This window comes from Tinamus guttatus, unplaced genomic scaffold (assembly GCF_059628265.1).
Source record: "Tinamus guttatus ecotype Peru unplaced genomic scaffold, ASM5962826v1 Tinamus_guttatus_pri_ptg000240l, whole genome shotgun sequence".
Classification (NCBI taxonomy): Eukaryota; Metazoa; Chordata; class Aves; order Tinamiformes; family Tinamidae; genus Tinamus; species Tinamus guttatus.
This window is the reverse complement of record NW_028288774.1, coordinates 8,434,735-8,575,598: the sequence shown is the minus strand read 5'-3', so window position 1 is coordinate 8,575,598 and position 140,864 is coordinate 8,434,735. Positions and strand designations below refer to the sequence as shown.

Below are 140,864 nucleotides of genomic sequence, written 5' to 3'. Positions count from 1 at the left end.
ACTAGCAGTCACAGCTAGAGCAGGCTGGCAGCTCCACCTGCGCGTGGAGAGGACCACAGAGGCAGCACCCTGCTCCTCATTACCCAAGATCCTCAAAAGCTTGGGATGAGACAGAGCAAGAACCAAGGGAGAAAGCACTGTTAGATGTTTATTAAGTAGGATTCCTTTTGATTTTACTGTTGAGGCCACCAAAGCAGCCCATGAATGCTCCCCATAGTCTGCAGGAGGCTTTGAATCCAACTACAGTGAGCCAGCAGGAACGTGCTGCTCAACATGCTATAACAAGTTCACTGGCATGTGCTGATCCCTGCAGGAGAGCTAAGTATAACCTGTTATAAGCAGGCTCCAAAAAAGGAGGAAGATCTTTACAGGAAAATAAGGCTTCCTGCTCAGTCCTCACTCCTGCCACACTAAGCACATGCTCCCTGAAACATACCAGTCTGTCCTAAAATCAGGGAGTGAAGCATTCCCGAGGCCATTCCTTCCTCTATGCACTGTCACACAGAAGTTAGAGGGTATTATATTACTCTTTATTCACTTTGTGATCATGTAAGTCTCAAATCCTATTGCCAGTAAGCCCTGGTGATTAAATAGCTTACAGAAAGGAAACTATAGCTAACACCTTCTGCTCTTATCAAAGCGCATTGCTAACGAATACTGGGAAATCACTCAGTAGTAATACCACATCTGTAGAGGAACATTTGCTTACTCATGTTTTCACAGGCAGTGGCTAAAGTTCAGTCAATGACTTGGAGCTACATAACATTTCTGATCAGCATTTCAGTACATCAGTCTCGGTGTATTTGCCCAATTAGAGTACACTGTCTGGAAGTGCAAGAAGCAAAGCCAAGAGCCTGAGACCAGAGAAGAAATCTGTAATGTGCTGACTTGGACATCTCAGCATGGGTATCTTAACAGAAGGCCTGACTTCAAAAATCATCTGCTCTGGAAACTATCAGCCAGCACCTCAGTGATGCACACACACCACACACACACACACACAGTTACATCACCCCTGAAAAGAAAGCACAGGTCTCCAGAAACAGGCAATGGTCCTGCCTCAGTGCTGCAAGGGGCATGCAACAGCAGCTCCTCTTCTGCATCCCACCTTCCCCGAGAGATGAGGGGAAAAGGGCTGAATGCAGACAGCGTGAGATGGGTGAGCTTTCCGCTTCAGTTTCAGACCACAGCTGTGTTTCTTGGACAGATCTTTGATAAGGATTGAGGGGAGCTGCCAGTAAGAAAGATCTGTGCAAAACAGATGTTGAAAATATCTGGAGATCAACTAAGCCATTTTTGCTGAAGGCAAGATCTCTACCCCATGCTGTTCTTGCAGGTGATGACATGGGAAGGCTGTGCCCCCACCATGGGGCAGTGCTGGGTGAGGGTCTCCAGCAGTGGGGTGTCTCAGAACAGCCTAGCCAAGCCAAGCCTGTGCCTACCTATGCGAACCATAACGGAGCTCTTCGGATACCTAGCCTGAGCCCCGCTTGCTGCGAGCACACGGCTGCCACCACAAGCTTACAGGGACCGGCATCACTCAGGGTCTCTGGCTGACAGCAAGCAGATGTGTTACAGGAACATTTACCTCTGCTGTAAGTAATACAAAGGCTGAGGTCACCAACAGGCATTGCTACTACAGCAGCACAGGATAGATAACTTTTAGGTGATCCTTACAGGGGATAGATGAGGGAGGAGCTGGAAATCCTTCAGACTGGGTTTCAAAGGGGCTGGCGTGTTGGAAAGTCACTGGGTACAGCAGAAAGGCACTAGAAAAGCCATTGCCAGCTTCATTAAGGTTGTACACAGGACTAGCAGAGGCACTGAAGGCCCCAGAGTACTGAAGCAGGGAGTCATGGTAGGAGGCTGGATGCTGACCTCCTCTTGTCTACGGGGCAGCTGCAAAGGGATTACTTTGCATCAGCCTTACTCACTTTGCAAAGGTGGGAACCAAGGCTCAAGGCAGCTCCTTATTGAAAGGGGATTTAGCAAAGGACTTGACAGAAGAGGAACAAAGGATCAGCAGCTTGAGTTTGATGAGGAAGAGGGATGCGTGGCAGGGGTAGAGACAACACGCAGCCAGCACATTAAAAAGCTATCAGATGAAAAGAAACCAGTAGTTTTACTGGATAAACACAAATGTCTTTAATTCTATCTAATTTTACCATGTGTGTATGCTTGAATCCTGCTGTGTAGCACTGCTTTGAAATTTCTGTGAGAAACAGATGTATTTAACAACTGTTCCTCAATGCTGGGGGGTGTTTGGGAGCAAAAAGATTCTTTTTAAAAAAGACTAAGACTAATCTTAGTGTCTCCTCCAGGAGAAAAATGAGGGATGGTCTGAGATTTAAGTACAAAGTCAGAGAAGCCTTGAACTACACAGAGATAAATGTGTTGCACATCAGTGAATGCCAAAACGACACAGACAGCAAGACATCCCTTTACAGCTCATCTGGCTTCCACACATTGAAATCTAGTTCCTGCCAGCAAATGGGACACAGAGCAAGGTAAGTGATCCAAACTATCCCATAAAGACACTGCCAGCGGGCAAGCTGCAAAGCGTTCAAACTTTTCTATAGTATTTGCAAACTGAAATTGCATGGGACAAAATATTGTGGGGGCTTGTTAATGAAAAACAGGGCTTCCCAGTTCCCAAGGTCTGAGTTACTGCTGCCTGAGGATGAAGTGAAAAGCCTCCCTCCGAGGGCAGTGATCCAAAGACCAAGGCTCTGGAGGGAATGACTGACATCCATTTCAAGCTGACAGCTAACTCTGCTCACCTAACTACAAGCTCCTGCACACACACCAAACTGCTGCCAGGAAAGTCACTGCAGATCTACCTTGTGGATCTCCACATTACCAGACCTCCTACCTCGTTCCACCCCAGCAATCTCAACAGCGAGGCCTGGGATTAAGTAGAAGCAGACATGGGATGTTTATCAACACTGGTCACTCTGGCCCAAGTGGGGGCTTTTTCACGGAGGGATTGCTGCCATTTCCAAGTATCTCCGGTTCTAGAGCCAAGGTGTGATCTGCAACACAAAGCACAGAAATTTTAATAAAGCAAAAACCCATTTAAGGGATTAAGTTGGGCACTCTCCGCAGAGGGTAGTGTTTTTCAGAGCAGGCTGCGACTGGTAAGCAATGGTGCAAAGAGATGGCTCCCAAATAGCATCAGAGATCTCATCTATAAATCCTCTCTCCTGTGCCCCCAGCAGAAGCTGAAATCCACAACAACCCACCATGCTGCCAGGCAGGGGCTTCATGTCACAAGCTACTGCACATCACGTCATACGGAAATACTGCCCACAGCATTTCCACAAGCAGACTGGCCTGGTAGAAGCTGCTAGTTTATGAATTACTTTCACTTTTCTTTAAAGGTTAAAATACAAGCTACTGCTGATTTGTATTTTTAAACCATTGAACAGAACTCCTTCCATCTCCAAGTTCAGATCACAAAGCCCTTCCCCTCCACAGTACCACAGCATCTCATGGCTTCGAGCTTCCATTTTCAGTTTCTAATTGATCAAATCTAACCGCTAGCAGACTGCTGAGGTCAATAGAAACCCTCCCTATTTCTAGCGCTGGCCAGGTGCATGACCCCAGCTCACCAGGCTCTGTCCAAATTGTGTTTCTTTCAAACCCATGATTTTGCTGTGCCCACACAGATGTTCTTCAGGAAGACTCTTCAGCAAATTGGTTAAATAACTGTTGAATAGTTTTGCTTGTATTTCCCCCCTGCTTTTAAACCAATGACTTTTATCTAGTGGTTTCTTGTGCTGCAGAAAATTCACATTTTCTCCACAGTATCTTTATAGTCAGTTGTTTACAGGATAGCAGTTAATTGCCAGGAGTAAACCATAAGCCCTGCATTTCTACATAGATTTACTTATTACATCAAGATCCTCTCAAAGGCTGCTTTCCAAGTAGTGTCTTCGTTAGCGCTTGTGATCTAGCAATGTTTTCTCTACAGCTTCACCAGAAATTTAGGAGAAGATGGCCCACTAGTCACAACAGCTTTATCTAATTTCAGCTAAGGCAGACTCAGAGGACTGGCGACCACGTCTCAAGCCTAACCACTTATTACCATATCAACAGCTTAAACTTTAACTGGGAGGGAATGTTTCTATAATAAGAGGGGCATACACTTCATATCATGACATGACTGGGTTAGCACTCCTTGCAGCTCATACTAAGAGTCTGGGAATTGAGAAAAATCTTTTTTTTTTCATTTATTTTACAAGAGCATCCTCAGGAAGGCATCTTTAGGCAGAAAGCAAGCACTTCAGATAAGCGAGTTTGGAATTCTTGTGGGGGTATAGTATCTATGTCAAGCATAGGATAAGTCCATTGGACTCTGACTACTCATATGCATAAGAGCCTTCAAAGTCATGCTTTCCTCAGCTAACAACACCCAGTTTTTCATCTCCTCCTACAGTGATAGTTCCTAGGATAGCTCCTCTCCATCCACAACCAGTTCCCTTTGCCAAGTTTCAGCTCTCTCCATAAAGAGACCACGTACCAATGAGTGACCTTCCTGGATGCATCCTTAGGACGCTGCCAGCCTCTACCCAAACTCACTCCAAAACTGTCCCAGATCTACAAAGGAGCACTTTCCCTTTTAGAAAAAAAGATGGGGGGAAAGAACCCACAATGGAGGCTATTGAGGCTGTTAGAGTTTGAGCCAAATTCATTTCAGCAGAAGTAGGTTCATCCCTTATTGGCATCCATAGAGTTGCATCAGCTCACTGCAGAAGTGGACTTGGCCCTGCATTTCCGAGAATCCGGTCCTGTTCCAGTTCTCCTGAATATTTCCTCCTTTCCTCCTGACTGCACTTTGGAGCTGATCCAGGTATCAGCCAGGCCGGCAAGCCAGCCGATTTGCCCTGGATCCGACGAGAACCTTCATGGGCAGGTTCTGCTACCCGGCTGGTGCACAGGCCAGCGGCGCAGAGAGGGTGCGGGCTCAGCTTCTCCCTGCCTATAGCAAGGGAGCACCCTGCAATGAGCCTTTTTTCTTGCCTCAGAAGCTGGCAGCCTTGGCAAGTTAGTGCCAAGTTGCCCTGTTACATGCAAAAGGCAACAAATCTGCATTCTCTACAAAACAAGATTTTTTTAAGCTTAACCTCATACCAGTTTGATCTCTGCCATAATACAACTGACCCTACAGGCTTTGGAGACATGGGCAGGACAAACGTGCCAGTCCAACAAACCCACTTGTGGGGCTGAGCCTGGGGCTTCTGCAGGAGGAACAAACCCAGCACCAGCCCCCTCGCAGGGAACGGTGCAGAGGGGAGCAGAGCGACACGCACCGCGATGCTGCTTTTCTCCGTATGCTCTCCGGGATGGCACGCAGTAGCCTCTCCTCCACTTACTCCAATGAAGTTTCAAATACACAGAAATCAGTACAGAAAAGAGAAATATATCCATGAAAACAGGGTAGCCCAGAGTGAGCTCAGAACCACGGAAAGTGGCAGGAAGCCACTGCACAACTAAAACAAAGTTGGGGATAACTGCAGGTAGGACGTTTCAGATTAGCAAAGCTGGTTGTCAAAAGAGCTCTTGGCGCAAGTTTGAGTATCACAGAGCAGACACAAGCTAAGCTCTTGTGCTGCCCACGAACCCCTTCTCACAGGATTGCAGAGAAAAGGACGTGCTGAGGAGCTACTTGCCAGCCACGGGGCATGAACCAGAGCTTCCAGGGCACGTCCGGAGCACCAGGCACAGCTCAGTGGCAGCCAGCTGGAGATGCCACAGGACAAGTTAGCTGAGTTTATGGTGGCTTTTCACATCCTGCGCTTAAATAAGACATTTCTGTCTTCCAGAGGCCTCAGAAGGGGCAGGATATTTTACCATCATTAAAATTCAAGTTTTAGAGAAAGGACAGAAGAGTCTGGCAAGGCAGGGTGACTTTTTATGAAAAAAACAGGCCATATTCTCAGCAAACATGAATCAGGCCAGCTTTGCTGAAAGCAATGGAGCTGTGATGTTCTGCACCAACTGAGGAACTCATCCCAATGCTTTGCCTTTTATCAGAAAAGAGGCACAGGGATCTTTGAGGAGTATCACTCCCTGCCCTTACATATTCGTGTCATCCTCCCTGTGCAATAGTGTGGTTATGACTCACCAGTCAACAACTGCACCTCTTGCAGCAGTCTGCAAACAAGAAATAGCCCTCAGGTATCTTACTCCCTGCTGGCATCTGGCACCAAAGAACAAGCAAGAGGCAGATTCAGTCCCATCTTCTGCTCTCTTGGTTCTTGCAGGTCAGTGCTGAGTCCAAGTAGCACAAAACAAAGGTTTGCCCCAGTACAAGAGGGATACGGATCTACTGGAGAGTCTACCACAGGGCTACAGGGATGATCAGGGGCCTGGAACATCTGCCCTATGAGGAGAGGCTGAGGGAGCTGGGCCTGTTCAGCCTGGAGAAGAGAAGGCTGAGAGGGAGCCTGAGCAATGTCTATAAGTACCTCAAGGGAGGCAGTGAGGAGGATGGGACCAGCCTCTTCTCAGCAGTGGCCGCTGACAGAACTAGGGGAAATGGCCACAAACTGAAACACCAAAAGTTCCACAGGAACTTAAGGAAAACATTTCTTAACAGTGAGGGTGACAGAGCACTGGAACAGGCTGCCCAGAGAGGTTATGGAGTCTCCTTCTCTGGAGATCTTCAAAACCCGCTTGGACGCAGTCCTGTGCCACGTGCTCTAGGTGACCCTGCGTGTGCAGGGGGGTTGGACTAGATGATCTCTAGAGGTCCCTTCCAACCTAAACAATTCTATGATCGTAAGATCTGTGTGTGTTAGTGCTATGTATTTGGTTTGCGCTCCCTGATCAGCTCTTACGGGTCACCGAAGCATTGGAAGAAAATATCCTGGGCCCGCTTTCAGGGTGCATCGAAACGCAGCATTTCTGCATGCTCCAGTACGCCGCCTGCTCACCGGAGACAGCGCAGACAAGACAAGACAGGTAGCGCGGAGAGGCGGTGCGCACGATCCGTGCATGCGCCTGCCAGGAGACCTACGGCCCCGGCGCCTGCTGCTGCCGCCACCGCGCTTGGGAGCGATGCCGCGCGGCCACCGTGTGCCCTGCTCTCGCCCAGCGGCCGCTCCGCATCAGGAGCGCGTTCTAGGGGCGCGCGGGCGTTTCTGAGGTAGGTCACTCCTGCCTCCGCGTGCTGGGCCGGGTCTCCTGCCGCCGTGACGCGGCTCTGCGGGACCCCGATTCAGCAGTACCCTCAACTTGCAGCGCGTGTTTGGGGCTCAGCCACGAGTGCTGCAGGGCACCAGCTTTCTCCATTACATGGTGCCAAACTAGTACCTGGAACAACAGTTTCCAGTCCGCTTTTCAGAACCTAAGCTACCTTTTCCATGGAAAAAAGCTGCTGTGTTTGGGTGCTCGAGAAGTTCAGAGTAAGCATTGCATTTGCACTCCGAGTAATGCAGGGCGCACCCGGCCGTGCCCTGCTGCAAAGTTCGGCCGCTTGTGTGCGCTCCCAGATAACTGGGTGCCATGGGAGCCCCATCCCGCTTTCCCGAGCGACCGCGGGGCCTCGCAGGCGAAGGTGCACACTGACACCCCAGCGCAGCTCGGCTCTGCAGAGGTCTGTGCCCTGGCCTAGCCGTGCTCCAGAAGGACCCCGAGGTCCTCGGTGATGGGGACGAGGCTGGTGCCCACACCAGCCCAGCCGGCCCCGCTGTCTGAGCCACGGCCTGCAGGTAACGCGGAGCCGCCCGCTTTCGCAGACGTTCCCTGGTAAGACTGCAGGGTTTCTGCACTCTCTTAATAACCACCGCGCGCTCGGCCAACCCGGCCGTCCCTCGGCTCCCCGTGCCCGAGGCGCCATCGGCGGCTCCGAGAGGCCCAGGCGCCGCCCTCGACGCATTTGGGGGCGCCGCCGCCCTTGCACCCCCCGCCGCTTGCACGGGTCGGGGGGCGCCGGGCCGCGGAGGGTGCGGGGCGGCGGCGCGGGGCGGCAGCGCCTTCCTCCTCCTCCTCCTCCGCCGCCGCCCCACAGCGCTCCCCGCGGCCGGGCGCGGGGGGCGGGCGCGGGCGCGTGATTGACGGGCGGCGCAGCCCACCGGGAGGGCGGCGGCGGCGGCCGCGGCCAATGGGAGGCGGGCGGGCGGCGCGCGGGCGCGCGCGGCGGCGGCGGGGCGCGCTCCCGCGGCCGCTCCCGCTCCCCGCACATTGTCCGCGCGGCGGCGGTGGCGGCGGGAGGGCGGGCGGCGGCGGCGCAGCGCCCCGGCGCGCGGTGCCAATGCGGGGCGGGCGCGGCCCGCCGGGGGCGCCTCCACCACCGCCCTGGGAACTTCCCCTGGCCGCCGGCGCGGCGCGCGGCTGAGCGCGGCGGCAGCCGGCGCTCGCGCCGCCCGAGGAGAGTTGGTGTTTGCCTCGCAAATAAGAGGGGAAAAAAAACGATTATTCTCCTTAAAACTTCCGCGCCCCTCTCCCCATCCAGGAGGCTCCTCCCGCGCGGCGGGGCGCGCGAGCCGGTGAGTGACCGCGGCCGCCGCCGTGGGTGGGGGGGAGCGTTGCGGGCGCAGCCGTTAACGGTTTGGGGGGGGGGCGAGCGGCGCGACCGTTAGTGGGGGAGGGGCGGCCGTTGGCGGGGTGGGGGCGGTGCCGCAGCCACCTGTTAGCGGGGCAGCCGCCCCCGCGCCGGGAAGTTGGTGCGCGGCGCCCCCCGGGCCGCGGCGCCCCCGGGCCGGCCGCGCCGTGACGCTGCAGCGCGGCCCGGGAGGCGCCCCCTGCCCTCCGCATCCCCGGCACCTGCTCCCCCGCGCCGGGCGCAGCCTCCCCGCGGGGAGGAACGCGCCAACTTCCAGCCCTGCCGCTCCTCGCCCCAGCACACGCCGGGCGAGGCCCCCGCGGGCCGGGGGCGACGGGAGCCGCACGCAGCCCCCCCCGCGCGGCTCCGCAGCCCTCGGCGCCTCCCTTCCGCCCAGGGACGGTGGCTGCCGAGCGGGGCCGGGCTGGGCGGCTGCGGCGCGGGGAGCTGCCCGCACCCGAGGGCCGGGGAGGGGCCCGCACCGCCGCCTCTCGGCCCCGCGCACGGGCAGGGGCTCCTGGCGGCTCCCTCGGCCCTGCCCGTGCCGGGCACAGATGCCTTTTAACTGCCACCGGCAGTCTGGGAGTGACAGAGCCTGCCTGGAGACAAAAGAAAGCTGATTAGGGATCAGAGAGGGCTGACAAACTCCAGAGTGACTGGAGAAATGCTTAAGACAGCTAAAAGCATGAGTGCTGTGTAGCATATATTAAAAATTGCTTCATTATTTAAATGGCCTAATAATTGTTTCCCTTTCAGCCTGCTCCACACAAAAGTTATTCCTAGGTAGGCTGTGAAGGTACAAGACAAAACTCCAGTTAAGGCTTCATTACTGCAGTTTGTTTTGCATAGACAGATCATGCAGGTTCAAGCAAGAACTAGTTTTAAACAGGAGGGAAAAAAAAAAACAAAAAAAAACAGGGCCTTATGCTGACTGAAATGTTACTAGAGATTTAAGATTCCCCTTACAGTCTTACCTGAGCCCACAAAGTGGCCAAGGAACAACCTCCTCCAGCAAGGCAGCCATGAGGCAAAGAAAGCAGTGTTGCAAAGGGGGTGTTTTTATCTGCCCCAGCCTTGCCCCCGCTGGGGTTTCAGCCAGTCACGCTCCCTCCCTCAGCAGACCGCAGATGCCCGACACCTGTGGAACGGGCCCAGAGCTGGCCCCACGGAGAGGTCGCTCATCCCAATCAGTCCAGGTCATTAGTGAGAGGCTGGTGGACATTGTTTTCACCTGGTCAGAATTGCTAATGTATTCGTCCCCACAGAGCTCCAAATTATCCTCGTTTCACAGCTGGAGAGCTAAGACTTGCATGATTTGTAGCGGAGCCATGACTTTGAATCCAGCTGTGAGTTCCCCTCCATGTGCTTAGGCCCAGACGGTCCGTTCTTTCTGCTCCTCAAAGGATCCCCCTTGGGATTAATAATACGCAAACTGCTCCATTTCAGCACCAGTGCAGCTGATGCTGATTGAATTCCTGTTTGGTCTCCTTGGCGGATCTGGAGATTGACAGTGTGTTCACCGGAGAAAAATCTGCTTTGGGGTGGTAGCTGTCAGTGCATCTTTTCTGGTCTCTATGTGCCATATTTTCGTAATAATAAAAATAAAGTGTGTAAGGAAATACCTTCCATGTTTGCATCAAAATGAGCTTTTAATTAGCAATAATTACCTCAGTTGGGGTATAACTTATGTCGTAGTAGATAAATGGGCCTTACAACCTGAGGGACACTTTTCCATGTGTTGGAGAGCCCCAGGGAATGATCCGTGGTGAGGTGAATAAGCTTCTTAGCTACGGCATATGTGCAGCAGTGGCAGCAGTAACTGCTTACAGTTTTCCCTGATGTCAGGTTGGAAAAGTGGCCGTCACAGTTTCCTCACAGGGAGCCCCACGTCACCTTACACAATGCGCTAGCAGGCCCTCCGCGTGTATGGTGTTCATCTACCTCAGTAACTTTCAGCCTGTTGTTGAAGAGCCCTTTGAGGCATCCAGCAGACGTTAGAAAAAAACACTCAGGGCGGCCAAGTTCATCTGTTATTTACAGCAGCGAAATGTGTATGCGAAATGTATAGAGGGGCTGTATTACTATTGTAGAACTGTCCGAGTCCGCAGATGGAAAACAGATTGAAAATTGCTCACTGACTCTTTTATCTTAGTTCTCCTAAGGAGATTTGAAACGGCAACTGGTACTGAGGAAGCTTTTCCTGGTGAAAGTAGGATACTGATACATCATTCTGCACATCACTTGTCTTTCATCCAGCTGTATCTGAGGGATGCAAAGATAGTCTTGCAAACATAAACATTTACTTCCAGAGGCTGCAGCCAGACAGCACCATTGCCCCTCCTGCTGTTAGCCTGCGCTGAATTTACTTTCCTATTAATCTGTGCTAGGTTCTCCCCAACGTGTTTCTAACTGTGTGGACTGCTGAAGTCTTGAGAAGGTTTCTGAAGTTGGTTATAGGGAAATCCCTTAACTGAGACAAAATTGCCTTGTGCAGAGAGAGGTCCTCTCTGGAGGGAGGATGATGAAGCAGGGAAGAGGTAGGAAAGCCCCTCAAGCCATGTCTCACCTGCCATCCTTCAAGGCTTGTTATGCCACTGGCCTCTTCATCAGTCTAGAAAAGGAAGATGGGTGTGTATCAAGCACTGTTATCTAACTGTAATTCATTACCAGCTTTCTATGTAACGTTGTAGCCAAGATGTATTAAACTGCATAAAAAATTGTTGAATATATTTGAATTCCACCTGTATTAATCCAATAATGCATTTATAAAATGGTATTTGATCTGCTTTATAGCTGATTGGATACCACAGAAGAGTATTAAATAAATTATTTGACAAATATAGCTGAGATTAAACAAATGATTTATTTGCCTAAGTGCTGTTCAGCTGCTCTGCCATACACACGTTCCTCTTTCTTTTTTTAGGCTATCCTTCCTTCCCAGTTTTCATTCCACTTTTTCATGCTTTATCTTTTCCTGAACTGTCCTGAGTATCTATTTCTTTTAACACTTTCTCCTTTACCTGTATTGTTCTTTCTTTCTGCAAATCATCCTTTCTTCGTTCGTTCATTCACTCATTCATTCTTTCTTCTGCCTCTTTCTTCTACGTCTCTTTCCATGTTTTTTCTTTTTAAATTAGCCCATTTTCATCTTTCTCTCACATTTTATCAAGCACTTAGTAGCTAGCTGAACTAAACCCAGTAGCTGTGTGTGAGTATGAAGGTGTTTGCCCAGTGGCAACACGTCTCTGCCTCTCCCTCGGCTGCCTGGCTGTTGTGAGAAGGGTATTTCTGCAGTTCTGGAGTGTTCTTTCTGCCCTTACTTTTGCATGGTGCTCTCTTTTTTTTCCTCTTTCTTTCTGGATTTCACTGAATATCAGTGTCTTTGTATTATAAGAAAATGGCTAGGACCAAATGATAGACCTTGTTCATCATCTTTGCATCTTTATGCCCCCTGTTCTGACCTGCTGCCTCACAGAACGCAGGCTCCCACTTGGAATTCTTGCTTTCCTGCTCTTTGTGCTGTCTCCTCCCTTTCTGTCCTAAGGGGTCATGCCCAGGAACTATCTTCCAGCAGAGCAAAAAGCCTTAGCACTCTGGAGATTTTCTCACCTAGTATTTTCAGGTGAGAGTGTCATGAGTGTCATGTTAATGAGGGTAGTAACAAGAGGCGGACAGGTTATCACACATGCCTGTTTGAGCAGGAGAATATTCAACTTAGTAAATTCAATGAAATGAAAAATGAAATGCTTTCTGTCATGGAGAAGACTTTTTTTTTTTATTTCCTGGATGAAATCTACTGGGAATATTCTTTAAAAGAAGGAATAGAAGACATCATATTTTAGCGGAGGAATTTCGTCTTGTCATGGAAATAAAGCTCAGGCCGTTTGGAGATGCGTGCTGGAAGTGTTCGGGAGGTGATCTGCCTCTCAGCTGATGAGCACAGTGCATGAGCTAAGTCACAAATGTCATAATCCTCTGCTATAGCTACCAGGAGTTAGGTAGCGAGATCATCTCGTACTCCCAAGGAAACGTCTCTATTTTACTAGTGTTAACAGTTACGCTGTTCCTCTGTGTCATGTGAAATATTCTGAATAATACTCCAGTGCCTTGCCACAGAGTGCAGTCCAGACAGTGTGTAGTTGTGAAGCAAGATTGATTAGGGAGGATGGGACCAAGAGGAATATTCCTTTGCAGTTAATTATTTACAGTGGGGAGAGGGTGAAGCTGATGATGTTTGGTTTCTAATTATAAGTACCTGAAGGAAAATGATTCAAGATGATGATTGTATTCTGTATGTTGACATCTATGTATTGGTCTCTTTATAATATGTGACCAGCTCTGTTTAACGACTAGTTCAGTAAAACTTACTAGCTGCTTCTCATTGCTGCAGTACAGTCTTACAGCTTGCTGTGTATGCAGCAAAATCACCTGACTCCTTAGGAAAGGGAAAACTCCCTCTGTGCCGGCTTTCTTAATGTGTGTCCTACTCGAGGTGCCCATTGAATGGTGAGGTGGACTGTGGTAGCAGCTCATTTATCTCCCCAAGTCCGATGCTGGAAGATGACTTTGTGCTCAGAGTTCAAGGCTACAAACCGAGGAGTATGGACTTCCTCTCTGAACTTGGCTTAGATGCTTGATTTCCCTGGGCTCTCTTCTTCAACAAGAATAATACTGATCTGGCTCGATGGCTTCATCCAAGGTACCTGCCCAAAAGGGAAGATCTCCTGGGCGTAGGATGCTCTGATAATCCAAGGAGATAACAGACCAGCTACTTGTACAATGTAGCATAGAGCTGAACTAAAAGTGAATTTTTCCTTCTGCATAGCTAAAACCACTGCAAGTCAGAATCTGATCCCATTTAAGCTAAACTCAAGGGCTGCTAGAGCTCAATGTAGGAGTGTGTATGTGAGAGCAATCACCTGATAATTACATATACGTAAAAAAAGGCATTGCAGTCAGAGCTCTCTGGGATGGGGATCTCTTCATTGCTGCCCGTACATCTTCCTGTTGTTCAGCATCCCTGGGAGAAGAGCAGGCAGCATGAGGGAGGACCTATGGCCTGTGAAATAAAAAGGATGTCTTGTCACTGGGGGAGGCGGGGGGTGAGATGTAAAAAGCTGGGGTGGGAGCAGTAGTAGAAAAGCAGATACACAGAAAGGCGTCTGCTCAGACTGCCCCGTTCCTGCGCCTGGATTGAAGGCGAGGGACCCATCTGTGTGTTTCAATAAGCCTCTGCAGGAGAACTGAGATGTTAAAGAAGAGATCCATGGATGTAGCACTAGCATGTGCATTTCTGTAGTGACAGCAGCATCTGCCTTTTTTTGGGCAAGAAATGAGAGACCAGAGAGCTTAATGCTATGAGAAGCAATAGAAGGCATCTTCCAGAAGAAGGATGGGCTTGAAAAATTAAGACACTTCCATCTCACAAGCTTTTGCATTTGTTATTTGTAACAAAAATCTTTTTTTTTTTTTTCTTGGGGGTAAATGTGGGACAGACCCTAGCTTTTATGTGTGCTAGTCCTACAACTAAGTTTATCATCACCTCCCTTGGCTGATGGTGACGGCTCATTGCAGATACTGCACTGCGAGGCTCCTGCTGTGAGCAATTGTTCTTTTTGGAAGGAAAGGCTCCCTCTTTTGTAGCATGCACCAAATGCTGGTAAATGCCTGAGCTGCCTTTGCCCATGTGCATGCATGCAAGCCCGTGCTGCACACTGTGCTGCGCTAGCCCTTACGCCTGCCTACACCCTCACCGCCCCAGCTTGTGTATAGGGACGGGCCGTAACATCAGTCACACAGGATTTCATCTCATCTGTTCATCTTCGGGCCTTTTCCTGATTTGCATGATATCATATGAGGCCAGCGAGCCTTTTCTGGAGGAGTTGTCCCAGTTTCCAGGCCAGCAGCCTTGGGCAAGTGGTCTGTTCCCTGACCTGTTTTGACAAGCATTTGCTAGCTCTTGCTCCACTGATGTGGGAGGAAATCTGAGGATATCTACTGGAGGATATCTCCAGGGGGCCGGCACGAGGAGGATACTGCTGTACCAGTTTGTGCTGTGACCTCCCACCTGGCAGGCAGCGTAGCTGCTGATGGATGAGGAAGGATATGCCCTGCTCTACTTTCTACCTGATCTTTCTGCTGGGGGGTATTGTGGACGTGACTCGTACTTGAATCTGTGAGGATCATCTCATGTCCACTGTCCATAGTCCTGGAAACAGTTTCCCCCCTGCTGCTGCACTGATGTGCAGTTGGCAACTCTATGGCTGTTCTGGTGGACCCCATGAATTTAAAAACGTCAATTATTCTCAGAACATGCTTGCACAGGAAACAAATACTCCTGTGCCCATCTCAAAGGTGTGAAACAGAGACAGGAGGCTTAGCTCTGGAAAAGTGTTTTCGCTCCTGCTTTCCCACAGCAGCAAGAAGGTGACACACTGGTGTGGCTCATAGACATGAGTGTGTGCAGAGTCTCAGCAGGCCTGTGGCAGGGAGGGAAGGGGAGCTGGAACTTTGTAGAGGGCAGCGTGAGTGTAATGTGCAGAGCAAGTTCACGTAGGGCTGTTGAGCGGAGACGGTGGTAGAGATGTTAGACTGGGACATCCAACTGGTCACCTTGAGAGTGTCACTGTAGCCTTGCCAGCCACACAGACCTGTGATAGTTGGCTGAGGAGGGCGGGTACCTTGGAGCACACAAACTTTCTAAGTCATTGAGAGTGGTTATTTAGCCTTGAAGAGACTGGTAGTGACCCCACCGCAAACCACAGGAACCTGTGGCTAAACCTAGGCAGGGTCTAGTCATAAGCCAACCAACCTCAGTCTGAGTATTGATTTGGTTTCTTCCTTGAGGCAAATCCAGCTTGGTCACAATTGCTGTGTCCAGCGCCAAGGAAGTTGCTCTAACTACAAAATCGCCAAGTGCTGCCCCCTCTGATGCCCTTCTTGTCACCCTGCCTGCAAATACTGCAGCCGAGTATTGGCAGTGATGCAAAGTGGCCAGTGCAGAGGTGTAAAACCTGCTTACTCTTCTTAGCCTGGAGCTTCTCGTGGCTCTGCTTACAGAGCAAGTGTCCCGCATGGGGCAGTGGGACATGACAAGTCCAGTCACTCCTGGCCCCTCCATCTCCGAAGGTTGTTCCTTCGCTCGCTCTGACAAGGTCCCCGGGTAGGGCCTGCAGAGCTGGGATTGCCTTGCTGCATATGTCCATCCAGGTCTTGGCTGTCCAGTTCTGCATTTACTTCCCGGAGCCAGTGAAACCAAGGCCTTGCTTGCTTATAAAGTCTCTGACTCCACCGTGATTTCTGCAGTAACTTTCCAGGGGGAAGGAAAACAGAAATAAAATTCAAGCAAGAAGCCCTTTGTTTTTTTTTCAAACTTGTTTCTCAGGCACCTCATCTATTTTTTCTGAAATAATTCCCTGGCAGCAAGGGTTTGCATGTTTTAAAAAATAGTGTAGAAAAGAATGCATTGTGACAGTTTAATTTGCCACTGAAATTCATCACCTCTGGGGTAATTCAGAGGAACTGTGGAGGAGCAGGTAATAACCCTGCTCAGGATAGGAGGTGAGGAAGGGAGGCTATTTAGGTGAAATCCCAGGGGGAAGGTGCCTATGAAAAAATGCAGTTCCTGGAATTTAGGTTCATCTCCTCACTCCTACGAGGCTCTAATGGCACCTGTATTCTTGCTGCTGCATCACATGTGCTGGACAGGAGAGTGTTGCTGAGCCCTTGCACATTTCATTTCATTTCAGTTCATGGTGGCAGCTGGGGAGGTGCCTGTGCTGATCCTCACAGGCAGCCGCAGTGGCTCACGAGGACCCTCTGCTACTGGCCTGGAGAGACGAAGTGGATTCAGAAGAAAAGGCGCTGAACAGGCACAGAAAGGACAGGTCTTCCGATGTGCCTGCAGACAGAAAATTAAGGACAGCTCCTGTTGCGGAGATTAAAGAAGCGGCAGATACAGCTCAGTGCTGCTTAAACTTGTCCTGACAATTTAGTATTAAGGATAGTGTGATTCAGGTACCAGTTTTTGAGAAGGTGCCTGCTGCAGCTCCCTGTGTGCTGAGCCTGCACTGCAGCAAACTGTGTTGGCAAAGGGCAGAAGTGGAAACGTGCTTTTGGGAAGCTCAGTGGTTCTGCAATACTGACACTAGCCAGTGCTGTATAAATATATAATTTTTTCAGACAATGCTAGATAAATACGTATTTCTGCTGCCCTCAGGAAAGACTGCAGGTCCCAAGCCCTCCTATGTGTTGGTAGCTTCAGGTGAAAGTTGGTTGGTTTGTCTGATTGTGCTCTCTAGGAATGAGGCATTGCCGCTTTCAGCGATAGATAGTGGCCGTGTGGCTCCACTGTTGCCTGGTCTAAAAGCCATGGAAGTCCTTGTACCCTCTCATCACTGTTTAGGGATGGATGGATTAGGAAGAAAAGACTCTGCTAGTGGTAAGTCGCCCTTTCAAGGAGCTACTTTGAATTTCTTTTTGTCTTTTGAAGCCTTCAGTCCAATCCTAATGTAGATAATTGTCACACAGTTTCTTTGTGCTTTTTTTCCTATTGGATTAGAAGGCCTTTTTAGTGACTTATTCCTCATTTATCCTGCTGTCAGACAGAAGTTTTTCCACCTGCAATCCTGGTTTAAACTTAATTTTTTTTTTCTCTAGCAGTAGAGCTGATGGCTTCACAAATCTTTCACAATAGCTCCTCAAACTCTCCCCTGGCCAGTCCAGCATCATGACAGCTCCATTTAATATGTATTCTCTGCTTTGGCTTACTGCCCCTAGGCTTTTTATTTTGAATTTGTCTGCATCAAACTTCTAGCCCCAAGAGGTCATGTAAGTAGTCATGAAAAATAATCCTCGAAATTGGTCTAAAGGTCTGAAGTCTTTCCTTGGAGCAGCCGGCTTGCGCGTTCCTTGCACCTTTGCTGTCTCCCACGTCCTTCCTGTAGCCCTGTACTGTTGCACACCCCTCTCTCCCTGCCTCCTCTGTCCATTTGCTGACAGCTCCAAGGTGAAACTTCCTGAACTTTCATGTTCTACTGCTTTCATGCACAAAGCATTTGGCACCTGGGACATTTCACTTTCCTTTTCTGCTGACACAGAGGCAGGTTAAGACTTGCAGCTCTTCACTGCTCTTCACCAGCCAAGCAGCCCCTCAAGTGACTTGGTTCCATCTGACATTTTGTTGCAGGGAAAATAATAGAGAGTGTCTCTGTGGTAAATACTTTGGGGTAGAAACCTCTCTTTTATCATTTGAAGTGCAGTTGGTCCCTCTCTGAAGAGCCTACAAGCTGAGTACAAGCTGCAGAATATCAGCATGCAGTTCACCTCTCCAGATGTTGACATATAATGTCTCAGCTGCTTACCCTCAGCCCCCTTATCTGGGCAGGAGAAAAAAGCAGGCACTTTCATCTCCTGCTAATGCAGATGTCTGAAACAGGCCAGCCAGATTGTGTCTGTCTTTTCTCATTGATTGCAAAGAGATTCCAGATGATGGCCTGTCGTGTAGATGTTTGTGTGGCAGGTGGACGAATCCCACCTTCACTAGCTACATCAAAAGCGAGCAAGAGAGGGTTGAAGGTGGTTCTGCAGGGCTTTTTTCTAACGCTGAAGCGCTATCAAATGCCCTCAGGGCAATGGGGCTCTGGGGATGAGGGTGCCAGTTACTGTAGTTTTCTCTTCCGTTGCGGCTGTTCGCTGTTTGCCTTTGCTCTGGAAGACCGTGGCGTGCCTCACCAGGAACACATTGCAGGTGGTTGAGAGCCATTCCTGCAAGAATGAAAAACAAAGTTGAGCCAACTGGTAGGGATAAAGCCTTGTAGCCTGAGGAGGATTTTCTTGACTGGCTGAGTTTCCCTTTTGATTGGGAGCTCTTGTTCCATCATGCCTTTTTTGGGGGAAGAATTAGCTCAGTGGCAGAAATGTGATGCACTGGGCGTTTCAAGAGCATAAAACCTGTCCATAGCAAGAGCCTGCAGAGCTCCAAGTCAGCCAGTGCGTCCCTGTGCTGCCTGCTCTGCCTCTCAGGCGTGCAGAAGGCAGGGTGCCCCTTGCCAGTCCTTCTACTCCAGCCTCACATCCTGGGGCTCGTGGGAAAAGTGGAGTCACTCCACCCTTCATCTTGCGGCTGAGACTCATGCTATAAATCCCGTGAGCTCATGCACCCACAAATGGGTCTGGAGGGTCTCTGGAGATCTGCCGTGTGCAGTACAGCCACCTCAGATGCTCCAGCGGGGGTTTTCAGCCAATGCTCTTCTGCTTTCCCTAGGCGATTTCTGGGGGGCTCACAGCAAAAACAACAACTGCCGTCAGGGGGCTTGAAGATATTATTTAGGAGGCTGCCCAGGAATATTTTTTAGGAGTCCTGAAATTGAAAGAAAAGCATTGCTCTGCAATGAACATAATTGCTGCAGTGAAAGGCCAAAAGTTACAACCATAACTGCCCAGCAAGGCAACTGGAGATGCCAAAGGAATTGGCAGTTTCAAGCTGACCCGGGTGGGAAGCAAACGTACCGTGCTACAGAAAGAGACAAAACTTAGCCCAACTTCCTCTGCAGGACCTTTCCCTCACTTCAAAACCTACTTGAGCTCTCCGCATGCTCTTTCCCAGCTACATGTATCCAGTACAAAGTCTCCTCCTTTACGACTCTTGCTTCTAGGGAAAGACAGTTTTATGGCAGATAGGGGAGAGTATCTGGAAACCTTTGGGAGGCTTTAATTTAGGAAGGAAGGTGCATCGGAGCCTTGTGGTTAAGACCCGCGGCATGTTTGGCTCTCCTGTTTCCCCTGTTCTCCGTCCCTTCTGAACCTGGGTACAGTAAATAGCACATGTGTTTGCAGAGTGTCCCAGCACAGGGGCTCCTGGCACAACGTGGGAAATAATGTGATAATGTCAGTTATGCATCACATCCAAGGCAGAACTAGCCCTTCTGCGTCACTTATTTCCTTAAGATTTTACTTTCAGAGGGGAAATAGGGAAAAAGACTCTCATTCCAGTGAACCCGGGTTCCCTTCCCTGCTCTACCAGAGGCTTCATGGAGCTCTGATTCAGCTCTGCAAATACCGCCTCGTGGCTTCAGACTGCATACGCAGGAGGCTGGTATTATTTCCCCTGTGAAGGCTAGAGCAGGAGGGAGGAAATTAAAGCCACTGTCTTAGCCTGAGTCAGCATCGCAGAGTTACACGCACATCCCCGTGGAGCCTAGTGAAAGGTCTCTGCCATATCTGACTTGGTATTTTCCGGGTTGCACAACTTCTACCTCCCCTAGATGCAAATATTTTCTTGGGGGTGGCCCCTGTTGCTCAAGGAGGGAGTTTGCTCCGTTTCTCATGCTTTGCAGTTAAATTAAGCTTCTCAGAGCTGCGTGAGAGAAAGAAGGGGGAGTGGTGCTAGGTGTTTTTTTTTTTTTCCCCCCTATTGTTGTTCCTCATCAATTGGCTACTTTGAAACAAGCACGTTGTGGTTTTCCTTAAGAAGCAACATGTTACTGCAAATTCAGCTTCAGAGAGTTTCTGGGAGCTTTTGTCTGCTTGTATTGCGGCCGTTGTGGGCAAGTTTCAGAGTGTAGGTAGCACTTGGGATACCAAATGTGTATGTTCAGCTTGGCAGAGTCCGTGCCTGCCAAACTGCGGGGTGCGATCACTGCTGGTGTGTGGCCAGCGCATCGGCCTTCCCACAGTCTCTGAGCAGCAGCTTGGAAAGAGAGCTGCCTGGCTCCATTGTATCACCATGTAGATCATGCAAGAACAGCAAAATTAATGTTATAGTGGCATGTTGTCGCAGGAATCTGTCGCAGAACCTGGTGCTCTGCAAAAATACCCGTGTGTTGTTGGTTTTGCTTTTTTTTTCCCTCAGCCTCATTCAGCTCATTCGTGTTCATTGGCCTTCGGGGTCTTCTCGGGCTGTTGCAGACATCCAGTTCTGGCATCACAACTGCGGCATCTGCAGCGGAGCGAGGCTGTTCTTCAGAGCGCTGGTAACGGCTGCGGCTGCTGCTGCTGCTTGGTGTGTGCTGCAGGAAGGGAGGCTGCCCCAGCTGCGCTGCAGACCACCAGACCTCGTAGCTGGTGATGCTCACACAAGTTCCCTTCTCAGCTGGCGCAAGAAAACGGACTCCTTTTGAGGGCAAATCTCTCCCTTCTAACACAGGCTCAGAAACGGAAGGTGTTGTTCAGACCAGGACAGCTTTCAGACACCTGAAGTTAGGTGGATGATTCCCATCCTTTGTCGCAACCTCATTTTTTTTAGCTACAGCAACAAAACTCTGAATAAAGCTCATGAAGTCTGTGATTCATCTGTTTTTTTTTAGAGTATGCTGAGCACTCTCTGTACTTGCCTATTTGTTTGCTTCAAGAGGAGCAATTCCTTTGGTGCTGTAGAATAAAAGCATCAAGCTTTTAAGTGGCATCAAGCAGTTGCCGCACAGCAGAAAACTCAAATCAGGGCCCTTGGCCATCTGTTTTATAGTGATCTCAGGCCATCACATAGAGTCAGGTGTCGTCTTGACACCTTGCAGCCATGTGTCAGCCTTTAAAAATACAGGGCGGGTTTTCTCTGTTAACTTAAGGCAGATTTCCTGTTTGAGTTGACAACAGTGTGTCTTGAGTTTTGCCAAAAATAGGTGGAATTGCCTTACAAATTAAGTCTGTAGAATGGTAACTACCGGCTGAAACAGCTTCTTTACAGTAACTGTCTATTTCTCTGCAGTGCTTTAGGCTTAAACTATAACAGTATTAAGGATTTATGTAAGAAATACTAATTTCTACTTTTCTTCAAGCAAAATGGAATGCTGAAGTTAAATGGTGTTTGACCAGGGAGAGGCTAGTGCACAAAGGACTGCACATACTGCACATTATTACCTTAAAATTTCCCTTTAACATGTTAGTCACTAGTGCTAGAATAGAAACAGCCCAGGTTCAAGCAGATGAATTATGGTTTGGAGGTGCAGGTCTTATCTAAGGTAGGGGAGGTGGAAGATGAGGCTATAAACTACTGTGGGATAAAGGTACAAACTATGGTGTCTATTCTTTTTCCTTTTTGAGTCCAAATCCTAGATCCTAGTTGGATCCAGTAAAGGGAATTAATTCAAAATTATCCCAAGGCTTAAAAGATGGGTTTGGACCAGCTTTCAGATTTTGATGCTTTCCTTGCTCTTACAGTACCAATTTTCTTCTGTTAATACGTTCCCAGAGCAGTGAAGATATTCTGCAGAACAGGGCCGCATCTATTTTTTGCTCAAGCAGTGTTTCATGTTAAAGATACCTCATTTGACATCCAAGTTGGTGGTTTTCACTGGGCCTTTTCTGTTTAAAAAGGCTTTTTGCAAACATTTGATGTGTGCTTTTGTAGCTGACGCTCCTGTGTGGGAGCAATGAGGGCTATGCAGGAACTATACCCACTGCACCATGCTGTGGCCTTGGGGGTTCAGTGTAGGGTCATGCTGGTTCTCAGGGAGTCACTCTCTGAAAATAAGAGCGGATTTAAGGGTGATGGCAATGACCAGTTAGTTTATTTCCAGTTAAATATGAATGAAGTGGAAGAAGGAGAAACTGCTATGCACATCTGCAGAGCCCCTGCAAACAATCCTGCTTAACTCTGCTGCTGGACGATGAAGCAGGGAGTTCCTTTTTCAGTGTGTCACACTGTCCAAAATCTCCCTGCTGTCCTCCATCCTGTCTTCCCTAGGCTCCTGTGAGGGAGATTCGATCCCAGCCAGTCACACAGACAGCGGTCAGCAGCTTCCAACAGTCCACACTTAGTATTTCCAAGGGGCTAGACACTGCTGGCAAGGCTGTAAAAAAACAGGGTTCAAGCCAGGACTCTTCTTAGAGCTTTCATCTCTGAAGTTACCTTTGATTCCTAAGAAAGGAGAATTTTCTGCCACCAATGATTGCTAGAAAAAAATGGATTCATAAAGTAGAGCCCCGATTGCAGATATTTTGGTTGTTCTCTGCAAACTTAAAGAAAAAAAAAAAGGCACTGAAAGAGCTGTTTGTTCCAAAGCAAGGATGTCTGTGATTGTTCTTAGTGACTGTTTCCTCAGGGAGCTCATTTTCATAACTTATGAGTAATTTCTGAGTCCAGCCTGAAGCTCACAAGACAGATCATGCCTTAACAAGAGGTAGCGAGCAAGAGCTCGGAAGGATGTCTGCATCATCGGATCAGGCTGGGTCGTGTCCTGACAGTGCCAGCTCGCATCACCTGGCTCTTCTGGTCCCTAGGAAGGGACCCGGGTGGCGTTGCCCACACCATCTGCTGCCCACAGCACCAGGCTACTGTGGTCTGAACAGCAGCTTCATAGCTGCTGCACTTCCTATCTACAGACCAACGAAAGGCTGGAGGTGAGGAGTCTAATGGGTGGCAGTGGCTAGACCATGACCTTCTGCGGTACAGACCCTCTCTTTGATACACCAACCCCTTCGGTGCGTTTGGCCGTAGCCCACGACAGCCGTATGAGGTTTTTGCCTCCATTATTTCCTTGTGATGTTTTCAGCCAGGCCCAGAGACTCGCGGGCGCCCTTGGTCTGCGCCAGAGCAACTCCTCAGCTCGCGGTCCCGATGCTTCGTCGGGCAGAGGCCTGTGCCTCCACGAGGATGGCGAAGCCCAGAGCGTGCCGTGCAGCTTGCTGTGTCCACCCCCTTTCAGAAACCCCTCAGAGATGTTCGGCACGTCCTCAGGAGCCAGTGCCAGTGGGAACGGTGTCCACTCTCTGATGGACGGGCCCCTTATGTGGTGTTTAAGATAGCTGGGAGACCTCGGCACTTAGTTTTGACCCTGTCACTGAAACATGCTCGACTTGGGAGAATCCATCCATCTCTGCAATATCTCTAGTTATGTTCTGCTTCCCACCCTTCACCCCCTGACTATTTACAGCTCTTAAGGCAGTGGCAAGCTCCCTCTGGGCCTGCAGTGGGTCCTTTCGCTGTTATTTTAACACAGATAAGCAGGACAAATCCTTCTGGAAGAAAGGACAACAGTGGCCTGGCAAATAACCAAACTGCTGCTTGCAGCAGCAAGATCTCCATTCCAGGGTCTTCCAAGCACCATTTATGCTTTCTCACAGCAACCAGATCACCTCAACTAAAATCTGCTTTTTGCATAATAAACAGGCACAATGGCTTAGGACTTTCAGGTAAAGTTGGCTTTGAAATGCCAAGTTTGCCTTTTGTGGTTATGCTTTTTGGGACCAAATATAGAACTGCTTGCATGAGCCTTATAAAGTCCAAGAATAAATCCAATGAGTGCAACTATGTTTCTTTTATGAATGTGTCTCTGCAGTGCAAGCACCTCAAATGTCAGTGCAGCCAGAGCAGAAAGTCTGAAAGGCCAGTGAGAGAGACAGACGTGTGGAAAGAAACTGGGAGGCCTCATATAGAAGCTTGGCAAAAAGAAGTAATTTTATAGCCTGGGGACTTCATTGCTGCAAGGTTGTAGGGAAACTGCTGGCTTCTAAAGACAAGGATTTGAGTGTTATATGCACAGAAGGAATACCCTTCTGTGGAAGGAAGGAAGACTTAAAAAGAAAGTCATTCTCCAATGGGAAGTTTGGAGTAGGAACCCTGTTTTTGTTGTTTACCGAATACCCAGCAGGATGAGACTGTGCTGTGGAACCTAAGTAAGTTGCTACTGAAGACAGTAAAAGAAATTGTGAGGTACTTGAGGGTCCTCTGTAACACCTTTCATGCTCGCCCATCTCTTATGCTATCATAGTCAGATTATCTGAGCAGGTTAGATGTTACTTTTCTACCTGGTTGGTACTGAGATGTGTATTTGAGTTTAAATTTAAGAGGTCTTTCTCTCTTTTGTTTTTTTTGATCCTTCTCTCTTTTTTTTTTCCTTATTTTTTTGGTAACACTAGGATTGTCTAGGCTGACAATACAAGGCAGGAAAGTGTGCCTGTGCCTGTGCTGTTGTATATGAAATCTAGCAGTGCCACTTTAAATCCCTGCTTTAATCGTCTGGCTTCCTACTTCATCTTTGCTCATGTAATTAAGATCAGTCTCGTGCCAAACATCTCATACTTTGTATTAATTTCTCTGAACAACTGACATATCCTCTGTCTTTCTTTTTTAGCAGCTTCTCCTCCTTTTGCTCAGTGTTTCCGTTCTGCCTGCAGTGCTCAGCTGCATGATCTTGGCTCCGTCCCCGCCCGTGGTGCACAACACTGGAGCGTGGGGAGCCGCCGGGGAGCGATGCTGCTGTGCGCAGCGCATCCCGAGTGGTCCTGCTCTTCCCCTCTCCGGGTCACGGGGCACGTGTGGCTCCCGGGGAGCAGGCGCCGGGTCGGGCAGTACCGCCGCAGGGCGCAGTTAGCAAGCAGATGTTCCCTGGCAAGTGTCCTGTGGCCCCGGGGCTCTGTGATCTAGCGCTCTTTAATTAGGAGCAGCATATGCAGCTTGCTTGAGTGTGTGGTGCAGTGGCTTATAGAGATAAGAGCCATATCTCTATAGGAGAGAGAAGGTCCACTCTGTCCGTGTGGAAATCTGCGTGGCAAGTTTCACCTTGGCTTTACAGGCAGCACTAGCTTACAGCTCATTTTGTACCTAATGTGTGGGACCTTTCCTTGGTGCAACGAGGGATTTGTCTGGGGAGTTAGCCATACAGGGCTTGTTCTATGGTCGATGGACATTGCCAGGTCTGGAAAAAGGGACACTTAGATTAGAAGGGGACCTGGAGGCTCTTGCTGCTCCGTTCTGCTCTCAGCCAGCTCTGAGTTTTCCAGCTCCTGCTGCAGATTTGTAGGCTCTGTTCTGCCTGATCTCTTTCATTGTATAGTCTCAGCAGAAATCCAAATGCTGAAGAATCAGATGGAGAGAACATGAAATCCTGTCTGAGCTGGTTGCAAGCACCAGCTGTGTTTGACCCCCAGGTATCTGCCAGAGTGGGACCAACTGCTGCTCCGCACCATCCTGCGGGCAGGTGCTGTGGTTGACTCAAACACTTCTCTTCTCTGAAAATCTTTTTTATTTTTTTTTTCTCTAAAGACTTCAGAGGTTTTTCTTCTCTCTGTTTCCAGCTGGTATCCAAACCCCCTTGGGTATCGTTTTGCCCATTTGCTTCATGAACACTCTGACTGTTTTCCCTGGAGAGCTGCCATTCCCAAAGCTCGGGGTGTTAGGGAAACGTGCCCTTGATGGAGCTGTGCTCACAGCAGTGCCTGTGTGCTGACTTGCTTCTTCTCAGCACCCCTTTCAGACTAGGAAGTGTGGTTAACATAAAGCAAACAGAGCATTTGTAAGTGCTTTCATGCTGGTTCAGTGAGGATTGGAGTCCTGTGTTGCCCTTTCCCTCATAAGCTGTAGGTCAGGGTAGGACAGCAAGCAAACTGAGTCAAAGATGGGGAGTAGAGATCTGTAGGGGTGATTGCCCTGAGAAAAGCAGCAGGGAGGCCAGACCTGGCACTAGGTGACCACTTAGCATTAGGTTTTCATGGAAGATAAAGATTCCCCAAATTTCCAGGGAACTCAGAGGAGGTAGCTACCAAACCCTTAGGCCTCATCACAGGGACCTAGGCAGCTCTGCTGCTCTCAGGGTGGCTCTGTATATTTGTTAATCGGGTTGTCAAGCTTCAGTCATCTTCCACAGTGGGGTAGAGTCAGGATTAGTGTCTTGTTTTCCTGTGTTTTCTTTTCAGCGTGAACGTTGGATGTTGGCTATAAGCCTGCCCAGATCCTGCATGTCGTTGTTGCTGCAGGGTCCTAAGGAAGCTCTGGAAGGAAATACCCGCCCCCACTGCTGACCATGCAGTTCTGCCAGTAGATGCTGGGGGCTGTGATGGAGCTGATGTGCGGGACATCCTGCATTGTGATCCTCTCCACAGCCACTAAAGGGAAGCACAGTCTGAGGCAAGGCTAGAACTTGGGTGATTAGAAATCCCCAGTGGTACCAAGGGCTTCCTGTGTGACCGTGAGCAAGTCACTTAACAGCTGTGGGTTCCTCATTGCAAAGTTGAGGTTTGATTTCTCTGGATTTGTTCACACTGTGAATTCTCTGTGGAGGACAGTCTCCATTAGGGATATATAGAGGACCTAAACCCGCATGGAGGCTACTCAGAGATGAGGAGGAATGGATCATAGCATCATAGAATCATAGAATGCTTAGGGTTGGAAAGGACCTCTAGAGATCATCTAGTCCAACCCCCTTGCACACGCAGGGTCACCTAGAGCACGTGGCACAGGACTGCATCCAAGTGGGTTTTGAAGATCTCCAGAGAAGGAGACTCCACAGCCTCTGGGCAGCCTGTTCCAGTGCTCTGTCACCCTCACTGTTAAGAAATTTTTCCTTAAGTTCCTGTGGAACTTTTGGTGCTTCAGTTTGTGGCCATTACCTCTAGTTCTGTCAGTGGCCACCACTGAAAAGACACCTGCACCATCCTCTGCACTCCCTCCCTTGAGGTACTTATAGACACTGATCAGGTCCCCTCTCAGCCTTCTCTTCTCCAGGCTGAACAGGCCCAGCTCCCTCAGCCTCTCCTCATAGGGCAGATGTTCCAGGCCCCTGATCATCCTTGTGGCCCTGCGCTGGACTCTCTCCAGCAGCTCCACATCCCTCTTGTTCTGTGGAGCCCAGAACTGGACACAATACTCCAGATGTGGCCTCACCAGGGCTGAGTAGAGGGGCAGGATCACCTCCCTCGATCTGCTGGAGACGCTCTTCTTAATTCACCCAGGATCCCATTGGCCTCCTTATGTGGATTGGTCTCCTTATGTGGATGCTCTTGCAGCACAGACAGGGCAGTACCAGTTGCACAGGATGGAGCCCCTGCATGGTGGCCTTTCATCTGTCACTCAAAGAGGGAGATTCCTCCCTCTTCAGTGAGGAGGCTGTACTTCTGAGCCATATTTGCAGCAGATCTGTGCTGTGCTGGTGATTCATTTGAATAACCCACCCACAGCAACTTTGCTTTGCTTTTTTAAAACCAGACTGCTGCAGAAGGAGGGAACAGCAGCAGAAGGAGATCCTGTTGTATCTGATTTACTGTGAGCAACGGAGTGAGGTTGGGTAATCCAGGACCCAAGCTTAGATCTCGTGACTTAGCCTTAAGACTTTTCTCTCTCTGTGAAGCTTCTGCTCAATAATTGCATGCACCACAGATGGATGGTCTCTGCCTCGCTTCAGACCCGCGCACATCAGATTCACTCATCCTCACTGGCAAGGCATCGATTCAGAGATGTCCGAGATCTTCTCTAAACCCCTCTGCTAACCGTGCTTGGTGCCCACCTTGCTGGTCACCTCTGGCAGTTGTGCTCCAAGCTGCAGCTTGCTAGCAGGGCATCAGTGGAGAAGCCTTGAGCTCCAGCTGCTCAGTCTGTTCTGCCATAGCTGGCTCAGGAGCATGCTCGGGCACGTCACACCAGTGCTGCTGGAAGAGGCTGCCCACAGGGAGTGATGCGCGTGCCCTGGCACCACCTGGGCCACACGCTCTCACCTAGGTGTGTTGGTGTCGCTTCTCACCATGCTTGCCCCTTCCTCTGTGACTCAACTGACTGCATTTCGCACCTTGGCTTCCTGCCTTGGGCCCGGCTTTCCCAGGGAGAACGTCTCTCGTGCCGAGCAAGGAGGGCAGCCCAAGCATGGGCTGGGGAAAAGGGATTTGCTGAGCAGTGCGCCTCGGCCTGTAAATGAGCAGTGAGCAACTGCGCACCAACTAAGGCAGCACAGCCATCCTGCTGGGACAGCATCATGTTCCTGGGTTAATAATGTGCCCTGGGGGAAGAAGAGTGGGAGAGGAGGCTCAGCCTCCCTGCCTGCCCTTATCTCCTCCCCCAGTTGCCCTCGTTTCCTTTTTCACATGTATCTCCTCCCAGATTGGCCAGAGCAAACCTGCAGGTTGCTCTGTGTGGTGGTTCCCTGCTTCACAATTCCCCTAATAACTAAGGGCATGCACCTGCAAGGGCTCTGCAAGGGCTGAGTGGATTCAGGGGAGTGATCATCACAGAGATGAAATTACTTATTACTGAAGGAGGCACTGTGGAAGTGGACCTGCTCCTCTGCCCTCACCTTAAGGTGGGCTGGCCTTTAGCTCCTTCACCTGCAACCAATCCAGTGTTGCCACTGTGTCTGCTCTGTCTTGAAAAATGACCAAAAAGAACATCAGAGCCACCTTTTCCTAGAAAAGACACTAACTTGGAGGATGTGTCAGTGCTCCGTGATGCCATGTGTGAGAGAACACATGGGAATCTCTTCCAGTAAAAGACATAGAGGCCATCCAAGGAAAGGAAGGATCCAAACTCGGTGCTAGCAAAGGGAGATTCGCACCCGGGGGGGCTGGTAGACCTGTGGAGCTCCTTGTGGAAGGATGGACAGTTGAAGGAAGGTTCAAAGGAGACCAGACAAGGGCCTGGAAGAGAGATCTGTTGAGGGTCTCTAAATAGACAAATGACGCCAAGTCCAGGAAATCCCCTGAGCTGAAAACAGGGTGGCATTTGGCGAGTACTAAGGGGAAGCAGCATATTTGTGCCCTGGGGAGGGTAGTCTTTGGCTTTATCAAAGCGCGGACGCTTGAGCAATGCTGTCCCAGTCTGCGCTGGCACCTCCCACTAACCGGATCCGAGTCCAGCCAGGCCAGGCAGGAGCCTGGGGCCTCTTGAGCCCTGCATTTGGGAAAGTGCCATCCTGGCTTCTCTGTCCAGCCCTGCTGCTGGCACTGCTGGGGTCTCTGTGGAGCTAGTTGCCTCCTCTGACACCAGTGCAGAGATTTAGGCGCTTTTGGAGCGTGATTCCCCTCACCGACTTAGGTGTCTCAGTGACCATGCAGGGAGTTTTCACGGAGCTCCAGTACAGCTGTACATCCTGTGCCCCCTGCACACAGTTCCCCCTTCTCGCAGGGGTCGTGGCTGGCACAAACACTTGGTCATTTGTGTAAAATCTTGTCTCCTCTGCAGAGCCAGAGCCTGTCGTGTTCTCACTCCTCTGTGCTTCTTCTCCTTCTAGCGGGGCCTGGAGCCACCCCCGGATGAGAGGATCCTGTTTCTCTGCCGGACTGGTTAGCCATCCAAAGGGTGAGTGGCACTGGGGATTGTAAGGAGCCCAGGCCAGTGCTTTGCTAAGATATTCATTCACTATCCCGAGTTGCACTTCTTTCCACCCACTTCCTGTCCCTCTGGTTCATTTTCCCAACCTTTCTTCTGCAGTGGCTGTGGTAAGATAAGGCATGTGCTTCATGCACCGTTTCGTTCCTCGAGACCAGAGTTTACCAAGACTCTCATAGTATTATTTTGCCTCCCCAAAATGGCCTTTTTAAAAGGTCGTTTTCTGAGAAATATTGTTTAAAAGGATTTAAAAATCAAAAGCATTACCAAAACAACTTTTGAAAATTACCAGTTGCAGAAACCGTGCTTCTTTGTCCATTTTTTTGCTATAAAAATGTGTATGTGTTAAGATTTTTTAAAGCAAGCAGGAAGCTGAACAGTAAGACCTATTTCCATTGCAAATTCTTCAAAATGAAAACGGCTTAGATGGGCTTCCTGAAACTAGCTTTCAAAATGTTCCCCGTCAGCAGTTGTTTCAGAGGAATGGCAAAGAATGGAGAGGTAAAGGAGAACGGAAATCTTGTAGCGGGAATGCGCTTCTTGAATGCAGGATTTTTTTTTATTCCAATATGCAGTGCCCGTGCTCAGGTCAGGACGGGTAGAGTTGTCCTTGCCTTGTGAGATGTATTAGGTCACAGTGAGCCAGTGGCTTTTCCCTTTCTGGAGCTGTGGTTCACCCGAGAGAAACGGTGAGATGGTTCCAGTCAGGCCCATCTCCTCCAAGACATGCCCCATCTATCACGTGCTGACACCTCAGCAAAAGCTCCCTGACCAGCTGAAAATCCTTCCATGAGGTGATATTTTGAGATTTTTTTGATGTCAGTGTGACTGCGTTTTAGAGACACGTAGTCTCTAAGACACATCTGTGACAGGGCCAGAAAACAGCCCTAACATAAACCTGAAGCCAAGTCCCACGACAATACAGAGCGGCTTCTTCCCTGGCGGTGTGCTTGGTGGTGTGCAGGGAGGCAGCTGCTGCTCTCCAAGGCCTTGGCATTTAGCCTTCGTCTTCCGGCCCGGCAGACGCTGCCAGCCCAGCAGCGCACACCGTCCTCTGCCAGGCACGCTGCACGTGCGCCTGTTCTTTGCTCTTGGATGAGCTGTGTGACATATGTCTCTGTCTGGCCGTGACTCCTGCCCTCCCGCAGAAATGGCACCGCTGTCTGCTAACCCTCTGCACAGAGAAGTGGGAACCTGGAAGTGCATTTGCTCTTTGAACTATCCCCGTTGGTCGTACTGCTCGCTGGCTGGGGCTGGCTGGAGGCCACTCAGGAGGGAGGGGGGAGTGTCTTCCCAAGGCAGAAGGATGTCTCAGCTGCAAAATGTTGCCTGTGACCTCCATAGAGTGGATTAAATGTGGCCTTTTGTTTGTCAGCCCTGTTGGTTGCTGCCCCGTCTGGTGTCGGTATCAGCTAGTCCCAGCAGCTAGTCCCTTCCCATCCGTCGCTTGCGCTCTGTGCCTCGGAGCATCCCGCGCCTCTGCCTGTTGCTGCCGCCCTCCCTGCGCTCGTGACACAGTTGTGATTTCATGAGGATAATTGGAGAGCCGGGTTCCTCCCAGGCATGGTGGGCCTCCCTGCCCAGGATTTGCTGTTTGCGCCAAACATCCCTGCAAGGGCAGCTCCGCTCGGCGGGGAGCTGCCGGCTGGGACAGCTGAACACAAAGGCGCAGCGGGAGACTGACGGCTTTCCCGTCCAAACCTGTACATGGAACTTTCTTCTCCAGGTTGCCACAGTAGCCGTGACCACCATGGGGCTGAATGCTCGAGGCGCAGGATGGGGAGTCCTGTTGGCTGAATTTACTTCCCAGCTTGGCCATGCAGTTGCGCAGTGCCTTTGGGCCAGTCCCTTGACTTGCTTGCTTTGCCTGTCTCTGGTGGTGTTTGTGCCACTAATGTCTCTGCACGTGGCCAGCATCCTCTGGGAGAGAATTGGCTGCTGCATTTCTTGTAGCTCTGTGACTAGAGGAATAGATCCGTATTTGTCCCTTTTAAGATATTTAGGAAAGGCTGTTGAAAAATAACCAGCTGAGAGACGGTGTCTTTTGTAATTCCCACCCTGTGACTTGGCAGCATTTGTCCTGAAATTTGCTCTCTATCCCTGTTAATAATTGTGTTTCCAGAGATGCATAGGAGCTACCTACACATCTCGTCCAAGTTTATACTCTGTTGTACCTTATTTCTTGTGGACATATTCTTGGCGGGGGAATCATGCATTACAATTTGGTACTGAGTCCAGCAAGTCAAAAGACTGCTTAGAGCCTGGGTTCATGATTGCCAACACATTTTAGTAGTTACAGCTGTTCTCATCTGTCGTGTGGGTCTTGTAACTTTCCTAGGGTACCTGTGCTTTCCCTTGTACGCTGAAGATGTATCACACTGCCTTTCACTGATGATTTATAAATGGGATTTTGATGCAAAGTAAGACCAAATGCTGCCTCCTGAGTTCCGTTAGTGTCCAAGCCTCTCCATCATGCAAAATACTTTCTTCCTTTTTCCAAAGCTGGCTGAGCGGTCTGGGCAGAAGTTGCTTTTCTAGGGTAATGCTGAGTGCTGCCTGCCCAGGGTGGGAAGTGTCTGGCTCCAAACCACGTGCTCGGCTCCAGGAGGTAGGAAAGCAGATGAAAGCAGAGGAGCTGTGGTGGTTTACAGTCATCTGCATCTCAGCAGTGGGAGCTTTTCCTCCCCCACACCAATTTCGCACATGCACCAGCACAGTTGATACTAGGCCTAGGTTCTGGCTGCCAGATTAGTGCTCCGTTTGCATTACCTAATCATCCCCTGGTGTCCCAGCCTCTTTGTAGCCCGGTTTTGGCCTTCAGTCGTTCACCTTTACCCAGGCTTTCCAGCAAAACTCCATTCTCCTTTGTCCTTACAATTGCTGCTCTTGCTTACGTAGAGAGGGACAAGCTGCACTTAGATTGTCCACCATGGGAACCTGCTCACCTTTCTTTTGAGTGTAATCAATTTGATGACCTTTATTGGTTAAAGGGGCGATTCCTGTGCTGAATATCAGTTCAGACAGAAAGCTCTGGGACAGCAGGTTGTGAACTGGGTTTATCATGCTACTGACTTGTCTAGATTGGGTGCTGCTTTCAGTAGTTTTAATAGAACCATTAGGCAGAGCTGAGAGCACCACTTGTTTCTGTTACAGAATAAGCACACAACCAGGATCCTTATTAAACTTGCAAATTGGGAAGAAAAGGAAGAACAGTATAGCCAGGCTAGCTTGCTGCTAATAGCACATGATCGTGCTGCTTCCTATATAATTAAAATATATAGAGGGGTTGTATTGCCGGGGCACCTCAACTAGAAACTGCAAGGGCAGAGTGCTGTACAAGGCCTGGTCTGTGCCTGTTCACAGGCTGTGCGAAGCTGTGGCTTCCACCTGGTGCTGGGACATGTTCATGGCTCTTGTGGAGAGACAGATGCTCTCTTTTCCTTGCCTGCACCTTGGACCTGCCCTCAGATTTTCACGGTTCTTCATCCAGGGTTTTCTGCATCTCCTTTAACAGGTGGCTGTGTTTTAAGCCTCCTACATGATGTCCTTCTTGTCATGATGTCCTTCGTGTCATGATGTCCTTCTTGTCCCTTTTCCTCCTCTGCAGCAGTATTTCTACTCTTCAACCTTTTGGGACAGACTTCCTCTTCCTTCAGATCTTAAAGAATTTCCAAAGGCTGGGCAGAGCCATTCTGTTCTTTTTAGTTTTTTTTTTTTTTTTTTTTTTTTTTCCCTAAGTGTAAGACATTTATTATCTCCAAGCTCTTTCTCCAAAATGGGGCCACCATTTGCAGCTCTTGTTTCATTTTGGCAAGCCTGCCTCTTTTCAGCTGTGGGCTGTGTTGTCTGGAGTTTGTGATTATAAAGCCAGTGAGCCAACAGCCAAGCACGTCATGATAGATTTGCAGCCCACTTGTTTGTTAATTTGAAAAGCAACAAGTAAATTAAAATGAAGCACTGGATAGGCTGTGCTTCACAGCAGAGCTTCGGCTTGCCAGCCTCATTTCCCTAATCTGTTTCAGGCTGAGGAGAACATCAGCATTTTGATCCTTGCGTGAAAGCAAAGGTGGCATTTCAAGCCGCTGGAGATGATCTTGCGGTCCTTGCGAGGGCTGTGTCTATGTAGCTGGTGACAGTGTTGTGCACCAGCGAGTGGAGGAGCCGGGACAGTGGCAGGGCTGCAGCAGCAAGGTTTGCTCTATCAATGTTTTAAAATCACTGAGCAGAATTCCCGAATCATGGATGTGTCATCCCAGGCCGCTGATGGATAGTTAGGACAAGCATTGTTTTCATGGATCACTGTAGACAACCTGCCTGCAAGGTGTCTCTGATGAAGGGGAAGAAAATCAACCACTGAAACACTCGTGCTCAACGGGTTCATCAGCTCATGTGGACAGGGCTTTTGGAAGAAAAGATGCCCAATCTGAGATGTATTTTAAGAGATTTGCAGAAATGGAACTGATTTCCCATGTTTTTAAATGCAGATCTTCCCACTTGAAATATCATGTTAGTATGTTCAGTAGTGCAAAGCAGTTGTAAAACTTCCTTTGCAGTTGGCCTCAACATGGCAGCACTGCACAAAAATCTGCCTCTTGGCTTGTTTATATCCACCTTGTGGAGGAACAAGTCAGTAAGAGGGAAGCAAGGAAGCAGAGAATGCGCCCATGATCCTGCTTGAAGGCTGTCAGAGGCCCTTAGTGGTGACTGCATTGGGGATCCACTGCAAATCCCTCTCCCTTAACACTTGAACCTTACCTTAAGCTGTACCGACAGGTTGGGCAGTGTGGAGTGGGTCAAGCCTCCACGATCCTCACCTCCACATGCACCAAGCAAGGGTCGGAAGATTTCTCAAGGCTGTCCTAGTGTTGCTATGAGTTCAGCTGTGGTCATCAGCCAGGCCCCCAAATCATGTGTCTGTATTTTGCGCAGGGTGCCAGGCTCTTCTGTGTAGGATGAGCTTGAAGCAGGGTTATAGCTTCTGTAACTTCTCTAAGGGGAGCTTGTGCTCAGCTGCCTTAGGTCTGACAGTGCTTTTGCGTTTTGGCCCCATGCATGGTCACCTGCAAGAGCTGCTGTGCCGCTTCTCAGCCCGTGCTGCCGCAGCCAGGGCCTTGGTGTTGCCCGGAGCCTGGCACGCTCAGGCACAGCTGGAGAGAAGGCATGGAGGGATGTGCCTGCTGCTCTCACCTTGGCCTTCACCCCTCCCGTCGAGGCCACGGGGCTGGCGCAGGGCGCTTGCTCTCCCTGCTCCCTGGACAAGGCTGGCAGATGTTTCTTGTTTCCTGAAGCTGTGCTGCTCCTGCTGCCTGGGAAATCCACGGAGGCGGGGGAGGATTCATGGGCTACTGGGCTGGGAGCAGCTGCTGCTGCCAGGCGGAAGCTCTCGGCTAGGCTTTCCTAGACAGCTCTGAATGGGAGCCAGGAGCCGTCTCTCTACAGAAGAAAATCCGCGAGGTCAGGAAACAGCTCCATGCTTGGGCTGCTGGCTTGGCGCTCACATCCCAGCGCTGCTCTCCACAGGCAGCGCTCCTGATGGCTCTGCTCCGTGGCATCTTCCTTGGCTGTTTGCTCGGCAGCCCTGCACTGCTTTCCAAGGCTGAGAGAGTGAGGAAGGCTGCTAGGTATTGCGGAGGCGATGGGTTTGGATAGACAGGGAGGACAACAGGCGGCTGACCCAGCTCAGGCTACTGCTGCTTCGCGTGGGACCAGGAAGCTGTGCTTTCATGTTTTGCTCTGTTATTTTTTGGTCAGCACTGTCTGGGATCTGCATTAGCTGCTGAGAACTACAACCGCTTGCTTTTTCTCCTCTGGAAAGTCTCACACCAGAAAAGGCTTTCACAGCAATCAGCAGGCTGCAAATTTCCATCCGGTGAGTCCCTGGCTGAGCGCAGTAACTTGGGTCTGTTACCATCTCTCCAGCACAAATCCTTGCTCTTCCTGCTCTTCCCCACCTCCCCTTCTTGGGAAAACCAGATATGTTATCTTTGGAAGGATGGTTTCTTGAATGAGACCACGTGGGGTTTTTCACCGTGGTGAGCAGTTGGGTCTGCACTCTCTCTGAAGAGCAACTATCATGGGTGCTCTGGGGAAGGGAGAGACATTGCTGTTTAAGCTGGCATGATCATACCCCGACCTCTAACTCATTAAATTTCTCTCACTGATAAATCATAAGCAGGCGCTTTCAGGAGGCCAGAGCATCCCACTCCTCCAGTTAAAGGTCTTGGCATTTCTGTCTGCAGTTTCGGTTGTCTCATCCACTTGTCCAGGATAGGAGATAAGTGTGAGGAAGGCTACAACTATTAGAGGATCCGTCAAGCGAGGAGACGACTTTCAGTGAGCTCTGACTGCTGTTCAGCGAAGCTGCCTGGGAATGGCTGCCAGAAGGAGGGATTGGGGGACTTTTCAGCCACTAATGTCCTGTTAACTTTGGGAGTCTGTTGCATTGCAGAGCACCTCGGGCTGGGCTCTGCCTCGCCTCCCCTGTGGAGGACGCAGTGCTGGCCCTGCAGCACTGAGCTGTGCTGCGCCAGCCAGCACTGCCCATAGTGGTTTGGTCTCTGTGTAGCTCTGGGGTTTTTTTACCGTGGCTTGTTTTATTGAACATCTTTTGCTAAAATTGCAGATAAATAGCCTAAACAGTCCCGATGGCCTGAAACTTCCGAGGGCAAGACTCAGAGAAGCACAGTCAGTTTGACAGCAGATATTAGGGGACATGTGCACCTGACACGAGTGAGTGATGAGGAGCAAGAGCTTTTCCCTCCCTTTGTTTCAAGTGCTGCTGCCTCTCAGGTGGGTGAGGAGGAGGGAACTGAGGTCCGTGTTTTGCTGGGGGAGCCAGAGCAGAAAGCCCCGTGTGCCTGCGGGGCAGGGGGGTGGGCAGGGAGATGTGTGGGGTAGGGCTGTCCCTGCTGCAGCGCCGCAGAGCCCCACGCTCTGTTCAGCGCTCTGCGCAGCCAGCGCCCTGCCCGCTCTCCTCGGGTTTTGCTGACAGACAGCGACACACAAAAGCACAGTCTCGGACCCAAAGCAGAAATAATGGAAAGAGCTGGCTACAGAAACTGCCCTGGATCCTGGGAGCAAGAGTGCTTGTGTGTGCGGATCTGTGTGGCGCTGGTGGCCCCAGCCGCCCTGACCGCTCTCCTGATTTCCTTTGGGCTGAAACGGAGGCTCTGAGGAGAGCCGAGGCAGTGCATTCAAAGCAGGCTGTGATGACCATCACAGACCACCTTGGACCATCTGCAAGGGACCTATTTCCAAGGCCAAGTGTAAGCCACATGTTTGGGAAACCGGTTTCAAAGCTGACCAGCATGGGCCAGCACAGGGGTCCCGTTCTCTTCTGTCTGTGGCCAAGGCGAGGCAGGAGGCCCAGCCTCCACACACAGGTCCTGTGCCCTGGGCCTCTACCCAGGTAGGGGCCTGCAGGGCCTGGACCAGGAGAGGCACCTTGGTCTGTATCAGTCGTCCCGGGCGGCATCGCAGCTCCCCTTGAGCATCATCACAGCAGCTGTTAGCTCCTGGAGAAGCTCGGTTACAGCATGGACCTTTGTGGGCCCTGAAAGCCTTTCTTGGCAGCTGCTGTGTGTTTTGCTATGAGTTGGAGACCTCTCTGCTCTGTAAGGTGGGACTCGGTTGAACGGCCCCCTTAGACCCTCAAGACACCTCTCTGGCTGTGAAGCTGCTTGGCTGCAGGAGTGATCCCATCTGGGCCAGCTGGATGGGTGGGTCTTGGCAGTTGGCCTCTTTCTTCAGGCCCCATTTCCCTGCCTCTTTCCTTGTTAAATGTCTTCCCATCACAGACACAAGAAGCCCTGGGTGGAAAGGGCACCTATCTTGTCCCTTGGACATGGAGCTGTTTGTGTAAGCGAGGGTGTACATTAATGGAGCAGAGCTATATTCCTTCTCTTGGTGCCACTGTGTGCAATAGACACTCTTGTAGTCTGGCTTTCAAGCCCAAGCTTTTCCTTGGCACAGGAACAGAGGTACATGGGGTTTTGCTGGGAAGGAGCAGCATGCCTGGGGATAGACCAGGCGATCGCAGTATTTGCTCCTTATTTTCTCCTCCCCTTAATGGGCTATGGCTTCCCCACCAGTGGAGAAAGGCACCACAGAATGTGCCTGGATCCAGGGTTCCTGCTTCACACTGCTTGGGCCCGTGCTGCTTGTTTCCTTACCTTGCTCCGAGATCCTGGGTGCTTGAGCTGGATATCGTCTTTGTTTCTCTTTCTATGTTGAGGTAGCAGCTAAAGAAAGGGCTCTGGCAAGGCTCGCTTGTGTCTGCTCCAAGCCTGAGTAGGTAATTGAACTGTCAGGGTGGTTTAAGGTTGCAATCAGATGGACATTGCAGTCAGAGAGTTTTGGCCTACTTTAGATTAGATCTGCACTGCGTTAGCAAATACGTTAGGTGCGGACGCGGGCTGGATGTGCAATGGCCTTTGCTGGTGCACTTGGTACTAGCCGCCCGACCAAATCCGTGCATCTCCCGAGAGCACATCCGTCTGCAGCTCCTCCTGGTTAGCACACCGCTGGCAATGACCTGCCCGATGGGAAATGCGGCGCTGCCAGGGCTTCCAGATGAAGATGTGGCCTCCACTGAGTGTTTCCCTACGGCTCGAAACGCCGTGGCCCTTGCTGGCTTTGCCACCCAAGTGACTAGAGCCTTCCGACCTCAGAGCACCAGGAATCGGGACTTCAATGTTTGTTTTTAATCAGTCTTCTTAAAATTGTCTGCCTGATTTTGAGCTGCTAGGACTCACACTCTTCATAGTCTTTTCTGCAGCCGTGAAGGAAAACAGTTATTTCTCTTTCTTTCCTTCTCTTTCTTTTAATAACATAGCTATGTCCCCTCATAATATTGTGTAATCTCAGGGCCTGATTTTAAAGAAATCATGAAATATGACTTAGATTTCTCAGAGTTGGCAGAACTGTAGTGAAGACATCACAGCGGTGCTGTGTTACAAGGAGAAAAAAAAAGCACCTGGGTGGCTGCTTCTGCCACAGATAGGGAAATCTTCCAGTGTTTCATCAGATAGAAAAACAAAGCCATAAACCCAAGCTGTTTAATGGCTTCTTAGATTCAATTTATCTGAAGCCGACTCGGTATTTTTTCTAATGCCACCCATTTACGGGAGCAGCGCTGAGGCAGGAGAGCCAGCATGGATACCCGCAACTGATACAACTCAATATATTTGGAAGCAGCATAACATTTGTGTCTCCAGCCTCCTTGCTCCTAGTTCCTGCGCTGTGCTGGCACGGGGTCGGGGGATTGATCCAGCCAAAAAACAAGCTGGGAGAGGGGACTTGGCTTGTGGTGGCTCCGTGTCAGCGGCGGTGGAGAGCAGCGGTTCAGAGGCGCTGCTGCAGAAAGCGCTGTAGAGCGCTGCAGATTTGGGAAGTCCTGGGGAGCTGCGGGAAAGGGCCATGCTCGGAGGAGCTGTAGGGATCCCCAGTAGGGATCCATCCAGGCAGAGGCTCCGGGCTTAGCGGGAGAAGGATGGAGACTCTCAGCAGCTTCTCTGTTCCTCCCGCACGGGTGTCTGCTGCCTGCACGATGCGCCCATGGCTGCTGCTGCGTCAGGCTGCGCAGGAGCCCTCGTCGCGACCGCGGCCCGGCATTCCCAGCCTTTGGCTATGCCCCGCGGCGCGTGAGCCGCCCTCTGCCAGCCCGCTGCTCCCTGCGCCGCCGTCGCACGGAGCCAGCCTGGGGGCCAGCAGGAGAAGGGAATTCAGAGGCGAGTGCATGGGGAGCCCCTGTTTCCATGTCTGTGCTGGGGAGCTGGGGGACTGGTGCCCTGGAGCACAGCTGCCTTTTTGGCTCACAGGGTTGTTTTTACAGATGGGTTGAGACGCTGAGGTTTTATGATGCTTGGGGAATTGCTGTGCCCGGGCAGTTCCTGGGGCTGGCGCTGCTCTGCATGGCACCTGGCTCCTCACAGAGCTCCGAGGGCAAACAAGGAAGCGCGCGGGCCCTCACTGCTGGGAAAGGCAGGTGACGTGCGAGCAGAGCATGTGGGACAGCAGCCGGGCTGTGGGCTTGGCGGGCACCTCCTCCTGGGCCCCTCCCCTGCAGCCTGCAGTTAGTGCCGGCGGGCCAGGCCGACCTGAGGTGACGTTCAGCGCCAAGGAGCAGCACTGCAGTGAGTGTGGACGTCTGCTTAAAGCTTGGGGCCTTTGTAACCCTAATGCTAAGTCAGAGTTCCTCTTTCTCAATAGAACCAGGGCAGACATTCAAGGAAGCAGAGAGGAAGGGGAGGGAATTTTCTCCTGTGGCAGGAGGCAGATTTCTGCATGAGTGTGGATGCCTTCTGCCATCCCCATTAAGCATCCCCAGAGAGCACCTTTCTGGTAGCACCTCCCGTTGCAGCCACTCATCCTCCTCTGTGGTCTGTGCCAGCTTCGTGTAGTGGGAATGCACATGCCGCTTCCACAGGGCTGCTTTCCGCCCAGGAATAGGACATAGCCTGTGGTCCTTCTCTGTCCCAACCTGCAACTTCCAGTTCGGTAAGAGGCAATTTTTAGGCAGAGGATGGCCAGAGGATGTGGGTGTGCAGCCATCTCAAACCTGCCCTATGGCAAAATGCAGTTTGCTTGAAATTCAGCCTCCAAGGTGAAAACATGTAGCTAAAAAAACTTACTTGAGGGGGGCCTGGGCCTCTTCACAGTTTTCTCGTTACTGTATTGTGGGTGTTGACATGCAAAGCACTTTGGCCAAGGCTTTCAAATCTATCTGCTGATTTTGGGTCACCAGCTTGAGATAAAGCAAATCCTTATCCTACACCTTGCTTTTCATATCTGGAAAATACTCCCTTAGGTGGTGCGGCTTGCTCTGGGGATGTGTGAAGTTCCCCTCCTCCATATCAGGCTGAAGGATGTGCAGAATATCCCAAGGAAGATGTGACGCATGGCTTCATATTCACTTTGATTGATTTCTTCGATCATTTTAAGTAACCTTCATTAGTAGTGGAAGGTATTAGATTAAACAGCACTGGATGGAGCTTGGGAGGACAGTAAACAGCAGGATTTAGGTAGAACACCTTGCAGTGACAATTTCATAGCTAGAGAAAATTTACTTTAAAAATACATGAGTCCCTGATGGTGACATGCTGTTTTTCTTCCCCTTGAGGAGCATGGAAAATATTTCTCTCTTTGTCATCCAGAATTTTTATCTTCAGAGTGGACTGAATTGACCTTGTCCCATACTCAATCCCTGCTGAAGTCAAGCACCTTAAAATGCCATTAAAACCTCCTCAGATGAGAGCCTGGACTAAGGTCCTACACCAAGAGACTGAGTGTTGTATTGCTGTCTCTGCCACTGCCGGGTCCGATACCTTTGGACTGCTCTGAGTACTTCACCTCTGCATCATCTGCCTTGGAGAACTGGGTGGTCTTTGTGTTTAACAGCATGTGACATGGCAGGTCCCTGACTCCCATGTCCAGGCATCTGTGTGCTTCTGGGACAAGGTGTCAGGGACAGTTGCCTGGGAAAGGGCATCGATACCCACAAAACGAGCCTGTTCTTCACAGTCTCTGTGTTTTCCAACCACTGGTGTGTCCTGGAGCTGGTCAGGCAGCCCCCACTGCAGAGACAGCAGCAGGCCCCTTTCCTGATATCTGTGTTTCTCCTTGCAGGTGGTGGTGCTCCTGGAAGTCCTGAGCTGGGGTCGGCTGGAAGATGACTGAGTACAAGCTGGTGGTGGTGGGAGCTGGTGGTGTTGGGAAGAGCGCTTTGACGATACAGCTCATTCAGAACCATTTCGTTGATGAATATGACCCCACAATAGAGGTGAGTGGCTCTGGAAGAGGGCCTGTCTGTATGTATGTTTTCCCATTGTTCTTCTTCATTTCACTGTGAATCCAAAGTGTGTTTGGCTTGGACTCAGTCTGAGCCTGAGTGGGGATGTTTCTCTGCTTCACAAAACTATCCTGAATTTCCACACTAGTTTGTGCCTCCTGAAGAGCAACAGCAGTGTCTGTTGAGGAGAAGTAGCGAGAGAGACAGTGAAGGTGGCAGAGCCCTTGGTAGAGCTGTGCAGGAACCAAGAGCTGAGACAGCACAAAAGCCCCTCATTCCGATTAGATGTCAGTGTAGGGAGGATTAAAAAGGTTTGGGAACAAAGACCAATTTTGTGTCTGTGCTTCCATTTCTTCTGTAAAATTAAGTATACTGACTCCCTATGTGAGATGTTTTGAGACACCCTGATAGAGTGGGCCATAGCAGAGCTCAGTGGTATTATGCTTATTCTGCCCCTTAAGTGAGACACACCAAGCAGCTCCACTGTAACGGCTGGCACGGCACTGCTGTGGGCACAGGTGCAGGTTAACAGAACAAAGAGAGGTGAAGGCTGCTGGATGTCTTTTAAGAGACCCCACCCCTCTGCAGAGCAGGAAGCTCATTGACTTTCTTGGCGCTGTCTCATGCGTGATTATAGATTTGTTCTGTAATAGGGAAAATGACACTTCAGCTCTTTCCCAGGATTTGCAGATTCTACAAAATAGCTTAGTGCTTCAGGAAAGACAAAACAGGGGGGGTTGCTTCCAAGGAGACTGCTAGTGCACCCTGAGCTCCTGGCTTTCGTCCTCTGCCAGACCCAGGCGAGTGCCCACTTTGGTGAGAGGGAGAGCAGGGAGGGAGCTGAAAGGACCGGTTCTGTTTGTGTTCTGTTAGGAGGAGTTAATGATTAGTATATTTGTCACATAATCAGCATGGATCACAGCACTTGCCTGCCTAGCTCAGTACTCCATCTTGAGAAGCAGCCAAAGGCCTTTTCCTTCTGGAGGTGCTGCAGAGTACAGTTTTCGATCTTCAGAATTCAGATTTCCACACTGCCAGTGTAAACAACAGACATTTTAATGCCTTTTAAAAATGTACCCCATTCTCCAGCTACCTTCACTGTTCCACCATTGCTGAGGAGATGCTGGTTTTACCTCCTGTGTGATTTGACCTACTGCATGATACCCGTTGCTCAGGGTAGGTCTGTGCAGTGCTGCACAGACAGCACTGCATTTGTGGCATTTTGTGGCCCATTCTATACTAGGAATAAGTCCACCCTGGGAATCTAAATCACAGCTCTGTCCTACCTCTCGAACAGTAGCCTCCCTGTCTGCAGTCCTGGAGGATTCTGTACCACATGTGTATAAAAACAGCTGTGGTTATTGCAATTATTATTATTATGCCTAAAAAGTCCCCAGAAATCTATTTGGGTAGGCGTTGTGCGTGTGGGCTCCATCTTGAAGAGCTTGTAACTTAGATACACAAGAGAGACAAGCCTTGATAGAAAGGCAAAAATATTCATATTATCCTACAGATGGGGAGTGGAAAAAGAGACTGCACTTAAAGCATCTCTGGCTGAGGTGGCACAGAAAGTCTGTGGCAAAGCTTGGAATTCAGTTAGGGGTCTTGAGTCCCAGTGCTGCACCTGCCTCTGAGATCCAGCCCTCTCCTTGCCCAGCTTCTCTCCTCTCCCCTCTGTTCTTTATCCATAGCATCATTCGCAGAGTAAAAAGTATAAAAGAGGGCGAATTGTGGGGAAATTCAGGAGAGACCTGGCTGTGGTGGTGCCCTGCAGAGCCAGGCACAAGTGACCCACTGGCCAGCCCAAGCTCCTGGTGCTCCCTGTGCCTGCACCAGGCTGGCCTGCTCTGCCTGGGGGACGAAGGACCTCTGGGGAGGAGGGAAGTACTCACTCTTCTGGCTGACGCGTCTTTTTGCCTGCTGGAGTGCCCAGGAAAGCTATGCAAAGCATTAATGTCTATTTGTTTTAGTTGTTGGCCAGTCTGAGCACTTGAAAAGTCTTTTCTTTTTGGGTTGAACTAACTTTTTTATTTGTCCAACACTAATATTATTTCTGCATTTTAAGTACTCTCAGCCCCAAAATACTGTTTCTAAACAAACCAACTTGCTTAGAAAACATTAGCTTTTACATAAACAACAAAAGACTGCTATTTTGTTTTCCTGTCTAACTGTTTGCTGCAAGACATTGTAGTCCACTCGGATTCACATTTTTGAGGGGGCCTCCCTCCCTTTTCCTCCCCATACCAACACCAGGGATTTATGGTCCTGGCCTCCAGCGGCTGGTCCCCTCTGGAGAAAGGTGGGACATGGCCCTGGGCCTTCCTGTGCAGTTTCATGTACAGCAGGAACGATGCACCCTCTGTATAGCGTGAGAGCCTTGATGCAGCATCTCCAGCATTTTCCTCAACATCTGCTTCAGGTTGTTCTTCACGAAAGAGCTGCTGATCAAGAGCAGCCTCCCTGGGGAAATGCCTGCGTTAAGGGGTGAGGGAGCAGCAGCGCTGGGAGGAGAGGGAAGGAAAGTCCCGTCTCCTTTGAACTGGTGGCAGGCAGATGCAGCTCTGACCCATGATGAGTTGGGTTCGGGCCTCCTTTTTACCAGACGGTGCTGCTGGATTTGTTTGCAGACGCCTGCCCCCACTTACATGCACCCTGTTGGGAATTTTCTCCATGTAAACACGCAGTGGGGAATGTAAACCTTGCATGGCATTTAGCAGCACGCCCTCCTCACCCTGCCTGCCCCTGCCGCTCTGTGTGCAGCTCGTGTGGGTGCTCTTGGAAATGCCTGCTCTCCTCCCTCCCTGACCAACACCCTCCTGAAAGGCTCCCTTTCTATTAGACTTCATTTTATAGGGATTTAGGATGTGCAGGGATGAATGTGACCAACAAACTCCCCATCCTCCTGTGACTAAGCTTCTTGGGATCATGCCCAGGAGATGAGTAACACACAGCAGAGCAGTGCTGCGACGTGCAGGTTGAGAGGGGAAATAGAGGCGAGTGTGTGCGTGGAGTAAAGGCCTGCACTGCGCTGCCACTCACGCTGCATAAACGCAGTGAGCGTGTTTAGAAGTGGGTGGGAGCAGGGGTCCCCCGGGCAGGAGGAGACCATTGCGGGCTGTCGGGGGATCAGCCGGGGGGCAGAGACCCTGAGCAATGCCCAGGGGGGCATCCCACTGTGTGCCCCTTTCCTCTGCTCTGTGCTTCTGTTGGCACCTCCGCGAAGCCAGCGTAGCTCTGTGGCACTCCCCGAGCCGCAGGGGCACCAGGAGCTGCACTGTGCCCACTGCTTTCCCTCTCGCACCGCATCAGCTCAAGGATCTGATGTTCCAGCTGATACGCAGCACATAGGGGTAGGGAAGGGCTGAGCTGCAAGGGCAGGACATGCTGCAGGCGGGAGATGGGAGGAGTAGAGACACACACACATGCAGAGATGAGAGGATGCCCGCTGCAGAAACCGGGCGGAAAGCCCAGAGGTGTTCACAGGTGCTGGGCAGGCCCGGCCACTGACTTCCCCTCCCATGCAACGTTTCTGCTGTGCTGCAGCAGAGAGCCAACAGGCTGAGCAGTGCTCGTGTCCCCACCGCCCGTCCTCCTACCTTGGACAGTCTGAGGTGTCCACTCCTAAGTGCTTGCAGTTCATGGCTCACATGTGGTCACCTCAGAGCTGCAGTCATTTAAATCAGTCTTTTCAGCCGCTGGAACAACATTCGTCTGCGTTCCCAAGACAGAGTCGGGAATTGCCACGTGCTGCAGCGCGGGGGGACAGAGGGGTTTATTTCTGTCATCTTGCAGCCCTTTCCTGTTGAGCACGAAGACGGGCTTGAGCCGCTGGGGACTCTGGAGCAGGGAGGGTGCAGAGCAGCGGAGCAGCGGGAAGCTGGTGCCCGGCTGCCGCAGTGTGACGCGTGTGTTCGTGCTGAGGGGCTCACGCCGAGTGGGTGGCCGGCTGCCCTTGCGGCTGCGACTGCGCTGCCCAGCAGCAGGGCGGAGGAGGGAGCGCAACCACCGGTGCAGAGGGCGGGGGTATCGGTGGGAAGTGAGCGGAGCCTCTGTAGCAAACACCTGTGGGGGCTTCAGCTGGAGCTGGGGAAGTCTGGTCTTCTCCCAGCAATGACTCCTGCTCCGAAAGTGCTGGTGGTCCCTTCCTACAGCACCTGGGGAGCACAAAGCATCCTTGCCAAGACTGCAAGTCTGTGCTTGCTAGAGCTCTTGATCCTTCCGCAAGCCTTTCTGGGGAGCCTCGTGTTCCTCAGCGTTCAGCCCTTGCTCTATGTTTGGAGTGATAACCTGAGGCAGAATGTGAGAGCGCCTCTCTCCAGGCGTGCAGCCTGGTTGCGAGACCTTCTGCTGAAATTCGGGGCTTGGCAGTGGAGCGTGAGCACTTGCACGGAGAGGCCTGGCCCTCGGACACGCGCCAGGGAGCAGGGGTGGACGGGAGTCAGCGGCGGGTGCGTGCGACGGCAGCCGGCCCTTGCCGAGCACGGCCCCGCTCGCAACCACCCTCGGAGCAGGAGGTTGGAGATGGCTCTGAAGATACCGTTTGCTTACGGCCAGGTGGGAGATGATCACATCTTGACTTCCCAGCCGCTGAGGTTTCTTTTGTAGTCAGAAATGGGGCAGCAGAGGATGGTGATAAAAGGAGTCACGGAGAACATGCCTTGAGTGCGACCAATCACGCTGTTGTGGCGCTGAAGATGACAAGGAGCTCTCTGTGTGGTGGGACGTTCTCAGTGCCGCGGTGAGTCAGGCTGCCGCGGGGGCAAATTCCCCAGCTCTGCTGTGGGCAGCAACACCGGCCCCAGGCAGAGCTGGCACCTGAGTTGGCATCTGCTCCTGCACCGCGTCTGGAGAGGCGGGCTGGGACCCAGGTGGTGGCCACAGTGTCCTTTCACCTTGCTCCAGCGAGGCTCCAGATACATTACCCATTAGCACCGTGAGCGCGCCGCTGCAGGGCAGCCTGCCAGCTGCTGTGGAGCGGCTGGCAAGGCGCCGTGCCATCACACCACGCTGCCCGTCCCCTTGGGTCAGCAACCCGACACTTCTGGGGAGCAATTGCCGCGAAGGTCACAGCAGAGCAGGTCTCACCGCTCTGATTTCATGGCTGTGAGGGCAAGGTGAAGACAGACGCAAGCTAGCCCTGCTAGCTGCAGCTCTGAGGTGGAGTCTGGGTTTGCTTTGCTCCCCCTCGCCACCGCTGCGGGCCCTGGTCCTTCCCTTTGCTGTGCCTGCTGCTCGGCTGCAGACCGGCTCTCCCAGGGCCCAGCGCACCTGGTGCCATGGACACGGTCTTCAGCAGGCGGGCAGCCCTCTGACTTTGTTGCAGTCTGAAACTAGAGGGGTTGCAGAATGAAAAGCTGTAGAGATGTCGCATCACATATTTGGACCTATATATTCTTCACAAAAATACATAGGTTCTGGCTAAGAGTGGAGCCAGCTGTGCTGTATGGGCGGTAGAGCTGTCAGAGAGCAAGGAGGTTGTCCGTGTGTGTGCGAGTTGCCCCAGTGTTGCCCCTTGCAGTGAGACTGGCCACGCGCAGAGGGGATGTGGTTGGGAGCAGCGCCCACCGTTCCGACCCCCCGCAGGAGCCGCTCGGTGGTTTCCAGGCCGCTTCACATACGCCATGAGCTGCAGTCATCTCCACCGCAGGGAAAACACACGGCTTCAAAGAGACTGCCTGGATATTCCCTGCCTTTCCCAGAGCCCCTCTGGGCAAAAAGTGGATATGGGAAACACCCTCCTGACAGGGTAATTCTTGTCTCTTTTTAATGTTTGAATTTGCAGCCTTATGGATGGAGATTGCCTCTGGTGCCTAAGCTGGGGCCCGTAGAGGATGATCTCTGCCCCCGCAGATCACAGGCGGCGCCTGCCAGCCCTGGGGCCTCCTTCCCTGTGACTTTCCAAGTGCCTCGTGCGGAGCAGGGAGGCTGGGCGCTGGGAGGCTGCTCCACGGCTTGTGGGGCAGCAACAGCAGAGGGATTTGGAGAAGGGCAAGCAGAGGGCAAGCAGAGGCCTTGTCCTCTGGGTTGCTCCTCCAGGGCCAGAAACAGATGCGAGGTGCCTCCTCAGCCATCAAAGACGGGGCGGGATGGTCGCTCGTAGGACAGATCATGCTGGACACAGCAGGCCTGAGAGCGGCAGCAGCCGGGATGACTTGTCAGCACTTTTCTGTCTCCCTGCCTGCCGTGCCAGTCCAGAGAGGGCCCTTTACGCAGCGCGCGGGCTGGCAGCGCTGCACCGCGGGGGCTCCCGCGAGCCCCGGCACCCGCCGCCTCCCTGCCTGCCGGCGCCAGCCACGGCTGCCGAGGGCGGCTGAGCGCCGCCGGCCCTCACAGCGGCGCGAGGGCAAACCCGCTCAGCTGCTCCTTTCTTCTTTTTCCTTTTCTTCCTCTTCTTTTTCCCTTCCCTTCCATTTTTAAAAGCAACGAGTCAGTTATTTCCATGGAGCTGCATCCCGGCAGCATGTGGCCTGGTCTCTTCCCGAGCTCCCTGCCCGGCAGCCCCTGGCCCTGCTGCCCAGGCCAGGCGTTGCTCCTGCCTTGGCCCAGGGCCACGCGCGGAGGTGGTGGTGCCTGCTTGCGTGTACAGGCAAACCAGCACCCAAGGGAAACACGGAGCTCCTGTCTGTTCCCGTTCCAACAGGGCAGCTGGATTTGAGTGCTTGTGTCCCGTGGGTTAAACCTTTTCTTGCAGGCCCTCCTTAATGCTTCTCTTCTCCCTTTCTCCCTGTCTCCTGGGCCTGCAGGATTCCTACAGAAAACAAGTCGTCATTGATGGAGAGACCTGTTTGTTAGACATCTTGGACACAGCAGGGCAAGAGGAGTACAGTGCCATGAGAGACCAGTACATGAGGACAGGGGAGGGATTCCTGTGCGTCTTCGCCATTAACAATACAAAGTCTTTTGAGGACATTCACCAGTACAGGTCAGTAGCGGGCGCAGGCCCCTTCTCTCTGGCCCTGCGCGAGGAGGCCTTGCCACGGCAGCGCCCTGCCCGCCCTTTGGGATCAGGCCTCCACCTCACAGCAGAGACAATTAGCTCAAGTGGCCATTCCCCCAGGAAGAGATGGAGCAGACGGCTAATGTGGTGACTCCAATAAAACCCATCCAAAGGGATTGCTTGCGGCCTTTGGGGACTTGCTAATGTAATGTTTAAGTGTTTATGGTGACTAAAGAGAGAGCTGATCCTTCACAACCCCCTCCCTTCCCTCTCTAATTAATGGAATGGCTTTGTTAGTGCAATCGATCTCTGGGTTTATCCTGCACTGGGGCTGGGGGGGAGGCGGGAAGGATAGGGAGGGCAGTGCGGGCTGGCAGGGCTGCTCTGTGGGTGCAGGGGGGCAGCCCTGCACCCCACAGAGGGGGCGCGCCAGAGTCACGGGGAGGTGCCTTGTGCAGCGGGATGTGCCGGGCAGAGGCAGAGCCAGGAGCAGCTCCCAGCGCGGTGCGCAAGGCAGAGGGCTCCGCGGCAGGGCTCGGAGCGTGGGCAGGAGCGGCGCGAGGGCTCCTCGCAGGGCACCGCGCGGCTGCTCTGCGGGGTGATGCCAGCAGCCCTCAGCCCTGCGGCCTCTCGCCAGGGACTGCGGCCGTGCTCTAACTTGGCTTGCTCAGCTGCAGTGAAGGACAAGGGGGGATTTTCCTAAAACTCCTGCGGATTCAGGAGCTGGGACTGGGGCCCGTGAAGCACTTGCAGGGTGGCTTGATTTCAAGCGCCGGTTTTAATCATGATGCAAATCTCTGGCTTTAATCTCAGTTTGCATGTGCTCTTCGCTTTTGCACTTTAGAAAGGCTTTTCCCTAGAGAAGTGCTCATTCTTGCTGGTTAGTAACCATTAGGAGGTATCTGTTTTCAACTAAGTGTAGCCTGTGCACTAAATTTAGTACTTGCTTTTGCTGATCAGGATGTTACACTGAACACTTAAGTAGCTTTATAGCTACTTATGCATATATTCAGACTGGGTTTCTGTGTGTTACTATATGAAAAAAGGATGATTGATTTTTTTTAAACACAATGTGTGGTCAAGCTGCTTTGGATGGAAATTTGAATACCACTAAAATGCAGAAAACAGCATTTAAAAATGCTTTCATTAGTTAAATAAAACCATCTTAATAGTCCTGGATATGTGAGCAAAAAAGCTGCTTTGCATCAGAAGTTAAGTAATTTCTTAAACAAAGGAAGTTATTATCTACCATGAGGGAATTGAATGGATTGTTTGCAGCCATAATAGCCCTTAAGATTTTAAAAGCAGTTGATCTTATCCCCACTCATCTAGCTTTAATGCAGAGATTGGAACCGAAAAGCAAGCATCATGGCTTTTTTAGCTCCCAGGTGGTTTCTCAACTTTGACTGAATGGAACTAATCTGGAATGAAGAAAATACTGTCTGTGCATCTGCAGAAAAGGTTACAGTTGCCAAAAGCTGGTTTATCAGCTCACCAAACTCTTTTTGCAACTCTTTATCTGGCTTCTTTTCTCTAGGCAGGAGTATTACTTGACCTAACATGTCGCAAGTGTATAGGTAACTGCTTGAGTATTCATCTGAATTTAGGTTAAATCATCTTAGAAGGTTATGGTCATGTCTTAATATAGATCCCCATAATTTCAAGATGATTTTTTTAAACAGTTGCAGAGATATGTTTAGCTTTCACTTCCAAAAGAGACCTAACTGTTTGCAGTTGCCTGGTGTACGTGCTGGGGTCGCTTAGGTGGTTTTGAAAGCCCTGCACAAAACGGGTTGTAGGAGTGAAGCGTAACTCTGTAATCATTGATTAAAAGTGGCCTTTCCTCTGCTCTGGTGGGGGAGCCCACTAAAACTGCCTACCCTTCACTTTGGCATCTCTTATTCTTGCAGAGAGCAGATCAAGAGGGTGAAAGACTCGGATGATGTTCCCATGGTGCTGGTGGGGAATAAATGCGACCTGCCAGCCCGGACAGTGGAGACACGGCAAGCACAGGACCTGGCCCGCAGTTACGGGATCCCTTACATAGAAACATCTGCCAAAACCAGACAGGTAGGAGGAGGGACAGGTTAAACCATCCCATGGTGAAAGTCTTCCTTGGGCTCCTCTGACCTGCGTGCTGTCCCAGGGAGCCGGGAACGGGTCGCACTGCACATCAGCACTTCGTGTTGGCTGCCTGGGGATGCTCTGCGCTGAATTCCCTGCGTAGCAGCCACCCCCTTCCCTGCGTGCGCGGCCGAGGCGCCTCGCTGGCAGCGGCAGGACGGGCACAGTGGCAGCCCTGCACGTGGGGGCTCGGGGCGCTCCAGCTGCTCAGCCCCACGCGCTCTGAGGGCCCCACCAGCCCTGCAGTGGTGGCAGGCAGGGAGGCGAGTGTGAGTTAAGAGCAGCCCAGCACAGATACTCATTTACCACCATCGAGGTGCTTGAAGCGAAGCTGCCGGAAAGCCCAGCCCTGGAGCTGGCTGCCACCTTAGCCTGTCTGCAAGCTCTGCTTGATGGCCTGCTGAGTCTGTTGGTGATGCTGGGGAAATACATTCACGTAGCAGGACCTCCGGGCATCTCCCCAGGCCTCCCCCAGCTGCTGCCTCTGTTTTGGACAGCACATACAGTGCTGTGTCCCAGGTGGACAGACCCGTGCAATGCCGTATGTCAGAGGGTGCTTGGCTCTGTGTGCGCTTTGCAGACAGATTTGTGGAAGGGCTGAGGTTAGTTGCCTCCTCAAGGCTAAGTGCTCCTGCAGGAGGGTGTAGTTCATGCTCTGGCAGCAGCAGAAGGAAGAAGACTGCTCGTACTGCCCCAAGCCTGCCTCTAAAGGCCTTCCCCACTGCGGTGCCACCAGGAGCTCTGGCTCGCAGTGTCTGTCGAGAAGGCAGGGCTGTCCATCCGTTTTGTCCAGAAGGACCATGTGGGGCTCTCAGAGCCTAGCGGTGGAAAAGAGGCAGCGGGTCCCTTCTGCCATTTAGTGATGGCCCTTCTCTTGGATGGCAGTCTTGTTCCTGAAAGCTGGTTAATCACAAGGGCTTAAGAGCTGCCCCATCAAGTGGTCATGACTTCAGTCTCGCTCACTCCTTGGGGCCAGGACTAGGATCCCGTTAGCTCTCATCTTAATTGCCTGTCTGCAGTTTGGTAATCTGCACCCCTCCAAAGCCTCCAGGCAGTTTTCTGTTGGTGGTTTCTAGCTGGTAGGTGAACGCCTCTGTTCTCTCCACTGTCCTTTCTCTCATGCAAATCAAGTGAAACTTGGTGTGCCTTTTCCAGGGCGTTGAAGATGCCTTCTACACCTTAGTGCGGGAGATCCGTCAGCACAAGCTGCGCAAGCTCAATCCGCCCGATGAGAGCGGCCCTGGCTGCATGAACTGTAAATGTGTGATATCGTGACTAAGGTGAGCTTGGGAAGCAGGAGACAAGGCACAGGGAGGTTGGAAGCAAGGAAGAGGGTGACTGCAGATGGACTTGGCTGCCAACAAATGCAGCAGAAATTGTTTCGGTAGCGTGAATTTTTTAATTAAAACAGATTTTTGTTTGAAATAGCATTTTCTCTCTGAACATAGGTAAGTCTAAAACATCCACTTTTCTGAGGAAATGTACAGAAGGAAAGGGTTGCTTGACTTCTTTTCCTCATTCAGTGGAACAGACTTTTGCAGAACATGGGAAAAAGCTTTTTTTCACTTTCCCCAAGACAGGCCCTTCCTGTGTCGACCCCCTGAAAGAAGGCGTGTGGCTCACGGTGCCTTCAGCTGGCAATGGTCCTAATTAGCTTAGACGAGGAGATGTGTCACCACACTAGCTCCTTGGGCAAAGGGCATCGTCCTAAAACAGTGGAGCAGATATGCTTTCTCACTAGATGTATCCTCAGGGGCACTGGGCACTGATGCAATGCTGAGAATTAGCCATAAGGGGGCTGATTTGCCTTTATAAATTGTGCATCGCAGCCAGAAACAGTGTTTTTCATCACGCCCAGTGTTGCTTTTCTGTGTTTGCTCTCCTTTTCTTGGTTCCAATGGTGAGTTTATCTCAGTCGTTGCAATCCTGCCGGGTGGCAGTGAGGGAGAGCTCCTGTCGGTTGGTTGCCTTAGGCCAGACATTCATCACTGTGGTTTATGCGTTGGAGGAGCAACTGCGTAACTGAGTCTTTCTGTGGCAGAAGGGCTTTGGGAGAGAATGGGGGCCAAGTGCCCCAGGCAGACAACTTGCACCAGCTGGGAGCAGAGTAAGAAAAGCCCGTACTACCCTGTCCTGGAGGGGCCTTTTGGATGGGGCAGTCTTCCAAGCAGGATTGGCAGCCCTTTACCCCTTTATACAACTGCTGACGTCCTAGAGAAAATGCCCACACCAGCTAGAGAGCCCTCCAAGAGGGCCCAGCTTCAGGTGGGGCAGCAGTTTTTTCTCCATTGCTTTCTGAGGCGAAGGCCACGAGCGCAGCAGAGCTCTTCCCCTGCCTGTAACGGGCTGCGCACGCCACCCCTCGGCTCCTGGGCGAGGGGAGCGTGGGGCGAGACCTCCCTGGGAACCTCAGCACTGCTCAGGGAGGCGCCCAGATGTTCCATCGCGCAGCTGTTCAGGAGCGTTTCCTCTGGATGGAGACATGAGCTTGGGGCCCGTTTCCGGCCCTGGCTCGCAGCTGAAAGCAGGCGGAGAGCCCCAGCGCTGCCCGGGCTGCTCTTCCCTTCGCCCACTTGGGGCGGCTGCTCCCTGCCGAGCGAGCGCCAGCCTGGCAGCCCGCATGGACCCGGCCTCCGCACGGAGGGCAGCGGGGGAGCAGGAGTCTCAGGTGAAACGGGCACTAATTCATGTCTCCCCCTTCTTGTTTCAGCTGCCTGGACTGTGACTTGGAGGGGTTTCCACTGTGCAGAGCGCAAGGAAAGAGGTGAAGCAAAAGAAGAAACAAATGGATTCAGGGGAGGAGTGTGGCAGGAGGGGGAGAGGAAGAGGAGGAGGAAGAGGACGGGAGAGCATGAGCCCCTCCATGGACTATCTCGCATTTCACCCAGGCCTGCAGCAGATGACTTTTTTTCTTTCCCCATCCCCTCCTCCTTTGGCCTCCTCCCATCCCGGCAACTGTACAAAGCCACAGATCGAATCACAGTAAATTATTATTTGATGGTCTCAACCAACCGTCTCGGTGGCTGTGTCCTGCTTCAGAGGTTGCTGCTGATGGTGCTTTTGTGAGGATTGTTCGTGGGCTGGCGGAGGAAGGAGGGCACGTGTGGGAAGGGAAGAGGCTGCAATTTGCTGTCTCGATTGATCGAGATCACGTTAAAGAACAGACCAGTGGATTTAAGGGTGGGTTTGGGAGCACCATTTTGTTGGCTTGTTTACTGTACTTGGGGTACAGGGAACTCTGGTTCGCATGGGTCAATAGAAAAGTCCATGGTGAAGGCTGGAGCTAGGCTAGGAGCTAACGGGGACACGAAAGGCTTGATGCAGCAGCTCTTCCCCTGAGGTGCTGCAAGGCTGCAGCTTTATAAAGCTACATGTTTGTTCCAGGAGGCGATCTCCAGTTTGAACAATCAGCAGGGCGAGCTTCAGGAGAGTCAAGACAGATGTTCAGTGTGTCAGTAAGACCAGTCAGCTGGGCCTTGGTATGGGGGGTAGGCCAGAAACAGCCCTTCCCTCAGCTGGAGCTGTGGATTTGGACCTGGCGTTCACTTGTCAGCGTCACTTGAATGACAAGCAGTAGTAGTCTGGGTCAGTACAGCACAGCAGCTTGCTAGTCATGACAGGTAGGAAGTCAGTGTTACTTCCTCATGTGTTCACAGCTACTTGCTAGGTGAATTTTTGAGCCTTGGAATAGTATCAGTGTTGTAGCCTCATTAGGGCAAAGGCGGGTCTGGAGAACGAATTGCTGGGTTCGGATTAGCTTGGGATTTTTTCCTAGAACACAGGTACTTAGGTGCACGTTTCAGGAATACCTTCACTGGAAGATGCATTTTTCAGATATCGCAACAGTTCAAAGTTTCTTTACGGTCAGGAGCTTGCTACCCATCTCAGTTCTGCTTTTTTAGCATGTGCTCAGGTAAGCAGATCATGTTGTTATTCTGAAGAGTGGCTGCAGCTGCGAGGCTGGAAGCTGCGTAAGTGCAGAGGTAAGTTTGGCCACTTCAACTTTTCTGCACAACCACAGTGCTTAGCAGGTCACAGCAGGGCTGGACTGAGCTCAGTGCTGGGAGTCTCGGGCAAGCGTGGACACGGTGTGTGCCAAGGCTTCAGGCACTCGGCACTGTGCCAGTTATCTTCTGGGGCTGCATCTCCCATGACGGAGGATTGTCCTCGCTGAACCTGTGCTTACACGATGCCATAGCTGAACAAGTCTGGCTCGGCCTGACCTGACCAAGCCAGTCAGGATTGACGTCAAGCCTCTCTACCACCTTGTTCAAGCACCTCATACCCTATTACAGGGAGGCTGGGGATCAGAGATTGGAGCTGAGTCAGCTGACAAAGTTGCTTACAAGCCTTTAAAGATGCTGATTAAGTGCTGGAACGAGTGCCAGGCCTTTTGGTCTAAGGGCTTGGACAGAAGCCCTGTCTTCAGCCCACGAAGATCCGCAGGGTGCCGGTGGCTGCGGGGCGGTGAGGGCCGGGTGCTTGCTGCAGGCCGCGGCAGCAGCGGGGCTGGCCGAGGCTGCAGGAGCTGCCAGCCATGGCTCCTGCTGGCAGGCAAAGGACACGGCTGCGGCGCGGGGCTTCGCAGCGCGGCTCTTGTGGCTGGGCTGCAGGCTGCCCTGGGCCTTCTTGCTTGCAGTTCAGCTGGGGAAGGACAGGCAGAACAGCCCTCCCCTCTGTGCTGCAGTCCTGTCCACTGCTACTCTTTCAGCCTCAGTGATACTTTCTATTGTTTTCACTTGTGTGGGGAGCTCCTTGCTTGACCTCCCACAGTATCAGGCACTGAGGAGCATCACAAAACTGCTAACAGGTCCTTGAAAGTGTCCATGAGGTGTTGCTTGCTCCCTCGCAGTGCCAGGAGCTCCGGGTGACTTGCCATCTTCCAGCAGCAGCTGTGGATGTAGGTGCAGAGCTCCATTTCTTCAGTCACCACCAGCAGCCTGTTGTCTGCCAAGTACTGAGCCTAGAGCAGCTGGACCACCTCATGCAATCTGGTGTCCGACTACGTGGTCCGAACGGCATTTCCTCACTATCAGGACAGGTCTCCTCAGGAACAGGCATCCGAGGAACATTCTTGCAGCAGTATCTTAGAGCTGTAGTTAGCGCTGAGAGCCAAGCAGGAATCAGCAGTGTGGAGAAGCAGCAGCCACCAAGGCTTGGAGCTGGTCAGCTTGGGGTTATATCCGCTCAGTGTGGCAGGAAGCCTTGGGAGCGGCACAAGCTGCTGGGAGCTGTAAGGGGGAGCTGAAGCAGCCAAGTTCCCTGAGAACCAGCTTGCTCAAACTGCGGCCTGTAGATGTGCCCCCGCGGTGGGGCAGCTTCTCACGCACTGCCCAGGCTTGGGTTGCCTGGGACCCCAGGGCCATCGCAGGCTTGAGCAGGAACTGCAGTGGGGAGGCCCCAGGCTGTTAGAGGCAGCCGTGGAAGCAAGATGCTTTTGGATGCTTCCATCTGCTTGCAGGCACATCTGAAAACACAATGCAAGTTTTGGAGAAAAGTTTTTCTCGTACCCTCTCAGGGTGTCTTGAGAGAAGTCTAATTTATAGCAAGTGAGAGGACTAAATAAGCCTGATTTCTGTGACTCTGCTTCCCTGGTCTTACACCTTTGTATTTATCTTCAAAACTGTTTCCATCTGCATTTCAACTCTCTCTGTAACTGCTGTCTGTGCATCAAAACATGGAGAAACTCTGGGTTTGAGATGGACCGGGTGTTTTGAAACATGTTTGTTTTCTAGTGAGATTTTCACCAATTAGTTTCAGCTCTGGTTTTCTTATCGGCTGCTTTACTCTGCTGCCCATGTCCTATTATGTAAGTGGAATTGTGCTTCTCCTGGTAAGATGCTGGTGGGTCTTCTTGCCTCCCTGTTGGCCTTCCTCAGCTCCTGAGATGACAGTTTAGGAGATGGTTTAGGGAGGACCCAGAGCAGTCTTTTAACTGCTGCCTTGTTATTTTCCCCGTGTGACGGCTTTTTTCATACGTTGTGCGCTAGGAAGGCAACAAGCCGCAGTGGTGCTCAGAGGGAGGCGAGCGCTGGTGAACCCCGTGAGCCCCATGAACCCCGTGGCCCCATGAACCCCACGAGCCCACACGCCTGTCCTCCCCCAGCTGCTGCTCTGCACCGCCTTTGCAGCAGCCCTGCAGCCCAGACGTGGCCTAGCCCCAGCGCTGCCCTTGCTCAGAGCTTCTAAGTGCAGAGCTCTCCCCTCTCCCCCTGCTGCAAGCCAAACCTAAAATAGTCCCATAGCTTCACTTGCTCCCTTGCTTGGCTCTGCTCCAGGCTCCACTTAGCATCAATTATTCAGTGCTGACTTGCTGACGTGCTGCAGAGGCACGCGGACAGCTCGGCCGTTGTGGAGGGCAGGCAACGAGGACAAGAGCAGTGGGGTTCAGCAGAGAGCTGGGGAACAGGGAGCCCAGCTGCTTCACCAGGGCGAGACGCGGCCTCTCCCGTCTGTCCCAGCTCCTGGCACTGCTGATGGGTGGCTGGGCTCCTGCCATCGAGTCAAGAACAGCAGGAGTCCAAGGAGGCTGCAGGTGGCTCGCAGGTGTCTTCACGTGGCCACCGCCTATGGCTGCTTCTGGGACAGCTGCCCTCCTCTTACTGCCGTAGAGCAGCCCTGGCCAGCGGGGCTCTGGGAAGGGGGTGATTCTTGAGCAAAGGCCCCAGAAAGAGAGATTAGGAAGACGGCAGCTCAAAGGGGAAGAAGGCAAGCCCAGGCCACAAGGAAGCCTGCCGAGTGCCCCTGGCAAAGCCTGTGCTTGACACCAGCAAAAGGTCCTGAGCAGCTGCACGGAAGCCACAGGCAGCTGAGGGGATCGTGGCCAAAACAGCAGTAACGGGGGGCTTCTTTAAAACGATTGACCCAAGGCTGGGTGTTTCAGTGAGGAACAGGGGGCTCTCCCTGCCGCCTTGCTCACCTCCCCGCCCCAGGGAGGCCTCTGCCCCTGCCGAGCCGGCCGCAGCGCTCGGCCCACAGCCGTTGCCGCCTGCTCCCTTGGGGAGCAGCGCGTGCCTCAACGCGGGAGCCCTCCCCGTAGCGCGGGGCGGCTCTGCGGCAGCCGCACGGGCTGCCGGGGGCAGTGTCACACGCTGCTGGTGTCACAGGCCCAGCCCGTGCTGCGGCCGCGCTCTGGCTCTTGCTCGGCGTGCGCCGGCCCTGGGTGCCGCGGGAGCAGAGCGCGGAGCTGCTCTGCGCGGCTGCGAGGGGGCGCGGGGGCTGGCGGAGATCGAGAGACGCTGCTCAGACAGCTGTAGCCAGAGGCGCTCTGCCTCCCCCCACTTTCTCGTTTCCTGACATAGAAATTTTCTTCCCTTTCTAAAGGGAGTCTCTGGCTGGGCTGCTGTCGGGCTCTGCTGCGGTGGCGCGTGCTGCACCTGAACACCGGGGTAGTTCCAAGCTGGTCCAAGCAGGCCCCTTTCTTGCTGAGCGAGGCCAACAGGGCCAGCTGACCGAGGCAACCGAGAGGGCCCATGCGAGCGTGTGGCCGGGCGCGTTGCTGGCAGCGGCAAAGGCTCGCTGCTCTTCGGGACGCGACACGTTCACTGTAACCATCGTCTTGTTATGGCAGCTTTCCCTTATGGGGAGCCGCAGTGATGCTGAGTGTGACACCCCAAACCCAAAAGGCCTGGGAACGCTGCAGGGTTAGGAAGCAGGGGATGTGACGGGCGCTGATCACAGCAGCTTCTCAGAACACGGCAGCTGCAGCAGGTGCCACTTTCACCTGTGGCACCAGCGGCTGCCATGAGCATCACTGAGCCCTAACCTGCGAGGAGATCAGCCACGGCAAGTCGTCCCCACGGCCTGCAGGAGCTGCGTCTTTCCACCCTCTGTCCCATCAAACCTTTTCCCAAGTTGTTCCTTGGCACAGAGCTGAACTCACAGCCGGAGCTCCCTGCTGAAGTGAAGCCAAGCAGGGCTGCTGCAGTGTGTCTTTCCCTGCGGGATGCGTCAGAACCTGGAATCAGAGCATGCTGCAGCCAAGGCAGGACAGGAAGGCTTCGTCCTGACAAAAGGGGCTTACTCTCCCCTACTGAGGTGATGCCCCTCAGTGCGGCCACGAACTGAGAAGCAGGGCCAGGAGACACCAGGATGTGGCCAGGAGGCTTCTGCCGTGCAGGCACCGCAGACGAGTCAGCTGCCAGCAGGGACATCTGCTTCAGACAAACGTCTCCGCCGCCTGCGCACACGGAAGCGCGCACCCTCGCTCATGTAAGGGAAGCGCCAAGCCCTACCCTAAAACCTGAGCGTTTTCCCACGCGAATGCTCTCAGCTGCAAGCAGGGAGCGGGTGCTCCAGGGAGCCTTTCCCCATCCTGCCTCTGCCCTCAGCAGTGGACAAGCAGCCCAGCCAGCCGAGCTGAGAGCCGACAAGATGAGGGCTGCAGGGAGCAGCGGGGACTGCAGCAGGTTTTGTTGATATAAGAAACCTCCTGGAGCCAGTTTTATGCTAAACTTCTTTAACCATTCTCATTACAACCATGTAAAACACAGCACTGAATACTATGTACAGTCTGTCTGGGTCAGAGTAAAAAGGAACCATGGACTTTGCCTTCCAAACTTTCTTACAAAACACAAGGGTGGAACACAGATGTAAAAATGGTTTTAAGTAGCAATTATAATACATTAGAAAGAGTCATGGAGAAAGCGTTCCCCGCTGTAAACAAGAGCAATTAAAAACAAAAGCCGATGGTAGCAGATCTATCAAAGTGCACAGAAGGGACACTGACCTCTACGCCACAGCCCTGCCAGCTCCGCTCCGGGACTCCTGCTGCGGGGCTCACCCAGCTGCTCAAAGTGCTCAGTTACAAAACAAAAAACAACCCGCAACATTTGTCTGTCAAACTAAACAGGTTGGTCAGCCAGGTAAGAGCTATCTGGGACTGCAAGGCCAAAGGGGCAGGGGAGCAGTTTTCCTGAGTTTACTTGCAATAACACTGGCTTTTGCTATGAGCTTGAGGCTGTTTTAAGGAATTTGGTGTAGGAGCAAAAGGGGCTTTGCCCGGTGCTTGTCCCACTGCCCTGTCACCCCTCTGATTCCTGCTCGACTTTCCTTCCTCGCCCCAGAGGAATGGCTGAGGCCCCTGCTGCCACGGAGACCTTTCTGGAGCTGCTGGGAGAGGGAAGAGGACAGAGAATCCGTGCCCAGGAGCAGCGGGCTGCTCTTGCAAGGGCTCCGTGCAGTGCGTTCTCCTGCCAGCGCCCGCAGGAGAGCGGGGCTGGAGACGCGCGGACGGGCACAGGGGGCCGTGGGAGCCGCCCGGGGCTGTGCCCGGGAAAGCAGCGCTGCAGCTCCCGGGGCTCTGCGGCGCCTTTGCCCAGGGACGCTCTGCCCATCCCCGCCAGAGCAAGAGAGGGCAGAAACCCCCTCTGCGCCTTGCCGACAAGTGGATAATGTGGCAGCTCTTTAAAATTACATTAAATCCCCCTATGAACGTAAATGTTGCCAAACCTCCTAGACACATCCTGGCTGGGGACCCAAAGGAGAGGCGCAAGGCGGCCAGAAGTGAGGGCAAAGGGGGGCTCCCCTCATGCCCGTGGGGGCTGAATATCCACCGGGTCCACAGGATCCTCCGCGCGCCTCACGGAGAGGAGGAAGCTGCAGCGCCAGCAGCCGAGCCCCGAGGAGCCCGGCAGCCGCCCGGGGGCTCTTGGCGCCCTTCGCTTCCTAGCTGAGGGCAACTGCTACCTGTGTGAAACACCACTGAGGTGCTCTAACACACACACGTGTCCAACTCCTGCACGGTCACTGGAAAAAACTATGCTAAACTGAAAACACTTGAGCACCTTTGCCTTTAGGGCGACATGTGGCATCTCAAAATACAAACACTGAGCACCTGCGCAGCACTTCTCCTCAAAGCGCGTCCCCAGCAGCAGCTCGCGGCTCCTCACACCCCTGTGAGGTAGTTAGGACCGTCCCTGCTCCCCGCACAGGCAGGAAGGACAGGCAGGTTTGGGGGCTCCTCCATGGCCCACGTCGGGACCTGGTCAGAGCAGGGGTTGCCACAAGAGCTGGGCTCTGGCCAGCTGCACCCGAGGGACAGTGGTTGCTGCCTTTGACACCCGCGGCTGCCACCAGCATGCACCAGCACAAGCGCACAGACAGCCCACGGCCTCCCCAGGGATTTAGCCAAGTCTCCTTCAGGCCTCCCGAGGTTTAAAGGAAACCTCCTTCAGGGCTCCCAGGCGGGGTGTGCATCAGTCCAGGAGACAAAAGCCAGTTTTGAAAGTCACCTCAAACCTTATGTGAGCTACGGCCCAGGTCCTCCAGCAACGGGAGGAACAGGCGGCTTGTGCAGCGAGCAGCATCTGGGCAGGAGTTTATTCCCTGCTGCTCTGAGCAAGATGCTCTCTTAATGAAGTCTCTTCACCCGCTAGGGAATGGGGACACAGCTTTGGACCATTTTTTCAGGGGCACACCTACAGCTGGCAGAGGCAGGGATCCCGAGGGATGCTGGGGAAGAGGAGACCTTTCCACAAATGAAGGGAAAGCAGGTCCAGGCACCCCTCGGCAGTGAGCTGCTGCAACACCCATGCTCCAACCTCCGTGCCCATGTTTCCTTTCTTGGATACGGCTGCTGGTTCCAGGCAGCGCTAAAGCAGAAGGGCCAAGAGCACGTTCTGGGCAACGTGCTCGCCCTCATCATGTCCCGTAGCATTTGCACCCATTGCCCAAAGCAGAAGGTGGCTTCAGCTCGGCGCTGTGGTCAGGCACCGCCGCACGCCCGGCACCCGCCAGGGAAGGGCAGAGCCCCGCGCGCAGCCGAGTGCAGCTTGGCTCTCCACCGAGGAGCTGCCTCCTCTCCTCTTCAATCGATGGCGAGGGAGCAAGCCCGCCCGCTCTCCTGCCATCTGCAGGGGACAGGGCGCCTGACAGGCCCCTCAGAAGCCTCCCTAACAAACCAGATTTAACCTTCATCACTGTCCTCATCACCTCGAGAACTCCAGGAAAAAAAAAAAAAAATCCGACCAACCAGTGCTCTGGCGCTAGAGGCTGCCCAGGAGGAGGCCACATGCCGGCCTCGCTCCGCAGCCCTCCCAGAGGTCAAGGCGAGAGACCTGCTGGGAGCAGAGGAGCTCAGGGCCGCCGGCCTTCCCCCAGGGGCTGGTCGCTGCAGCTGGACGGCCAGCATGGCGGCACAAGCTGCGCTCTGCAGGAATTGCATAGACTATTGAGCAGGCTGGCGCGCGCCGTGTGGAGCCTCCACGGCCCCCTCTGAAGGGCCGCTGCCTGCTGTGGTGTTGAAAGGAGAAACACTACTGCTACAGAGGGCTTTAAAAGAAACACCGCTGGCCACGCGCATGATCCTTTGCAGAGAAAGACCCTCTCTGCTATCACAGACCCCTACGCCTTGCGCCTGCTTCCATGCCCAGGGCTGCCTGGCTCAGGCAGCAAGCCAAACCGCGCAACAAGCCAGCCAGCCTCATCTCTCCCTCCGGAGCAGACGGGCTTTCAAAGTTTCTGGGAATAGGCAAAAATAAAAGCACTTCCCAATTTGTCCATAGAAAAGAAACCATGGCTGAACAACAAGACTGCACTTTAGTGCCTCGGGGCGCTGATGGTGTCCCGGTGGCTGCAGCTGCGGCTCCTGTGGCGCCGAGGCTCCCCTGCACGCTCGGCGCGCCGGTGCCTCCCTGCTCCGTGCAGGCCACATCCTTGCCCGACACAGGCCTCCCGCGCGGGCGCTTCCAGAACGAACAGTGTTGGCTCCAGCACCCGACTCCTCTGCCTGCCCTCCCCTCTTCCCTGCTAAAATGTCACCGATTTGGGCAACTGTGCTGGGGGACAAGAGTCTGCATTGAAATTACTCTCTGAGTGGGATTTGGTCACCTTCGGTGGCAGTTTTGGTTTGGGGCTCAGGGGAGGCCGCGGTGCTCTCTGTGCAGTCAATAATCTCTGGGTGCCTTTGAGGGCACCCTCAAGGTCCTCCGGAGCCGCAGAGGTGGCCCCCAGGGCCCGGCCAGGCTCTGGCAGGGGCAGTGCCACCTGCTTCCTGTTCAGGAGGTCCTGCTCCGTGGCGTGGGCCACGTGCAGGGGGGTGGTGGTCTTCACAACGGCGTAGGGGCTGTTGTTGCCCTCGGCGCACGGGGAGGGCAGCGGCTGGGAGCAGCCCCGCGCCGCCGTCCCCGCCAGGAGGGGCTCGCTGCCGCCGGGCGGCCTGCGCAGAGCCGACGCGCTGAAGGCTGCGGAGCCCAGGCCGCCGGGCACGGCCGCCGCCTCCACGCTCCCCGGGCCGTTCTGCTGCAGTTTAGCGAGCTCGTCCACGGAGGCGGACTTCAGTACCAAGCGCCTGATGTCACTCTGTCCAGCTGCATCGCTCTGCCCCGCTGCCCGGTGCTGGCGCCCCACAAAGGAGACGCATTCTCCCAGCACTCATGGCCAGGGAAGTGCTCGCACTGCGGGTGTCTGGCAGCGGCTGCCTGCTGCCTGGCAGAGAGCGGGGAGGGCATCCAGGGCGCTCTCGTTACACAGGGGAGCTGCTGCTTGTCCCTCTGGCAAACTGCAAGCAGCTGGATTTGGCTGTTCTGCGGAATGGTCCATATTGCAAAGCTGCTCAGGCAACGGCAAAACCCCCCCAGCTAGCAGATCTACAGAAGAGGTCACGGTGCTTGAGCCTGGAGGACTTGGCACGTTCTGGAGAGAAGAGTCTAAGGAGCTGGCTGGGGTGGGAAGGGAGAGGGCTTGGCTGGGTGACTCGTGCTCGCCTAGGGCATGGCCATGCCCGAGGACAGGCAGCCCCGCGGAGCAGCCCTCGGCCGGCGAGGCCGGTGGCCGCGCGGCTGCAGGGCCAGCAGCTCCGCTCCCGTGGCCTGCAGGGGCGGGCGGGCTGTTCCGCTCCTCCCCCGGACACCTCCCGGCCGTAGCGCCTGGGCTCCCAGGCGGGACAAGGTCCCTGCTCACACAGGCAACATCTCCGCTCGTCGGGAAGCTCTGCATCTCACTCGCCTCCTGAGGAGGGGGCTGCTGTGCTGGGATCTCATGGGCAGCTTTCTCGGGTGATGCCACCTGATCATCCTCTAGAGGCTCTTCCTTGTCTGGGCTGTTTGGTGGGCGCAGGGGGCCGTCCACCGTGGTGGCTGGTTGGCTGCGCTGCAGAACAGGAGTCCTCCCCGTCACCGCCGCGCTCGTGTCAGCGGCTGCTTCTCCGGGAGCCCCAGGGCTTCTCCTGGGGGAGGAGGGCTGCGCGGCCTCCCTGTCCGCAGGGCGCTCGCCCACGACGCCGTTCTGGCCGGTGGCCTTCACTGCCACGCAGCTGAGCGAGAGCTCCAGGCCCAGCGGTTTCCGTGGGAATTCCTCAGCCTTTGCTACATGCGAGGGAGGGGGAAACAGAGGAAAAGCACGCTAAAAAACACCAGACCACATGTTACTTCCCTTTGCACCAAACACTTTACCCAGGAGGCCCTGTCCTGGCCCCAGGGAAAGATCCAGGTGGCCCCCAGCCCTTGGCAGCAGCACGAGGCAGCTCTGCAAGTCTGGGAGCCCCAGAAGACTCCAGCACTGGTGTCCTGTCCTGCCCATTTCCCTCGCCCACTGCTTGGCAGGTCCCGGATGTTTCCCTCTGCTGCTTTTCTGTGAATTTCTAGTGCCAGGAGAAGAGCCCATGGGGGCTGCATGACCTGAGGGCGGCCAAGTGCTGCTGAGGGAGCTGGGCCTCAACCTGTATTTAAGGAAACTGAAGCTGTTGAGCTGGTGGTCACCCACTCTAGCCTGGCTGACACTGAAGCAGCCTCACACATGCAGTGTGGGCCTGGTCCTAACACCTTTCCACTCGATGGGTGATCAGGAAACAAAATGCAACAGAAACTCAGGGGACAAAGAATTCACAAGGCCTTGCTCATTAAAAATACTACCGCCTGCCCTGCCAGCAGGACTTTTTTTTTTTTACCGAGTTATTTCCTCCTTTGTGCTCTACTCACCTAGTTACTAGTAACCTGAGAAAGCAAGAGTGAGCCTAGCATGGTCTAACCCAGTTTGAGGCACTTTGGCTTTCTGCCCTTATGAGGACAGACCTCCGAGCTGCAAGGCAGGACAGAGAGCTGGCAAAGGAGGGACACCACAACACACAGTGACCCCCACGAAGTGGCAGAGGCACCAGCGCCCTGGGGCAGCGGTGTGGCCACATCCTGCAGGGTGCCCATTGCTGCTGCACTGGGTGCAGACCCTGCTGCTCTGCTCTGCGTACCTGGCGGCGGGAGGTCGAACTTCATCTTGCGCAGTTCGCTCATGGACACCTGCAGCTGCTCAATCACAGCGTCATCCTCGTACTGCAGGGAAGCAGCAGTCTTCTCCTGCAGGAACTCCCGGAGATCTTCCAGAGACATCTTCAGCAAGCGCTCTAGGCAGAAAACACCACGAAGTCAGCAGGGCGGCACGGCCGGGTCGCCATCACGGGGGTTTTCCAGCACGAGAGCAGGCAGTAGGGCAGAGCGCCGTCTGCCAAGTCAGGGGCTCTGCTGCTCTGGGCACGTCAGTGCTCCGGGCTGTGAAAGTCTGGGCACGTTTGCATCAATCCCGCTTTTCCTTCGGGGTTGCCTGTCTCAGGCCTTGCTCTCACCCACACTTATGCACCCCCACCAGGAAAGTCCTCTGAGCAGCTCCTAGCAAGAGCGAGGGGACAACGTGGCTGCTGGTGGGAGTCTGTAGGTCACGGCCTGGCACCACTAGCACGCAGGTTATTGGGAGAAGTTCTCGCTGGTACCTCTAGGAGGAGGAAAAGCTCCATGTGACAGACCCCAAGCGACAGGCAAACAAGTCGGTGTCTGCTGCTCTCCTGTCTCAGGGCTAGGATGTCCTGATGTGCCAGGGCTGCAGAGCCGCCTTGCGGCCTGGGGCAGGTGGCAAGAAAGCAGCTTCCCACTTTCTCATGAGGCGGCCTGGCTCGCCTCGAAGGCACACGCATCTCAAGACAGGAATGGCACCACCTTACGTTATGTAAGGAAAAAATGTTTGGGGCATTTCAGAAGTATTTTAAAGATGTATTAATGATTTTATTTCTTCCTCCACAACCTTTTGAGGAGCCCTCGGCTTAGTTGGATTGTCCAAGTAAAGCCACAGGCAGCTTTCTGGAGCAATGCCAAGTTTCCATCCCTTTTGCCCTTCCTGACAAACAAGGCACCATCTACATGGGCACCTCTGAAGCGGCACCGTCACGGGCGCAGCGGGTCCCCAGAGCCACCAGTGTCCGGGCAGCGGTGAGGGTGACGGTGCAGCGAGTAAGAGGAGCTACCTAAACACACAGTGCGGCCCGTGGACGGCAGCGCAGACCTGGGCTAGCGCCAAAGTGCCCCTCTTGCGCTGTGGGGCTACGCAGCAGCTCATCCTTTTGGAGCACGGCCTGACTAGGGGAGTGGGGGGTCCCCACAGCCAAATTGCCACCGCTCGCATGCGCGTGCCAGGCTACGCGACAGGGCAACCACAGCCCCACGGCGTCAGCTCTGCGGCGTGGGGCAAGCGGGGAGTTCTGCGGGCATCTTACTTTTGTGCAGCTTGAGTATTGTGTAAGCCATGGCCGTCAGGACCCGCTCTCCTTCCAGGATGTAGATGTCCCAGAGCCGCAAAGTGAGAGTGAAGGGCGTCTGCATCGAACAAACAAGCCCAGCTCGTCAGGCAACTCAGAGACCTCTTCCCAGCGTGACTCTAGTTGCACTGACTTGTGCGCTGACACACGCAGAGGTTAGTGGCATAAATTTGCCCATTTGCACTGAAACACCCAGCAGAGCAAGGCACTTGCTGTCCAGGATTCATTAGAATCAGTATCCAAAATTCCAGAGCAACCCATTTTCCAGGGAGGTCCATGAAGATTTCGGCAGCTCCCAAAACCAGAAGTTAATCCTGATCCTACTGTGACATTTAGGTTCAAATTTAGGATGCTCAGCTTCTCCAGAGTCTGGCACAACTGCCCATGACAGCTCATTTACTGTAGATTACAGCCGTTTTAAGGGGTTTGCATTTTATACAGCTTCTGCTCAAGGAACACAAAGCTCTGTACAAATGCAATCAATTCCCTCCTGAAGCAAGAGCTTATCCTCTGTTTTACAAGAGATAGGGAAGAGACTGTGGACACACAGATGTAATAGATGTTACCAAATCCAGATCTTTGTGCGAGCACAAGGCTGCCCCTAAAAATACGGGAGCATTGGCTCAGCATTACCAAATTACCTCTGGACAAATCAGCATAATTTTCTCATGCTTTCCCGTGTCTCCAGTGCACAGGCTGCTCATTTGTGCGCAACTGCTGTAGTGCAATTTGTTCAGGTTTCTGCCTCAAGCTCCTCTTCTCCATTCATGTTTCCAGAGCCAAAGTGAGGTTAATTGCCTCTGCAAGCTTGCAGCAGTGCCAGTGGGCAAGAGAAAAATCTCTTTCGATTCAGAAGATTAGACCTTTGCTCCAAATCCCCCTCACAGCTATTATTTATAGTGCACAGTCAAAGTTTGCTTGTCATCAGCCTTGAGTGGTGTGCAGTTATTTTTAGCTTCTCCCTTGTTAAAAATTTCTGTTAAAATTTCTGCCTTATGAAAATGTGCCTAGTATCCCACCTCAAATATTAGTACCTTCTTGAAATTAAGATTCTATCTCAAAATTCAGTAGTAATATAAGCAGAATTCACCGCGCGCACAGGTGGCAGAGCAGAAAATACCCGACAAACAGTGCTCACCCGGTCGATGAAACACTGTAGGAACCATTTGGTCGTGTAAATCCCTGTAGTCATCTGTTCCTTGTCCTAGGAGGAGACAGCAGAGACATGTGTTTTACCAGACAGGCTGCTGGAGGGGTTTTGGCGGGGTTGGTTGGTTTATTAATGCTGGATTCTGGGTCTAGAGGCTCTTTTCGGCTCCCTGCATCCCTGCATCTAATCCCAGCATGGTGCCTGCTTTAAACAAGAACCCTGAAGTGTCAGTTTGGCCCTTTACCCAAGACAGTCGCTGGACCTAGTCTTCACTGTGGTCATGGCTGGAGCCTGATTTCAGCTGCTCCAGACCTTCAGAGAGGAATTTCTGTCAAACAGTTTACTGGGCTAACTTCTACTCCAGGAATTTGCAAAAACCTTCCAGGAGCCAAAACCCACCTTCTCCTTAGCAATCAATGTTTCTGTTTCCATAGCAATCCCCACTGAAGCCTCCCGGAGTGCCACAAAAATAATTCACAACTAAGCAGCCCACACATTAACCTGCACCCATAGCACAAGGCCCATCCTGTTCGCGCTGCCTCGTTCACGTGCGCGCCGGTTCCGCCGGCACAACCACCCGGTTAAGCGGCAAGTGCCGGCTGGGATGGCTACAGAGAGCAGGGCCAGCACAGTGCAGACCTGTCCCCCTCCCACACCCCGTGAAAGGGAAGAGGTGCCTGATTTTGCAGGGAGCACATGCCGCTCTCGGTGGGGGAAACGCACGTGCTGCTACCTGCTGACTCCTAGAGTCCCTTAATGAAGGTATTTTTTTTCTAGTTGCTTGGGTTTGAGTTATTCCCTCCTCCCTTCCTCCCTCAAGTGGCTATAACTAAGTAAGAACCTGTCCTGTGGCTCTGTTCTGCTTACACAGCCCAGGCTGGCTCCTTTGCAGCATGAGGCAGGAGCTGCCTGGAGTCCCTCAGGAGCACAAGAAACCTTCACAGAGTCTGGCTCTCAACACCAAATGACTAAAGCAAATGCAAGGTGGGGAGGAGGGGAAAAAAAAAGAGGGGAGCAGGGAGCAGGTGTTGCAAAATAGCTGCCTAGCTGTTGGTCTGCAGCTGATGCTCCCGCAGCTGCTCTTCCAGCTGACAAACGGGCTCCTGCCACGTGCCCAGGAGAACAACTGGACGCGCGGAGCCCGCAGAGCCAGGCGACAGCCCGTCACGCCTCACGCTCCTGCCTCCCTGCGCAGGGACTCTGCCGCCGGCCTCACAGCACAGCGGGCCGGGGCGACGGAAGCGCAAACACAAGGCTAGCAGCTGTCCAGGAAAGACCGGAGATGCTCCAGCATCACCCTTCAGGTTTCATGACCAGGCTAATAACGTAGCAAGCCTCTGCTGAATGAAATAGTTCCTTCTGCCTGCAGTCTGTAAGTCTTCCTGCCTGGCTGTCCGTAAGGAAGCCTCTGGACATTTCTACATCAATGTGCGTATCAAGCACCAAACAAATGACAGCCATTCACCTCCACAACATTCACAGATGAGCCACTTAGTACATATTTGCCTCTCCGTGGTTGAAATGGTTGCACATGACTAGAAGTGGGCTTGGCAGAACATTACACTGATTGCTTTAACATTAGAATGTGACATTAGTGTGAAAGACTGATAGCAAGGCATTACCATGTGCTTCTTCAACTTTGGGAACAGTTTGCTTAAAATCTGCTCGTGATGAGCTTGAAATCTCTGCAGCTTTGGGAACCCAGGAATGAAAAAACCTTAAAAAGAAAAAACACAGAAGAAAACAATGAGAAAACCAGTCAGAGGGGCAGCTTGATTTTCAAGCAAGATCATTGCCTGCATTGCCTATTGAAGTTGGGGGACCTTGCAGGGAAAGAATATCTTGCAACTCTTCCGTTTTCATTCTTTTATTTGGGCTACATCAAACACCTGCACAAACCACCCCATTGCACCCAAACTGAAGCATCTAAACCTGCCCCTGCAGAGGAGACAGACCTGCACTTTCTATCATTTCCGATCCTGCCCAGTTGAGACTAGACTTGGTGCTCGCTGTTAAGACCTCACTTGAGCTGGGTCAGGCACTCTCCTTACTTGGCAACATGTTACCACCTCACATCTCAACCAGGTTGGACTGTCACATCCAAATATCCCATCGTGTTCCCCCCAAAAGTAGTGCTTTAGCAGTGAGTAGGAAGTAAGAACTGGGCGAGCTGGATCAGAGTTTCACCACAGAGGCCATCTTAAAATGGCAGATTATAAAGCCTCACCCTCCATTTATAAAATAATCTGTGTGCACAGATTGCTTTGAACCACAAATAAGAGGAAAGGACCTTTAATGTGGTTAAAGTAAAATACTACATCATATTTTGTAGCCATACAACTTAATAAACATAATAGAGAATGTAGCTCATGGCGTGTTTAAAACAGAGCATTACATGGTGCTCTTGGATATACTTCTGTTAGACTTCTCAAAAACTCATAACCCTGAATTAATTGAATGCCAAGAGCAAGGCACTCCGAAGGAAAGGTATCACCTCAGTAGAAGTGTTAATTACTAAGCATTAAAGTTCAGCAAAGATGAAGCACATTTCTCTCTGATGCTCCTGTCAGCCTCCAAGAGCGATATTCAGCTCCGTACGTAGCTTGCTTTGGCATGTAATTAAACCTCACCTGCTTTAAAGCAGCACGTAGCAGCCATTGGGAAAACAAGGCTCCGCTGACCAAACAGAGAGCAACCTGCAGCCTTCCCTCAGCAAACCCGTGGGCAGCAGCCTGCCCTGCCCGCGCCCAGCCCTTACCATGCATCGCGTGCCGCTGGTTGGTTAGCAGCTGTGCCAGTGCCCAGAACGCATCCTCTTCATTCAAATACATCAGCAGGATGGCTGCAATCTGACTCATCCCTTGGCAGTAGCTCACTTCCTGCAAGAACCAAGAGGGGCACATGTGCTCACACGCCGCGCTCCTTTGCACGGCGCGGTGGCAGCCAGCTAAGCCTGCTCCGGGCCAGGTTTCAAGACCCTTGCAATGTAGTTGCTTGCAAAAGACACGCGTGGGTCGTGCGGAAGGCCCCAGGGAGGAAGCAGCAGAATTCCCCGGGCCCTCTGCAGAGTCAGTGCTGCTGCTCAATTGCTCTGCCAGAGCTGCCAGAGGCAGTTTAAGCTGCCTGCGCCTTCCTGTCCTGTTTCAAGGTGTCACTTATTTATTTATTTACTATCCCCAAATTTAGAGCTCCCATGGGGTAAATATACTATGTTCTACAGTGCCCCAGTTGCAAAGCTTTAAAATCTCTGGGCAACTTCATAGGATGGGTAAAACCACCACAGGAACTTCTCCCTCTTCTTCCCAGTCTAAGGGGGGCACTTTTTTTCTGCTGACCTCAGTGGAAGTCGAGACCTTACCGGGGCCTCTGAAAAACCTGCCCGAATTTGCATCATTGGTTGAACAGCACCTTCGAAATGTTCATACCAGACTTTAAAGGTGTCAGACCTCGGGGACGGCTTGTTGCACGCACTGGGTGGCTTTACACCAGCCCAGAGCACCCGGATCCCATCCCTGCTTGGACTTTCAGCCATAACAGCTCAACTGGGAGCCTGGACCCGGCTGCAGAGCTCTGCTTTGCATCTCGAGGGTCCCAGCCCGCCCCTGGCAAGCTGCCTGCGCTGGGTGATTCCCACCGTGGGGCACCTCTGACCCAGCCCCACCAGCACAGCTTCAACCTGCAGGGTGAGGTGAAATACATGCAAATCTCAGCTACAAAAAGCCAATTCCCAAGTAGTGCCCGCAGCCATTTCAAGGAAAACTGGTTGGGATGATAAACGGCATGTGGCTCTGACGCTATTTTAGACTCTCTTAGCCATGCAAGCAGTGAAGTAATTAAAAAAATAATAATCTGGTAAGCCTTTGTGTCTGAGGCAAGAAGAAAGGAAGGATCTGTCTCTTTGCCTGCCACGTGGTGCAGTCTGCGCCTCCTGGGCTAACTGTCCCCTTCCGGCAGGATCTGCAGCTAATTTAAGCCTATTCTGCCTGTGTCCCTGGCTAAAAATGACTTGTTCACTGCAACAAATCAGTGTTTTCAGCAACGAGATGCTATTCAAAACAGGACGTATAGACAAGTTCTTTGACTAGGAGGCTGGCCTGTCAGGGAAGTCAAAGAGCAAATTCTTGTCCCGTGCTGACACTCATCCAAATCAAACCCCAAGATTCTGTTTACCAGTGAGAAAAATGAAGGAGGGAATGAAACAGCATGAAAAATCCAGCACTTATTCTGCCTGCAAATAGGTCCTATTGCAGCTCTCTCTACAAAGTCGCACTCGGAGTCAAACTGGAATCACCACAGGCTCCACAAGGAAGGTAAACGGTGGCTGCAGGTTAAACACATCAGCAAGGATTCGCTTTGATCGAGCTAACTTACTACTTACGGTGTTATAAACTGAGTATGCTGACAGCACGTGGAACAGCGCCTGTTGCCTAGGGACAAAGGAGGACATGAAAACACCTAAGTGAGAAGTCTGAGGCTTTGTGTGCACACACACACACACACACACACACATATACGCACAGAGCAAAAGCTTTAAAAACAACCAAACTTACATCTTCTATGAGTTCCCCATGAGAAGAACTTTGCACAAACAAGCACCCATCTGCAAGCACCTCTGCAGGCAGCTGGGATGGGCCTGCTTCCTTCCACGGAGCTGCACCTGGAGCTCCACGCAGTGGGGCTGACCGAGGCTGCTGCATCAGCACATGGCCCAGGAAGGAGACGTGCACATCCCCACAGGCGCAGGCGCCCACACGTTCCTTTTTCAACACACCTGCTCTTCAGGTTTGCCTTGGTGAAGATTTTGTTGTCTTTTACAGACTCGGGGCAGCCCAGATACTAAGTGTTATAAATCCCAGGGGTAAAATTCTGTCACCATTACTTATTAAGTTTCTCCTTTCTCCCTTCACGCCTTGCTAAAGGAATTATGATTGTGTGTATGATAACATACGATAAACATGACACGGATAAGCAGTGCAGATATCCCGATGTGGCACGTTTCCATGTCGGCATCAGCCCTAAGTGTTTAGGGAAACCATACTGCACCTCACTCTGTTTTTCCCAAACTTCTTTTAACTCATCCATTTTAGAGACCACGGAGGCTGCAGCTCGCCCAGGCTGCACAGCCTTGCCCCAGGCCCCTGCCTTCCCACACAAGCCTCCCACAGCTCTGGAACTGAGGCTGGTCCAGTTTGGACCTGCCCAAAGAGCAAGCCAAGAGAGAAATCCATGAAATCCATAACCCCAGTCCAGAGCCCTGCTGGCTCATGGCACCAGCCCAAGCCATCCCTGTGTTCCATGGTCTGCTGAGCAGCATGGGGGTGGCTCTGCTCCCCTGTGACCAGGCCTGGCTCGAGCTGGGCAGCAGGAGGTCGTTGTGCTCAGATGGCTTGTACCGATCTGGTTCACACGTGGCTGCTGGCCAAAGGATGCACAGCCCAAACACGCGCGCCCAGAGCAGGCCGAAGCCTCGCGCACCACACTCACTTCACACCGTAGCGATCCCGAAACATGATGTGGTTCCGGAAGGTGCGGTTAACGTCCAAATCGATCTGCCTGATTTCCGATGAAAAGCTCTTCGCTTGTTCCTTCATTTTCTGGAGGGGAGAGAGGGGACAAAAGGAAAGGGTCAGACATTCGTCCCCCAAGCCTACGTCTCTGGCCACACGAACCCCTTGGAAGCAAATGCCTCTTCTTGCAGCAGGGCGAGTCGGAGCCTTTCAGCCTGCGGTGGCTGCCGCGTGCGCCCAGGCATTTGGACACTGCCGCTCTGCGGAGAGCAGGCAGCACCCTGGGGGGGACCTGCCTCCCCCTCGGCCCCTCTGCTCTGTGTGTTGCCATAACGCACAGCCTTGGGCTTGGACCAGGCACACACTAGACCAGGCACAGGCTTTCTACTGAAGACTTAAAGGAAATCTACAGCCAGAGACGAGCCCGGAGCCCCGGGAGGGAGGCTGGCAGCGGAGGTCCCACGCGAGAGACCCTCGGCGCTGCCGCACAGCGCCCGCGCCTCCCCACCCCGTTTCGGCTCCTTGCAGCGCTCTCGGCCGTGGCTGCGGAGCAGGAACCGCAGGAAGGTGCGCCGCTCCTGCAGCCCAGCCGCTCCGCGTGCAGGGCTTGGTGCCCGCACGAGGCCGGGCTGGCAACCGTGAGGGGAGGGCGAGCTAACCGCAGGTGGCAGGAGGCACCAAAGAGGAGCAGGATTAGGCAGAGCTTTCAGGGATTTGAGCCCAGAAAAGCTCTGAAGCTCCCGTTTCTTGGAGCCCCCTGGGAGCTCTGACAAGCTGCTTGTGGCAGGCGCTTCTTGCAACAGTCCCTGCTGCACGGCTCAGCCTTTCAGCATGCAGCAGCACCAACACCTCCCGCCTAGAGATCCTGGGGAGCCCAGTTCGCTGCCATCCCCCACAGTGTTTCTCCACTCACCCCCAAAGCCCTGCCCCGTCCCCATCCCCTGTGCTGGCATAGGGCAGCCGCCGGCTGGGGACGCGTCGGGCCTGGCTCCGGGGACATTCTGCAGCCGCCGGCTCTCACGGCCGCCCTACGCGGGGCCCTCTCGGCTGCACTGACACAGCCCCGTGCCAAACTGCCTCCTCAGCGCGTCCCCAGGGCTGCACGAATGAGAGCTAGCAAAAAATAAACTGTAAAGGAAGGTAGGAAAGGAGTTAAGCTCTCAGGGAGGCAGGTCCATGAGTTGCATATGGAAAAAGGCAGCGTAAAACCAGGCAGATACTTTGAGTAAAAATGCCTTTGTTGCAATAAAACCCAACAGCCCTTATCTTTTGAGTGTGCATTCAGCGCATACAGCAGAACTTGCTTTATTTCATGCTAAGGAATCCTCGAAACTGCCCACAGCATAAAATGCTCTGATAAGAAGCACTAGAAGTCAGACTTTGCTCCTATCCACAGAGGAAATCATATAAACTGGAGAGAGACTTTTAAGACATCGTTTCTGTAAAGCGATTAAGGACTTACTTGAAGATAAAAGGAAAAAAAACACACCAGCATTTCAAGCCAAGCTTTCAGCACTGCCAGTAGAGCCAGCTTCCAATTGCACAGCTCAGCTGTAAACCGGGATGCTCCGAATTAGAAATCCCCGCACAAGTTTTCAGGAACCCATCTCCATCCTGCCTTTAACTGGATTTCTTGTTTTTCTGGTTTAAATCTTCTGATTTTTCTGTGGCTTGTGACAATGTCACAAGGGAAATCTCAAGCCGCAAGCAGGGCTTCGAGGTACCTGCTTTTAGTGAAATGCCTCGTGCACGTCTGCTTTACGGTACCTTCCTTGCGGATACTCAAAATCATCCTAGAAAGCTCTGAAAAAAGCAGCCAATTTCTTTACAGCTGAACTTTTCCTTTTTCCCTCCAAAGATGCAGTAACACCTAAAACATCTTTGCTAGCAACTTCCAGTAGGATATATGGAATTAAGTATGTCAGGGAGAACAGGTGGCTCAGATCCCCGCCTAACCTACACATGGATAAAGACTTTATCCCCTTTCCATTTTCAGCCTCCACTAATGTGATGCTTTCACTACTCCAAGGTCACAGCAGCTCACCACGCTCCCCCTTCCAGGAGCTCGGGGGCAAAGACAGAAATGCCGGCATCCGTCTTGGGTATGACCTACCTCGGCGAGCTGAAATCCCACCCGAGCAGCCAGGGGCTTTGCAGAAAAGGCCTCATACCTCGTACTTCCCTTCGTTCTCTTTCTTCATCTTCTCGACGTCCAGCAGCAGCGACCAGACCTGGCCTCGCACCTGGAGCGGGATCCCCTTGTACACTCGCCGGTACATCTGCAAGGAGAAGAACACACAGAGCGTCAGTGCTGCCCAGCCCCTGGACACGAACTGTCGCCTTCCCGCAGGGAAGGATCCCATGTGCTTCACAGCAGAGGTGTTCCCCGTATACCAGCCTGCCCTGGCCTCCTCCACACCTCCTAGGGCCAGATAAAGCCTCCTCGGCTTCACAACCCTTTGCTTCGATCTGGTATAGTCATTCCTACAGGGATGCTCAGGGATTGGGAGAAAAGTATATTTCTGTCTCGGATGGGAGAGCCCTTCCCACGAGAGTCATAGGGATAGGGCCACAGCAAGTCCCGGAGACAGACTCCTGTGGCTCCACAGGGCAATGCTGGCTATGCCAAGGGCTCTCCCCCTGCATGAAGTGACAGCCTGCATAGTGTTCCCTAAACAAGGAGGGGGCCAGGGAAGAAATGTGCCCATGTCTCCCCTCTCACCTCCATGTGGTCACTTTAAGCATTTCACAGATGCTTCCTTTTTTTTTTTCTCGTCATGAGGCCCTCTCCCACTAAAGACACCATTAAATTTCAATGGGAAACAGAAAAAAAAGAAAAAAAAGGCTTTTGTTTCACCCCTGACTTCTCCCATTCAAAGAACTTCAAAAAAAGCGTCTTATTTCTGAATGCTTTCCACCCATTCATCCATCTCGCCCTTCAAGTGCCTCCCAGCTGCACTTCAGAGCCAACAGCAGCTCCCCCGGAGGCTCCCGAGCTCCCCAGGCCAAGAGCCCCGGAGCCCCCTCGGGCCAGAACAGCCTCAGGTGTGCGGAGCAGCGGCCGGGTGCCGAGGTGCTGCCTCCCGGGGCCGGGAAGGGGAGCTCTGAGCCCCGGCCATGCAAAGCCGTGGATCAACCGCAGCCACGTGTGGCACCTGCTGGAGGTGCCACCACCCTGCACGGGGAAGGGCTCAGGCGCAAAGCGTTAGCAAAAGGTTTTCCACACACCACACAATTGCTGCGGTGGTTGCTTTTGGGCTGAATTACCCAAGGAAAAATCAACTTAAATCAGCCTGGAAGAACAGTCACGCCTCAGGAAAAGGGACACAACATGAGGAGATGAAATGTTTTGCCCAAGTTGTGGAGCCAAGGAAAGCCTGCACCTCCGGCAGGTGCCTGGCATACGGCAAAGCAGCGGCAGAGGAGAGATCAAGAAACAAGAGGATGTCTCAATTCAGTCAAAATTACTTCACAATTTGTTTACTTCCAACGCGTTACGAGACACTGACAGTTGCCAAGGTAGAACACGATGCTCGAGTCTGTGGGAAGAAAACTGCTTTGTTTGGAATGCTCGAGCTGTTATTGCTGTGCTTTAGCGCACACAACCCTCACTAGCAGAGGAAGCGTCACTGCCGCTTTCCCGTGCGGGAGGGCGGCAGGAACACGGCAGTTACAAAACATGTGGAGACTGAAGCGAAGTAAAAAGCCCCTCTGTTATTTATCCCAGGGCTTTCCTCCTCCCACCACCTCCAGGAGTGAAAGCAATAAAAGCCCAGAGCTGCATGAGTCACCGGGAGCAAAAATGAGCAATTTTCCTTCTGTGTGAAACTTGAAGGAAAACAGGGAAGTTATCACTGAGAGCAGCAATTACAGTGGGATGAAACGAGTGCAGGAAGGCAGCAGGTGAGAGCTCAGAGCAGCTTCCTACGTCATGTGAAATACAAATAAAACTCAAGGTCACCCTCTTTTGTCTCTAGGGATCAGCTGAGCACTTAGAAGTCAGGAGAGAGCTCCTAGATCAGGGCAACTCCTGCCCCAAGTAGACTGGTGGAAAGTCAAAACACAGAGGAAGAGCAAATATTGCCCCATTCCACGGATGAAACTGAAAGGTCGGTGATCGAAGCAATGGCTCACAGTGCTGCACGGAAAGGCCATGTTAGAGCCAAAAGCAAAATTTACAGCATTTAAGAACCACTGCAGGTTTGGCCACAGAATCATCTTCCCTTTCCAGGCTTTAACTAAATGTACAGCTTGCAGCAGAGATAGGTCAGCATCCCATTCCTATTCCTCCCTTCACCATATGCTTTATGTATTTCTTAAGAGCTAGCAGGGGGAAGCCTATCAAAACACAGACTGAAGCTTTATCTTCCTGCTTGCATTTGAGATTTCCTCTGAAAAGCACCTGACCAAGTGCTCAGGTCTTCCAGTTACCCCCCTGGGAGAACTTGCTCCACCTCCTTCTCGCACCAAAACGCGGACTGGTGGACGGTGCGAGCGCTGAGCTCAGTTGGGAGCCCAAGCCCAAAGCAGCTGACAGGACAGGGAACGCTTCATTTTTTGCCCATGGTTCCCAGCACGGCCCCAGACGCGCCGCTGTGCCGTCAGAGCCACGGTGTCCTGCCCTGCGAGTCACAAGCAGAGAGCCTCCCTGCGGCTGCCAACCCAAGAGCCTTCCCCTGGGCGCCAGCCAGGCGGGACACGAAGCCTCCCTCGACACCACAGGAAAGGACGGGGCTCCTCGCACCTCGTCCTGGCGCTCTGTGCCCCTTCCACCCTAACCCATCCGGCCAGACGTCTCTGGCAAAGACATCCCTCTCCATGGGAGCGATGCTGCGTGGCCGGTGGCTAAAGCAGCTTGTGCAGGGGTCACGCTGTCTCCTAAGGTTTTAGCCACCCGACACTAGCATTCCTTCTGGGTCGGTTTACTCCAGGACTGGAACAGATCACACCGTTATCGGAGTGCAACCTTTCCCTGGGGGAAGTGAGCAAATTGGGACGGGATGAATAGCCAGGAAAGGGCACCAGCACATCAGTCTAACCGCATCCATGCTGTGGACTGGACCTATCTTACTTATCACCTGTTTCTACCACAGTGCTGCCCTATATTGCTGCAAAATGCATCTAGAACAGGCAGGGAGACAGGCCTGGCATGGGGACAAAGGTGAGCAGCCGCAGGGCATTGCTTTGATTGAGATAACCTTATTTGTTGCTCATCCTCAAACAGGTTGTATCAGGCATAATTTTAGGTGCAAACAGACCAGCCTCGGCCAGGGACTATATAAGACAAATGTTCCAAGGGGTTTTCAGCCTGATCTCACTGACCAGCAGTACATCAGGATTCATCTTAGGGAATGCTCAGTTAGGGAATGCTAAGCAAAAACTGTTGCATGGGGCCACAGGGCAGCAGCCACCAGCAAAGCCTGTCACTTCCAAGTCAGCTACAACCAGACAGGGTACACACTGTTTCCCAGGTCCTGCAAGTACTTCCCAGGTTAAAAAATAAATAAAAGAAAGAGAAAGAAAGAAAGAATATGTGCCTGTGGCTGAGGGGCACAAGGCAGCAGCAGAGAGCGAGCTCCGGGATGGCTACTGGGCAGTGCGGAGCGAGAAGTCAAGTGCAGAGAAGGGAAGGAAGGAGGAGTCCAACCTACTGCTGCCCTGCTTCTTCCCGCTGGGATCCTGACCCAGTTTCACCCCGTTCAAAGCCTGGAAATGGCCTAGGCTTGGGGGTTCATGCAGCAAGATTTCTTATTTCCTGTACTAAACTGCAGTCTCACAATGAACATCAAGGGAAAGCTCCTGTTTTCAGTAAGAATTCAAGTGGCCACCTTAGTCTTTATTCAAACAGTATGTAACCAGTGTCTCATGATACTCTGGGTTGTTGCACTCCGCTGAAATGCTGAAACGAACCTGACAGTGCAATGCAGGTGATGGTCTGCTGCTCAGGGATGGAGCAAAACCAACCGACTGTTTTGTAACATATGATTCACCAACCTGTTGTATTTAGCTTAACTACAAACAAACAAATAACCCTCTGAAGGCGTCCCCGCCTTCCCTCCTCTGCAGTGTCCCCAGCTCGCGTGCGCAGCCCTCGCTCAGCCGTGACGCAGGGAGGCTCCGCACGGCGCCCTCAAGCCCAAGGGCGCCGCGGCCCGCGGGCTCGGCACGCTTCGCGCAGAGTGGCCGGGCCAGCGCCACGGTGGTACACACTGGGTGCTTCCCAGCGGGCACGCGAAGCGCCTCCCCGACCCCTTAACTCTGCACCCCATGCCTCGGCGCGCGGCAGCCCAGCCGCTCCGACGCGCAGCGCCGCGGGCAGCGCCAGCAATGCTGGCCTCCCTCCGTGCGCTCCCCCGGGCGGGATGGGACCGCGGCCAAGGCTCCGTTCTGCTGCCCCGGGCCACCAGGCTGCCCCCTTCCCCACGCACTTGCTGCTCAGCCGCCGCCAGGGCTCGCACCCGCTTCCCTGGCTCCTCCAGCACGGGCACAAAGCCCTTTCTGTGCTGCGGAGATGTGAGCCTCTTAGGGGTTGCTAGAAACCATAACGTCATTTATTCCATTGCGAGAGCTCTGTGATTTGGTGACATGAAGCCCTCTGAGTTGCTTGCTAGGGAACAGCCTGTCTAGCACCTCTCGGACCCAGACCCAGTGGCTGGTTTGCAACTTTATTATTGGGGTGACAGGGAGCAAAAGAAGGAGAGAAAACCTGCAAGAGCCCAATTGCTAAATTGCAAAACTAGTGCCTGCGCCACAAAACCTGAGTGATATCAACTGTTCATTACATAATCCAGATGTGCTTAAAAAGCTGAAGGAAATCTCTACAGTCTTCTGGAATCTGGTATTTTATCCACAGGACCACTGATCAATTAGTGCTACCTCTAATTAGAGAAAGCAGGGCCACTGGAGGGCCTCCGTTTTTGACTGTGGAATAGCATTGATGAACTAAATAATTAGAAAAATTCTCAAGTGAACATAAGGATTAGAGTTCAAGCCTGGCTCCAGGCCCATTCCTCCTGTAACAAAACTGAAGTTTTACTATAAATCCAAGACTACAGCTGGGATGTCGGGCAGACTTGACATCCCTGTGGACGAGGGCACGCGGGCTGCATCCTCACAGCTCCACAGACATCCTCAGCAGAACCTGCTCCTTCTGGGGCCCAGGTCTCCCCAGCAGACGCGCAGTGACAGCTAGAAGCCATAAAAGCAGTAAAAGCCAGCAACGCCCTGCACACAGCCCCCTTCCTGTTCGTGCCGAAGAGGAGGTCTGGACAGGAAGCAGCTCCGGGGCGCTGAACGCGCTCGCGCTGACGCGGCGGAAGCAAGATGGTGCCAGGGAGCGGACGGGCCGGCACCGGCGGAGCTGCCGTGCTCCCCACACGGCTGCTGCCGGCACTGCCGCCCTCGTGGGGCAGCTCCTGGCTCCAGAGCCGGCCGCCCCTGGACAACCACCGCTCCCCACAGCGTGACGCGGCCACGCGATGGCAAAATGCTCCACATGCAGGCGGCCCCACAGCTGCAAGGAAGGTGTCGCGCTAACCACAACCAGAGGAAGAAATTATTTGGGCAGGAGGGCAGTGAAAAAGAGCAGGGTGGCTGTTTTGCCTATTGACATGGTACCCAAATTTAGGAAACATGTTACAAGCCCTTCCTGGGTTTACACAGGGACTGAGCGCACTGTAACCTGTGCAAGCTGGCCATAATCCTTCCCTCCTTGTCACAGCATAGGTCTGTATCAATGAAAACATTCAATTTTTACTAAAATTAACCCTATTTCGCAGCAGCATTCTGTGCAGAGGCTATTTTGAACACTGAATCCGACATATAAGGTTAGTGCCTCCCTGCTCCGTTTTCGCAGCTGGATAAATTTAATGCAACAGCCTCCACAAGCAGCTGACAGGGCTCTCACAGCCACAACCAGTACCAGAAAACAAAGTCTAGGTAACATCCAGGCCAATAAGTCTCCCTGAGGGAACCTTCTCTTCGGATAAGTATGAGGAATATTATCTGGGCAATAACAGTGACATCTTCCATGAAGATCCCAGCTGGTGGAAACTCAGAAAAGTGACCTGCTGCTTTCACAGCCAAATTTAGGAAACTGCTTTTAAAAAATAGGATGCCCAATTCTACCCATTAGTCTCCAATATTTAAGAAATTGTTGGGTTACCAGAAGAGGAAACAGTTCTGTTTTGACTGATATGCGTGTGTATATATATATATATTTTAATCACCATTTGAAAATCTGGCCTATTCCAAGGATGCTTTGTTCACACCCCTCTCCTCTCCTTACACATGCTCTTTCTTTTCCTCCTTACCTTCTCACTGTTCCTGTATTTGCTCCATTTCTTCAGCATCTTTAGCCACTTGTCCACTCGCTCAATTTCTTGATGTTTTTGCTAGTGCAAGGAGGGGAAAATCAGAAAAAAAAAAGTCCCAGCACATACTTCCCAGAAGTTTAAATCTAATGACAACAAGAAGCTTTGGCTGCTAAATTTTACCTTCAGTTACATACAGGCACCTTGTAGCAGTGGCAGAAACGACCAGGAGGTGTTTTTAGACACCAGCAATTCTCACGCACAGTTAACTAAAGAAGTGGTGTGAAAAACAGCTAGAAACCCAGGCTTTGCACACAGCAGTGTTTCAGAGGGAGCAGTGCTCAGACACAGACCCCTTCCCTGCTCAGCTAGCCACGGATGCTAGGGCGCTGTGTCTGCCAGACACGGGATGCAGTTTTGCTCCAGTTTAACAGCTCCCACCAGAGAAACCAACTACTGTTGCCATAAACCAGAGCAGGGGGTCCCTCTGAGGCGGGCAGTGCTCTTTATCAGGTGAGTGGAGGGAGAGAACCCCTGCCCAGCACAGCGCCCGCGCAGGCCCAGCGCAGGGCAGGCGATGGCCGTTTCTGGGCTGAGCTCCTGTCCCGCTCGGCTGCGGAGCAGGGCGGCCACCTCTGAGCGCCAAGTGAAACGCCTTTCCTCCCTGAACGCTTCGACTTTAATCAGCCTGTGCAGAAGCTGCGCTAGCCACCCTGCTCCAGTCTGATAAGGTGACTTTGCTTTTTATTACTGAAAAAACATCTGGACGGCAGGAGTGCTCAGTAATTACCATAACACGTTTAAAAACGATGCAGCAGAGGGGCTGCTTTTGACAGGTTTGTTCACACTCGTATGCTGCCTGCCTCCTCTTCCAGGCCCGTGCAGAAAGGGATCCACACTGCAGCAGCCCTTGCACGACTTGGGGAGCTGCAATCAGCTGCTGTCCTGTTTAACCTTGCCTGCACTCCTGGCTTGGAGGAGCTGAGGGTGGGAAGCAGCGTCACCCACAGCCTCCTGTGTTTTTCCCCTTTTTGAGCTGTTGAGCAACGGGCCAAAGCAGGGGAAAAGTGATGGAGGCTTTTTTCCAGAAGCAGCTGTATCCCAGCTCCCTCTTGCTTTAGTAGATATAACTTTACTGCAGCGTGGAGGAGGAGCAGGACCAAAAGTTGTGAAGTTAAAACTCCAAAAGTTTATGAAACCAAAGGCTTGGAAAGCAGCCATAAACAGAGTCACTGCCCAGAGGATCTCATTGCATCTTTGCATGTAGTTGCTTACACCTCCTGCAGTCGAGGACCCCCAGCAGGTACCAGCTGCCTGCATTGCTCTCGCCCGCACGTCCATTTTGCTGCGAGTGAGACCCACATCCTCCCCGGACGGCGCTACAAGCGCCCCATGCCAGGGACGACACCGCTGCCGGCTCTCACCTTTTCCTCCAGTGCGGTGCGTGTCGGCAGCTCCTGCTCGCTGGAAAAACAAGGGTTCGCAGTTTATTCGAGAGGCCGGCGGGGTGTGGAGCGCCCTGTGCTGCTGCCGCACTGCCTCCTCCGTGGGAAGCACCTGGAGGCATTTGTGATCCCAAGCACCTGGCTAGGCACAGCGGGAGAAGCAGCTCCTGGGGATGGCACCTTTCCCTACAGCTGTCTCCTCTTGATGCCAAGGCAGAGGAACTGTACACGGCATGAGGGAGCCTGCCCAAGGCACAAAGCAAAACCCCCCTGCCTTGCAGGAGCTGCAGAATGAAAAACACTGAGCACTGGATATCGCTGGAAATCCTGGGCTTAAGCTCCTCTTCAACATCCAGATGATCAGTGATTACAAAAACAACAACGGTGGGGGCAGGATACAGTTTCCAAGGAAAGAGAATAAATAAGATTTATTCTTATTTATTCTTATTAATTATTACTTATTATTATATTTTCATTTATTCTTATTAATAAGCAGCTCCTCTGGGGAAAGACCAGACATACAGCCACCAAAGCCTGCAAGTCTGGACACCAGACTTGCGGTGGAAAACAGCCCTTTCGCAAAAGTAGAAGGATATTCTCCAATCATTTCTAAGCCTTTCCTCCCAGCTGAATTACCCCAAAGCCTTTTAAAAGGCAATGTGATCATTCCCAGGCAGATTCAGACTGCTCCAAGCCTTGCCTTGCAGCTTATTCAAACTAGAGTGTTTCCATATGTGTGGGTAAGGGAGGGGACACATGTATTCCTCCTTTCTACATGTGGGGCTGATCAAGGCAGGCCAAAGAGCTGCTTGTAGCAGAGATGCTGGGATCTGTTACACTTTGTGCAGAATAGCGTCCTGAATGAGCGGGCCACATGAAGGTCCCCAAGGACAGCAAAGGACCAGGGACTTACTGCAGGAATCCAAATCGGTCGGTAACTTTATACAGCGCGAAGTCGGCATCTTCCCACGGATCAATCTGAGCTCCTTCCTGCCTGCCCTGCAAAGCAGAAGAGATACCATGAGCCACCCTGAGCAAAGGAGCAGTCCACCCAGCATCTGCACTGTGCTCTTATAGATGGGGATACATGGGAAACTCTGGGAAATACTTTGTGCAAGATGAAGTATGAGCACAAGTAGACAGGGAGCTGGGGAGGCCCAGCAGGAACCAAAAAGGCTGGTGAAGCACTGGGCTGACTCCACATGTGGAAAACGCATAGCACAGGAGTACGATTATCCTAAGGATCTCCAAAGCACTAAGAACTGGTAGCAGAATGCCCAGTAAAGGCCTTGGGCTCTTGCAGAGCAGTTAAAAACATACCCAGCTGCTCCTATGGCTGTTACTCAGCAGCCTGATGACTGGAGCGTAACTCCATGTAACTCACAGGAGGCAGAAGCTCTTGTTCAGAGCACTCCTGCTTGACTAGTCACCTGCATAGCTCCAGCCTCAGCAAGCACAGTAGGGAAAACACGAGGTTGGTACCTTCTCATACTTGGCAACGATCTCCGCTTTTTCCCGGGCTATGAAGCTGTCTATATCTTTCTTCATGTCAGAAACTGTAAAGCACAGAGGAGGAAAAAAAAAAAAAAAAAAAAAAAGGATAGAGAGAGAGAGAGAGAGAAAGGAGATAAGCAAATGTATATGCAGCATGGGAATTATTTTAGGAAAGTGCTAATAGAAAAAAGCTCTGCTGACAATTTTAACTTCCAGCCTTATCCCACAGCCAAAGTTAGGCCCGAGATTGAAAGACTCCACGCAAGGCACATGTAGCCCTCCCGCGCACGACATACGCCTGCCAGGCATCGCTCTTGGCACGGGGAAGCAATGGAGCTGGAGCAAGCAGGAGTTTTCTGCACGGAACGGGCTGCAGGACTAGCTGCAGTGCTCTTGTTCCTAGGCGCGCACACGCCTCTACAAAACACACAGAGCTTTTAAACAGATGTTCAGACAAGCCGTGCTCAGCACAGAGCTCTTGTATTACATGCCAAGGCACAAGCAGCAGAGCCAACTCAGCGAGGAGCTTCCACGAACACCCACAAGAACCGAGCATCGGGCAGCAGCAAGGCTGCCAGCCCCAGCTGCGGGGTCTGAGATGGACCAAGCTGTTGGCCAGACAAGACCCAACCTAGTTCCCAGGGATCTAGGTCAAATCCCGGGGATCGGTGCCCACCTCTTCACTTCAGCCCCTGTGCGCACGCAGAAGATCACTTCCCATATCAAACACGACAGGGTGGGTACGGTGCCACAGGCACAGAATCCCAGAATGGTTGAGGTTGGAAGGGACCTCTAGAGATCATTTAGTCCAACCCACCCTGCTCCAGCAGGGACACCTAGAGCACGTGGCACAGGGTCACATCCAGGCAGGGTTTGAAGATCTACAGAGAAGGAGCCTCCACAACCTCTCCGGGCAAATTATAGAGGATAGCAGCTCTCTGCAAGGAGGGACACAGAGAAAAGGCCCGTGACGTCCTTCTCCTTTGACGCTCTCAGGGACTGCTCTGTCCCCAGCGCTCAGTGGCTTTTTCAAGTTCTTCTGGGCTTGTGATGGAAATTATAGGCCAGGATGAGACCTCGAGCAGTGATGCTGCAGTATCATCTGCAGAGCAAAGCCCTCCCGAGTCCTACTTGCTCCCCCAGGCCAACAAGTTTCGCGTGGAAAGAAGGTATTCCAAGGACAGGAAGGGAACTGCGGACTAAAACTAAGTAGCTTAGAGTTTGGAAACTTAGATTAGAAAACCTCTTAGAACAGCTTGCTGAAGAGGAAGGCGACATTTTGCCTGCTTTAAGGAGATTTTGCCTTTTTTGCTTGCTGCAAAAAGGTCTAGCAGGGTTGGGGCGGGGAAGAAAAAAGAACTGTTAAAACCTTAAACTGTTTTCCCCATTGCCGCATTGTGAATCACCCAGTGATCCACCCGGAGCACCTGAACATTACATCAACTTTAACATTTTATTCTTACAGTCCAGAGATCTGATGGAGGGCTTTGAAAAGAGCTCCCGAGAGCACAGAGACCCCCCAGCAGAGCAGGCCTGAAAGCCTCCTATGACAAGACACGAAAGGAACCCGCAGCTGGTACCCAGACGGAGTGATGTGTGACAGGAGTGATGGATTTCACCGTGATGACCAAGAGGAGCTGCCTCTTCCCACCCTTCCCCAGGCAACATGCTCCTGTCCCCTCCTTTGCACCCCATGGCCAGTAGTGGGGAGGGACAAATGCGAAACCTATCTCCTAGACCCCCGTGGGCTCCAACTCCCAGAGGAAATCAGTGCCCTGCTCACTTGCACTTAGTGCAGCAGGCACTTACGCCCAGCTCCTTTCTCATCTGCCCAAGCAGCCCTCCTTGGTTTGAGGGCACCACTGACCAAGGCCCAGCAAGAAGTGCCAGAGCAGCCAAGGGTGCTGCACTGAGGACAGGCTGGGGACGTGACTTTGCCCCGAGGGGGGAACCTCCCGCGGGGCAGAGCTGCGGGCAGCCCCTCGGCCAGCCCTCAGACACCACCGAGCGCTCGCGGCCTCGCGCCACCAGCCGCCACCTCAGCAAGCCTCATCTCCGCTGGGTGCCTCTCTTCTCAGAAGTTGAGCTCAAAGGCACCTTCGCTCCCTCCTTCCTTATGTCACTTTTTAGGCTGTCATGGGGCCATAGGATTCAAATGAAGTCCTTTAGGAGCTGCTAAAAATACAAATATTCTGCAAGCTGGAGGGAAAAAAACTACGTCAAATTCAGTGTGCAACTTTTCAAGACATTCATGAAGTGGAAATTATTCTGCATGTTGCTGACCACAAGCTGCAAGACAGCAACCAGAGGAAGAGCTATTCGGTAACAGAGGAAGGTATACAGAGCAGAAACAAGCAGCAAGACCACATACATTTTGGCTTCAGCCCATCTGAAAGGCTCTCTGCAGACAGAAATGGGGGCAGAGTAGTCACTTTTGCTTCTCACATCTGGAAGGGGCATATTTGTTTTCTCTTTACAGTGACAATGGTGACTGCGCTGAAGGGATGCCACCGACGCGCTGCACAAACTAGAGAAGTGGTCCTTAGAAAGCTACGGCCTTTGTTTAGGGGAATAACACTGTGCACACGAAAACTATTTTTTAAAACATTTATTTTCTGCAGAGTTTGAAGAAAGGCCACCTGCCAAACACTGTGTGCAGGAGACTGAAATGCAAAAGACAACTTATATATTGCAGCAGCAAAGAGAAGCAGTAGTTTTGATCACCCCCAGTTCAACTAGGAAACAAGTTTACCACTGGTAACCAGATTCTGAATTAAGGAAGGAGTAACTAGCCCCAGTAGCAATACATCAAGAGGTGTCAGTCAGAATGCACGTACCTGCTTACCTGCACTGAACACAAGCTAGTCACCTGCCAATCCAAGCTCATCACAAAATATCCCAACTTTTCCTAGCTGACAAGAACATCTCTCCCCAGATTAATTTTCCAGTTGGGATTTCATGTCGTGAGGCAGACCCTTTCCCTCTGCTGATGGAAAGTCTAAGTGCAAAAAAGAGGCTGCAAGTCAGATTTACCAACATAGTCCTCCTAAAACATCCTAGGTGTCTTCCTAAAAAGTTTTTTTTAGGTTGCTTATTGTAAATGCTGAAGGAAAATGAGGTATCTCAAGCTGTGCTCCTTCCCTCAAACGTAACACAGTCACTTAAGCTTCATGGCAGAGCTGTATCTGATGTGCTAAACTTTACGAGAGCAACCCTTACCCCACCTAAAATTAGGTACCTGCACGAAGCCCCAAACCAGCAGCTTTCTCACCAAAGAAATGACAGTTCCGCTCCCTTTGGGCTACTGTTGGGGAAGAACCAGGAAAGGTCACCTCCTGCCAGAGGAGCTGCTTCACTGAGGCCACATCTACAACCCTCTGCTCACCTGCGGTGTCCCTCCACCCTGGAGTGAAGGTTCTACAAACAAGGAGACAACTCCCCTGAATGGGGCTTCTGCAGGCAGAGTTTCTTCTGCCAAAGATGCAAGCGGCTGTGGTGTAAGGACAGGGATCAGAGCAGAGGCAATGAAGAGCCAGTGCTGAGCGGGCAGTCACACATCAGCGTGTCCTGCGGTACCTGACAAGGAATTCAGTTCCACCACAAACAATGACAAGATCCAGCTCCTCACGGAGCTTCCCTCAAGGCAGTGCTGCCCAGGACAGAAAGCAATTCCCACCCTTTGCACTGAGCAGCTGCGGTGATGTTACATTCATAGATCATTCTTTGCACCAGTAGGCTGTGAAGAAATGAGAAATTTACTTTGGAGCTTCCCATTTTTACCACCAGGAGCGGCAGCAAGCAGACTCCATTCCTCCAGGCACGTTGAACATGCCTTTGAGGAGCTACAACTTGTTGGCAAAGCCTCCCTTTCAAAGGATCAGGCTGCTGCTCTTAGCCCATCAAGCAACCAAACCTCTAAGCCCACTGCACCAGCCATTAGAGCACGTGCATGGCAAGCAGGACACAGGTGCCAAGTTGTGAAACCTCAGCAGTCACTTCCCACGAGCAGAGCCGTCTCAGCCACCTGCGTGTCTCCTGTGCCCCATCCCCAGGGCAAAACTCGTACAACTTGCCTGGTTGCTCAGTGAAGAGATGGTAACTTCTTCCAAAACTACCAGCTGACACTGCACCCAAGCCCATGGAAACACATATGGTCTGACCTAATCTATGCCACTGCAAAGAGCAAGGCATCGAAGCCTGCTCTCCTAAAGAAGGAATGGCAAGTCTGGCCTAAGATCAGCCAGAGTTCCCTGTGTGCTCAATTACCTACTACTAGAAACTGTTGGTGGCCAAAAATAAGCAGATGTGAATGTACGTATGTGAACGTTGACACGCCGCCCCGAAACAGCACGCTGACCTGTGTCAAACTGAAACTCATCTACGGAATAAAGTCACAAAGGTAGCGCATGAGACCACAGGCACAACCTGAGAGGCTTAAATCTTTGTTCCTGTTTCACAATCTACTTTAAAAGCTTACCAATGGCGTGTTAAAATGTTATTTTAACTGTCTATGCTATAAACGAATCCCTTTAATTTTCCTTTGGAGAACACGCTTAATGGAGCTGACCTCTAAGCATTTATTGCTTAGCTGAAACGCCTGTACAGCAGGTGCTGAGGGAGCTGAGGCCCTCAGCATGAGGCTCACCTACAGTCTTTACCTAACTCCTGGCTGCTACGCTTGCAGGTAGCAGCTTCCACAGAGCAGCTAGTGCACTGGCACGGCATGGAACAGGCAGGGTAATAGTGCAGTTACAAGAGTGCAATTAAAAGGAAGCGAATGGCTACAAGAAGTTAAACGGCCCTGATATGATTTAAGTACATGATTAAGTACTTGGCTGCTTCAAGCTACTAGTGCTGTCAGCTGGCAGCACGTGATACACACTGCTTGTGGACGGGGAGACACTGTGATCATCAGCCAGTTGCTAGACCAAGGGCAGCTGTAAGTAGAGGCTCTTCTGTCTAGGAAAGTCTTCCAGCAGAGAGGCTGAAGGGTTAAGAGCCACGAGACAAACCTCCCACCTGCAGGTGACATCAGCAGAGCTTTGAATCTTCCTGCACTTCCTTGTGTGACAAAACCCTGAAGCCTCCTAAGATACCTGAGAGGCCAAGTAGAGAAGCACAGGAGTTGCCACGCTGCCGTGACAGACACTCACCTATAGGTTGGCACATTCAGGAGATCACGGGCAGCTTTCACTGCCTGTGAAAGTGCCACATGCTGCTGGCTACAAAAAGACCTTCTGTTTCTTAAGACTTATGAGCAGGTCTTTACACCAAGCAGCAACCGTATTTCGTCTGGATGGCTACAGAAGCCAAGCCACACACCTGTGGTTTTGCTCATTGCTACCTCCAGTGTCACAGCTGCCTCAGCATGTTTATTAGAAATCCAAGGCAGGAAATAGCAATCCAAAATGGAGAACTCCAAAATCCCTTCATAGAGCCGTAATAGTGGCTTTTGGAAAGTCCCATTCCCCAACTTCTAAGATGCCTATAGCAGGCACATTTTAAATGCCAGCCCGAGCACTGTTAGGGGTTGCGGGTCCTGCATGGTGCCCTTGCATCATGGGCATCCAACAAGGTATCCCCATCTGTAGCTCCTCTCCCATTAACAAAGCCAGGCATGGGGACTGTAACAGCAAATCTCTCACAGAAGCCAAACATCAACTCAAAACAATGTCACGGGGCTACAGGGCCAGGCAAACGTGCTACAGCAAAGGAAATCAGACTGGCACTCACACAGCCAATTACGGCCTCAAGAATGAAATTACTAGCAAGCAGGATGAGCTGAGATACAGGAGATCCTGTTTGCATGTTTATTTCCTTGACTACAACAGAAACCAAGAGCACACAGGCCTTAAAGGGGAGGGGAAAAAAGAGACCATAAAGAGTGCTAAGGCAGCTGAATTTACCTATCTTGGGGTCATTGGAAATTATTGCACAATGATTATTTCATATAAATGAGTCACCCAACATGTTACAAAAAGTTCAGATAAGCTCCTGTCCAAATAAGCAAATAAGTTTGCATCGAATTTGAAACTGCACTGCACACTGCACAGCAAAGTTACTGCGATCCCATCAAAACACATTCATCTACTTAGCAGAGGTGTTAGAAGTCAAGCAAGAACCTCCGCTACAGGCGGGTTTGATGAGACAAGCAGCATCCCCAAAAGCCCCAGCGCAGAATATCCAGGTGCTGATGTGAATTTGAACTGTTCCACAGCAAGCAACTGTACTCAGAGCGATTCATGCCAGTTTTTGGATTGCTTTTTGCATCAGGAAACCCCAACCAGCCCAAGCGCGCAGGCCCTTACCTGAGCCTGTATCAGGTGCCAAGAGGCATCAGCTCAGCCAGAGCTGCTCTCTCCCTCGGGGCATCTAACTGGTGGGAAGCTCTCCCAGTGCTGAGCCGCTCGCCTCTGCCATAGATCACGACAGTCGCCCGTCCTCAGCCGTCACACCCTGCCGGTTCCGAGCCTTGTCCTTCCGGCCGGCTTGTGCATTCCCAGATCAGCGTCGCGGCGCTCCCCTCCGCTGCTCCTGCAGACCGGCGCTCACAACAAGCGCCCAGGAGAACTGACAGCCCGGGAAGCTCTCTGCACGTGGGCTCTCTCCACCTCCAGACTCACTGCAAAGGAAGCAAGAAGTGGATAAGCTTCCCGTTTCTCACAGACATTGCCCTTCCCCTCCACTGGTGCTGGCTGCCTTCACGAGCAAAGGGTTAAACATGCTTTTCCCGTTGCAGTTGGAGCACCTGGTGCTCGGGATGGCTGCACTCCCCCCTGCTGCCCCAGCATTTTTGGGGCATGAGGTGCTGCCTGGGAAGGGAAGCACATAGTGGATAGCTGCAGACCACAGAGAATAGCAGCGCGGCAAGCGAGCCCCTGGGCTGCCACGGCGCGGCCATTTCCACGTGGCGTCACCGGCAGCCGGGCGAGCTCCAGGGGAAAGCACCGAGGAAGCCACTGAGTCACTGGAGAGAGGGCAGGCGGCACACGGGCAGCAGCAGCAGCAGGGAGCGGTGGTGGGTCCCTCCCCAGTTCTCCCACCAGCCGTGGGCGGGAAGCGCGTACAGGTTGGCTTGTCCCGGGACGTGCTGCCTCGGCAGGGAAGCAACAGGCTACAGCAGGAAGGAACCCCCGGCATCAAGTAAATCAGGCTTGTCCGCACCACCAAAAAGAACCGCGCTCCCTGTGCGGAAAGCACATTGCTACCCCGCAGCGCTGGAGCCGGGGAGCAAGGCCCCAGCCCGCTCCTCACGGCGCTCCCCAGCTCGCAGCACTTACGTCTCGCCCCGCTCTCCGAGGCGGTTTTGCCTCAGGTTCCTTCGAGCCGGGGCGAGGGCGCTCTGGCCAGCACCAAGACACAGGGAGACACGGCAGCAAAGCGGAGGACTGAAGGAGAATTACTCTGACAGCGGCTCCTCCCTGCTTATCCGACAGCAGACAAGAACTGAACTGTTGCAACGTCAGAAAACGGCTTTAAACATGCGCTAAACCCCTCGGAGCACAACTGCTCTTCTGCAAACACTTCTTCAGCAGCTCCTATTTTTAGCCCTCGGAGGGAATAAAGCCGTAGCCAAACATTTGTTTTGGGCTCTCTTTTTGCCTGGAACTCATTTCCACCAAACAGCAATATTAAAAAAAAAAAAAAAAAAAAAAAAAAAAAAAGGAATGAATTTTTCCTTTCTTAAAGTCTCATTATTTCATTATTGCAACGATTTCTACCCAGCCTCATTAGAGCAGGACAGGCAGAGCGGAGAATGCAGAAGGCCAGATACTGCTTTGGGAACTGATGTCTCATTCTCCCTCTGCTCTGCCTCTCGTCCTGCCACCAGTTCAGGGTCCGGCCATAAACTCGAGAAGCCTGAAAAAATCCCCCTTCCTTTGGGCAACCAAGGGGCCTGGAAAGCAACTAGAATGACAAGGGCATCAAGGAACAAACTGCGCGTGCTGCTTAAGACTACAACCGTAGTTTTCATTTCTTTAAGTGTAAACTACAGGTATTTACAACAACACTGTTGCTCGCCTTCGCTGCTGACCTGGCGAATCGGAAGTGAGATCCCACTGCAGCATCCAACAAGGCAGATTTTAAGGAGACATTAAGTATGCAGGCGAAACGACTTACTGGCAGCTGCAGGGCTGTAAGCATTAAAGACTAATCCGGGCTGAATTTGGGATTTGGAGCTGGAACGCAGACAATCCCCCAGCACGGCCGGAAGACGGAACGGCAGCGCTCAAACGCTGCGGCCAAGATGTGCCAAACCGCAGCGCTTTCATCCCGGCAAGGCCTCCTAAGGAAACGGTCCCTAGTCACGGCGCGAAGGGCAGGCAGGAAAGAGGCCTGGGCGCCCCGGGGCAGCAACCTGCGCTCGCCCTGCCGGGGCGCCTTGTCCCCTTATGGTCCCCTCTCGCACACAGCTACGGGATCAGTCACTGCAGTAGATGTGTAGGACCTTAAAAATCCACTGATGCAGGAAGAGACAACTCGGCTGCGAGAGCTGGCAGTACGGCGCATTTCCATCATCTTCAACCAACAGCTCGGAATACTTATAACTGTGCTTAACTTCTGTTCCGCCACCAAAGCCCTGAGCAGTCATGTCGAGCAGGAGAAAACCTCGGGAAAACAGGAAGCATTTGATCCAGCACTGGAAAGGGGCTGAGAAAATGTCTCCCAAAGCATCGCAATCTTCTGCAGCCTTGAAGTATGTGCAGTGCCATATTAGGATACAGGAAATTTTTAAGAAGCATCAAGGCAACTTTTTTTAAATTGAGACATAACCTTGTCTTTCCTTTCTGCTTGCTGATATCTCCTAAAATTACTCAGCCTCAGCAGCTGCAGGAATTTTTCGCTATTTTGAGTAAATGCAACATTTTACTTCAACAGGAAAATTTAATGGCTAAGCTCCCTTTGCACAAATCTTGTGCACAAGAAGTCCTCCCTTCTCCTTTAATGGAAACCATGTTTATAAAACCCAGCTGGCAGGAGGACTTGAGGCAGATAAAACCCTGAGGACACTTCTCTGGGGACCCTCCTTAGCCTACAAAGCTGCAGTGGCACCAAGGTCATGGAGCAACTTGCCAATTTTGAGATCAATATAAAACAAACTTGAGTTTTTCGACAGTGCCTGTGCTTTAAATACACCCCAAACAACCCGGGGCTGTGGGGGAGCAGCAGGAGGGCAGCCGGGCTCTGCAGCTCTGCAGAGCGCTCTGCAGAGCGGCGATAGCGGCTCCCGCGAAGCCAGGGAAGGGCCGCAACACACGCGCACAAGGATAAAGCACCTTGCACCCATTCACAGCGTATGCTATTCCATACTGCTAATATAACACGTATTACATAGCTAGCTAAGCCCTCGGCATGCCTGGCTCTCTTCAGAGGTCGCTCCAAACAAGCACGGGCCCGAAATCCAGGTTTGCTGCCCCTGCTGCTTCCCCAGCCCGTGCTTTGAAGCCTCCTCACATAGGACAGAGACCCAGAGCAGCCCATGCCAGGACTCAGGGTTGAGCTGTAAGATGCGGGAAGAGACGGCAATAGCCCAAGCTCATCACGCTGGACATTCGCAATTAACTGCACGAAGGTCACTCCCTATCCAAAGGCAGGTAGATGAGCCAAGCGACTCAGGGCAGGTACCAAGCCAGGAGCCTGGGAATGAGTGCGAGGACAAGAGGCAATGCCTCGTCCTGTCGTTTTCCCAAGGAGCATCTTCAGCCAGACACGCCTGAGAAGGTAACCTGAGGAACTTCACAGAAACCAGCACTCAAAACCACCCTGGATCTATTACTTCCAATTATTGTCTTCCACATCCTCAGCATTTCCAATGGGAATGATACAGAGCAACGGCAGAAGGGTAAAAGCCAGGCAAAGGAGACCACAGCAGATTTATTAGTGAAAACACTTGAGAAGCAATTTTTTTCCATCGAAAACTAGCACACAGGAGATAGATGAAATTGCACATGGAAGAATTATAAAACCTGAGTACCATCTGCCTCCTGGATGAGGCAAAAAGCACAGGGAGGAATTTACGCAGATGAGAGACTGACATTGACAGAAAGCCAAGTTCTTGGTAAGCCATGTCCTGTGCAGTGGGTATCTAGGCAGACACCTCTTGAATATAAATAACTATTCTTGCTCCAGTGGCTCCCATGCTGTGCTCAGCAGAGCCCTGGAAACCCAGGAATTACACTGTGCTGCTTTTCTTGGGTGCCTTTTAGGGGAGGGGAAAAAAAAAAAAAAAGGCTGATCCTTACAAAACAGCAGGAGTCCATAAACTAAAAGGAGCTGAAAAGGCACTGCCCAGGCATCAAGAAGAGTGCTGAGGACTCCAGCCACTGGCAACACTGCCCATAAAAACAAGCAGCCATTTTCCACACATGTTGTTCTCGCCAGGAAGCAAATGAAAACAATAATAATTCAAGTGCTTACTGAGTTTCAAAAGGATAGCGAGAACAAGACAGCTCGATTTAGCCAAACACGTGCAGCTTGAATTTGAAAGATGGAATCCACTATGATGGGGACATCACACCTCACATAGCGTTTCTACGTTACTCTGTACAGGTGAACGTTAGAGCATTATTAGGAACTAGGCAGTTCACTTGAACACACATATTAATTTGTTTAATTGCTACAGGAAACATTGGCGAGCAGGGTGATGATTTCTTCTGTAGTTTGGTAAAAGAAAGCTTAAACTCCAAGACCAAATCCTGGGAGAGCTGAGCGAGTCCTGGGGCACAGCAGCATTTGGCACTCTACAAAAATGGCTCAAAAGAGGAAAGTTGTCAATTCGTGGCCATCTGAGAAGAGTGAAAGATATTTTGATAGGAGAGGGATAAAGAAATCACTGTTACTTTTCCTGAAGTAAATAAGTAGGCCTGAGCTCCAAGCCTGAGTTAGAACAAGACTGCAGGCCTCGAAGCAAGTCTTTGAAATAGAATAGCAGTGGCATGGGTGGGGGACAGGGAGGAGGCTGCTTTTTACTTTTACAAAACATGCAGGATAGAAGTACTGCCAACACTGGTCCTCTTTTTAAAGCACAATCACTTCAGCCTTGTCCTGGCAGGGTACAAAAGGATAAAGTTCACCTTGCCTGGGACTCACTGGGCTCACACAGCCGTCGCTGCTCAGCTGTGGAAAGCGAGACGAGATGTCGCTCCGCAGCAAGAGCCTCAAGAGGCAGAACGCTGTCCCTCCACCCGCGCCAGCCTCGCCTCCTGTGAGATGATCTCACCTCGTAGAGCTAAGAGTTTGGGGATTTTGTGCATGAAACACTGATAAAGAATTTGTCTGTTCAACACACCTTACCAGAGAAGTGCCGCTGCGCGTAGCGGGTTGCATCGACCGTCACAGTGCCGCAGAGTGTCTGCAAGCACCGCTCTGCGGCTCCTGGGAGAGGCAGGATGAGCCCACGCCTGAGCCATCTGCCAAGGCAGGTCCCATGCTATAAGTGCAACCTGCGGGGCTGTTTTCCACCAAACGCACTGCTCCAGGTCTCCAGATTTCCATCTTTCCTTTGCTACTTCCGACGGACACCTGGCTGCAGCAAACGGCCCCTTCCAGAACCAGGGCCTTCCCCAAACGCGGCTGGATCGCTGCTGCTCCAAGCAGTAGATCGGCTCTTTAGGGGTCTCTCCACTGGATCCCGTTTCCAGGCTCTAGCAGACGGGTGCCTAGGTGGGCTGTGGGCCATCAGCAATACTTTCCGGGCATATTCAGCAAAGGTCCAATCTTATTTGCAGCATTAAAGCCCATAATGCCCTAAAGCTATTATGCGTTTCTCCCACTTCCTTCCATTGACAGAAGACAAAAGCTTGCAGCATTGCTCACCATCACTAAATATTTGCCTTTCCCAAGGCAAATGTTTCTGTCCTCGTTTTGGAAGTTATTTTGGTAGCCCCAAAAGGCAAACCCAAATCAAGCCCGTCCGACCTTCTCCCCGACGCCTTCTCTGCACTCCAACGGGTCCTGCAAAGACGGTGCTCCCGCGGTGCCATCCATGGCGCCGGCGCTGCCCGTGCTCCTTCACGGGCCGTTTGCGAGGAGTCTCCCCCACTTTCTAGCTGCACATCGTGTTGGGACGGCATCTCACCCGCTACTGAATACCTGCTGTTTCTGCCCTCGCCATACTGAGGGTTGTGTTTCCTTCCTGCTTTCATCATGCTTTACCTAAAAACCACAGGGACAAGAGCTGTGGCTCTTGCTGATGCTTGTCGCCTGCTCAGGCACTCTCCTCTCCCGCCTTGGCGCACACAAGCCCCACAGCGCGGCTGTCCAGTAAGGAATCAGGATTAAACACGGATGTTACATGAAAATATAGGTCCCAATCCCAAGCTTACAGGTCCCCAAAAAGGAACGTTCCCTGCGCTCCCCAGGGAACGAAGCAGGGAAAGCGCCTGCAGCGGGGCCACCAGCACAGCCCGGCCCGCTAATCCTTCCCAACGCAGCCGTACGCGGCGGGGGGCTTATTGCCAAGAGGCAGCTCGGTGGCTCCTGTCACACAACGTCATCGGAGGCCAACAGAAAGAAAAGCTGAAGGGAAGCAGCTTTCTTTAAACAGCCCAAGCGTTTCCGGCTGGTAGCTACGAGCAGATAACATCAAGCCTAACCTGAGCGCGCGCCCCTGGCCTCATCACAGCACCTCTTTTCAAGAAGCTTTTTCAGCATCGCTTTGAGGTCCCCAGATGCCCAGGAATGGTTCGGCCCATCGCAGGGATCTGTGAGGACTTTTCAAGTTGTCAACCCAAGAACAGGGATTCTCTGCCCTCTGCAGCATCTCCAGAAAAGTTATTTGCATGAAAGGCCCAAACCTGCCCATGCAGCCAGCTGCAGAGCACGCTGCTCCACAAAGATGGGCGTTTATTATTCCTCATGCCTGGTTTCCTACTCGGGACTGCACAAAGTCACCCAGTTGACTTCAGAAAGGGCCTTTATAAAACATCCCCAGCTCTGCAACTGCGCTCTCTCAAGAAAGGGAAACAACCAGACAAACGCACAGGAAAGCAGATATTTCACTACTACTCCTGCGTATGGGCGGCTACTCTTCCTTTTCTCCCCCAGCTCCTTGCCCCCAGCAAAAGCGTCTTTGGCTGTGAAAACTACTGGAACTACAAAAATTTTAAAGAAAATATTATAAAAAGTTATTATTAAAAGAAGGTCACAGAAGAGCAACAGCTCGAAAATAGCTTCAGCTAAAAATATTTAAACCCCACACCCATTCTTTAGAAAAAAATGTTATCAGATGCTTACTTCCCAATGTTGTCATCAGCTTTATTTATTTATTTTTCATTAAGGTGGTATTTTCTTAGGAAACTTTGAAAATTGGCTTTTTGTTTTTAAGGCACAAGAGTAGCTCTGGAAAGGACCCCGTCTGCTGCATCAAAGACCCAATTCTTCCTTGCAGTGTAACGGCAAGATACTGCCTGAATCTGGCAAGTGCAAACCTTAATTTTCTTCTGAAGTCACTTAATTATGCAAAGCAGCTTTCTAAAAACTGCAAAGTATTTCAGCCACCCACATTAGTCTGCAGAGAACCTGTGCAATATAGACTTTCTCTCCTTCCCCCTTCCCCATGGGGCAGGGCATGGAGGGCAGAGAATGGGGGGAAACGGAAAGGTCACCAAAGGCGGCGGCAGCAGCACGGACCAAGCAGCACAACACCCAGCATCACAGAACGCACTGTGTTAACCATAAACCCCGTTCTGGGCAGTTTAAGAGACATTTTTTCAAGCGAGGTGCTGCCTTACCTGCGAGTGCAGGGCAGGCTGGCAGCGCCTGGAGCGGGTCGCGCACAACGAAACCCAGGCAAGGCTCCAGACTCAGAACGTTAGCCCGGATCCAGCAAAGCTCGGCTCCAATCAGAATAAAGAGAGGCAGAGTTCAGCGTAGCCCAGCAGGGCTTTGTACCTTTTCAGTGCTTAGAGTTTGTTGAGCGCTTACAGAAATCCTACGGAATTACTGCAGGCAGATTAGCGAAAGCCTCCACTAACATGCAATGGTATTTAGCAAACCAAGAGGAAGAAACAAGAACCTTGCAAACCAAGAACCAAAACCAATCTTTATATCCAAAGATATAAATGATATAATTGATAATTTCTCCCCTGAAATGACAATCAGATCGCACGCTCTAGCCTGCAAGCACTGGTCATCACATGCTGTTCAAGTGCTGCATGGAGGGAGGCTGGAAAGCTGCTCCAAAGTTACATTCACAGAGAACAAGCTGCTTATTTTGAAAAAGGGTGACAAATAACGGAGCAAGTGACAGAGGAAAAGAAAAATAAGTAGCAGCAACCTTTTCACCTTAGCAAATTTACATCTCAGCCCTGCCACACCTTGTTTCCCTGCATGTCTCACTGCCCTTTAGGAGATGTGTCTGTAACCTGCCCTTTTTCCTCAATGCCAACAACAAAACAAGCCAGCCAAAGCCCCGGAAAGCTGCACACAGGTGATGCCCCTCGCAGCAAGCCAGGCTCGCGCTGGTTCCTCCTGCTCGCCGCTGCCTGTTCCTTCCCACCCACGATCTCCCCCAGACCCTGCCTTTCTCTGGTCTCCCCGTGAACAGCTCCTGCCATGGGAGGCCTATTCCTCAGCCAGTATCTGCAGGCAAAACAAGCTGCTCCACGGCCAGCAGAGCCAGCAAAGTCTTGCCTCTAAAGGCTGCACATTGTGCAGTAACTCCACACATCATTCTCAAAAAAGATGGGATTGCACGGAGACACAGCAAAGGCCACACAAACCTGAATTTGACCAACAAGTGATTTCTCCAGTTTCAAGCAGCCCCAAGCCAGCGGCGTCCACGCGACGCGCGTCCCATGTCATCTCCAGCACTTCCAGCAGTGCAGACCCCAGCTGCACCACCACGGATCCCAGCAGACCTAAATCCCGATCTTTACTCCAAGTGCTCCTCTGCTAACACTGGTTGAACCTGGCGCAGTCCAAAAGTGGCAACAAAGACAGAGCATGCAAGCACTCCTTTTCCTTAAGGAGTCAGGGTAAACACCTATTACAAAAAAGAAAAACACAGAATTCAGGAACTAACCTGAAAATTACGAGCAGAGGAAGAACCACAGCCATGTTATGCAGACCTTAAAAAAACCAGCTGTTTCAGGGGATGCCAGAGGCCGAGGCTCTGCGGGAGCGAACGAGGCAGCGACGTGCTGAGCCCCGGGCGCTCCTGGTCCCAGAGGCACGGGATCCCGGCGCCACGGCCGCCAGCTCCTCTCTGTACGGCCAGCAGAGATGAACTCAGCAGCCCTGCCCGTGTGACGTTGCTGCTGGGCTGACTCCTGAGCAAAGCGAGCTTTTTATAGCATTTCCCACTGACAAATGTCATCTGTAAACCCCAGTCGCCGTAGTCAAGTGGAGGAAAGGGAAAACAGCAAGGCGCTGTCGCAGAGGCCGGCATCTCCGGAAAGAAACCAAAACAAACCCCGGCTCCGGGCTGACTCCCCCGAGTTGAGCTGCGTCTGGGCAAGAGGCGCAGGCCACGGCAAGGGCACCTGCCCTGGTCTGCACCAGCACGGGGGGAGCAAGAGGAGGAGAAGGAGGAAAAGGGGGAAGGAGAGAAACACTTCGCTTGGAGTCCGAAGAGCCACAATAAGGGACGGAGTTTAAAGACAGTGCTTCCACAGCAGACGGGGCATTCCCAGCTTCGTATTTGTATAGCATCACTGGATGCCCGGAACACAAGCTGGGGGGTTCTGCATGCTCAGAGACCAGGGAAGATCCTTCTCTAGAAATACTGTCAAACTCTTAGCAAGCAGCATTTGCGGGAAGCTCTTTCAAAATACTAATGGAAACAAAACCATGCAAGCACTTTGGTCAAGTCCCTGCACATGCATGTGTGTCATCCTTTTCTTCGCAACTGCACTCGGCGCTCCCACGGTGCTGCGGAGCGGTTCCCCTTCCTTCCTTGTCTGCTTCTTTCTTCATGCTCAAGTGGGCACCCACGTGGAGGGAGCCGAGGCGATCGCCAAGTGACTCACGCGGCAGCAATGTGGGTGGGAGCAGCTTCCATGCCCAGCTCCTGAGCACGAGGCCTTTTATGGTATTTTTGGAGAGGAGGCCGTTGTGGTTTGCAGCACTTTGCAGTTTGTCCTGCGCGAGCCTTGGTGGAAGCGGGCCGTGCTCCTCGAGGCCACGGTGCGGCCAGCCAAGAGGCCGGCGGGTTGGAGCCGGCGGTGGCTGCCCCCGCGCCGCTGCCCGCAGGAGCCGGCGAGGCCGAGGCCCCGGCGGCGCCCGGACACCACGCGGCAGCCGCACAGCTCGAGTCCTGCCGAGGCACCAGCCTGCAAGCTCCTCCATGCACTCCTTCGCTAGTGACGCCCAGTTTTCTAAGGATTTGCTCCCTCTGCTGCCTGAGTTTTCCCTTCTACACGTTCAGGAAGGTACATTCCAGGAACACTTGCCTGGACAAGTGGACACCCATATTCCCCTAGCCCTGGAAGGGATGCCCAGCTCACATGAACCAGCTGCAGCAGCTGAGTCCCATCCATCTGTCCCTCCATGGGACATCTAGCCTGGGACGGCATCTCCCTCCCTTGCTGCTTTCCAGGCTTGCGGAGCACAAACGTGGCACAGTGGCAAGGCCGTCGGGCTGCCTCCCGAGCTGCGCCTCGCAAAGCTGGTGGTGGCACTGGCACGAGAAAAGCATCGCCAAGCACTGCCCGGTGCAGTGTAGAACAGGCCTGGGGCTGCCAACGCAGAGTGACTCCTGGTGCAGGACAGCTCTCTGCCCACCTTTCTGCTTCAGAAGAGAAGGACATGGAAGTTCCTGCCACTTCATGCCACAACTCCAGCTGATCTAGTCCTTTTTAAAGCTGTTAAGTATCAGAATAAGTTCTATTACAAACTACAGATACATAAAGCCACCAGAAAAACAGAACTATCAGAACTAATGAAAAAGAGTAATTCATCCTGATGCGAAACATTAATGAAAAATATACATATTTTTTCCCTTCTTTTCAATCCTGGGTTGCTCTGAAAGGAGCTGGCTTACCTGGCAGATCAGCTGAACAAGGGATGGTCCCCGCAGGCAGGTCACCCCTCGGCCAGGCTGCACCGCAGACACGGGAGAAGGGCTCCGGCACGAGCGTGCGGATACAGCAGACACAACGGAGGGAAGTCAGGGGGAGGTTCATTTTAGCAAGAGCTGCCTCGCCAGCTCCAGGCCTTGGAGGAGAGCCAGAAACACTAACCCGGGCTGGCCGCACGCCGAAACCCTCCAGCCCCACTGCACGGCGACCCAGTGCGGCGAGGCTGCGGCTCCCCGACGCGCCTGGCCGGCTCCGAGCGGGACAGCATTTCCTCCTGGCACTGCTGGAGGCTGCGGAGCATCCCTGGGCTCGCGCGTGCCGGGCTCGCGCCGCTGCCTCACGGCCCCGCTCTGCGGCCCTTGCTCAGTTCGCAGCCTCACGCGAGCCAGCTCACAGCTGCTGTTTTCAAGGACGCAGCTCCCTAGACAGGTCAAGATGAAGGCTGTTTCTCTCCAACCAAACAGAACACATTTCCGAGCTTAAGGAACCTTACTGCTATTAGATACTGGATTAAGATTACAGAATTCAAGTTGAGCAAGTATCGCAGAGAGGCCCTGTCCTGAGCAGAGGAATACAGCAGGATTCCTGCAGCCTTCAGGGACGGTGCAAGCGAGCAAGGTCTTGTCCACGCATCTCTCCTGCCCCCGTAGCCTCCCGCTGGGCTCCAGCACACAGGTTTGCAGTCATTTCGATGCTCCTGCCCGTGAACAAGAAAGCTGCTTCAGCAAAGCCCAAGCGGCAGAAAGTCCCTGCGCGGGGCGGAAGCGGCAGGGCCTCTGCGGCACCTGTGCTTTGCAGCTGATTGCAGCTCTAAAGCAGCAAATTCATACACTCCCTCCTTGCGTTTAGAGCCATCTCCTCACCAGGCAGGTATTCTGGTGCGTAATAAGGGCTGAGCAGTGTCAAGACCTGCTGCGTATCTTAAAGCTCCTCTCCCGCAGGACGCACAGTTTTGTGGTGAAGAAAAGGGTGATGGGTGGTACCACACCAGCGCAGCAGGGAGCCTTCCTTCCTACTTTCATGCTTAGTTTATTTTCCTCCCTTTCACCACACTGAAACATCTCTAAAGCTGCAATCAGGAACCGGCCCATAGCAAATCCACGAGACCTGTATACCTTGTCTCACAAAATGATGCCTTTACTGCCTCAGGTGTCCAGATTTCACAGAGAGATGGATGATCCTGAGCCTTTTTTTTTTTTTTTTTTTTTTTTTTTTATATAAACTGGAAGGAAACTTTTCTGACTCTGAAAACCTATGCAAGGAATTTTAAAAGAAAAAAACTGCCTCCTTTCCAGGATTTTGCTCACAGCCAAACCAAACTGTTTGCCAAGAGGGGGAAGAGCCTTCCAGCCGAAGAGGCAGACGTTGCACAGCAGCAGCAGGCCCCGGGCAGGCAGCACGTCATCCTTCGAGACAAGAGGGAAGAGCTTCATCACAATCTCCGCCATGAGGAGAGAAGGGAGCCGGAAAACAATGCAGGTGGCGCTTGAAAAAACGAACTGCATGTTACCTCCCAGGGAGGGGAGGAGCAGCCGCAGGAGCCGTCACCTCCGGTGCTGGTTGCGGGGTTGCAGCTGTGCCCAGGAGGCCACTTGCTCTTGGCACCACGCGCAAGGAAAGTGGCTCCAGCGCCAGCAGTAATGGCCTCTCATTAATTACTAGCCACCGTGTACGTGCGGGAGGCTGCCAGCAGACGGATTACAGGGGCCATGGCAGTGAGGACAGATTGCTTTTTCTTCCCCCCGCTCTCTGAATCGTTAGTTCACTGCTCATCCTGCTGAGTAAGGATTTACCCTGTGTGCTGCCCAACGTGCCCACCACGGACTCACCGGGTTCAGCTTCAACAGCCAGCTCTGCTTCCCTGGAACCGCTCTGCAAGTTATGTACCACCTGGAGACGTAAAAAGCCTCTCCATTACCAACCCAGCAGGAGCTTCCCCCTGCACAACCGCACAGCGAGCCGAGGTGCGCGTCAGCCCCGTCGGCAGCGCGCACCCAGCCAGGGCAGGCAGGACGCGCCCGGCGCCGACGCTCCAGGAACGCCCTCCCCACGGGCTGTTTGCCCGGGCGCAGCTGATGCAGTCACTGTGTGGAAGCACATTTGGCGCTCAGAAGTCGCCTGAAACAGGCCCCGCTCTCCTCCCACTCCACAGACACGATCCAGACGGGGTCACCTCCCGACAAGAATCGAACACATTCACTTGAGCGGGGGACGCGGCGGTGACGTAATCAGTGCCCTTTCCTCCTCCTTGCACCGCAAGCGCTGAAGATGCTTTAGTACCACTGCAGAAGGGCCCGTTTGGAGACCACGGCACCAGGACATGGTGTGCGGCTGCTCCAGGAAAGGAGGCATCCCTTCCTCTCAGCAGGCTTCCAGAAGCCCGATCCCATTCCCCACCAGAGAAGGGGAATAGGAGAATCACTCTTCGGAAACTTAGCACAACCGTAGGAAAACATCGTCCAACTCCAACTTGGTTGGACCAAGGCAGCAGATATTTTTAAGTTCTTTTTTTTTTTTTTTTTTGCTCCTTTTTAATGTCCCAGAACTTCTGATGCTTTTCTGTACTGCAGAGTTTGGACGTTTGTCTGTGGCACCTGTGGCCTCCTCCCTTCTGCAATGGAAGAGAAGCATGGGCATTGGGACCACATGGAAGGAACAGAGCGGCTACAATTAAAGGAAAAAAAAAAACACAAAGGGAAGAAGCTGTCCTAGAAAGGAGACATTTGTCAAAAAAGGAAGGCTACATCGGTAGCTCAGCTTTCACACAAACAATCTTGTGCATCACTAGCAAAAAGTAGCACTGAAGCATGATCTAATGGTTGCAACATCGCTTGTATGTAATTTTAAGGGACTTAAGTTCTTTCCAAAACCTGCCACATGCTGTTACGGAGCCACGTTCCAAGATTTAAGCTTTTATGAATAGAAACCTTAAGCATCAGTGACTGAAAAAAAAAATCATGCAAACAGAGAGAGCAGCATAGAAAACTAAAGCGAGGCCTATCCTGTTAAGCAGATGCACACACTTCCACAAGGCACGCTTGGGTTCAGCTGCTGGCAGCTCTCTATATACTCCTGCCAGAAGTACTTCTGCTAAAGCTGCACTGAAGCTGTCACAGAGGGGCAAGCTTGTAAGCGAGGGAATTTAATATCTCATTTTCAAGCACATGCTCTTCTAGAGGGAAACCAAGACCCAAAACACTTAGCTGGTTTCTCAGGCATTCGGGTGAAATGAGAACCCATCTGCTGAAGCCCCTGAACACCCCAGCTCACAGCGGCCACAGGGCGCCAGGCAAATGGATAAACCGCACCGGGAGGGTTGTGGCATCCATCTGTTTTCCAAAACACACGGAGGTTACAAGCGCACCTGTACATTTGTGCTGCTGCAGTCCAATACCCAGCGAGAGCAGTTTCCTGGTGCAAGTCAAGGCCATTGCAACCGAGATTCCCATCGCATCTCTGCTCCGTTCGACTTTAAGCGAAGCACTGAGGCAAGGCACAGCTCAGAGCAAGCAGTAAGAGCTAAGCACTTCAGTTCTTCACACTTGACCAGGGCAAATCTCACATCTAGGTTTTCCACTTAAAAAGAAATACACTACTTCTGGCTAACAGTGCCATCTCTCAAGATGGCTGTGGAAAGATAAGTGAGAGGGGTGAACCGAGGACAGGCCAATAACTTAACTCTGAAATCACCAGCTTCACTCCTGCCATCATCTGCAGCATTACTTTGAAGTAGGAGGAAAACAGGAGAAAGCTTGGAAAGGGGAAAACAACCTGGGCAAACGGGGCAGTCTACAGTCAGCTCCACAACAGTATGAGATGCTGAGTGTGATGACTTTGGTAACAGATTTGTTTACACAGAATGGAACTGCACTTTGAAGTGCAAAGGCAGACACAAGTTCAAGCCAGAGGCCTCAGCGATTCCTGAGTATTAATCACAGTGCTTAAGTGAATATCCCCGGCCACCAAGCAGTCAGGGGAGGGCAGTAAACTAGAATCAGAGGAAAACACTGCTTCAGAAGAGGTATTCGCTTCTCCTTACACCGAGTGATGAAAGACAGTGCGTGTTTGGAGATAATGCAGCACTTGAGTGGGGTGGTAGCATGGGCTGAGCTCATGCTGGACAAGCCCAGCTAAGACAGGCACCTGCGCCCTTCCGCACAGTCCCATGAGGAAGGCAAAGACTGAAGCTGTTTAGATGCTGAACGGTGTTTTAAATGCCCCTCTACAATCTCAAAAGTAGAAACAAAGCACTTTCTTCCCATGCACCTTATAGGAGAGGAAAAAAAAAAGGGAAAAAAGGAAAAGCTGCCTCCCAGTTTTCCATTGAAAGCAGTGGGACAGCTCGCTGCCAGCCAGTAGCTGCCCAAGCTACCGCCATAAAAACCCCAGAGGCGCGCTGAGAATTGATGCATGGGAGCAGCATGTTCCCAAAGCCATTTTTGCGAGCCCCCGGGATGAGCAAGGCAGCTCCTTCTCCACCTCCATGTGCAAACCTGGAGGTTTGCTCCATGCTCGTGGTCAAGCCTGCAGGTGCTTCATCAACTGCCACCTCTGTCAAGCAACTACCCAAAACGTTACCCAAAGCCCCCACCGCATTATCTGGCTGCCCCAACGAATGACACAGCCTGTTTGCAAACACGGGCGCTGGCGGGCACGCCGGTGAGCGGCTGCGTAACACGCTCAGCACGCTGCTGCTGACGGCACCGGCCCAGCAGCGGCGAGGCGCCTCACTGTAACCAAGGCTCTGCCTCCAGCAAACACAGTCTGAGGAGCTGCGCGGGGGCCAACAGCTCTCGTGTCCCGTCTCCTCATTAAACTTCCAAGGCGACCTCCTCCAACTTCAGCGTTGCCAGAAAGGGCACTTGGCAGGCTCTCCTCCAGCAGGGAAGGAGGAGATGAGGAGACAGCCCTTCACCAACCTTTGACGCAGCTTTGCAAAGCCCAGCTCTGCCCAACTGGCACCTTGCACACGGACGCCCCGATGGCCCCGCAGAAGATGGGCTCCCAGCCACGCTGCTTGGAGCGTCTGACTACACCTTGCTTAAGGTGTAACCTCTTTTACCTTTGCTCCATCCTCTCCTTTGGAAGGATGGGCCCATGGCAGAACACAACCTGACCAGCAAATTTCAGGTTCTCTGCTGCCTTGTGGTTCTTTCAAGAACATGAAAGACCAAAGTAAGCTGCTAGAAATTAAGGCTCAGACTTGCATTCCCACAAGTTTTGGCACCGCTTCTAACAAAGGAAAGTGGTATCGAACCAAGGGCCACCCAGCCCACGGCCTCCCTCCAGCAGCAACCAGCAGGTCTTGGCCCTTCGCAAGGATGTGCTCGCAACCCCCAGCAAGCTGTGGTTGTGTCTCAGAAACTGCCATTCATCAGGCTATAACATCCTGTCCCAGCTAGAGCCTCCGCAGAAATGAGGGCTTTGCACCCAAGCAGGCTGCGCTGCTGCATCCACGTGGCAGGGCAGGAAGACATAGAGTGGAGGACAAATCACAGTATGCCAAGATGGAAAGAACGGTATGATTTATATATATATATATAAAACAGGGCAGGCTTTGAACTTTGCAACACCCTCAAAACTACCAGGAATACTAAGAGGCTACCCTGCCCCATTGCCCAAAATGCCTATAAGCTTTGCTAGATAAACACCAGTGCTCACCACACACAAATTCAGACATCTCTGTCACCTCTCCCAGCACTCACAGCCCTCAGGGGCAACTCAATGACTCAAAACCATTTGTCACCCTTTCCTAACGGTTGGCCACGTCCACCCATTTCACACACTGAAGGATTCACGTTTGCAGGCGCTTTCTGCGGCAGCTGCCGCAGCACCATGTGCAAAGCGGGGGGAAAGGAAAAGTCCCTCAAAGCAATTGCAGCACTGCTGACTAAATCTTGTATCGTGATGCAACTGTGGATCTTCTGTATCAAACAACCTTAGCTTCAACTGAAGACACCATATATATTAACAGCAGAGCAAATTTTCAGCATTTCTGTAGCACCCGCCACCATCTTCAAGCCACTAAGGCAGTTGATGCAGCACCAGCTCCCCAGAAGAGGGACAGCTTTTAACAAATCTCATTTAGAAAGAGAAGACAAAAGGCACAGGGAAGGTTTTGCCAAGATCAGTCACTCAGACGATTTCTTCTGTGATGCTATTGATGCATCTTCAAATCCTTTCAACATCAATCAGCACAGAGAAAAATACAAGGCTTGACATAAAAATAGAAATCTGTAGGCTTACGCTCCAGCCCGTCTCAGTCTGTAGCCTCGAGCCTGATCTCTCCTCATTCACAAGACAGGGCACAGCTTTTCCTTTGCCTCTCAAGTCAGCGCACTGAGCAGTACCGCTGTCCAAGCGGAGAGGAAATCTGCAGGCACGCAAAGAAACCCCAAGCTAAAGACAGACCAAAAAAACCCAAGCTCACACCCCGCAGGGCACACACTGCCCTCACAACAGAGTCAATGAAGCTGCCGAGCACGTGCAATATTTATTACAAAGCACGAGCGCTCTCCAGGCTAACTTCCCCCATGTGAGAGCCAACAGCCAGCTTGTATCGCGCTACATGCGGTGTTAATTTCATCAAGCTATGATAACCAGCGGCCTTACTGCACTGAAGCTGCAAGTCATCACCGTGTATCACCTTGAAATATCATGTTGTGGGCATCACACAAACGGCCCATATATGCTGTGGAAGAAGCTAAACAGCCTGCAGGAGCCACGGGTTTCATGCGAAGTATGTCTGGAATGGACAAGTACTCCTCAGAGGAAAGCCATCAGGAGTCAGAGTAAAAAGATAAATAAGTAAATAACCAGAGGAGGAAATACTTCTTCTCCTGTGTAACACACAAGTGGCCTATGGTATGTTTTGCTACTGAGACAAGCTGTAGAAAGCATCTAAGAAGTAACAGGGCAAATGGCAGGAAACTAGACTATGTGCAGCTACTAAAGCCAGCAATTCCTGGTCCTCCTCTAAGGATCCACTCTGGTTGCCACCAGACCCGCACTGGTGCCCACACGCCAGGTCTCCAAAGGCAGCTCACCCTCCAGGACGGAGCTTCCAAGCGGGCCACTGGCACGATTGGCACCAGCCACCAGGATCGAGGAGCCAGCAGCTTCGCAGGGGGTGTTTGTGAGGCAAGAGGCATCTCCAGGGGCCACGGCGTTGGTGCCACAGGGACCACTGTGAGTTTGAGCTGCTGCAGCGGGCAGCTCGTGCCTAAGCAGCTCTTAACGACACCAGCTAGGACAAGCCCGAGACAGGCCAGGACAGCCTTGCTGCACCATGGCTCTCCCACAACCAGCCCTTACCAAACCCCTCGATCAGGAGGTGATGCTGGAAGGCTGTGAAAACCACGGCACAGACAAAGAAAAGCAGCAGCCCTGTGTCACATTGCTGGAGAGAGCTTTTTAAAGCCACTTTATTGCTGCTCCTTTTTCCCCATGTTCTCTGGCTGCTGAAAGGCCATGGCACTGAGCCCAACATGAATGCTCAAGATGAACTCAGGCCCAAGCAAGCCTGTCTGGCCACCCCAAGGTGACTTCAGGGGCATTTTTCCTTCAGCACAAAAACTCTGCTTGTTAACAGCAGTAAGGAAGTTGATGTGTGCCTGGTGAGCATTGCTCTGTTGGAAGATGCCTTCAAAGTAGGTTACTGGCCTGCATGGAGCCAAAGATCTGTGGCTTTCTTGAACCAGGAGCAGACACAACGCCAGTAACAGAGCAGAGAGATCAAACATCTCTCTGCACATAGCAATCAACCATCCAGGACAAACTTAACTACAAAACTTTATTCCAGAAGGCAGTCCCTTCTTCACCTTGTCCTCCAAGGACTTGGCTGCTTTGCCGAGGTACCTTGTCAGTATTCTGCCCTGACGGCTGTATGTGGGCAATAGGAAGGTGACCAAACCCCCCTCTACCTCAACATTAACCACAAGCTTCCTGCTCCTGGCAGCTGCCTCAAGCACTTGCGTGCACTGCAGGCAACCAGGCCACCCACCTCTGCACCCCTGAATGCAGGGAAGCAGGGCTAACCCATTTCAGCAGCCTCTAAGCCACACAAAACCACCATGCCTGACAAGCACAGACATTAAAACCATTGGAAACTGAAGTGATGATCACAACTGTTTTCACCAGCAAGCTCCAGAGAGGTGAAAATAAGCAACGTGGCATCAGCCACCTCCAATGCTTGTAGAAACAGTTTGGGAAAGGGTGTGAAACCTTCTGCAGTTGCAACACGTGTTGTGTGGGTAAGGCAGGTGCTTTCGGCACACCTGGCCCCTTCCTCCCCACCGCCCCACACACGTGCCCGGAGAGCGCGCGCTGCCCTCCCACGTGTGCACAAACAAAAACACTCTCCTTCCCCACTGACAAACAGAAAATACCCTCCTTTTCCATGCCCATGTACAAAGCACATCCAAGCAATGTGAAACCATACTGCAATTCCTCCTGAAGCTTTGTCTGAAGGCAGGAAGAGCTGCACTCAAACAACCCAACTCCCGCAAGCAGTGCTCCTGGAACAGCGCACGCAGAAACGCGCTGTGCTTCAGGGCAGACAAATCCCCCAACAGCGCACGTTAAAACCAGGACATCCTGTCGATAGGGCCTGTTTATTCGTAGTCTCTGAGCCATGAAGAAATGAGAGCTGACAGCAGCGGCAATACAAGCAGACTGTCCTCTCTGCCGCTCACTGGCCTCGTGTGCCAGCAGAGCACCCCACGGGCACCCGTCCCGCTCTTTGCATTTGGCATCCAACCTTCAGGCCTGCAGCAAGGCCAATGTTTTCTCTCATTCCTTCTCCCATCTCAGACCAGCAGGAATTCTGGCAATAAGGGAAGCAAGCAGCAAAAGCAGCCCTCCTCCTTCAGCCATACGGGCAAAGGAGCATTCTCAGTCTGGCATGAGGAGTGGAAACTGCACTGATGAAAGCGTTAACCCGAAGCGCCCAGCTAAAAGCTGGCTGTCACGCCAGCCCAGGTGGACTGCAAAACAAACTGCTTTGCTGCACTGATGACCACCCCTCCCAGCCAGGTCATTTCTCTTTTTTGACTCTGTGCTTACCAGCTTCCTTAAGGCAGGGGTCCGCAGGGCAGGAGCATCACGCTTGTGCCAGACCTCCTTGGAAAGCACGCTAGGCAGCAAACCCACCCACCTCAGCATTCATCAAACCAGCTGTGAAAGGAAAAGGGGAACAGCCCAGAAACTGGGGCTCCTACCTTGCCCCTGCACATAAGCTGCGGGATGGGGCTGGCAGGAGGGGAATGCAAGTGCTGCAACCACCTTCCTTTCCTCCTCGCTGTATTTTTCACTTCATTGATACTACACTGCAGAACAGAGCTGGAGCTGCCCTGGAAAAGAGCATTTTAATTCACCTAAACGAACCCAGAGCTAAAATGCAACCTTCCTGCGTCCCAGTTCTGCATCTCCTGCTGCTTCTCATTAGCTGGCATCGTCCTGCTCGGGATTGCACAGTAAGACCTGTGGTGGGAGCAGCTGCAGCCCTTCTCCGTGCTGTGCAGACTGCAAAGCTCACCCGCTTCTGCCGTCTCAAAACGGCAGGGTTCTGGTTTAAGTAGCAAGACGTCTCCACCAGCTTGTTTTTTCCTCCCTCACCTACAGCAGTTCATCTATAGAGCAGATGCTTCCTTTGTTAGTTTTGCTTTCTGTTTTGTTCAGAGCTATTTCTGTTTGCTTGCCTTTTTTTTTTCCCTATTTTTTTTTGAGTTGCTCTTAACAAAAAGCCCAGCTCCAGGCTGCAGTGCAAGTGGTACATGAGAATGGCTGGCATGCTGCCCTGCCTGATCTCTGATAACAGCAGGGTTTTCTTCCCTTTCAATCACAGAGTAAGTGAATAGCTCAGCCTCTGGGGAAAAGGTACAGTAACTCTGAATACCTCTAATGAGTAGAGCATTTAAGTGCAGATGGTGCAAAACATGCACCTGTGGTTCACTCCGAGCCAGCCTGTGCTCTGCAACGTCTTTTCCCAGAGCCCGAGTGCACTTCAGGGACGAACTTACTAAACTGAAGGCAGCCAGCAGCTCCTCACCCCTCTTGTGGGGAGGGGAGTCCCCACGGGCTTTTGGTTGGAAAAAAAATCTCAGAAACTTGGGAGTAGCACACGAGCATCCATTTCACTGCTATTCTGACTAATGCTTACAACAACAACAACAAAAAAAAACGTTTGAAGCTGTAAAACACAGCCCGGAGACCTGCACAGGCCTAAGCATCAGCTACCAAAATTTGGACTGTGTGGAACTTCGAGGCTACTGCTGGCACAGATGAGTCTCCTTCAGTGTGTTTGAGCCAGCCTGCACCTGGAGTGTGTGCATCATGCACGTGATGCAGGCAAGTTCCTCATGAAAGTGTGTGATTTACTCCTGCAGAGAGAAGCAGCCTTGCTAAGCACCATGAACAGCCACAGACAGCAACACCTAACTGCAGATGTGTCCAATTTCATTGCTCCTCCAGGCAAACTTGAGGAATCTACACAGGCTGCTGCACTCCAGGAGAAGTAGCTGCTTCTTGCAGAATAACATTCACTGCATGTGCAGAGTATGGTTCAGATTAGGTTTTGTTTTATTTTAATATTGCCAACTTTTCTTTTTGAAGCCAGATCAAGAGATGGCTTTTCAGTGTTTTGCATTCATTTATCTTGACAATAGGCACAGGGTTTCTGCAGCCCTCAAAGGAATCTCTCCCTTGCAACACTCACAGCTAAAGAATTAACAGCCATTAGATAAAAAGAGAAGAATTAGACAGTCTGGCCAGCTGCATGTTTTAAAGATCTTTTGTGATTTTTTAAGGCAGAAACAATCCTTCAGATTAACCAAGATTATCGTTCCTTGCATAAAATGTGATTCTAGATTTTGAAGGGGAAACAACGTGCAATAGGAATTAATCAAAAATTTTGTTTTCAATAAGGTCACATTTCCCAGTAAAGAAGGGGACTTACAGATCAATACACCTCAAAATATCCAGAAAGCATGAGCGCTTTGCAAGTTTAGTCCAATGCTTAGGGCAATCCTCCATTAGATAATTAATAGCTGCCAATAACATGAATAATTATGCCTATAAGAACAGTTTTATATGGCTAAAAACTCACATTGTATGCATTTTGCAGGCTGCTTGTACCACATCAACATATAAATCACGTTTTCATGTGCAGAACTGTAAACCTGCAGCTATTAAGAAAATGCTACAGATCTAACTTTTACATTACTAACACCAAATCTGTTTTATTTGGCTTCATCCTTGCAGCTTTTTTTCAGTCACATTAAGGATAGGAGGGAATCACTTTATCCCTCCTCCTTTTTTTTTTTTTTTTTTTAATTTACAGATTCCAGTACACTGTATGGATGCAAATAGATGCATACAAGTGCTTTAAAGTGCTTTAAAGGTCTGTAGCTTGTCAACTTGGAATGACAAAACCAAAACAACACAGAGCCCTGAGTCACTGCACTTGTATTCCACTTACATGGTCCCAACGACATAATTTGCATGTTAAGGCAAGCTTATAATGATAGGTTCCTAAAAGAGCAGGCCAGCTGCAAAGCCAAACCCTTTTGAAAAGGGGTTTTCAGGCAGATTCTCCAGGTTAACTACTTGCAAGCAGGAACAGCAGCTGTCTTGTTTCCCTGCACAACATCAGCTGCACACCCTCATAGGCTTTTCTACATGTCCAAAGTCCTCAGCTCAAAGGAACACAAAGCATTTCTATCAGGAAAGCAAGAGCCTCTTTCACAACACGCCTGTGTCCCTGCCATGCCAAACCTCTAGGGTCCCTCGGTACGAGGAATTTGCAAATATACTTGACATCGAGCTACTTTAACAAATGTTCTTTCTTTCTAAATAATTATCCATAAGAGCTTCTTAACTAGGATAGAGGATCAGCTGACTTAAAATTAATGCAACCTCCTTGGCGGGTAGCTCAGCGCAGCCCCAAACACCAGACACGAGGCAGGGCAGAGAGCACCACGGCAAGGACGTGTCTCCTTCAGGATCTGCCCTGTGCATCCAATGCCAGGACAGAGAAGGGAGCAATGGCATTTTCATTCAAAAATCACCTCAGTATTCAAAACACTGTCAATTAAATACCTTTACTAAAAGGACATATTTTTAATTGTCTCAGACTTTGAGCTACGCATGGCCTGGATTACACTCACCTTCATCTGCTCTATCCACCCTGCACCTGCAACGATCCTGTCTGATCCTGTCAGAGCAGCATGATCAACTTCCTACCTCACACCTTGGACATTTGCAGGTACTAATGGCTAAACCTATCCAGAAGATGCTTCAGTGGCATGCCTAGGTGCTGCTTGCAAAAGTACTCCTGCACTTAATCTGCACAGAAAGCCTTCTGGCAACTGACATCAGCATTTTTCACTGATACTTGTAAACAACTATAGAAACAGTTGCTCATGGCAACCCTAAGTGAAATGGGTTAAGCAAGGAAAGAAAATGTATTTTTCTCTACACAAACAAAAAAATTACCACCATTATTAGAGTATTACTCCAAGTCAACATAAGCAAGCACTGCATAATTTTGGAGAAAAAATAGTATCTTCCACACACATCTCCAAGCTTCTGAGAGGAGCTGATGCAAGGAGTTATGACTCAAAAAGTGGTCAAGGGCTAGAAGGGGAGCATTATCTGTTGTGAGGTTAATCCATTGCTGACAGCAAGCATGCAAACTACAGCTGTTCTTCCACAAAAATCTAACCAAGGAAAGGCATCCCCACCACCAACAAAAAAGTTTTAATTGGGATTAAAAGCACTTGAGTTTGCAATTTGGTATGTATGACCTCAGAAAAGAGGCCTGAGAAATGCTCCTCTCATGTGGTTACTTTAATGGCATCTTCATTACAGCATAAAGGGGGGAAACAAATTCATTCAACATACATTTGGCCTCTAGCTGCTTAATCAAAACATTTTTCTGCAACCATTTAATAGTTGGGTCCCACTGAATCTATTTTGACCAGAAGCAGCACCACTGTTTCCTCACATGTGGATTTATTGCACAATTCGGGGTTGCACTGGAGAAGAGTTAATTCGAAAGTGAATTATGACTTGAGAAAAGGATAGGAATCTTTACATGAGCCGTTCCTGCACCCCTCCCTCCCTCCTTTCCCCCCCCCCTCTTTTTTCTAGTTTAAGGAGAAAGGAAACCTACATCATTTCAATATTTCATATATCCTGGTGAGGAGCAGTGCTGTGAGGTTAGTCTTATAGAAAGGTATTAGCTAAACAAAAGGAGGAAAAAATCCCTTTTCCCACCAAAAAAAGACGACCCACACATTACAGGCTCTTCATTCCGGGCAGCAAAACACTAAAGACCCTCCAGGAGAATGTGCCTCTGTGCTCTGGCACATTACAAGCAAGGATGAATTAAGAAGTCCCAAAATATCCCACAGTTTTTGCCAATGCCTATGGCGTGTACTTGGGCTTGCTGCACACCTCACCTCCTGCTGCAGCAACAAGAAGGGTTTTGCCTGGTGCTTCTGCTTCCAATTATTACCCGAAGTGTAAATATACATTTCTTACATATATGAGCCCCAACAGGGGCTCGCTTATTTATATTATTTACCAGGATACTTTTACATCTCACCAACATGGAATTGCAAACTGAAAAGTTTCAAGATCTGGGCAATTACTTAGCATTTGAGGAGTGTTTGGGGACCTAACACCTAAGTGACCAACAGAGACTTGCAGATGGATGCAACACGGGCACGGGGCCAGCGTCTAGGTTCAAAACAGGTAGACAGAGAGACCACTTATGCACCCGGGGCTTTTGAGCCCGCTAGCGCATACGCGCCTGCGGGACCGAGCAACAACCTGTCATTCCTGCCGTGACATGAGGGGAACAAACAGGCCTTGGGCTGGGAGGGAGGTGCAGATTTAGCACACAGGATGCTATTCAGAAACCTACAGCAGCAGAGTTTGTTACACTGCTAAAAACTCCGCATTTAAGCATAAAGCCAGTTCCAATAAGCATACAAAGTCCAGCTTAAAACCAAACTTGGCACAATCTGAGCTGAAACCAGGCCAAGAAAACAAACAAAAAACCCACAAGCATCACACTGTTGGAAACTCACACTCTAGCCAAACCTAGGCACTACAAAAAGAGCCTTTCTGCCCAGAGCTTTGAATCCGAGACATTCTGCAAAGGGAGAAACTGCTCCCATGTTCCTGCAGTGACTCTGGGGACTCCCAGGGCATTGAGCAGGCTGCTTTAGTCAGAGTCAAAAGGAAAAAGAGGCCATAAAACTGGTGGACAATGTGAACAATGCTGAGCTATTTGGTCAAAAATGAAAGCTGATGCTGTGAGGGAAGGGAAAATGCCCACAATAGCTCTGGGAAACACTGCCTGAAACCCTCAGGAAAGAAACAGACATACTTTTAAAACCTCAGGATGAGCAACACCTAGAAGTAGCACAAGCAAACTACAGCAGTTTTCTGCTTGAAACTAGAGGAAAAAAAAAAATCTTTGGGATCTTATTCCAGCTTCCACAAGCCCAGTTTTGGGTACTTATTCCAGCTTCCACAGGCTCAGTGTTGTCTGTTTTGACCACGAGCGCAGCTTCCTGCTGGCAGGTCTGCACATTCCTGCAGCTCGCGCCGGGCAGGGAAGCGTCGGCTGCAGCCGCGCGGCCTCCCCAACCCGCTCCCCGGCGCGACTCCAGCCCTGCGCGGGCCAGACCGCGCGCCGCGGCTGCCGGCACCGCCAGCACCGCTCCTCGTGCACGAGCCGGAGGGAGAGCAGGAAGGAGAGCTCCACTGTGGGCACGGAGGGAGGAGGCAGCCAGGCGAGTCAGGGTCCATCCTCTGCAACTCTGAAAAGTGGAGTCGATGCTGCCCACGCCATGAGGAGCACCCCTGAGCCAACAGGATCCAAGCAAGCAGCCAGAACTTGGGATTTGTATAAACCCACACAAAACCCAAATCATCCAGCAACACTGTCACTCTGCGCTGTTTCAATTGCAGTAACTGTGGTCTCAAAGGCCTAAAAATGCTTCTTATGGTCTAAGGAGCCAGTCGCTCCTTTGAGGCCTGCCTGGGCTGGAGGCGACGCTTATCCGCTGAGAGCGGCGGGCTCTGGAGCAGGCGCTAGCGCTCGCCTAGGAGCGGCGGCACCATCCAGACAATACTGAAGCAAAGAACAAAGCACAGCCAAAACAAGTCTGGATGAGAGCTGTATTTTATCATCTGAGGAAAACAAACAAGTTAACTGAATGGAAACTCAGCCAAAAAGGAAAAAGCAACACAATCATTTGCTGAACTGATAAAATATTTGATAGTCTGCTGTGTTTGTAGCTTACAGAGAAAATACAGAATATGCTCAGTGTTTTCTTTGCTTTTTTGTGGGACGTGGATTTTGGCACAAAACCTATTTTTCACCTGAAGGTAAGTAATGCAAAAAGAAACATAAAAAAGCCAGTGTGAATGACAGCTAAAGAGCAGCCATCTGCGTGGGTGTTTCTCTTTCCAAACCGAGCATCGAGTGAAAAGGGTTTTCCAAAGGGCTGGCCAAGGAAAGGGTAACTTCACAGAACATCGCAGTGTGATCCGACTGGAGAGTATGTCTCATGCGAGCATCATGCCTAAAAAATGATTCTCGCTGCCCTGAGCAGCCCTTCCAGATTTCCATCTGGAAAGTGTTTCCTTTCCTTCCTTTTCCGAGCTGCAGTTGAAGGGCTTGGAAGCAGGCGTGCAGAAAGGGCTCCCACCACCCTGGTTCCTCTGCACCTGCTCATCAAACACTGCCCAGAGGGCAGCCACCACGCAATGCGAACACAAACGAGCTGGTTTTCTTGCATTTTGGATTTCACCATAAACATCAAGCACCGTGTTGGCAAATAATTATATAGCAAAGCAGAGAGCAATGAGAGTGCACCTCGAGGGATAACTAGGTGTTTAGGCAGGCAGTGAACAGTTGCATTTCAATGGAGACACAAAAGAGTTTTGCACCTGAAAGAAAATTAATTCCAAGGCTTCTACATTTGCACTGTCATAGTTAGGGGGCTGGGTAACCAGGAACCACTACATGTCAAAAAAATAAAAGAAAAAAAAAACAGCTTTGTATGTCAAAACTGCTCATCTGCTTTGTTCAAAGCCTCTTCACTTTCAAAGCCGTGATCCGAGCACAGGCACGAGGCAGCTCTGCCCCTCCCTGGGCAGTGACCCCGACACGGCCCTGCTTGTACTGCAGCCACACACGACGGCCACAATCTCAAAGCCTACCCGAATGGCCAACCCGTGCCCGCCAGACCAGCTGGAGCGAAAGGTAGAGGCCAAATTAGGTTCGTGTCCGGCTCAAAAGCCAGGAAATCTGCAAAAAAAAAAAAAAAAAAATGCAGGCTGGCACAAATTGTGTCCTGCTCTTCCACAAGGGCTGTGTCCATCGCATGAGCTCTGTGCTCCCAAGAGGATCGGGGGCCTCCCCATATTGGCTGGGAAAGCCCCGTAGCCCAACAGAGACCCACAGGAAGGGCCTGGAGCACCTGGGTGGGGACAGGCAGAAGCTGTTCCAGGCCAGACAGAAAATATGACAGGCAATGGACACCCATGTCCACTATCTCGCCTGACTCCCTGACACCTCTTCCAAAGGCAGGGAATTCGCAGTCCCCCTATGTAACTTGTTCTAGGACTTGGCTCTCCATCAGCCAAAACAGGCACCAAAGTATTTATTAAAACATCTAGGCAGCACCATAGGTATCATCATCATGAAGCACTGCTGAGCTTAGCACGAGTAATGCAGTACTTATGTTTCAGAGGTTTTCAAAAGTCACAGAACAGGAATGGAGAGGAACATCCACCCATGACTTTTAAATGCACAGGCACACACATGGGCTCTGGGAGTCAGTGAGTTTGTTTTCTCTGGAAGTTGGGAGTGTATTCAGGAGATAACATGAAGTTATAACCGGTAGCACTTCTTGCCCTCCTAAGAAACTGACCAAGAGGCACAGGCAGCTTGACCACCTTGATGCAAAAGAGAGGAGTGTCACCAGCAGCATAACACTTCCAGCTAAAACTCATTTGAGCCTCAGTTAAGATGATGGCCAAACCATCATCCTGGGAAACACAGAGGAGCTCCTGATCCCTCGGGCTCTGGCACATGGCCCAGCAGCAGAACAGAATTGGGCTGCTTAGATGCAGTCTTAACTTTTTGCAGAATGATTCCCCTGCAACTGCTGGAGACAGGGTGTTGGTTTAGATGTACCTTTAGTCCAACCCCACATGGCTGTTTTCATAGCATCTCAGCCAGTAAATTACAGTACACACCCATGTACTCCTAGTGCAGTGCAATAATACCAACAAAAATTAACTGACAGGGGAAATATTTTCCTAATGGACTACTCAAGGGCAGAGGCGGATACCTCCTCCGAGCACTAAACATCTACAGTGAAATCCTCCCTGCAGTCTCAAAGCTCAGAAGACAATATTGACCTATGGATATCCTGAGAACTTGCTCATTTCATAACAAGCTGGTGCAAAAGAAAATCAAGCTGAACTGCTCGCATGCTTAAAGTCATGTAGTGACTTTCTTGCCTCTATATAAGGATCTTTCCAGCATTCAGAGGGCATAAGACAGAGAGCACAAAGACATGTTATCCAGGGAGAAGGCTGTGATGAGATAGGCATTCCCGTGAAACAACTCCCAGCACCAGGGAAAAAATTAACACAAGCTTTCTCTAAAGAAGTTATTCAGAATTACATAACCTACGTATTCAAAAAGTCAGACTAAAAGCGAGTTACACCACCAGTGTAGTGTAGTTAGATATCTAATCCAGTAATAGATAAGACAAAAACATCACTTTTCAGGATTATTTGCTTCAGCTGTATTTTCAGTTAATCACAGAATCAAACAGGCTATGGGAATTGATGTGCTACTGATGAAGCTCATACAGCCACCACATAGAACCAGGGAAAACCAAGTAGCTGAAACAATCCCACCTCTCCAGCAGACAGAGGGTTTTCCAAAGCCAGATGATAAAGCATTCTAAGAACCCATAAGCCCTCCCAGGGAAAAAAGGAGTCCTTTTTAGTGCTTAATTGCTCCCCAGCTTCCCAGGAGCTAAGCAGGAAATAAAAGAGTTCCCTCAAATCTGCTATCAGGTTAAACTAGGTTAGCTCCACCAGGAAAGATTACTGCTCTAGGCAGCTAATGGGTGCTGTGCTCTGGATCCTCATGGTGCTTTTCCCCATATGACTTTAAAAGTCTCATCCCCTGTTCCTTCGCAGGGAGCATCCCCGCTATCTGCGGGCTGAACTGTTCAGCAGAGCACAAGGGAAGCAAAGTGCATCCACTCTGAACAGGCACAGAAAATCCTAGGGCTACTGGCCCTTTCTTCCATTTCCAAGCGTTCAAAAGAAGATTGAAACTCAAAAGCTTCCTCCCTGTTTTGTTAATGAAACTATAACAAACCCGCTGTGCAATTCCCTGCGAGAGGCTATAAAAAACACAACAAAGCAAACTGCAGGGGTTAACCTGCAGGGCAGCTACTTCAGTAGAAGCAGCAAACAAATCATTTATACACACGTGGAGCCAAGTCTCATTTGTCAGAGGAGCAAGTATCAAAGGCTTTGAACATATTCATCCACTCCCTAATGTCAGCCTTGGAAGTCTTGTTTGCAGCCTTTCAATTGCCTGCAACAAAGATGCTTCTTTAAAAGGAGAGGCTGCGGCACCAGGGAACATGCCAGGACAGGAATTGTGCGGGCGAAAAGACCTCCCTGTGCCTCGGAAAAATAGTTTTTCCACAGAAAATCCAGTTGAAGACCCACCGGGGTTAAACGCATGAGAAGCAAAGGTACTGGAGAAGCAGGAGGGCTCCCCTCAGCCCTTTCAGCGAGCTGCTCACGCAGAGGCATCAGACACCAAACCAGTAATGCCCCTGGCTGCAGCCGCCCGTGCTGAGCCGGGGCTCACGTGGCTCAGCTTTGGGCTGGACCTCGGGTCACAAATCCCACATTCACCCACACTCGTCATCCACAGGACAACTTGACTTTCACCAGACACAAAGACTGCTTGCCTTTCCGCAAGCAGATGCATCCCTGTAAAATATTCCAAGAGAACAGAGCAGACCCAAGGTAGTCTTCGCTGTCCGACGGCTTCTGTGGCAGCTGGCACGAGGGAAAACAGCAGCAGTTTGGGAGAGGGAACCCCAGGCTCCAGCTGTTGTCACCTCACGAGCGGGCTTGTGAATACACACAAGCATCCACTCACTGCTTGATGGCTGAACAACTTAGCTACCCATTGCTACACACACAACATCGTTCTGCACTTAAACCAACAAGCCTTGGGCTCTACAAGCATCTCAAGTTATTTTTTCAAATCAGCAGTTAGATTTTTGATAGCTAATGCAACATTTTCTTTCTACTCCTAGTCCCCTTCCCCAAGGATTCAATTTTGCTGCCTCTGCATGCTTTGCAAATTGCACTACAAATGCTCAACTTTTCCTAATTAGACAATGAAAGCCTTGACTAAAACTAAACAATATTTCAGAAGAGAAACGCCTTTCTAATAAAATGTTGTGAATAATTAATGCAAATAGAAATAAAAAGAAAACAAAATCAATCTACAGAAGTGTGTAAGGATCAACAAGCTCCAACCACAATAAATTAAGAAAAAAAATAAAAATAAAAGAGGAGAGGAGAAGAGATAGGACTGAGGGGGCAGGAGTAAAATGAAGTTTCCATCTGCTTTTTCAGCTTCCCCTCACCTTCGGCTTGTAGATTTGTGACTGCCAAGCACAGCACTGCAGAACTCCCTCTAAGCAAGTCATATTTGCTCCCTGAAGGCTCAGCCTCGCAGCCTTGTGTTGGCCCCTGTTTCTCCAGCCAGCCAGGCACCAGCTTTGCCCTTCTTCCCGAGTTCGGTGTGTTTATTGTTCTCCTTAAATGCTAGTTCAAACATCACTTCACACAATCTGGGGGTTATTCCCATATCACATATTGCCCACGTTTCCTCTGAAACAAACTGCTCATTTGGTGTGAGGGGAAATGGATGGAGAGCTGCTCCCACACCACCCGCAGAGAAGGCAGAGCCGCATTACAGGGAATTCGCTGCAGCACTTCAGGCACCCATGAAAACCCAGGCTCTCCAGGGAACCTGAGGAACAGATCCAGCACCATTTCCCCCAAGGCAGGCACACCTGAAGCAGCTCTGCTCGCGCACAAAAGCAACGCTTACCTTTGCTGTTCCCCTTTTCGCTATAACTCTGTCCTTAAATCGAGGTCTTGCGAGCCAGGACGGCATTTAATTAAAGGAAAGTACAAGCAGATGGCTCGCACGGGGAGCACACACTCCACTACCTGGCTTGGCTCTCAGCTCAGCAGCAGAGGGACCATCCTCTCGCATGGTGCGCTGAACTCGGCGAGCACACGGGAATTAAGTGGGAACGGCTCCTCCCCGACTCCTACTCCTGCTGCGCCGCCCAGGCCGTCCTGGGTGAACCTGGCTTTCAAGAGAGATTGCTTCCCTGAAGTAATTTATTTCACTCTTGAGGGAGCCTGGGCATCCTGAGGGGCATCCCACTGCACTAGCTGCTTTGCTCTGCAGGGTTCAAAAGACAGAATCTACTTCTGACAAACAGGATAAAAGGAAATTAAAAAAAAAAACTCCAACTCATTTAACTTCTGCTTATTAGTCACTACCAGCCCGGACTTAAAATACAAAAGCCTGGAGGATGGACCAGGAGCTGTCACAAAGACTTGCAAAAATCTTTCCTGTCATGCTTTCTAAATCTTGCTAATGCTTTCTAGTTCACTTTATCAGGTGAGTTCAGGACCGTGTTTTCCTGCAGTCACAAGGGCCACTTTAGGCAGGCCAAAAAGTGAAGTGCTATTTTGAAAAGGGAGCCACTGGGGATGGACCTTGCAAAAAAGCACCAATCCTTGGAGCAAGCGGGAGGCTCAAGCTCAGCAGGCCAGCCTGATCTCTCCACGTCCACAGAAACTCCCGCAGCAGCAGTTGTTCACACACTGCTCGGACCTCCCCTGAGCGACCACATAAGCAAAATATTCCACTTCGATTCCAACGGTCATATAAGGAGCTTTGTCTGGTTGGTGGGAATTTAATTCCAGTTATAAAAAAGCATCTGTGACCCAGTCCCATCTTTGCCCCTCTTCAGACGAATGCCTTTATCTAAATCAAGGTACAAGTGGACCTGTTGCTAGTATAACAAGGCGCAATTTCTGAGAACATGCTTGGCACCCTGGTAACTGCAAACAACTCAGAGAATCCACTCCTACAGCCGAACAGCTTCAGAGAGCTCAAACGAGACTTTTCAGCCAAGCACTGATGCCTTAAAGCAATAAATATACTGAGTAACTCGAGCAAAAAGATGCACTGGGCAGCACAGCAGAGGCATTACTCCACTGCTGCTGATAGCAGTCAGAGGCAGGGCAGAACGGGAATTATCCAGGGAGGAATAAGCTGCTACAGGCTGTGCCGGCTCTAAGTAGAGTAACCTTAGGAACACAAAAGCAGATTTGTTCTCCCCGCAGCACAGGATGAAAGCTGCCTGCTCCCGCTGCGACGCAGGACGGCAGGGAGCCACAAAGGGCCGGCAGCGGCGGCGGCACAGAGCAGCAGGCTCCAGCAGCCCGTGCGCGAGCTAGCGACGAGGACACGGCTCGCAGCTGCCTGAGGCGGCCGCGAATCTCCTCGCCGGGTGGCCGGGACCCTGGCGGTGCCGGCGTGTGGCAGAACCCGTGCGGGCAGGACAAACTGCAGGGAGCGGCAGCCGCTCGCGGCCGCGCACGGGCCAGCTCCTCCGCAGAGCCACACTGCGCTGCTGCCCTTGCGCAAGCACCAGCAAGACGTAGTTTCTTCCCCTATCTGCAAGGGCCTCCCACACTGAAGAACCTAGTGCCTTACCCAGAGTCAAGTTCCAGCTTGCAGCCTCATCATATGTGATGACGAGGACATGACACACACACGACACGCACAGCCACATCCGCGCCAGGGTGGGGGACTGAGGACAGGCCAGTGCTGACAAAACTACAGTTCCTCCTGCTCTGCCATTAGAATCTGTCATTAACAGGAAAAAGCCACTAGCGCTGAAGAGAAACAAAGACCCGCACAGCGCTGTGGCCTCGCTGAGGACTTCCACTTTTAGACATTCATCAAACCCACGCGGACACAACAGCGCAGAGACACAAAGGCCAATTTCCAGCAATTGCTACAATTAAGTTTCTGAAAAGAATTTAGTTCCCAGAAAGCCCTTCCTAAATGGTCTTACCTCACAGCCTGAGACTGGCTCTGCACACAAGGGCAAAGGAAACTGCCCTTTCCTCTTTCCAAAACCTCCTCCAAACCCGCTGGTTGTGGCTGCAGACTCAGAGCTGCTCTCGGCAACTGCTGCAGCTTGTCTGAAGTCTCTGCGGCTGCTTCCTGCGCAGGAGCATGCAAAAACCACAGAAACGCTGCCACCGGCAGGGGGGAGGAACAGAGAGCACCAATCTGGGCCCCTGCTAAACCTTCTTCTCAGGTGACACTGGGTTCTTTTAAACAACTCCTCTGCCGCCAACTAACACACCAGGCAGCAATGCCAGGGCAGCTACAGAGCTTCGCAAGGGAAGAGAAAGGCTGTGCCCCCATCGGTGGGCAGTGCAGCCGCGCAGGAGCAGAGTGAAAGCCTTGTGCAGAGGCCACGCGCTCCGCAGCAGAACCAGCGCAGCCTCGCAGACTGGTGGGTGTCCACTGGTGGTGCAGAGAGCACCCGTCCCCCAGCTGCACCTGAGGGAGCCCGTCTGCATGCCCAAAGACTGCCCTGCAACGCGAGCCAGAGCTCAAGCATGCTTCTGACCCACATAGAACCCGGGGCACACGTACCCAATGCTGCAGGCTCAGGAGAAGCAGGGAGGACGCCTGCACCCTTCACTAGGAGCTGCCTGCAGCCTTTCCAGACATCAAAACTCTGTTCAGTCAGCCAACTGAGCAGTTATAATGTGTTTTCAATCTGCTGAGAACACTGTCAGCAGAGTTAAGTAAAAACGTTAGCTTCTGCTTTGGTGTTTTCACACTACATCTGCATGGAAAAAACTATTCATCACACTGCCAGAATGCTACCAGAGCAGCTCTCCCACACTGCCTGTCAACCAACACCCACAAGCCACGCAAAAGGGGCAAGCTAACAAGCAGACACTGGAGGCTCCCAGCTTTCCATCTTGCCATGGGACTGTGGGGAGTGGGAGAGTCCTGTACTGTCCCAGGCTACAGATGAGTCCTAAGAGTTTGCCACCACCTTGCATGTGGAGCTGCACTCATCTAGGCAGGAGAAAGGAAGTGCCCGGAGTGAGATGAGCTCCATGTGCTGTGAGCTGTGCAGAGAGCCTGCAACCACTTCAGCAACCATAGGAAAAAAACACTCTTTTTGATTGACAGGGAATAACCTTTCCCTCCATCTCCTTTTTCATTAATATTTAGCATGGGCAGTAAGCTGGGGACAATTCACAATCAGAAAAGCAAGCAAAGAAGAAAAGCCTGAACAGACAAGTAAATAGAGATGATCCTGCTCAAGGCCAGGCTCCACGGCTGGAAGGCTCCACACCTCCAGTGGCATCGTCATCCTCCTCCTGACATCAAATACTACTCCTGCACACATTGCACTCTCTGACAAACGCAGACTCTCCCGCTCCCCAACAAACGAGCAGCAGGGAATACTGCAAATGTACCTGCTCCGAGCGTAGGTGTCCCTCACAGCAATGACAACAAGCCTGAACACCGTCCCCATCGGCAAACAGCAACTGCCAAGTCCTGCAAGGATCAGAAAGGATATTAATTAGTGACATTAATTAAAAAGAACAGTTGGTGAAGGGAAAGGAAGCCAAGTCAGCATCATGAGACACCTAAGGTTGGTAGGTCTTAGCACTAAACAGACTGTGCCCAGTCCCTGTATCACAGTGAGGTACCAAACGCAGGGGACTTTTCCAAACTCGCAGAAGGAAGCCAAGGCAAAACAACAGGGTTACAAGTCCCAAATCAGCACTGTTTGCTCAGCAATGATTCCTTAATAAACGACACACTGATGTTAATTAACATTTAAGTAAGGTGGAGGCTGATAAACTGGATACCAGTGGTCTGCTGCTGAATTGTATTGCTCTTTCCTGAGATTCTATTGAAGATCTCCTGTACTATCGAATTTTTGTATTTTTTTCCAGTTTGTGGAGCAGCTGAAGCCCATCTGATGTCAGATTTGCACTTCTTCCAGGTTATTTTTTAATTGAGCACTGATCCAAACGGTTTGCTATTTCTTACTACTTGCTTTATACAGTTCCTTGCACAGTAGTCATACAGAAGAAATAAAGAAATCTAGCAAGCAGCACTGAGTAAACCCTGTGACAAAAGTCTACTCTGCTACCTGCAGAAACTTTCCAGAGTTGTCACAAAATGCAGAAGAGGAGATACTGGAAAAAAAAAAAAAAAAAGATGATGTTTTACTGGAAACATTTACAAGGGGCTATAAGCAGACATTCTTCTGACCACACAACCAAAACGAAGGTTACTGTGCATGTTTAATATGGTTTTACTTTACTGATTTTGTTCACATAACAGCCTAGGGACCACAAGGGACATAGTGGCTGCATAACTGTCTCCAAGCACATTTTAACTGAGAGTATTTGGAAGCTGAAGGAGAGCAGGGAAACGGACACAGCAAGACTAGGACGACTCAGCACGATGCTTCAGTCCAAGTACCAAAACGGGGAGGGGAAGGTCCTGGGTCCCTCACAGCAAGTCAGCCCAGGGCCTCGTCACAGATGTCCTGCCAAACAGGCCTCTCTACAGGCTACAAGAAGATTTATTCTGACAGCAAAGCACTTGGCCTTGGACAGAGAAAAGAGATTCTTGTTTTCCCCTAGTCTCGTGGACAACTCACAGATATAAGCAATTACAGCCCATGTTTCAGAACCAGGAAAAATCATAGTCCTTTCAATGCCCCACTTTTTCCATTCTCTTTCCCCAGTGTGGAAGGGACAAACGTATTTTTAAAGAGAGGGGGGAAAAAAAAAAAAAAAAAAAAAAAGATCACCACACAAATACAGTGATGACCACAGGACTGTACCTGTGAAGACCACTGGACCTCATGCACAAACTTCCTATCACTATTTATAATTGTTCTCCTTTTTGCTTTACACCCATACCAGAAAATGGAAATTATCTCCTCATGCTCAGCCCCACCAGCCCTTTGTTGAAGTCCCTAACTGCACACCATTCTGCAGGGGAACATAAAACCTCCGGGTTGGAAATCCCACCTGACCAATAGCTTTCAGAAGCAGGTTATTTATAAAGCACAGAAAGGCAGTTTTCCCTCAAAAAGGAAACTCACATCCTAGCTCCATACAGCTTACATTCGAAAGGGGCTGCGCTGGCTCTGCGGGACTTCATCTTTCTGAAAGCAGGAATTTCAGATCAAGTTATGTGGCAGTGTCCCAGGGACTGACAACCGCTGCACAAAAGCCATGACATCCTGTGCAGGGGCATCAACCTTCGCCTGCAGCAGCGCTGCATGCAGGCCGCGTGCCAACTCCTGCTGAAAGGACCATTCCTCTCCATCCCCTTCCCCTCCCTTCTGCTACCACCTTTCCTGGTGCAATTGCTGCTACTAAACAACACTCCCAAAACAACCCCAACTCCTAGTGGTGCTGCTGAGCAAGGCAAACAGGGATGCTTGCAGCCTCTCTAAAAGCACTGCTGACTGCTGGGTTTAATAAAAGCCATATGTTTTATTAAGGCCTGGCCTTCCTGCCCAAAGCAGACACAGCCCCAGACAAAGCACGTGCCCTGCAACAGCCAGATCCCCTGGCATCATGCGCAGCTCAGCGCCAGCGGGTCGGCTATTCCAAAACTCCCTGCACCACCAAGGCCACGTAGTTCCCACCAGCACCTTCCCGCGGGGCTGCCCCCTCCAGGAACGGGGTAACATTGCAGCAAGGGAGCACCAGCGCTGCAGGACACGTTCACCATCTCGCAGCAGTCACCCTTCCCGCTGGCTCTCCCTGCTCGCGGCCCCGACGCCTACGCATGGCACTGGCTGGCAAGACCAAGCTGGTCTAACTGCTAGCAGACAAGACACCAGTTCGTTTCTCCTAATGTTGCAAATACAGACGCAGCACAGAGACGGAGAACGTTACAAGGCATAGGGGCAGCACGGATGGAGAGCCACCAAGGGAGCCTCAACAGGAAAAGGAAGCAGCAGGTGAGGCCTGAGAGCACGAGCAAACCTCAAGGCAGAGGAAACGGCGAAGCTCTTGGGCACCCCCAGAGCCACAGCAGAGCAGCCCCTCGTGCAAGGGCAGTGAAAGAGAAAGGAGGCACCAGGGGTGCTGGTAGGCGGCTGCAAGGGGGCCTGCCAAAGACCAGCTTTGCAGCGTTTCTGCTGCTCCACAGGGCCAGAGCAGGCACGGGTGCCACAGGAGAGCCCTCTCCTGCAGGCGGCAGGGCTTGCTGTCAGCTTCCAAATGTCACATAGGTTGTGAGAGGTTATACTAGTTTTCTTTCTGTGTCCTCCCAGTGATCTTGCAATACCAACTGCTTTGAAAACAAGCAACAGCTCTGGCCTCTCAGAAAGCTTAGTCTCGGTGGCTTTTTTCTAATTGCCATCAACAGAAGCGGCACACAAATCCCTTGGATACAAGCAGCTCTTGAGATATGATCAGCCTGCCGAGAGCTACCCAAAGCACGTGTGCTCTGCAGCCACCAGCACCTCGAGAAGGCATCGGCAAGGCAGTGGGGCACCATGCACTGCCTGAGACAGGTGTCCAGACACCTACAACAGCATGGGCAGGAAAACAAACCCAGCCCCAGCCCCACTGCCAGGGGATGGGGCGACAGCAGGATTTCCTGCGCTTCCTTCCAGAGTGGCCCTGACATATCAAGCTGTGGCCTGCAGCTCATTTAAGCAGAGATATATCCTTGCTTGATATATGCAGAAGGCATGTTTTATTTAAAAGCAGGGCTCAGAGCCCTCAGAGGGACAGCTCTCCAGGTTAATTGGGAAGCTGAATATTCTCAGCTGTTTCTCTGGGTATATAAAGCTGTCTGTCAACAACGCACCTCAAAGGGCTCTGCCAACATCAAAGCCTCTCTGAAATGCTGCGCACGTCGCAGCCACCACCCTCTCCTGCAGGGAGGGAGACTGAGGTAAAGCAGGAAGAGCAGAATCTCTGCCCTGCTTCCCCAGGCACGTGCACTACCCAGGCACCACATCACTGCCTTCCAGCAAGCGGCACCTCCTACTTCTGTGCCACTGATAATTCTCTATCCCACAGAAATTCGGACTCTTGCAAACCAGCAGTTTCCGTCATGCAGTAACCAAAGCCTCGGAATTGGCTCAGGGTACTGCTAAACACGCTTTCCTTGCCGAGCTTGCCAGGCACCGGCGACAAGCTGCAGCCCTGGGGAGGCACGATGGCCCCGTGCTCTGCACTTGCCCTCTCACCCCGAAGTGTGGGGCACCCAGCGGCTCAGCCCGCCTGGAACCCTCTCTGGGTGCCAAAACAGACGTCCTGCCCTGTCCCTCCTGCCACGCTGCACGTCCCAGTCACCTCCTCCACGTTGCGGTAGAGACCACGGTTCTTCTGATACAATCAGAAACTAGCCCAGAAGAAGGAAAATAAAGGGAAGTGAGACAGATTTTTGGCAGGAGCATGGTTTGGAGTCATGCTAAAGCACATGATTTTAGGAACATGGCAGTAGGGTACCTCTGGGAGCCAAGCGAGGGCTATGATGCAGCACTGGGCAGCGCGGTCTTTGTACGCATTCAAATCTCTTCAAATTCTTTTTAACAGCTCTGATAAGTGCTGAGCGTGCCCAGCCACTTGCCCTTCAGAGGACCCATCCAAAGCAGGTACCTGAGGTCTGCAGATAGGGCTGGTGCGCCCCAATGGCTACGCACAGTCATCTCTTCTTGGCTTCCCTCGGGCTTATAAAAGAGGAGCAAGAAAACTAGGTCTCTCTCAGGTTTTGTGGAGTTTTGGCGTATGTGTTTTTCCTAAGCTAAAGGGTGTTCACATCTTGTTGTTTTCAGGAGGTGAAGAGAAAGCATTAGCAAAGGCCATGCTAAATATAAGCAAGCAAAGCCCTCTGCAGAACCAAAGTTCAAATCCACCCAGACATTTCCAAGGTTGTCACAGAAGCCCATCCAAGGGAGATTCCAATTCTCAGCAGAGAAACCCTGGGAACAGCAAGGAAAGGCAGGAGGACCAGCCTAAGCCCCACGCCAGCCTTTCACACTGCGCCGTGACCTCTTTCAACACCACAGGAAGCCCAGGCGCAGCTCGAGCGCAGCCCAAAGCATCCGGCGAGGGCGGCCCGAGCTGCCACCGAGCGCCGCGGCCCCGTCCTCTGCGCAGCGCGCGCAGGGATGGAGGGGCTCGCGCGCCCCACGCGCTCGCCGCAGGGACACCATTGATCACACAGCCCCTGCCAAGCGGCTCTGAGGTCCCCGGGCCAGCCTGGGCGCGGGAATGGCAAGAGCCATCTCTGCTCGGCTCTCCCCCAAAACCGCCCGGTACTGACCCTCGAGGCACAGCCCGGGCCCGTCGCCTGAGCCCACTTTAAACAGCCTCACAGCAGTACCCAGCACTGCCTTCTACTTCATACAGAATTTTTCTCCTCCCCGCCCCAAACCTGTTCTCACAAGTCTTCCTGATTACTGATAATTATTTCCATGTAACAGCACACTCGCACCCCAGAAATATCCTAACGCATCCAAAAATAAGAAGTTTATCACAGCTCAAGCTTTCACCTCTACAGAAATTCATCTCCATTTAGTATGGAAAAGCAAATGACTAACACAGGCTGATTTTTACACAGGAGACTTTTGTGAGCCAGCGGCAAGCAGCTGCCTCCGCAGAAGTCGCGACCTGCGCAAAGCTGGTGGCAGGGGCGCGCGGTGGCCCAGCCCGTGCATCGGCCGCAGCTCTTCCCTGCCAGCGCCGTGGGATGCAGGGAACCACAGTGCTGCTCTGCGCATCCCCGCTGCCTCCCACACAGTCTCTTTGCTGGGCTCTCCATGAAAGGAGGATGGCAGCAAAGTAAAGAGAACGAAGGGAGCCATCCCAAGGCAGCACTAAATCCATGCTCTGTAGGTTAAAGTAGGACAAAGCCCAACTCAACCTTTTCCACTCAAAGCTCCCAGTGGATGCAGATCATGGCCTAGTGGCACTGTCCGATCTACAGTTTAAAAGACAAGAGACATGTTTCACATTGAGAGGCTGGCCAGGGTGATCCCGTCATCCAGGACACCTGTGCCCTCAACACTCTAAGGTGCCTCCAGCACTCAGATTCCTTCACAGGCTAGTTTAACCCCAGGCATCAGAGAATTAAGACTCCAAAATGCACATTTTCATCTCTCAAAACTTGCTGCCACCTCGCTGAATTAAGCGGGCTCAGTGTCAGGTTTGAGGAGCAGCAGAGCTGGCCCTGGCAGGGTGCAGGACCAGCAGGGCCCTCCTGCTCCCCAGCTGCACGTGGGTTTACTGATTTGCTGTGCACAAAACAGCAGCCCAAAGCTCACGGACACAGAGTGGAGCAGAAGAGCTCTGCAAGGCTCCCTCCAGCCCACACCAGGGGAAACCAGCCTGCTGAGCGCCGGGCTGTGCAAAAGCTTCCCATGCTCTCCCTGTCCTGCCGAGGGTGGAATAAAAGGCTTCCCAGACTAAGCCCAAGAGCAACACAACAGCTATATCCCCCTACTTTCCACTTCCAATCCAGCCTCCCAGCCTGCCTGCACTGCTTGTGGCCTGAGGGAGATGCTGAGCAGCCTCCAGCCAGACCTGCAGCCCGTGGACAGCCATCGCGGTGCCGCTTGAACCCCATAAAGTCAACCAGGCACAGCAAGGTCGTCAGAGAGCAGGAGGGGAGGCTGGAGGAACCCGCTCTCTCCCACTGCCACCTAAATTTAGGACAGGAGAAGCCGTGTTCAGCGTTTTCACAGCCACACTGCTCGAGCCCTGGGAGCAGCACAAAGGGCACCACGCAGCAGCGGCTCTTTCCCAGGCCCCCAGCCTGTGCTGCTGCAGTGACACAGTGAACCCTGTAGCAGGGATGCAACTGGGGCTCAAAAACATGTCAAGTAAAGAGAAGATTCGCTGCATAGCCGCCCAAACTGTTGTATCCGGAGAGCAAGCAGCAGGGAGGTAGCTTAACCGAGCATCAGAAAAGCCATCAAGCAAACCCGTACCTTGCAGAATCAGACACGGCTTTAGGCTACAGGCTTCCTTGGGAAGCCACTGTGCAAGTAGAGAAGCAAAGAAAATGTTGTTGCCATAAACCGATTCCAGTAGCTTTGTCTGGGCGAGCACTGCAAGCAGCACCAAAACCACTTGCAACACGCAGCCCGCTTCTGGCACTATCACTCACAGGAAATAAACACATTACACCCTCCTGACAAGCCGCCCCGACACTCGGGCAACAGTGCTCTCACTGTTTGTTTCGGGTCCTTAAACCAAGGAAACTTTATGAAACTTTATGAAACTACTTTTTCAATAAATAATTGCACTGGTCATTTATTATTTGCTGCCTTCTTGTATACTCTGTATTAACACCTCTGCAAGACCTGCTGTTAGCTGCAGCTCCTCCACCCCATCTCAGAGCGGATGTCAGACCGAATCTGATCTGTACAAACGAAAGCCAGAAAGGATTTCAGTTTTACCTTGGGAAAAGAAAAAACACACGAGTTATAAAATTTGAGCAGCAGGAAGATATGAATTTTCATGTGAAGAGGGGAAACAAAGATAAAAAAAAAAAAAAAAAAAAAAAGGCACTCGCTGACCCTGCAGACCCGTCCTGGTGCCGCCCTGGCAGAGAGCAATGCCAGCGGCTCCCACAGGCTTCACCATGCTTGGGGAAGCAAGCAGGAGGGTGGCAAGAGAGCGGTCCCGAGCGAGCTGCCCCCCAGGGTCAGCAGAGAGGCTGCTTCCGTACGGTGCACTGGCTCCCGCTCGATCTGGCAGCGCAGCAGAAGAGGCAACAGCTCCCCGCCAGCAGTGTGCTCTTCTAGGGGCTTTTCCATAGGAATACCAAAAGCCTCAAGGACATTTTTTTCCTTGGGCTGATGCCAGCTAGTTTCCTGAAAGGAAAATTCTGTGCGGAGCTCTGAGGGGCGGGGGCCAGCACTTAACTTGTTTAGTTTTGAAGGAGCTGGCACTGCCCGGCACGGCAAAGCCCCATCCCTCCCGGAGGGCTCACTCTCCAGCTGCAGCGAGGGAGGCTTCGAGACTCCCGCTGCACCTCTCTGCATGGAGCTCAATGGTTAAACCATGCTGGCTCCTGCGCCTCACTTCCACGATCCAAACCGCAAGGATGGCTAAAAATATCCCAATTAACCATTCCTTGCCAATGCAACGCATGCTGATGTCGCCACAAGTGCATTATACAACAGCAAACAGGAAGATGCGGTCTGCAGAAAATCAAGCTGGGAAAGCAGCTGGCCAAGAGAGTAATCACTGAACTCCAGCACGAGCTGTGCCGCAAGCAGGCACGGAGGAGCCCATGCTAGCGGCTGCTGTCACTTTGTCAGAGAGCTCCGCCGCACTCGCATCTCGCCCCTGTTCCTGTGCTCTTTGCTCCACACCGAGAGCTCCAGGGGGTCCCACCTGGCACAAGCTAGGTGGAAAACTCGTCTGCAGTTACCATTACCCTGGGACCACAGGGCTCCAAAAGCAGCATGGCTATCGATTAAAAGATTTCTTTCTTCACGTGCAGATTTTTGTCACCATAGGGGCTTTATGTTTCGCTCATGGCCATGACGAGGGTAGGCTGCTCACAGCTGTGCACCATGCGACGGGGCAAAGCCTCTTGGCTCGAGTCAGAGGCTTCGCTTCACCCCGGAGCTGCGTCTCTCCCTCTCGCCCTGGTTAACAGCATTTTCAGGCGGGCGGCTGCAGACTTAGCACCTCTCAGAGACGCGGGCTGGGATGGCAGCGCTCCAGCCTCGCGCTGCGAAGCTGCTGCTGCTGCTCGGGCCAGCGCTGCCTAATGAGCCCGACCTCGTGACGAGAGCCGGGGAAACAAAAGGAACAAGCACCAAGTGCCCGGGACAGCCACTATCTTTCGAGGAACCTCCAGGCCTCTTGCCAATTCTCTGCCGCTCCAATTTAGCTCTCCTGCAGCACAAAGGACACAGGCACGCGCAGGATCTGTAGGAGCCGTGCGGATAATAAAGCGAATTAGCGCGGAGCGAGGGGAAGCCAATTGCCATGATCACTAACCCGATGGGTTAGCGCAGACCCGGGGAAGGCAGCTGCTGCTCAAAGAGCGCCGTGGAAAGGCAGAGAGTTTTGAATGCGGGTGCAAAAGCAAGCCCCAACCACAGAGCAACCCCACCTCAGCTTTACCCAGCAGCTGGGAGCATTTAGAAATCCCCATCACTGTGTGAAAAGGGGAGCCCCCCCCCAAAGCACATCACAGCAAACAAGCAGGACTGCTAACCTCCAGGCAAACACTGTGGGACATAGTCCTGCTGCAAGACCACCCTTCAACATGCAACACGGCCACACAACCACTCAGAGTCACAGCTTCCCTTAAACTCTTGCTGCACTGTCCCTACCACAGACTATCAGGAGCCACCATTCGAAACGTGAGGCAGAGCTGCACGGCCACCACTTCAGCACCACAAGGGCTGATCCTGGCGCAGAGCAGCTCATGGAGCAAGATTTTAACTCAGCACCTGCAAGACTCCTTCGTCCTTGGCGAGGAGGAAACGGAGCCTCAGCAGCACTTAACGACTCTCACCTGTGTCAGAGCAATCCTGGGGTGGGCTTTGCACCCAGCGCAAACACAGATGAGTTTCAGCTGCTGCCTCATCACTGGAAATGCAAGCCCAGGCACACAGCAGCGCTGAAGCAGGCACCGCATCGCACAGGGGAGAGGGGCCCTTGCACGGGTCCCAGCTGTGCGTGCAGCACAGCTCTCTCCTGAGGTTAGAAGCAGGAAAGGGAAGCGCAGGAGCCACTCCAGCACAGCCGTCGGGGAGCCAACTGTCTTTTAGTTACAAACCACCTGGGGCAGGAGAAGCCGCAGGTAGCGCTGGGGACACGGAAAGGCTCCACAGGGAGGATCAGGGCAAAAAGCAGCCAAGGCAGCGGGAAGCGCTTTGAGGCTTCCCGCTCTGCGGGCCTAAGGGGAGCTGCGCAGCATGAAGTGACCACAGCGCTGGGGGGGATGCGGGCGGATGGGCGAGCTGCTATTCTTGTTTTTGAAGCCAAAGAGATAAGCGCGGCTTTCCAAACACGCTTGTTGGCCAATCTCCCCTCGGCCGAAAAACGAGAAGGAAGCTCACGGCTGTGAAAACGAGGCACGTAAGCCAGGACGGTTTCCTCTCAAACCCGTTAAAGCAGGACAGGACACTTTAGTGCATTAAGAAAAGACAAAAGGGGGACAAATTTACACCGTCAGGTACCTCGGGTAAAAAATCCTTCCGAGAAGCAACGGGGACAACTCTGCGAGAGGTAGAGCCCTTGACACACCAAGACCTGCCGAGGACGGAGAACAGGCGATGAAGGCGGGCGCGCGTTTCGCGAGGGAGGCTGCTCCACGCGCGGCGCTGCGGATGTGCATGGGAACGCGCAGGGCTGGCGCAGGAAGCGCCCGGGGGCACCGCCGCGCCCGGGCCGGCGCAGGCCCCGCACAACGGCCGCGGGCACGGGAGGGCGGCCGCTCCCGCCTCCGCGCGGCCCAACGGCCGCTCGCGCGCGCGGCGTCTGGCGCAACGCTCCGCTCCGCGGCGCGCGCATCCCTCCCCACCCCCGCTGCCGCGCGCGCGGGGCCCTTCGCAGCCCCCCGCGGTGCAGCGGGCCCGGTGCCACCGCCGCCCCCCGCCAGCGGCTCCTCACCCGGGCCGCCCAGCGCCGCTCCCGCCGCCGCCGCCGCGCATCGCCCGGCGCCCGGCCCGCCGCGCAGGCGCCGTACGCCGAGCGGAGCGGAGGGCGCGGGGAGCGGCCGGCCCCGCGTCTCGCGAGACGAGAATAGGGGCGGCGCGCAGGAATTCCTCACCCGCGCAGGGGAATTAGCTCAAATGGTAGAGCGCTCGCTTAGCATGCGAGAGGTAGCGGGATCGATGCCCGCATTCTCCACGCCTTTTCCTGTCCCCGAACGCACTTGCCAAAATCCAATAACCCCGGCCTTCTTTTCCAGCAGGCTGCCCTTTATAGGGACTGTCCGGGGAACTTGGTTTTGTTGATGGGGAGTGCTACGTTTTGGGGGGGATGGAATGACCTTTCCAAAGGGAAGGTGAGCGTAGCTGTAAGGCAGTGGCAGGCGGCAGATCTGTCTGTCCTTTCAGGAAACAGCAGTGCTGACATGCAAAATGTGGTCTCAAAACCCAGTTTTTGGAAACCCCCTCATGAGCCTAGGTGGATTTTTTTAGCTTAGAGTTTTCACTCTGACTGTTTAAAGCTGGTGAATGCTCGAGCTTTCGCCTGCCACACAAGCACATGAAATGAGCCGCTGCGCTGCGAGGGCCTTCACCGCTCACACCAGTTCCGCCAGCGTTGCGCGCAGCACCTGGCCATGGGGAAGCGGAGTGGGGCAGCGTCCGCTCACCCAGCTGTGCACGGCCGCGCCAGGGGCTCTCCTGAGGCGGCTTCGTGCCTCTGGCCCTGGTGCTGTCCTCGGCCCAGCTCTAATAACCGCCGGGCCCCACGTCCCTACAAAACCTTGGTGAGGGACCTCGGCACCGGAGGCAAATCAAGCCGGGTGGAAGTTGGCTCTAGCGGAGGCTGCGTTGCCCTCGGCAGACTCGCGGGAGCAGAGGCGGCTGCCGGTCAAAGAAACGCCCGAGCCAGGCAGCGCGTGCGAGGGGAGGCCTTGCCCTCCACCGCCACCAGCTCCCATGGGGACATTTTTGCTGCCCATCTGGGCAATTTTACCTGAAAAGTTCCACTGAGTCAGTTGCTTTCCTTGCACACATGCTTGCCAGCCTGCACAGGCCTTTGCAATGTTTGCTAGATCCCTCACAGATCCCAGCCTAGTGGCACCTGGGTCTCAGCTTCCCTTTTATGTCTCTCTTGCTCCCCACAGATACCCACAGCGCCAGGTTCCCCACCCTGGCTCCTCTGATGCTGCAGCAGCCTCCTCTCCTGCCTGCTTTTATTGGTCCCCTGGCTCGTGGAGAATGACACAAGCTCTGTATTTCTGTCCCGTCACCAAGCTGCACTGCTGCGTGTATTTACCAAGCTTGCCAATAGGTGCCACGCAGTGAAGTTGATGCAAGATCTGCCCTTGTGCTGAGGAGTTTAGTGCCTCTAATTAAATGTTTTACAGAACACTGAGCAGTTTTTGTGAGAACCTGAAGGAAGCAGGCGGGAAAACAGCTGTGCAGACAAGCAGGCGCGAGGTGAACAAGCGACAGCAAAAGGCTGAGGAAGGAGGCCGAGGTGGGATGCGCTTGTGAGGCGCTGGTGCTGTGCGACCTCCCTGTGCGCCACTGCTCTCCCTGCATCCTGGAGGAAGCCGCGGGGCAGCCAGGCACCGGTGGCAGCAGCCGGGATGGAGCAAAGGTTGGTTCCTGGCCTGCTCCTCCTGATGAGGCAGCAATGGCGGGAGAGGACGAAGTGTGTCTCCAGCTTCCTGCTTGCCTGCAGTCCATCGAGGCACTAATTAATCTTATTTTGGCTGAAGATGGAGGGAATAATGAGGTGATAGTGCAATTAGCCTGTGATTCAGCCTTATGGGGAGGGAAGGTTGGGGAAAGCAGCAGGAGTTTGGTAGAAGGGAGAGGATGGAGACACGGGGCCCAGCCTGCCAGGGGTGCAACAGTGAGGGCAGCTCTGGGGAGGCGCGAGGGTGACGACACCTCCCGGCTCAGCTGCAGAGCGGCGCGAGTGGCCAAGCTGGGCACCAGGGCCGCCTGTGCCTGTGCCTGGCGCTGCCTGTGGGCGCCTGGCACCGTGGGCAGCAGCCGCGCGGATCCGCGCGGAGCCGGCGAGCCGCCCTGCCGGAGTGCGGCGTGGTGATTCACCCACTAGCCACGCTGGGCGGGAGAAGAGCCATCGCCGTCCCAAAAGTGCTCTCCCCCTCCAGCAGGCACCGCGCGCGCGGCAGCGGAGGCTGCGCAGAAACCGCGGCAGGAAGGACGCGGCTCTGCCTCCTCGCTCCCTCTGCAGACGGCCGTGAGGAGTGAGGTACGTGTGCCAGCAACCTCCGTCTCCCCTCGGGCCTTCCTGGCTGTTAGTGGGGAGAGGGCCCGAGGACTCTCAGGGCCTTGCGTGGCAGGGGCTGCTCCGGAGGGGACGGCTGGTTGCAATTACTTGGAGAGCTGCTGCTTGCGCCAGGAAGCTGGGAAGGGGTATTTTTACCAAGAAAGTGAGGGAGAAGCCAAGTTGTCTCTTCTTCAGCGACCCAGAGCGTAGTCTATAAAGCTCTGAGTCCCTCAAAGCCACTCTCTGCTTTTCCCTGTGAAAGTCCAAAACTTTGTTTCCAGGGAAAAAAAAGCACTAGAGAAAAGAAAGTGAGCAAGGGCGTAGCTGGCAGCTGGAAAAGGAAGCAAATCAGGGCGGCGATGACGAATACATCCCATGCAAAATCATGCTCCGGCACCATCGCTCAGAATGGATGCAGCCTCCCTTGACTAGGTTGCTTTGGGTGCGGAGCAGCTTTGGAAAAACCCCGGAGAGGGCAAGCGCACAAACGGTCACACAGCGGTGAAACTCCTGCCCACCGTGGCTCCGGCGGCTCCGTCTTCAGCAGTGGGGGCAGCTGCGGGTGGCCCTTGCCACTGGTGAGCCCATCTGCCATGCAGTGCGTCCTGTCTGCCGTGCAGTGTGTCCTGCCTGCAGTGCAGTGCGTTCTGTGCACCCCGCAGCACATTCTGTCTGCGGTGCAGTGTGTCCTGTGCACCTCGCAGTGCGTCCTGTCTGCTGTGCAGTGCGCTGCACTGAGGTAGCCCCTCCGTATGGCTGCCCATCAAGCGCAAAGCTCGGGAGGTTCTGGTGGAAAGGGTGTTTTTCTCCAGCGGATGCCATTCCTGGGTCAGATGGGTGTAGCAAAAGCAGCTAAACCTTGTAGCGTTGCGGGGGCTGAGGAGGTTTGTGCTGGGGCCAGGGAGGGGGCCCAGACAAGGCCGTGGGCCCAACAGAGCGGTGCACAGGCGCGAGCGTCACCAGCCTCCCGGGCCGGAGACTTTGGCCCAGCAGCCCGGTTAGCCAAGAAGCCCTTTGGCCATCTGAGGAAGCTGCTGCCCAAACTTGCCGCCACAGCAGCCTCCCCGCGGCAGAGCCCCTCTTCGCTGCGGGGGTCCGGTGGCCTGCGGGCCCCCCAGGGCGGGATGTGCCCGGCTCTGCCCCCGGGACACCCGGGAACGCGGCTCGGGCTCGGCCCCGCTGCGTGGGCAAAGGGCTCCCCGCTCTGCGGGGGATGGCGGGGGCGCGGGGCGCGAGGCGCGAGAGGCGGTGCCCGCGCGGGGCGCCAGGGGGCGCTGCGGGCCGGCCGGGGCGGGGCGGCGCGGGGCGGAGCGGGGCCCGGCGCGGCGGCGGCGGCGGAGGCGGCAGCGGGGCCGGTAGGGGCCGCCGGGGGGAGGTGGCGGCCCCGGGGCCGGGCCGGGGCCATGGCGGGGGTCCGGGGCCGCGCGGCTCCTCTCTTGGTGCGGCCGCGAGGGGCAGGCCCCGCGCCGGGGCCGCTCCGGCCTCCGCGGGGCCCGGGGCAGGCGCGGGCGGACGCGGCTCTTCCCGGCGAGCCCGCGCGGCCAGGCCCGGCGCCCGCGGCTGCCGGCGTCTGCCGGCGTCGCCTTCCCTGGCTCCTCGCACGGATCCTGGCCCGGGTCACGGGGCTGAGGCCGAGGCAGCCCGGCCGCGCGCAGCCGGGTAGCGGGACGGGGCTCCACTCTTGGCCTTGCGTGTTTTTTACCGCTCGTTTGCCCGTAGCTGCTCGGTAAGGCCCGAGGTGCAGCCGGGCTGCAGAGCCCCACATGCCCGCGGCCTGCGTTCTCGCCGCCGGGGGTTGCCCAGCTGGAGCGGGAAGCAGAACGTGGAGGATCGTTCCTGCTGCGGGCGCGTCCCGCCCCTCGTAGGCGAGCGCTCCCTCTGTGAGCCAGACCTGCCAGACCTGGCAGCGGCTCCAACAGCTGCGTTTGGAAACACGGACCCCGCGCAGCACGCGGCTGCCTTCCGAAAGTGCCTCCATCGGCATCACTCGTTACCCTGCGTTCACCAGGGGATCTGGGGCTGCCTGCCACTTTTCTGGTCCCTGCGGCAGATGTTTCCCTGTCCCTATCTCAGCTCTGACCAGCATAGTGGGTCATCTCGGCCTCGAATACACCCAGCACTTACAGCAAGCTGAAAAGACACAGTCTGTCCCCTTTGCACACCCTTAACTCGTGGCAAAGAGCAGTTCAGGTGTCTGAGTGCTGCAGTGGGTTTGCAGAGGGCCGCTGCACTTGCTTCTTGTGCCATGAAAAAAGTAACTATTTGGTTTTAAATTTTCAGACCTTACCTTGAATTTCAAAATGGAGCTTGACATCCAGTGCGAGGAGATGAACCCGTCTCGATGGGCTGAGCTGCTTTCCATCATGAAAACCTGCAAGGCCATCAGGTAGTAACTAGCTGCATATGGTCTCTTCTGAACACTTGACTTTTCTCCTGTGAGAAGAGATGCAAGAAAGTTTATTTAAAAAAAAGTTTGAACATTTTTTTGATACAAGTGCCTATGGGTGACACTAATGACACTGTTGTGGTATGGCCTATCCACTTGACTAGGTAGAGCCTTCTTTGTTTATTTAAATATGTGCTCACCATTGTGGTACTTCTGTCCTTGTTTGCAGTAAGATCCTCCAGAGAAGGCAGGCATCTTTCCAAGTTGCACTCTGTGCGCGGCAGACCACATGCTGCCAACTGTTAGTTAGAACTTGTGATGAGGCCCCGGCACAGCCCAGTTGTGGCAGTCCTGGTTGGGAATGGCCTGGAGCTGGCGGGTTCGGCAGGACATCCTCCTTTTCCCTCAGGGTACTCCTCCCTCCCTTTCCTGCCCTGTCCCAGGTTCCCACTTCTTCAACTCTCCTTCCAATTTGACATCTTCTTTCTACCATCTTGCAATTTAGCGGTGCCTAAAAAATCCTGGGTTGCAGAAAAGCCCTATTGCTCAGCAGATCTGCTGCAGACTAAACATCACATGAAGTCTGCATGAGCCACGTGTATGAGGCCCAATTACTGATGGGTGTCTCTGGGACTGGGAAACCTAGCTACTCACCTGGTTTATCTAGTCTTGGTGCACAACTCGTCTGTCAGCCTATAAATTGCCCTCTGGGCCTCAGACACTGGATAGTTTGCCATCAGGGAAGTTTAAATGAAGATACAGCTTCAGGTTGAAGCCCTGCTTGGTGGAGAAGACCCGAGTCACTTGTCCTCTTCTGCACAGCACAGCAGAGCCTGCAGCTGGTGGGACCAGCATCTCTGCACCAGAGCCCTGCAGAGAGGGCATTTCTTCTGCCCCCTTGTACTAGTGGACTGGGGCATGCACTGCCCAAGCAACCACACACGTATTTAGAGATATTCCAGGGACAAAACTGCCTCACTTGCTTTAGCTAGAGGAAGCAGAGCGAACGTGGGACTAAGCTGCTTCTTCTGTCCTCCTCTTTCAGGCTGGATGACTGTAATCTCTCCAGCAGTGACTGCAAGGACCTCTCCTCCGTCATCACCACGAATCCATCCCTCACAGAGCTGAAGCTGAACAACAACGAGTTCGGAGATGCAGGCATCGAGTACCTGTGTAAAGGCTTGCTGACGCCAAGCTGCAGCTTGCAGAAATTATGGTAACACTTTACTAATTGTCTGACTCTAATGTTCTCCTCTAAGGAGCTTTCCAGGTGCTGTGGGTAGAGTCGCAAGCCAACGTGATGCTAGCAGCAGAGCCCCATCAGGGTATATCTGCAGTGACCGTGATGTGCAGTACTACAGGAGTAACACAAGTCATTCTTCAGAGAGCTTGTCGAAAGCCCCAAACTTCCCCAAAGCCCTAAGTGCAACATTCATAACTCATAATTCACATGAGTTACG

The 140,864-nt window shown here is 52.4% G+C and overlaps 3 protein-coding genes and 1 non-coding gene across 4 annotated transcripts in view; 3 read left to right on the top strand and 1 right to left on the bottom strand.

Moving 5' to 3' along the window:
* Positions 1-29,479: 29,479 nt before the first annotated feature.
* HRAS (HRas proto-oncogene, GTPase) lies at positions 29,480-53,432 on the top strand. The gene is made up of 6 exons (XM_010222825.2): positions 29,480-29,546; positions 41,202-41,355; positions 48,108-48,286; positions 50,212-50,371; positions 51,581-51,705; positions 53,136-53,432. Exons 2-5 carry the CDS (start codon positions 41,245-41,247, stop codon positions 51,698-51,700), a joined length of 570 nt encoding a protein of 189 aa, XP_010221127.1. The 5' UTR covers positions 29,480-29,546; positions 41,202-41,244; the 3' UTR covers positions 51,701-51,705; positions 53,136-53,432.
* Positions 53,433-62,137: 8,705 nt separating this feature from the next.
* Positions 62,138-90,601, bottom strand: LOC104575483 (uncharacterized). Its single transcript, XM_010222827.2, is given in 16 exon segments — positions 62,138-62,724; positions 62,727-62,860; positions 62,862-63,729; positions 64,608-64,760; positions 65,901-66,000; positions 67,081-67,146; positions 68,715-68,809; positions 69,851-69,971; positions 71,471-71,519; positions 72,577-72,686; positions 74,771-74,878; positions 80,912-80,992; positions 82,336-82,375; positions 83,270-83,355; positions 83,839-83,912; positions 90,159-90,601. Coding segments are annotated over 15 exon segments (2,628 nt in total). The 5' UTR covers positions 83,905-83,912; positions 90,159-90,601; the 3' UTR covers positions 62,138-62,173.
* Positions 90,602-134,878: 44,277 nt separating this feature from the next.
* TRNAA-AGC (transfer RNA alanine (anticodon AGC)) lies at positions 134,879-134,951 on the top strand. Its single transcript has one exon. It is a non-coding gene; the product is annotated as a tRNA-Ala (tRNA).
* A 4,328-nt stretch (positions 134,952-139,279) lies between these two features.
* Positions 139,280-140,864, top strand: part of RNH1 (ribonuclease/angiogenin inhibitor 1) — an 8,149-nt gene continuing 6,564 nt past the window's right edge. Inside the window, exons 1-2 of the mRNA XM_010211814.2 lie at positions 139,280-139,404; positions 140,450-140,620. Coding sequence (XP_010210116.2) covers positions 139,319-139,404; positions 140,450-140,620 — 257 coding nt within the window. The 5' untranslated portion in view covers positions 139,280-139,318. The remainder of the gene's footprint in view (positions 139,405-140,449; positions 140,621-140,864) is intronic.

Coding starts and splice junctions, on each gene's coding strand:
- HRAS (XM_010222825.2), top strand. CDS start 41,245: ATGACTGAGTACAAGCTGGTGGTGGTGGGAGCTGGTGGTGTTGGGAAG. Junction 48,287..50,211: donor GAGGACATTCACCAGTACAG/GTCAGTAGCGGG, acceptor TTATTCTTGCAG/AGAGCAGATCAAGAGGGTGA. Junction 50,372..51,580: donor CATCTGCCAAAACCAGACAG/GTAGGAGGAGGG, acceptor TGCCTTTTCCAG/GGCGTTGAAGATGCCTTCTA.